Source organism: Hypanus sabinus, chromosome X1 (assembly GCF_030144855.1).
Source record: "Hypanus sabinus isolate sHypSab1 chromosome X1, sHypSab1.hap1, whole genome shotgun sequence".
Lineage (NCBI taxonomy): Eukaryota > Metazoa > Chordata > Chondrichthyes > Myliobatiformes > Dasyatidae > Hypanus > Hypanus sabinus.
Genome location: NC_082738.1, coordinates 7,857,548 through 8,001,726, shown reverse-complemented (window position 1 = coordinate 8,001,726; position 144,179 = coordinate 7,857,548).

The following is a 144,179-nucleotide window of genomic DNA, read 5'->3' as shown; positions in this document are numbered from 1 at the left end:
TATCACAGTGGTGGGGATTGACACTGATGAGGTGGAGCTGAATTAGTGGAAGTGAAATGTCTGTATGCTTTTCTGCAGAAGAGAAGATGATTGAAGATTTGAATGGGGCCTCAGTAGGGGATGAAGAAGAGGCATTGGAGGGGATGGGAAAGGGTGTGGAGATTAGGGCCAGTATTTATGACAAGGGAATCATTAAATAATCACCTAGCAATGGATGAGGAAGGAAAACCAAGTAGAGAGACTAATGGTAATAAGGTGAAAAGAGAAGGTGAAATAAATGAAAAGGACTTGAATGAAAAGTTTTTCTACTCTTGTTCAGAAGATGCCTTCTCAGGCAGCATAGTTGATATTCTAATGTTAATGGTGCCAAGCCTCCAGCATTGGCCCTGAAGAGCTCATTTTCATTCCCAATCAAGATACACAGCAAAGTTACCTATTTTTTGCCAATTAGTGTCATGTTATACTTCATGCCCATCTGCGAATTAACAAGTTATTAAGCAAAAGGTACTGGCTTATAGAAGGTCAATTGCTGCTGTTATATTGCGTGTCATGGGCGAATTGAATTTTAAATCATGCTTTATAAACCCTTACTTTTAAAGTAATTAATTGGGCATCTTCTGTGGTGCATTAAAGTGAGTTATCCTTGCTAAAATATAATGGTTTGTGTTAATCATTGCTGTTCTGATTTGCTGTCCATCATATTAATGATTCTATTGGGGTTCAAAAGATGCTATGCAACAAGTTTTTAACTTATTTTTAATTAGCATAGCTTGATAATGTTATAATAGTAAAAGTGAATTGTTCAAAAGGTTCAACATTACAAAATTGAGGATGGATGAGATTCAAACCAGTGAGAGCCAAATATCAAAACAAGTGTCATGGTTCAAGCAAAAGATTATCCCCTCATTATTATCTGTGATAAACGATACTGGGCAGAAAGTGCAGGCCCAGAAGTTACTCGGTTTTGCTAGAGGGAGTCAGGGTGTGACCCATTTTTTCATCAAGTACTAGCCAGTACTTCTCAATACTGATGATGTTGAGGATGTTACAGAGTCTCTGCATTATGGATTTGAATTATGGAGAATGGACATTTTCAGCCTTATGGTTTTTATATTCTGTGTTTTCACCAGTTCTTTCTCATCATCTTGTGCAGGGGAGGGGGATTTGGGGGTCAATATTCTTGTTGCATTTCGTGCAGGGGGAGAGGGTTTGGGGGGTGTTGATGATTGTGTTGCCATTAAGTTTTGTGTGGAGGGGGGTGGGATTGTTGTTTCTCTGAACTGTCTTCCATAGTTTTCCTTTGTTTCATGGCTGTCTGGAAAAGAAGAATCTCAGAACTGTCCACTGCATGTACGCATACTTAGAAAATAAATGAACATTCTTAAATCTTTGAACAAGTCATCTCTGTAAGTTCAGATTAAAAGGCATTGATCTGAAACAATAACTCTGTTATTCTCCCCGCAGATGCTGCCTGACTGGCTGAGTCTTACAAGCATGTTCTATTTCTGGTTCACATTTTAATCTTCTGTAGTACTTAATTTTTGTTGATTCTGTGGAAAGTACTGGAAATATAGGGAGATAATGGCAGGGTTAACATACCTGGAACTATGGTGTATTTAAGGTTTGAGAAGTAAAGAGTGGGTTGACTCTTGAAGGACAAAATTGACACCAAGATTCATGATTGTCTATTGTCATTCTTTAGTACAAAGTGTAAGTGATTGTTACTCTGGATTCAAGAACACAATAAGCATAAAGAACAGAATAAAAAAGAAACAAGAAATACAATAAATATAAATATAAAATCAATCCTATAAAACATAATGTATAAGTAACTGTTATATACAGAGACTGTTTGTAGGTACATAAAGTGATGCTAGGTTTTGTGAATGTTGTGGTGGTAGGTGGAGGTGTTGATCAGCCTGATGGCTTGGGGAAACTGTTTTTGAATCTGATGGTGCTCGTGTGGGTGCTACGTAACCTCTTCCCTGACAAACAGTCCATGGGCAGTATTGGTGAGATCCTTCATGGTATTGCTGACTTTTTCTGGCACGTTTCTGTATACATCTCAGGTAGATGTAGCAGCTACTGTAAATAGGGAAAAACTGCAGAGAAAGGGAAATACATCTTGGATTAAGAGTTAGAAGACAAAAAGTGAAATATAAGCAACAAAAATTAAACTCAACAGTTTAAATTAAAAATATTCAAAACCTTAATAGCAATTTACATGAAAATCAATAGATTAAATTGTTTCCTTTCTGAAATGGACAGTATGCAGGACTATTGACCACATTAAAGAGATATTATTGAGTAAAGTGCTATGCTTAACTTTGTACAGCACCTTTAATGGGTAAACAATGCACAAATCCAGTCATATTATAAAAGTGATCAAGAGGTGAAGCCAGAATGTTTCTTTGTCAAGACCAATATCTGCAGGTCACCGATCATTCAGCAAGTGATGGCAACTGGAACTACACAATTAATTTCTCTCTTTCTTGCCATATTTTTGGATCAATTGAGCACTCATATTGATGCATAAATCTGAACCATGGATTGTCCAATCCTCTATGTGTACATCAGACAAAGAAGTGGAGGTGGAGGGGAATGGACCATATTGTCCGAAGCATCTATGAGGAGCTTGGAGAGATGCTGTAAAATTCTAATTACTGGCAGAGGGACTGGAGAACTGACTCAGACTGAAAAGCAAATGCCTTTGTACAAACACAAATGTTAACAGGTCTCCCAAGTTTTCTTAAACAGCTCAGAAACTAAACCTCCAAGACAATGGTGCAACCATCAAGGGAGAGTTTCAGTAAAAATTGCAGACTATCAGGGGTACAATTACCAATGGACCCCACCGTACATCTTCTAAATGATGACTCTCACCTTTCCCTTACGGAAAAAAACACAGAAAATCTGGCTGGCAGGCCTGACTGCAGCTAAGAAGATTGTAGTCCGCGTTGGAAACCTCCTCATGATATTTCAAGTACTCACTGGCTTCGGAGCTTTTCGGACATTTCTTACCTGGAATTATCATCAGCAAGAGTAAATGATGCACGACCAAACACAATCTTAATGTGGACAAATTTGATATCTAACTTAAAAGATCTACCATTAAAATAGGAATGATCTGTCTGTGTATGCACCACTATACAGTTGGTTGGTGGAGGGGTAGAGAGAGGGGTGGAGAGGGGGTGGGGTTGAGGGTTAGGTTAAACAGGGTTAAACAGTTAAAATGTAATCAGCAACCAGTTGTATTGAATGTAATTTATTGATGTTGCAATAAAAATTAGTGATTAAAAAAATTGCAGACTATTTCCATTTTTGTTTAAACGTTCTTATTTCTTATTTATGTATTTATTAGGATACAGTGTGAAATTGACCCTTCCAATCCTTTGAGTCTCACTGCCCAGCAACCCCCAATTTAACACTAGCCTAATCACAAACAATTTACGATGATTAATTAATTGGTATATCTTAGGATTGTGGGAGGAAACTGGAGCGCCCAGAGGAAACACGTGCATTCCACGGGGCTATGTATAGTCTTCTTACAGATGACATTGGAAATGAACTCTGAGCTCCAGTACATGAGCTGTAATAGCGTTGCACTAATCACTACACTACCATGGCGCCCACGGTTAATGTTAGTTATGAACATGGATGTAAATGTACAAATTATAACAGAAACAAGCTCTGTGAACCCTGAATCTGCTTGACTCTTCAATGTACATTTCACAGATCTGACTGTAACCTCAACTTCACATTCTCATTTGCCTACAGTAAACTTTTACTCCACTGCATCTCTGTCCTTTCTTAAACAAGAAAATCACAAAGTTTCAGCAAGCAACACGCACAAAATGCTGGAGGAACTCAGCAGACCAGGTAGCATCTATGGAAAAGAGTAAACAGTCGATGTTCCGGGCCGAGGCTCTTCATCAGGACTGGATGAAAGGAAGGAGAGTTGGAGACTTTTGACAAATTCCTTTTTCTTTGTCTATTAATGCCTAGCTAGAGTAGTGAGAATGGACCGCAGGTCAGTGGTGTGCTCCTCATGCAATATGTGAGAGATCTGGAAGATCTTCAGTCTCCCTGATTGTTACATCTGTGTGAAATGCCTTCAGCTGCAGCTCCTTACTAGAGCTGCAGATGGATGACCTTTGGTTCATTCGCAGGATTGTGGAGGTGATAGATAAGGGCTACAGACAGGTAGTCACACCTGAGATCCAGGAGGCAAGTAGCTGAAGGAAATGGAATAGGCAGCCAGTGCAGAGGACCCCTGGGGTTGTTCCCCTCAATAACAAATTAACTGCTTTGGATAACAGAGGAAAGCCACAACAGTCAGGTCTCTGGCACTGAGTTGAGTTCTGTGACTCAGAAGGGAAGAGGAAAGAAGAGTTGAGCAGCAGTGATAGGAGATTCATTGGTTAGGAGTTCTGTAGATGAAAAGGAGATTCCTGGATGGTATTTTGCTTCCCAGGTGCCAGGGTCTGGGACATCTTGAACTGAGCCTATAGCATTCTTATAGGAAGGAAGAACAGCCAGAGGCTGTAGTCCACATTGATACCAATGACATGGGGTGGGTGACAAGGTTCTGCAAAGTGACTTCAGGGAGTTAGGTGCTATGTTAAAGGACAGGACTTCCAGGGTTCTGATCTCTGGTCTGCTACCCATGCCATGTCCTAGTGAAGCCAGGAATAGAAAGATCATGCAGTTTAACATGTGACTAAGGAGATGGTGCAGAAGGGAAAGCTTTAGATTTGTGGATCATTGGGCTCTCTTCCAGTGTAGGTGTGATCTACACAAATGGGACAGTTTGCACCTGAACTGGAGGGGTTCCAGTTTCCTAGCGGGAAGGTTTGCTGGTGCTGCTCTAGTGCATTTAAATTAGAGTTGCAGAGGGGTGGGTCCCAGAGTGTCAGAACAGCTAGTGGAGTAGATGTAGGGAAAGTTATTGTTAAGGCTACATACAAAGACAGAAACTGAAAGGATGAGGATGGTGGTCTAATGTTCTGAGTTGAATATGCAAAGAGAATTGTAGGAAAGGCGGATGAGCTTACAGCATGGATCAGCGTGTGGGATTATGACATTGTAGCCATCATTGAAACATGGCTGCAGGACTCAGCTGGCAGCTCAGTGTTCCAGGATTCCATTACTTTAGAAATGATAGTGTATCTTTTTTTTTACTATATATTCATTGATTTGTAAGAATAAAATCAGGGCTATGAGGCATTATATAGTTAAACCATTTTCCCAGTATAAATCAAATTGTTCCGGCTTATGATTAACAGATGCTGTTATCTTCTCCATTTTGTAAATGTCCATTGTAATTGCCATCCATGCATTTAAAGTTGGGCTCTCCTACCATTCCCTAGTAAGAGTCTTTTTACCAGCAGTATATTCATTAAATATTTATCTCTTTTCAACCATTCTTGAGGTATATATCCAAAATATATGGTCTTACTCTCTAAGGATATTTCACATTTAAAGATGTCTTGTAGGGCATTGTGTATCCCCTCCAATAGTCTTTGATAACAGGGCAGTCCCAAAAAATATGATAATGATTTGCATTTTGATTTCCACAATTATCACTCCCTACTTGTACATAGTTTTTTCCTTTTGCTTGTTTTTTCTCTCCACTCTTTTCTATTAGTGTATACCTCAGATAAATACTTTGTGGAGATTTGTGACATATATGATTATATGATATATATGTACAATGTCTGAATACATCTTATGGAAATGTTTGTTTGATGATGATCTTCAATAAAAACAATAAATCACAAAAAAAAAGAACTGATAGTGTACGAGGGATTAAAGGGGAGGGGGATTGGGAAAATGTTATGGCAGTGCTCAGAAAGGACAAACTGGAGGGCACATCTACCAAGGCTATATGGGTGGAACTGAGTGTTAAGAAAGGGATGATCAACCTGCCAATAGTCAGCAGGATTGAGAGGAGCAAATTTGTAGAGAGGTAGCAGACAATTGCAAGAAAAATGAGGCTGTGCTAGTCAATGATTTTAACTTATCACATATTGACTGGGACTTCAACACAGTAAACAGACTAGATGGGAAAGAGTTTGTCCAATGTATTCAGGAAGATTTCCTCAATCAATATATAGAGGTCCCAACTAGAGAGAGTATGATACTGGATCTCCTATAAGGAACGAGGCAGGACAGGTGACAGAAGTGTTTGTAGAAGAAGACTTTGCATCTAGTGATCATGTTTAGGACCAAAGGGCACAGCCTCAGAATAGAGGGATGTCCATTTAGAACAAGGAGGAATTTCTTTAGCCTGAGGGTGAATCTGTGGAAATTATTGCCACAAATGACTGTGGAGGCCAAGTCATTGGGTATATTTAAAGCAGAGTTTGATAAATTCTTGATTGGTCAGTGCATCAAATGTTATGGGGAGAAAGATGGAAAAAGGGGAAGAAATTAGGGTTGAGAGGGAAATAGATCAGCAATGAAGGGATGGTTGAGCAGTCTCAGTGGCCTGATTCTATGGTTTTCTGGTCTCATAATTCCATTAGTTTCAAGATAACTCTGGAGAAGGATAGGACAGGTCCTCGGGGTAAGGTTCTAAATTGGAGAAAGGCCAACTTTGATGGCATCAGAAAGAATCTGGCAGGTGTGTACTACGATTAGCAAAGGGATGCTTGGTAAGTGGGAGGCCTTCAGAAGTGAAATATTGAGAGTACAGAGTTTGTATGTTCCTGTTAAAATAAAAGGCAAGGTTAACAGGTAAGGGAACCTTGGTCTTTGAGGGATATTGAGGTGCATTGCAGGTATAGGCAGCAAGGAACTAATAAGATACTTAAAGAGTCTAAGAAATGCAAGAGAGTAATAAAGAGGGAAGCAAGGGTGGCTGAAAGCAAGCATGAGGTTGCTTTAGCGGACAAGGTGAAGTAGAATCCCAAGGGCTTCTACTGATAGATTAAGAGCAAAAGGAAAGCAAGGGGCAAAATTGGACCACTTGAAAATCATTTATGTGTGGAGCCAAAAGAGATGGGAGAGATTTTTGCATCTGTGCTTACTCAGGAGACAGACCCAGATTCTATAGAACTGAGGCAAAACAGTAGAGAGTTCATCGACCATATGTGAATTACAGAAGAGGAGTTGTTGGCTATTTTGAGGCAAATTAGGGTTGAAAAATCCCCAGGACTTGACAAGATGTCCTCTTGAACCTTGTAGGAAGTGAATGTAGAAGTTGCAAGGGCCCTGCAGAGATAATTAAAACATCCTTAGCCACGGGTGAGGTGCCGGAGGATTGGAGGATAGCTGATGTTGTTCTGTTGTTTAAGAGAGGCTCTAAGAATAAGCCAGGAAAGTATAGGCCAGTGAGCCTAACATCAGCAGTGGGAAAGTTACTGGAAGGTATTCTAAGGGACCGGATACACAAATATTTGGATAGACAGAGACTGATTAAGGTTGGTCTACATGGCTTTGTATGTGAAAAGTCATGTTTAAGTAAACTTATAGAATCTTTCGAGGAGGTCACCAGGAAATTTGATGAAGGGAAGGCAGTGGATATTGTCTAAATTGACTTTAGAAAGGCATTTGAAAAGTCCTGCATGGGAGGTTAGTCCGGAATGTTCAGTTGCTTGGCATTCAAAATGAAGCAGTAAATTGATTCAATGTTGGTTCAGTGATAGAAGCCAGAGAGTAGGAGTAGATGGTTTGCCTCTCTGCTTGGAGGGCTGAATGAGATAGATAGATAGATAGATAGATACTTTATTGATCCCAAAGGAAGTTACAGTGTCACAGTAGCATTACAAATGTACAGATATACATATATACAAATATTAGAAGAGAAGTAAGAAAGAATAAAAAATAAGTTACCTCGAACAGTCTACCAGGAGGAGGTCATCACTTCCCTATCTATAGGTTGACTCATTATAGAGCCTAATGGCCAAGGGTAATAATGACCTCATATCGTGCTCTTTAGAGCAGTGCAGTTGTGTTAGTCTATTACTAAAAGTGCTCCTCTGTTCAGCCAAGGTAGCATGTAGAGTGTGAGAAACATTGTCCAGAATTGCCAGGAGTTTCTGTAGGGTCCTTTGTTCTGCAGATGACATGAGTCAATGTTGTACCTAAAGTCCGAGGTATACAGGGCAAACAGGAAGGGAGCCAATACAGTCTTCTGAAGGGCCCCAGTGCTGCTTAGAGCCATGCCTGCAGTGATCAGTGCTGTGTCCATTGTTGTTTGCCATCTATATCAATGATTTTAATGATAATGCGGGAAAATTGCTTACTTACTTACTGCCCATTACATCGCTGGCATTTAGGGCAGCAATGAAGGTCCTCCATCTCTGTCTGACCATGGCCACTGAGATGTAGAAGGGTCCTTCATCATTGTTTCTGTAACAGTTTGCTTTACCAGTCGGGGTTGTTAGCCCTGAGCTGAACCCCCGAGCCTAGAAGACCAGTGGGCCACTCTTGGTCTGGCCTCTACCCTTTGACCTGTTTGGCATGGTCAGTGACCCTAACAAGAGCCAAAGCATAAAGCCCTGACTCCAGCCAACATAGCTCTCCTGGTCATTGAGGCACACAAGACTCCAAACCACGACAAGATTGAGGTCCTCTTGGAGGAATGTGGGAAACTGGATCAGCAAATTTGCTGATCATACCAAGACTGGGTGGTAGTGAACTATAAAAGCTTGCAACAAGGTGTGGATCAGCTAGAAAAATGGACTGAAAATGGCAAAAGGAATTTAATTCGGATAAATGTAAGGTGATGCACTTTGGGAGAACAAACCAAGGCAGGACTTGCACTGTGGATAGTGGGGCACTGAGGGGTGTGGTAGAACAGAAGGATGTGGGAATGCAAATCCATAATTGCTTGAAGGTGGCATCACAGGTAGATAAGTTGCAAAGAGAGCTTTTGGCACATTGGCCTTCATAAATTAGTGTATCAAGTACAAGTGTTGGGATGTTATGTTGAAGTTGTATAAGATGTTTGTGAGGCCAAATTTGTGTGCAGTTCTGGTCACCTACCTACAAGAAAGATATCAATAAGATTGAAAGAATACTGAGAACATTTACAAGGATGTTGCTGGGATTTGAAGACCTGAGTTGGAGAGAAAGGTTGAATATTTAAGACTGTGTTCCTCAGAGCATAGAAAATTGAGAGAAGATTTGATAGAGGTATATAAAATAATGAGGGGTATAGATAGGGTAAATGCAAACAGGCTTTTCCACTGTGGTTGGGTGAGACGAGCTAGAGGTCATAGATTAAGGGTGAAAGGTGAAATGTTTAAGGGGACCCTGAGGGGGAACATCTTCACCCAGAGGGTGGTGCAAGTGTGGAACAAGCTGCCAGTGGAAGTGAAGAATATAGCTTTGATTGCAACATTTAAGAGAAGTTTGGATAAGTTCATGGATCGGAGGGGCATGAAGGCCTATGATCTAGGTGCAGGTCAATGGGACCAGGTTAAATAACAATTCAGCATGGACTAGATGGGCCAAAGGGCCTGATTCTGTGCTGTAGTGTGCTATGGCTGTATGACTCTAATGCTGTATGCATTGCTCCAGTTGCGACCTCACTCTCACCCCCATATAAGTGAAGTAAACCCTCCCTACTTTTGCATTCAGTTCTCCAAGTGATAAAGAAATACTTGCTGTTCTTACAAGCCTCACTTTTATGGATCACGTAGAACACCGTGTATCTGAGCTCTATAACCTCACACCATTTAGATAATATGATTATTCTTTCAATTTTCCTGTCAGTAAGGACAATTTAATGCTTTCCCACATTACACTCCACTTGCCAATATTTTCCCAATCATTTAACCTTTCTATACCTCTTTGCCGTCTCCATATGTCCTTTGGCTAGAACAAGGTCAAGTCTCAAAAATCAGAGATTGGCCATTCAGGATATCGCTTTCTTTTCCCAGAAGGCACTAGTTCTTCAGAATTCACTGCCCTAGAGGTTTACTGAGGTTCAAGTACTGAGTATCTTATCTATTACACCACTGGAGATGCTGCCGTGAAAGTTGTTTTAAGTTTGAGTTGAATTGATGTGGTCAGGAAATTAGGAAGCTGGCTGAAAGAATGGATTAACCATCTATCTCTTTAACCATCAGGATTTAAGAGTTGGCATTTTTGTTTAGATTCATCCACAGGATGTAGACTTTGGAAATTACAGTTTAAGAGTGGACACAGAACTAGGTCAATCAACCTTTCTTATTTACACTGCCATTCAATAGATCACATCTGACTTTCATCTGAGAATCCTTTTCCTTCACTACCTCCATTTGCCTTCATTCCGTTAATATCCAGAGATCTACACTGCCCATCAATCTCTATTTTAAATGCACTCTGTGACTGAGTTTTCATAGTCTTATGGTAGCCTGGGCAAAGTGTAGTGCCTGCTTAGCCCTTGGATCAGGGTCACCTGAAGCCATGGGAGCAGGTGGTGGATGGTCGTATGAGCAGCTGGTGCACATCACGTCCTGTTTACGTGACCACTGATGCCAGGAAGACAATCTCTGAAGAGTATTGATAATGGCTGGAGTCACCTGCCTTGCAACAACATTGCACAGAAGAAGGCAATGGCAAAGCACTTCTCTAGAACGATCATAATTGCCCATGTCATACAACATGGCTCATGATGGTACAGCAAATTTTGAAGATTTATCACTTTCAAGCTGAAAAAAAAATCCTATGCAGTCCTGAATGGTTGGCTCCCTATTTTGAAATTGGGATTCCTTGCTCCAGACAACCCAACAAGAGGTAACATCATGATTGCATCCCTGTCAAGCCCTTCAAGTATTTTGAAAATCAAAGAAAAGAACACAAATTCTAGTTCAAAATAAGAACAGGAAATGCTGGAAACACTCAGCAGGTCAGGCAGCATCTGTGGAGAGAGAACAACTTAACATTTCAGGTCAATGACCCTCTGTCAGAGGTTGGGAATGTTGCTCATATGTCAAATCTACCTTCCCAAGAATCAATCTGGTGAATCTTTGCTGCACTCCCTCTGTCTGACAACAATTGCCCTTGGCTAGGGAGACCAGACCCTGGACACAATATTCTAGCCGTGACCTCGTTGTGGTTGAAACAAGGCATCTCCACCAGTTTCCTGACATCAATAAAAGCCAAGCTGAACATATAGGTTAACCTCCAGTGATTAATTTACAAGGTGAGACCTAATTTGGAGTATTGTATGCAGTTTTGATCGCCTACCTACTGGAAAGATGTCAATAAGGTTGAGAGAGTACAGAGAAAATTTACAAAGATTTTGCCGAGTCTGGATGACCTGAGTTATAATGAAAATTTGAATAGGTTACGGCTTTATTCCTTGGAACACCGAAGATTGAGGGGAGATTTGATAGAGGTATACATAATTATGAGGAATATAGATAGGGTAAATACAAGCAGGCATTTCCACTGACATTGGGTGGGACAACTAGAGATCATGGGTAAAGGGTGAAAGGTAAAATGTTTAAGGGGAACATGAGGGAAACCTTCTTCACTCAGAGGGTGGTGAGAGGGTTGAACAAGCTGCCAGCGTAAGTGGTTGATGTGAGTTCAATTTCAATGTTTAAGAGCAGTCTGGATGGGTACATGGATGGTAGGGGTATGGAGGGCTATGGATCCAGTGCAGGTGGATGGCTGTAGGCAGTTTAAATGGTTTGGCAGAAGGTCTGGTTCTGTGCAGTAGTTTTCTATGACTCTTTGACTCTAAAGTCACCCAGGTCTGTCTCATCAACAAATTGTTGGTATTGAAGTGGTGTTAGAAAGGAAAAATGGACATGATAACATTACAGAAGCTAAGGTATACCAAGACATACACATCAATGGGAACCAAGGGGAAAACTCCTTTGACTGGAGGGAAGCTACACAGGGAAAAATAATGGTGGTTGTTGTAAGTAAAAATGCTCCAGCCAAGTGCATCAGGAGTTCTTTTAGACACAGCCATCTTCAGTGGATTCACCAATGGCCTTCCTCCCATCATAATGATAAAAGTGGGAATATTCACTGATGTTTGTACAATGTTTAATTCCTTTTACAACTCAGTAGGAAGTGTGGCAGTACAAACCTCCATGCAGATGGATGAGACAAAATTCAGGTGGGTCCTGAGGATCTTTTGCAGTAATATTCCAGGGCTAGAGTGACTGAAGTCTGACAGCCATTTTCCCTTATATGAGGTCTGACACCAACCAGTGGAGCATTTGCCTCTTTTACATTTATGTTCTGAAAATAATATTAAACAATCTTTAATCTTGATAACAAGCCTCTCAACTGACCTCTGAAGTACAGCTACTTTGTACATGCTTGGATTAAACCTGTCAAAGTTCAAAGTTCAAAGTAAATTTATTATCAAAGAACATACATGTCACAATATAAAACACAGCAGTTCATTTTCTTGTGGGCATACTCAATAAAACCATAGAATTGCCATTTCAGAATCAATGGAAGACTGCACCAACTTCAGCTTTCAACCAGTGTGCAAAAGACCACAAACTGTGCAAATAGAAAAAGGAAGAAGCAAAAATAATAAATAAGTTAGCAAAAAATATGAAGAACATAAGACGAAGAGGCCTTGAAAGTGAGTTTATTGGTTGTAGGAACATTTTACCAATGGGACTAATGATGGGACGAGTGAAGTTATGCCCTCTGGTTCAAGAGCCTGATGGTTGAGGGGTAATAACTGTTCCTGAACCTGGTGGTGTGGGTCCTGAGGCTCCTGTACCTTCTTCCTGATGGCAGCAATGAAATGAGAGGTGGGGATTCTCAGATGTGTGGTCTTGCTGAACCCTAAATTGCACATGAGGAAGAAGGTTTCTGGTGATTCAGAGACTGAAGTGGGTGACACAGTTGTGCAGCTCGTTGAGCTGCTCCTTAGCACCAGCAGTGACCGAGGTTCAATCTTGACCACAGGTGCTGTCTGTGTGGTATTTGCATGCTCTGTTACCACACGGGCTTTCTCCAGGTTATCTGGTTTCCTCCCACATCCCATAGATACGTGTGTGTGTTGGTCGGTTACTTGGCCACTGTAAGTTGCACTTAATGTGCATGTGAGTGGTGGAATCTGGGGAAACTGGTGAGAATGTGACATCAGAGAAGTAGGTTGCTTGCCAGAGCAGACCTAGTGTGTGAAGGGCCTCTTGGCTGTTTCTGCGGTGTTTCTCTCTTTCTTTTTCCCAGTGCCTCTTGGTGGTACTGTTGGTTACAGCTTCCATCATAGTGCTAATAATTGAGAGTGGACTAATTGAGTAGTAAGTGGTTAGATGAGGTTTATCATATTTTTGATAAATAGACTTGGTGGCTGTGCCTGCTGCCGTCAGCTCCTGTATTGGCTTTACTTGCCTCAGCAGCTTGCTGCTGTGGTCTCACTTCTGGGGACTCTATGGTTTGATGTTTAATATTTAGTGTGTTATTTGTTCACTTTTTGCTGTTAGTGTGATTTGTTCTTTTCTTGCACATCTGATGGTCTTGTTGGGTGGGGGCTTTCTTTAAATGGGTTCTATGGTGTTTCTTTGCTCAGTGGTTGTCTGCAGGAAGACAAATGTCAAGGTTGTATACTGTATACATACTTCGATAATACAGTAAGGGTACTTTGAACTTTGAACCTTGAGGACAGATACCAGGGTTGTAACTAAGCTGGAACAGATTGGTTCGAGGCACAGCTGGTTCTCATGTTACATAGGGAATGTAATCTGGTTCAAAGGCCTTCGGTGGACCGAGTGCTTTCAACTACTGATTGACATCATGCGAACTAAAATGAATTATCAGACGACTGGCTGGTGATGTGATGGTGGAGGCTGCAGGAAGAAGCAAGGATGGATCATCTATTTGACACTTAGAGTTGATTATTGGAGGAGCTCGCTTAGGAAAATTTTTGAGGGGCCAAATACAGGCAAGTGAGATTGGCTTAGATAGCCATCTTAGTTGACATGAATGAGTAGTGCTAAAAGGCTTGATTCTGTACCGTTTAACTCTATGGCTCTATTGTACTGAATAAATCTTGTTTGTCTTTACCACTGACACATTGAGTCCCATCATCACTAAGGATGTGGATGTTTTAGGAGTTGCCTCCATCTGTTAGCTATTTAATGATCTACCACCATTCAGAATTACATGTGGGAGGACTGCAGAAGGTTGACCACATTTCTGATTGTGATATCCCTTGATGCTGTCCATCACATGTGTTGTATGGGGCTGAGGTTACACCTGCTACAGCAGCAAGTCTTTGGATGAGTGGAGAGCATTCCATCACGTTACCGAATTCTGCCTCAGACATGGTGAAAAGACATAGAGGCTCAGAAAAAGAGCCATTTTCCTCAGAGCAACAAACAATCTGCTGGAGAAACTCAGTGGGTTGAGCAGCATCTGTGTGTGTGGTGGTGGTGGGGTGGGGGAAGGCTTTGGGATGATCACCTACGCACCATCCGCCACAAGTGGGACTTCCCAGTGGCCAAACACTTTAATTCTGATTCCCATTCCCATTCTGATGTGTCGATCCATGGCCTTCTCTTGTGCTAACCTCAGGGTGGAGGAGCAACGCCTTGTATTCTGTCTGGGTAGCCTCCAACCTGACGGTATAAATATTGATTTCTCCTTGGTGAACAAAATTTATCCCTGCCTCTTTCCTCTATTCCCCACTCTGACCGTTTACCTCTTCTCACTTGCCTATTACTTCCCTTTGTGTTCCTCTCCCTATCGTCCACTCTCCCATCCTATCAGATTTCTTCTTCTCCAACCCTTGATCTTTCCTACCCACCTGAGTTCATCTATCACCTTCCTGCTAGCCTCTTTCCCCTCCCTCCACCATTTAATTCAGGCGTCTCCTCCCCCCTTCTTAGTCGTGATTAAAAATCTTGGTTTGAAACATCGAATGTTTACTCATTTCCATAGATGCTGCCTGATCTGCTGAGCTCCTCCACCATTTTGTATGTGTTGCTTTGGATGAAAGCCTGCATCAACACTGGAGAACCAGAAAAGTTGTAGAGTTTCGATCTGAAATATTGACATAGGAAATAGGTGCAGGAGTAGACCATTCGGCCCTTCGAGCCTGCACCACCATTCAGTATGATCATGGCTGATCATCCAACTCAGAACCCTGTACCTGCTTTCTCTCCATACCCCCTGATCCCTTTAGCCACAAGGGCCATATCTAACTTCCTCTTAAATATAGCCAATGAACCGGTTTCAACTGTTTCCTGTGGCAGAGAATTCCACAGATTCACCACTCTCTGTGTGAAGAAGTTTTTCCTCATCTCGGTCCTAAAAGGCTTCCCCTTTATCCTTAAACTGTGACCCCTTGTTCTCGACTTCCCCAACATCGGAAACAATCTTCCTGCATCTAGCCTGTCCAATCCCTTTAGAATTTTATACATTTCAATAAGATCCCGCCTCAATCTTCTAAATTCCAATGAGTATAAGCCTAGTCGATTCAGTCTCTCTTTGTATGAAAGCCCTGCCATCCCAGGAATCAATCTGGTGAACCTTTTTTGTACTCCCTCTATGGCAAGAATGTCTTTCCTCAGATTAGGGGACCAAAACTGCACACAATACTCTAGGTGCGGTCTCACCAAGGCCTTGTACAACCGCAGTAGAACCTCCCTGCTCCTGTACTCCAATCTTTTGCTATGAATGCCAACATACCATTTGCCTTTTTCACTGCCTGCTGTACCTGCATGCCCACCTTCAACGATTGGTGTACAATGACACCCAGGTCTCGTTGCACCTCCCCTTTTCCTAATCGGCCACCATTCAGATAATAATCTGTTTTCCTGTTCTTGCAACCAAAGTGGATAACCTCACATTTATCCACATTAAATTGCATCTGCCATGAATTTGCCCACTCACCTAACCTATCCAAGTCACCCTGCATCCTCTTAGCATCCTCCTCACAGCTAACACCGCTGCCCAGCTTTGTGTGATCCGCAAACGTGGAGATGCTGTATTTAATTCCCTCATCTAAATCATTAATATATATTGTAAACAACTGGGGTCCCAGCACTGAGCCTTGCGGTATCCCACTAGTCACTGCCTGCTATTCTGAAAAGGTCCCGTTTACTCCCACTCTTTGCTTCCTGTCTGCCAACCAATTCTCTATCCACATCAATACCATACCCCCAAGACCGTGTGTTTTAAGTTTGCACACTAATCTCCTGTGTGGGACCTTGTCAAAAGACTTTTGAAAATCTAAATATACCACATCCACTGGCTCTTCCCTATCCACTCTACTAGTTACATCTTCGATTCATCAGACATGATTTTCCTTTCACAAATCCATGTTGACTTTGTCCGATGATTTCACCTCTTTCCAAATGTGCTGTTATCACATCTTTGATAACCGACTCTAACATTTTCCCCACCACTGATGTCAGACTAACCGGTCTATAATTCCCCGGTTTTTCTCTCCCTCCTTTTTTAAAAAGTGGGGTTACATTAGCCATCCTCCAATCCTCAGGAACTAATCCAGAATCTAAGGAGTTTTGAAAAATTATCACTAATGCATCCACTATTTCTTGGGCTACTTCCTTAAGCACTCTGGGATGCAGACCATCTGGCCCTGGGGACTTATCTGCCTTTAATCCCTTCAATTTACCTAACACCACTTCCCTACTAACATGTATTTCCCTCAGTTCCTCCATCTCACTAGACCCTCAGTCCCTTACTATTTCTGGAAGATTATTTATGTCCTCCTTAGTGAAGACAGAACCAAAGTAGTTATTCAATTGGTCTGCCATGTCCTTGACAATTCCTTTCTCTTCATAGATACTGCTTGACCTACTGTGCTCCTCCAGCAGATTCCAGCATCTGCAGCCTCCTGTGTCTCCACTCTTTTCTAAAGCCTTGGTTAAGCTTGTACTGTATAGAAGCACTGGTGCAATGGCTGTTTCTGGTTAGTGACGAGGGCAGAATAACAGTGATGTCACTGAGGGTTGAGGAAAGTTAACTAAGTTCTTTCCTGTTGTATTTAAGCAGGATCCTTGAATAAGGTCATATATGAAAAACTGTGAAACTATCACCCAAAAATTTCATCTATGTAAGGTTACAGTCATCCATGATAAAGAACACCTCAAACATATTGCACAGAGTATGTACACAAAATAAGAAATCCAAACACGAAAAAATCTGAATTTGCTGGAAATCCAAAGCAACACATACAAAATGCTGGAGGCACTCAGCAGGTCAGGCAGCGTCTATGGAAAAGAATAAACAGTCGATGTTTCAAGCCAAGACTATTCTTCAGGACTGGTCCTGATGAAAGGCCTTGGTCTGAAATGTCAATTATTTATTCATTTCCATAGATGCTGCCTGGTCTTCTGAGTTTCTCCAGCATGTTGTGTGCGTTGCATAAGAAATCCACCCTTCTAGGAATCTTTGCTATGCATATCAGATACATAACATACTCCAGAGATGTCTTTTCTGGAAGCAAACTTGTCTTTAAACCCATGTGTACTGTGATAGGCAATCAGAAACCGGATTGTACAATGAGTGATCAGTACCTTGAAGGCAGATCGATTGCTCTCTGATCCAAACATTGGACAGTGACAACTCATCCCGACGTGCTTCACATGATCGAAATATCCCTTGGACATGCATTCAAGTGCAATTAAAGAGGACTGAAAATGTGAACAATATCAGGCCACTCCTCTCCTTGACCCTGTTCTGCCAGTGGTTGCGGTGGGTCTATGTGTTCATTTGATTTACGCTCAGGGGTTCAATAACTGGCATCATCATTCAGACATAAATTAATAATAGCATTGAAACTGCTGATTCATCCTGACCCTCTGAGGAGTGTTCCTGATTTCCCTGCTTCCTGGCATCACCCCATAACTCTAAATCTAATTACGCTGCTCTCAATTTCTCCACCAGTAAAATGGATTCTCTCTGCTGACAACTATCAAATTCTTTAATCATCCTGAACAATTCAATTAGACCACCAATCAATCTTCTGTGTTAAAGCTTCATCATTTGACTCTGCTAACCCCAGAATCTCCACTTCCTCCGAGGACGATTCATATAGAGCTTGAAGCAACCACCTGGAATGAAGTTGTAAAGGGAGAGGGATGGTGGGTGAGTGGTGCTGGTGACTGTGATAGGATAGGCACCTGGACTGGCCAGAGACAGGTACAATAGCTGAGAGTTTGAGAGCAGGGTGCATTGAGGATGTCCTCTAACTGTGATAGGGGAGGAGGTTTCCTGAGCAAGTGATGGTGCAGCACTCAAGAAGTTGTCCACTCTACCTTGTTGGTTGTGGCTGCTCAACTCATTTTTAAGTACAGCAGAAATTAAAGGAAGTGGCCATCACATGGGAAACTGGACAAGGCACAACATCAACCACAGGACAACTGAATAACAGAACATACTGGAAGGGCTGAATAGCCTCATCCTACTTCTATCTCTTGTGTTCTAATGGTTGCATGTTTCCTAGTATTTCTGCCGTGTCTCTCCCAATCAGTTCTCCCCCCACCCCACACTTACATTCTCACTCCCTCACATATATCTGCACCTTCTCTTTACCCCAGCCTCCCTCTCATTCTCAAATGGAAGCAGAAAATGCTGGAAAGATTTATCAGGTCAGGCCGCACCTGTGGTGGGAGAAACAGAGCTTATGTTTCAGGTCAAAGAATCTTGATCCAAAAGTTTAAGGCACATGGGATGCAAGGAGAACTGGTAGATTGGATTTAGTGTTGTCTTGGCCATGGAAGACAATTTGATTGGAGTACGGCGTAGAGACAGAACTGTTCCCACACAAGTCTGGCAAAGAACTTTGAGAAGGACACCCACATGGTTTGTTGCCTCCCGGGTGCCAGGGTCCGGGATGTCTCTGACGAGGTGCATGACATCCTGGTACGAGAGGGAAAGCAGCCAGAAGTCATGATACATGTTAGTACCAACGACATAGGCAGGAAAAGGGATGAGGTCCTGAAGTGTGAGTTTCGGGAACTAGGCAGAAGGCTGAAGAACAGGACCTCAAGGGTGGTGTTCTCAGGATTGCTGCCAGTGCTACGTGATAGTAATAGTAAGAATTGGAGGAGATGGCAGTTGAACATGTTGCTGAGGAGTTGGTGCAAGGGGCAGGGTTTTAGATTTTTGGATCATTGGGATCTCTTCTGGGGAAGGTGGGACCTGTACAGATTGGATGGGTTGCACCTGAACTCGAGGGGGAGCAATATCCTTGCAGGTAGCTTTGCTAGCATGGTTCGGGAGGGTTTAAACTAATTTGCAAGGGAGATGGGACCTGGAGCGATAGAGCAGTGAAGGAAGTGCATGGAGTAAAGCCAGATCTAACATAAAAAGAGGCTTTGAAGAAAGAGAAGCAGAATAAAGGGTGTAAGGGTAGTAAGGTAGAAGGGCTAAAGTGTGTGTACTTCAATGCAAGAAGCATCAGGAACAAAAGTGATGAACTGAGAGCTTGGATACATACATGGAATCATGATGTAGTGGCCATTATGGAGACTTGGCTGGCACCAGGGCAGGAATGGATTCTCAATATTCCTGGATTTCAGTGCTTTAAAAGGGATGGGGGGGGGGGGGGAGTGGAGGAGGGGTGGCATTACCGGTCAGGGATACTATTACAGCTACAGAAAGGGTGGGTAATGTAGCAGGATCCTCTTTTGAGTCAGTATGGGTGGAAGTCAGGAACAGGAAGGGAGCAGTTACTCTACTGGGGGTATTCTATAGGCCCCCTGGTAGCAGCAGAGATACCGAATAGCAGATTTCGAGGCAGATTTTGGAAAGGTGCAAAAATAACAGGATTGTTATCTTGGGTGACTTTAACTTCCCTAATATTGATTGGCACCTGATTAGTTCCAAGGGTTTAGATGGGGCAGAGTTTGTTAAGTGTGTCCAGGACGGATTCCTGTCACAGTATGTTGACAGGCTGACTAGGGGGAATGCCATACTAGATCTAGTATTAGGTGACTGATTGGGTCAGGTCACAGATCTCTCAGTGGGTGAGCATCTGGGGGACAGTGATCACTGCTCCCTGACCTTTAACATTATCATGGAAAAGGATAGAATCAGAGAGTACAGGAAAATTTTTAATTGGGGAAGGGCAATTTATGAGGCTATAAGGCTAGAACTTGCGGGTGTGAATTGGGATGATGTTTTTGCAGGGAAATGTACTATGGACATGTGGTTGATATTTAGAGATCTCTTGCAGGATATTAGGGATAAATTTGTCCTGGTGAGGAAGATAAAGAATGGCAGGGTGAAGGGACCATGGGTGACAAGTCAGGTGGAAGAAGTCAGCATACATGAGGTTTAGGAAGCAAGGATCAGATGGGTCTATTGAGGAATATAGAGTAGCAAGAAAAGAGCTTAAGAAGGGGCTGAGAAGAGCAAGAAGGGGCATGAGAAGGCCTTGGCGAGTAGGGCAAAGGAAAACCCCAAGGCATTTTTCAATTATGTGAAGAACAAAAGGATGACAGGAATGTCAGATCGGGACATCTCAGATCGGGTGCAGGCTATTCTTGAGAGTGAGGGCATGAACCCAGATGTAGTGGTCCATGTAGGGACCAATGATGTAGGTAAGGTGAGTGAGGGGGTCCTGCTTAGAGAGTTCAGGGAGTTAGGAGTGAAGCTGAAAGGCAGGACCTCCAGGGTGACAATCTCGGGATTGCTACCTGTGCCACGTGCGAGTGAGGCGAAGAATAGAATGATTATGCACATTAATACGAGGCTGAGAGCATGGTGCAGGAAGGAAGGGTTCAGGTTTTTGGATAATTGGTCTTTGTTCCAGGGACACTGGGATCTGTTTCGAAGGGATGGTCTACATCTGAACCGGAGGGGTACTAACATTCTTGCAGGAGTATTTGCCAGTGCTGCTCGGGGGGGTTTAAACTAGATGTGCAGGGGGCAGGGATCCAGATCCAGAGGGTTGGTCAGAAGGTGCATGGGGTTAAATGTGTACAAGGTTTGGGTGATCTTGAGAAGGTCATCAAAATTCAGGGTGCAATTTGCCCGATGGAAGTTCAAGGAGCTGGGTTAGGTACAGTAGACAGTGTTTTAAGCAAAGAGAGGAGGAATGGGCTAAGAATTCTATACTTGAATGCGCGTAGTGTCAGAAATAAGACAGATGAGCTTGAAGCTCAGATGAAAATGGGGAACTACGATATTGTTGGGATAACGGAGACATGGCTGCAAGGGGATCAGGCCTGGGAATTGAGTGTACCAGGGTATACGTGCTATTGTAGAGACAGAAATATGGGAAGAGGGGGTGGGGTGGCCCTGTTGGTGAGGAATGAGATTCAGTCCTTAGCAAGAGGTGACTTGGGAACAGGGGAAGTAGAGTCTGTGTGGATTGAGCTGAGGAACAGTAAGGGTAAAAAGACCCTAATGGGTGTTGTGTATAGGCCCCCAAACAGTAGCGTGGATATTGGGTACAAGTTGATTAGGGAGTTAACATTGGCATGTGCTAAAGGTAATGCAGTCGTTATGGGAGATTTCAACATGCAGGTGGACTGGGAGAATCAGGTAGGTGCTGGACCCCAGGATAGGGAGTTTGTGGAGTGTCTAAGGGATGTATTTTTGGAACAGCTTGTGCTTGAGCCAACCAGGAACGAGGCTATTTTGGACTTGGTGATGTGTAATGAACAGGAATTGATAAGTGATCTTGAAGTAAAGGAGCCATTAGGAAGTAGTGATCATAACATGATAAGTTTTTATCTACAATTTGAGAGGGATAGGGGCAGATCAGAGGTGTCAGTGTTGCAATTAAATAAAGGAGACTACGGAGCCATGAGGGATGAGCTGGCCAAAGTTAAATGGGCGGATGCCCTGGCAGGAAAGACAGTGGATCAGCAGTGGCAGATATTCTTGGGCATAATACAAAAGATGCAAATGCAGTTCATTCCAATGAGAAGGAAGGATTCAAAGAGGGGGAAGGGGCCACAGTGGTTGACAAAGGAAGTCAGAGATTGTATAGCATTAAAGAAAAAGAAGTATGACAGGGCTAAGATGAGTGGGAATACAGATGATTGGGAAAGTTTTAAGGAACAGCAGATCTTAACTAAAAAAGCAATACGGAGAGAAAAAATCAGGTATGAGCTCAGTCTAGCCAGGAATATAAAAGGGGATAGCAAAAGCTTTTTTAGCTATGTGAAGAGAAAGAAGATAGTTAAGAACAATGTTGGCCCCTTGAAGAATGAATTGGGAGAAATTGTTATGGGAAACAGGGAAATGGCAACAGAATTTAATGCATACTTTAGATCTGTCTTCACCAGGGAGGACACAAGCAATCTCCCAGATGTATGGATGGGCCAGGGTCATAAGATATCAGAGGAATTGAGACAGATTGACATTAGGAAAGAAACTGTGATGAGTAGACTGGTAGGACTGAAGGCTAATAAATCCCCGGGTCCAGATGGTCTGCATCCGAGGGTTCTAAAAGAGGTGGCTCTGGAAATTGCGGATGCATTGGTAATCATTTTCCAATGTTCCTTAGATTCAGGATCAGTTCCTGAAGATTGGAGAGTGGCTAATGTTATCCCACTTTTCAAGAAGGGAGGGAAGGAGAAAACGGAGAACTATCACCCTGTTAGCCTAACGTCAGTCGTGGGGAAGATGCTTGAGTCCATTATTAAGGACGAAATAGTGGCACATCTAGATGGCAGAAATAGGATTAGGCCGAGCCAGCATGGATTTACCAAGGGCAAATCATGCTTGACTAATCTGTTGGAGTTTTTTGAGGGTGTAACAAGGATGTTAGACGAGGGTAAGCCAGTAGATGTTGTGTACCTAGATTTTCAGAAGGCATTCGATAAGGTGCCACATAGGAGATTGGTGAGTAAAATCAGAGCTCATGGCATTGGGGGCAGGGTTTCAACATGGATAGAAAACTGGTTGGCAGATAGAAAGCAAAGGGTAGCAGTGAATGGGTGTTTCTCAGACAGGCTGGAGGTGACTGGTGGGGTACCACAGGGCTCTGTATTGGGACCACAGCTCTTTACGATTTATGTCAATGATTTAGATGAGGGCATTGAAAACTATATCAGCAAGTTTGCTGATGATACTAAACTGGGTGGCAGTGTGACATGCGAAGAGGACGTTAGGAGAATACAGGGAGACTTGGATAGGCTGAGTGAGTGGGCAGATACTTGGCAGATGTCATTCAATGTGAATAAATGTGAAGTTATCCACTTTGGAAGCTGGAACAAGAGGGCAGAGTATTGTCTGAACGGTGTCGAGTTAGGTAAGGGAGAAATGCAAAGAGACCTAGGAGTCCTAATTCACCAGTCAATGAAGGTGAATGAGCAAGTGCAACAGGCAGTGAAGAGGGCAAATGGAATGTTGGCCTTTGTTACAAGGGGAATTGAATACAAGAGCAAGGATGTTCTTTTGCATTTGTATAGGGCCCTGGTGAGACCACACCTGGAATATTGTTTACAGTTTTGGTCTCCAGGTTTAAGGAAGGACATTCTGGCAATTGAGGAAGTGCACCGTAGATTCACTAGGTTGATTCCTGGGATGGCAGGGCTGTCTTACGCAGAGAGATTGGAGAGATTGTACATGCTGGAATTGAGGAGATTGAGAGGGGATCTGATTGAAATATTTAAGATAATTAAAGGATTTGATAGGATTGAGGCAGGAAATATGTTCCAGATGTTGGGAGAGTCCAGTACCAGAGGGCATGGATTGAGAATAAGAGGTCAGTTATTTAAAACAGAGTTGAGGAAGAGCTTCTTCTCCCAGAGAGTTGTGGAGGTGTGGAATGCACTGCCTCGGAAGACGGTGGAGGCCAATTCTCTGGATGCTTTCAAGAAGGAGCTGGATAGATATCTGATGGATAGGGGAATCAAGGGATATGGGGACAAGGCAGGGTCTGGGTATTGATAGTGAATGATCAGCCATGATCTCAGAATGGCGGTGCAGACTCGAGGGGCCGAATGGTCTACTTCTGCACCTATTGTCTATTGTCTATTGAATGGAAGTAGGACTGATTAGAGATAAAGGTGGGAAGATGTCCCTGGAGGCTGTGGAAGTGAGCGAGGTCCTCAATAAATACTTCTCTTTGGTATTCACCAATGAGAGTGAACTTGATGACGGTGAGGACAATATGAGTGAGGTTGATGTTCTGGAGCATGTTGATATTAAGGGAGAGGAGGTGTTGGAGTTGTTAACATACATTAGGACGGATAAGTCCCTGGGGCCTGACAGAATATTCCCCAGGCTGCTCCACGAGGCAAGGGAAGAGATTGTTGAGCCTCTGGCTAGGATCTTTATGTCCTTGTTGTCCACAGGAATGGTACCGGAAGATTGGAGGGAGGTGAATGTTGTTCCCTTGTTCAAAAAAAGTAGTAGGGATAGTCTGGATAATTATAGACCAGTGAGCCTTATGTCTGTGGTGGGAAAACTTTTGGAAAAGATTCTTAGAGATAGGATCTATGGGCATTTAGAGAATCATGGTCTGATCAGGGACAGTCAGCATGGCTTTGTGAAGGGCAGATCGTGTCTAACAAGCCTGATAGAGTTCTTTGAGGAGGTGATCAGGCATATAGATGAGGGTAGTGCAGTGGATGTGATCTACCTGCATTTTAGTAAGGCATTTGACAAGGTCCCACACGGTAGGCTTATTCAGAAGGTCAGAAGGCATGGGATCCAGGGAAGTTTGGACAGGTGGATTCAGAAATGGCTTGCCTGCAAAAGGCAGAGGGTTGTAGTGGAGGGAGTACATTCAGATTGGAGGGTTGTGACTAGTGGTGTCCCACAAGGATCTGTTCTGGGACCTCTACTTTTTGTGATTTTTATTAACGACCTGGATGTGGGGGTAGAAGGGTGAGTTGGCAAGTTTGCAGACGACACAAAGGTTGGTGGTGTTTTAGATAGTGTAGAGGATTGTCGACGATTGCAGAGAGACATTGATAGGATGCAGAAGTGGGCTGAGCAGTGGCAGATGGAGTTCAACCCGGTGAAGTGTGAGGTGGTACACTGTGGAAGGACAAACTCCAAGGCAGAGTATAAAGTAAATGACAGGATACTTGGTAGTGTGGAGGAGCAGAGGGATCTGGGGGTACATGTCCACAGATCCCTGAAAGTTGCCTCACAGGTAGATAAGGTAGTTAAGAAAGCTTATGGGGTGTTAGCTTTCATAAATCAAAGGATAGAGTTTAAGAGTCGTGATGTAATGATGCAGCTCTATAAAACTCTGGTTAGGCCACACTTGGAGTACTGTGTCCAGTTCTGGTTGCCTCACTATAGGAAGGATGTGGAAGCATTGGAAAGGGTACAGAGGAGATTTACCAGGATGCTGCCTGGTTTAGAGAGTATGGATTATGATCAGAGATTAAGGGAGCTAGGGCTTTACTCTTTGGAGAGAAGGAGGATGAGAGGAGACATGATAGAGGTGTACAAGATATTAAGAGGAATAGATAGAGTAGACAGCCAGCGCCTCTTCCCCAGGGCACCACTGCTCAGTACAAGAGGACATGGCTTTAAGGTAAGGGGAGGGAAGTTCAAGGGGGATATTAGAGGAAGGTTTTTTACTCAGAGAGTAGTTGGTGTGTGGAAAGAACTGCCTAAGTCAGTGGTGGAGGCAGATACACTAGTGAAGTTTAAGTGACTATTAGACAGGTATATGGAGGAATTTAAGGTAGGGGGTTATATGGGAGGCAGGGTTTGAGGGTCGGCACAACATTATGGGCCAAAGGGGCTGTAATGTGCTGTACTATTCTATGTTCTATGTTAACTTTAAAAAGCAGGAAGATTTTCAACAGGAGTCTTTGATTGGAGTACAGCACAGTCACAGTAGAAGCATTCCCACGCAAGTCTGGCTAAGAGTTTTAAAACACAGGAAGTTTTTCAATGGAAGTCTTTGATTGGAATACAGGACAGACGCAACAGAAGCATTATCACGCAAGTCCGATGAAAAGCTTTAAAAGCTCAGTCTCCATAATAGAGGGATACCGACCAGCAGTGTGGTCATCGTGGGAGTAGTCTGGGTCAGAGTGGTAAGGCTTTGGCTCAACAGGGCTTCAGCGAGAACTGATGGAGGCAAGGTAAGTTCATTCCTTATTTCTTATTTCTTTTTTCTTACTCGTCTCTAGCACGAATAGAGGTGTCTACAGGGCCAGTATTCCGTTCTGGGTGTCAGATGTGGAATTTCTGGGAGACTACCAGCCTCCCTGATGGCCACATCTGCATCAGGTGTATCAAGATGCAGCTCCTTAGAGATCGAATTAGGAATCTAGAGCTGCAGCTCAATGATGTTCAGCTTTTTAGGGAAAGTGAGCAGTGAATCGAATTGCATTGAATTGACTTTATTACTTACATCCTTCATGTACACAAGGAGTAAAAATCTTTACATCTCTGCCTAAATGTCCAATTTATAGTCATTTGTAATAAATAGTATGTACAACAGTCAATATAGCATACAAAAATATTGTATCAGCGTGAATTAATCAGTATGATGGCCTGGTGGAAGAAGCTGTCCCGGAGCCTGTTGGTCCTGGCTTTTATGCTGCAGTACCGTTTCCCGGATGGTGGCAGCTGGAATAGATTATGGTTGGGGTGACTCCGGTCCCCAATGATCCTTCAGGCCCTTTTTACACACCTGTCTTTGTAAGTGTCCTGAATAGTGGGAAGTTCACATCTACAGATGTGCTGGGCTGTCCGCGCCACTCTCTGCAGAGTCCTGTGATTAAGTGAGGTACAGTTCTCATACCAGGCAGTGATGCAGCCAGTCAGGATGCTCTGAACTGTGCCCCTGCAGAAAGTTCTCAGGATTTGGGGGCTCATACCAAACTTCCTCAACTGTCTGAGGTGAAAGAGACGCTGTTGTGCCTTTTTCACCACACAGCTGGTGTGTACAGACCACGTGAGATCCTCAGTGATATGTACACAGAGGAACTTAAAGCTGTTCACCCACTCGAGTGAGAAGTTGCTTTCTTGACACCACTGTGTCAGGGTAATTAATGACTTCTTCTCTTTGGGCTGCCTCATTATTATTTGAGATTAGGTCAATCAGTGTAGTGTTATTAGAAATTTAATTAGCAGATTGGAGCTGTGGGTGGCGACACAGTCATGGGTATACAGGGAGTAAAGGAGGGGGCTTAGAACACAGCTTTGAGGGGCACCTGTGTTGAGGGTCAGAGGGGCAGAGGTGATGGAGTCCACTCTTACCACCTGCCGGAGATCTGACAGAAAGTACAGGATCCAGCTACACAAGGCAGGGTGAAGGCCGAGGTCTCTGAGCTTCTTGTCAAGCTTGGACAGAATGATGGCGTTGAATGCTGAACTGTAGTCCAAGAACAGCATTCTCACATAAGCATCCTTCTGCTCCAGATGTGTAAGGACAGTGTGTAGAGCTGTGGCTATTGTGTCATCTGTTGATTGGTTGTGTTGGTAGGCAAATTGTAGGGGGTCCAGTGTGGGTGGTAGCAAGCTGCAGATGTAGTCCTTGACCAGCCTCTCAAAACATTTGTTTATGACTGAGGTGGGTGTGACAGGATGCCAGTTGTTCAGACATGTTACCTTGGTCTTTTTAGGTACAGGGATAATGGTGGATGTTTTGAAGCAGGAGGGCATTCTACACTGGGAGAGGGAGAGATTAAAAATGTCTGTAAACACCCTGCCAGTTGTGCCGCGCCCTGGGATGCTGCCTGGTCTCGCAGCCTTGTGACTGTCCACCTGTTGGAAACACTTGCGTACTTCAGCCTCAGAGATGATCAAGGTGCAGGTCACTTCAGTTGCTCTCCTCAGGGCTCAGTGTTGACTCAGTGATTTAGCTCATCTGGGAGAGAAACAGCAATGCTGGGAACTCCACTGTGTTTCGCTTTGAAGTCTGCAATAGTGTGAAGACCTTGTGATGTGTTGTTGATGGAGAGTTGTGCCTCGATCTTGTTCCTGTATTGTCATTTTGCTTCCGTGATGACTTTGCGTAGATCACAGCTGCATTAGACAGGAGCTGCAGTAGTCACCCCAAGCTACAGGAGACAGATAAATGGGTGACTGTCAGGGGAGGGGAGGGAGAACATCAGATAGTGGAGAGCACCCGTAGCTATACCACTCAACAATAAGTACTCCATTTTGTGTGCTGTTGGGGGGGTGGGATAACCTAACTGGGGGAAGGAAAAGTGGCCGTGCCTCTGGCACTGAGTCTGTCCCTGTGGCTCTGAAAGGTGGGGAACAGAAGAGGATGGCAGCAGTAATGGGAGGCACAATAGTTAGGGGGACAAATAGGCGATTCTGTGGCTATGAAAAAGAAATATGGATGGTAGTTTGCCTTTCAGGTGCCAGGGTCCATGATGTTTTTAATTGTGTTCACAATATCCTGAAAAGGGAGAGTGAGCAGTCAGAAGTCCTGGTACATTTTGGTACCATCGTCATAGGAAGAAAAAGGGAGGATGTTCTGAAAACAGAATTCAGGGAGTTAGGAAGGAAACTAAGAAGCAAGACCTCAAGGGAGGTAATCTCAGGATTGCTGGCTGAGCCACGTGACAGTGAGGATAGGAATAGAGTGAGGTGGAGGATAAATGTATGGCTGAAGAATTTGAGCAGGGAGCTTACTGATGCTTCATATGTGCTGAGACCTGGGTGGTGGGACGGAGTTCAGTCATCTCACTGCCGGGGGCTGGTGGGAAGAAGGTTTATCCCATCCTAACCATCCTTGTCCTAATGTTGGTACCTCCTGCCTGATGGTAGAGGGTCAAAGAGATTGTGGGACAATGGGAGGAGGGATTCATGTCAATACTAGGGGCCCTAATAAACACCTCAGATGGGTGGAAGAGAGAACTCGATGATCCTGTCAGCAGTCTTCACAATCCTTTGTAGGATTTTGCAGTCAGATGCATTGCAATTCCTGTACCAGGCAAATTTGGAGCTGCTCATGACACTCTCGACGGTCCTGTAAAAATTGGATCGAATGCGGGGCGGGGGTGAGTGTGGGGAGGCTCAGTCCCCTCAATCACTTCAGGAAGTGAAGACTGTTGATTAAAGAGATGGTGTTGAGAGAGCAGGTGAGATCATCCATTGCATGCACTCCCAGATACTTGGTGCTCCTAACTCTCTCCACAGTGGAACCATTTGGTTGAGGTGAGGAGTGCGTCTGCATCTTCCTAAAGTTCACAATAATTGCTTTCGTCTTGCCCATGTTAGATCCTCTGTTAACTGGGCTGCACAATCCCTCATCCAGATATGTTATCAGGCCTCACAGCTTTACATGAGCTGACCCTGGTTTCTCTGCGGTCAGACCGAGTGCCTTCTCCTCGGGGGGGGGGGGGGTGGGAGGGTGGCCTTGCTCATTAACACATCATTACATGCATCAAACTGTGCACAAAATACATTCAGTCTATCAGAAAGAGAAGCATCACTGTCATTGATGTGCAGGGAGTACTTATAGTCCGTTATGGTCAGAATACCATGCCACAGACGCCTTCAGCCTCTGGTGTTGCAGAAATGGCTGCAAATTCTGTGAATAATTCCATTTCACCTTCTTGATGGCGTAGGAAATCGCAGCTCTTGCTGAGCTGAGAGTTGTCTTATTCTGATCTGATGGCAGCTTCCTGATCTCTCAGCTAGCTGTACCCAGACCTCTGTCAGCCATGGCTTCTGATGTGCCCTCACATAGGTGTGTTTTATAATGGTAATGCCCTCAAAGCACTCCTCTACAGAGCCAGTCACAGGTCTCACATATTCATCAATGTTAATGTGATGTTCATAGATAGCCACCTCCCTGAACACATTCCAGTCAGTGTTTTCAAAACAGTCCTGTTAACGCTGAGGTTGCTTCTTATGGACAGGTCTTTACCTCCCTTTGAGCTGGTTTGACTCTAATCAGTGGCCAGTATGCAGGAATTAGCCTAATTGATAAGTGGGCAAGGTAGGGGTGGGGAGCAGCTTTGTTTGCTCCAGGAAAGTTGGTATAAATCAAATCTAGTGTGTTCTCAACTCTTGTAGCAAAGTCAACATGCTGATAGAATTTAGGCAGGACTATTTTTAAGTAAGCTTGGTTGAATTCGCCAGTAACAATAAAGAAACCATTGGGGTGTGTGGTATGAAGGCACTGATGGTGCCATTGAGCTCATGCATTGCCTCCTCAACATTAACGCAGGGGGCACAGCCACAATCACGGTGGCAATGAACTCCTTCGATAAATAGAAAGGCTTCACACTTAAAAATTCTACTAGAGGTCAACTGTGGGTCATCACTACTAAAGTGTTCACACACCAGTTGTTATTAATGTAGCTAAACATCCCTCCTCCATGGGTCTTACCGGAGATTGTGGGTTTTCTGTCAGCCTGAAAAGAGATAAAACCCTCTAATTGGATAGTCTCTTGAGGGTTGTATCCTGGAGCCATGTTTTCATCAGGATGAGCGTGCAACAGTCTTTTATCATAGATGAAGGTAGACACAGCAAGGATGTGGAGGCTTTGGAGAGGGTGCAGAAGAGGTTCACCAGGATGTTGCCTGGATTATAGAGTGTTCACAAAAGGAGGAGGTTGGACAGACTTGGATTGTTTTTCCAGAGCAGCTGAGGCTGAGGGGTGAGCTGATATACAACAATGAGGAGCATAGACAGCACAGAATGTCAAACACTAGGGAACATAGGTTTCAGATGAGTGTGGAAAAATTTAAAGGAGATTTATATGCCACTTTTTTTTACAAAGAGAATGTGTGGAATGCACTAGAGGAAGTGGTGGAAGCAGGTATGATAGTAATGTTGAAGAGGTAAATAGACGGAATATTGACCATAAGCAGGCACACCTGAAGTTTAGACTGTTAGCACAGAGATCGTGGCCTCTTCTTTCTTCTCCTTTCCCCAGCCCCTCTTCTGCCCTTTTCCCCAATCCACCCAGCTGCCCGTCTCTGTCCCTTTCATGCTCCCCCCCTCCCACCTATCTTTCTTCCACCCTCCCTCCCTAACCCTTTCAATGCTATCATTCTTCCTTGCTTTGATTTCACTTTCACTACCTGCTGATGGATTTTAAGATCTAAATGAGTGTACTTTATTCTTGATAATCTCTGGCATACTTTGGACCTTCCATTGATTTTCTTTAAAATCCTTGTAAATGGATGGAGCTTCCTGTCCTTAATGGTTTTCTGCTCAAATCCTATAGCAACAGACCTTTTAGATCTCCCCATTACATTTCCTATTTAGTCATCCTGGCTCCGTCTGATGGGTTTGCAGAGACATTAAAAAGACTTTCCTTTAACACTAATGAAAAAGAAAATCTCTTTTGAGAATGCAACGTCTTCTGGAAGATCCCAAAAGGAACATGTTCGTTTCAGAGCAATAAAAGCAGTATTTTCATCTTGATGGTGTGATGAGGCTGACTAGTGAAGTGGTTTGATTGTACCTGGGGAAACAACAAAGCATTCTGCCTAGGCTGTGCTAATAAATCTTTGCAGCAGGAGAATTGGATTGGGGAAGATTCATCGTCTTAGGTGAGTCACCTAAGCAGATGGCTGTGAATAGGATTGTATGGAGAAGGTGGGGGAGCGGAGAACCTGGCTGGTAAGGGGATTGGCAGATGAGTTTGGCTAGATGGAGGAGCACTTGGGTGGATCAGAAGGACAGAGAAAAGGACTGAGGGGAATAGATTACTTGAAACTAGAACATTCTGGACTTGCTGGCAGAATATGCAATACTGTTTTTCTAGTGTGCATTTGGTCTCATCCTGGCAATGGAGGATGCTGAGGGCAGATATGTCGGTCTGAAACTGGGAGGAAATTAGAATGGCCGGCATCTGGGAGCTCTGGAGGCTATGGTGGATGGGGACCTTTGCTTGATAAAGTCTACGTTTGGCCTCACCAATGAAGAGGAGATCATATTGAAAGCACCAAACAGGTTAGGGGAACCTCACCCTGAAGGACTGTTTAGGTCCCTGGATAGAAGTGAGAGAAAAGGTGTAGAGACAAGTATTAGACTTCCCATGGTTGCAGAAGAATATGCCTGAGACAGGGAACATTGGTGGGGAGGGTTGAGTGGACTACAGAATCAGAGAGAGAATGATCACCATGGAAAGGGGAGGGAAAGATATGTCTTGTAGTGGGATCTCATTGTAGCTGGAAGAACTTTTGAAGAATGATGCAAAGACAGGTAGGGTGATAGATGAAGAATAGGGACATTCTATCCCTGTTGTCTTTGGGAGGGGTAGTGGTAAGAGCAAAACTGGGGGAAGAGGGGTGTCAGAAATGATTGAAGTGATGTTCAAAGTAGAGTGGAGATTATTAGGGAAGCTGATGGTATTGACATGCTCTGCACATGAAATAGTTGGGGATATCCCAAGACCAACAAAGTTGTTGTTCGTAAGAGCAACAAGAACCTTGCACTCAATGTCAGCAAGACCAAGGAATTGATTGTGGACTTCAGGAAGGGAGAACTCACATCAGTCTTCATTGAGGGGTGGAAAGGGTGAACAGCTTCAAGTTCCTGTGCTCAGAGGATCTATCCTAGGCCCAACTTATCGATGCCATCACAATGAAGACATGCCAGTGGCTATACTTCATTAGGTATGCCACCAAAGACTAACAATTTTCTGCAGATGTACCATGGACAGTATTATGAAAGTTCCAATGCACAGGATTGGAAAAAGCTGCAGAAAGTTGTAAACTCAGCCATATTCTTCACGAGCACTAGCCTCCCCACCATCCTAGACGTCTTCAAAAGGCAATGCCTCAAAGAGGATGCATTCATCATTAAGAAGCCTCACCACCCAGGGGATGCTGGCTTCTCCTTACTTTGATCAGGGAGAAGGTACAGGAGCCTGGAGGCACACACTCAACATTTTAGAAACAATTTGTGCTCCTCCACCTTAGATTTCTGAATGGTCGATGAACCCATGAACACTGTCTCATCATTCTGCTCCCTTTGTGTACTGCTTTTTTGCAAACATTTCTTATTGTAACTTATAGTAATTTTTGATGTATTGCTCTGTACTGCTGCTGCAAATCAGCACATTCCATGGCATGTGTCAGTGGTAATAAACCTGATTCTGATTATTTTGTCAATGACCTTCAAGTAATTGGTAACCCCTTTAAATAGTGTTGCTGGGGAGGGGATGGTTAATACATTGAGTAGTGTGTGATTTAGAGGACGCATTGGAGACTACAGAGAATATAGGTGCCGGGATCAGCTGGAGGACCTGAGAAGAACTGAGGAATTGTTGACATTTTGGGTTGAAACTCAGCATTAGGACTAAGATGGAAGATAGCTGGTATTATGAGGAGGAGGGAGGGGGAGGCAGGGGCCAGAAACATCAGCTCTCACTCCACCCCAAATACATCAACAACAGAGTTTTCTTAGCTCTTGTTCTCACCCTACCAGTCTCTGCAATCAGCACATTGTTATTGTCATTTTCCTCCAGCCACAATGTGATTCCTCCACCAGCCATATGGTCCCCTTCCCACCTCTTTGATTCTCTGGGCTGCTTATCCCTCCCCACTCGCCCTTTGCTGAGCCCTAGCAACTTCCCCTGCAAGCGTAGGAGATGCAAAACGTGTTGCGACAGGGCCTGGGGGGTTTCCACAGGAGACTTTAATCAAATGAAGATGTCATCAAATGAAGTAATGGAATTTCACATTAAACCAATTAAAGTTTCTTTGAAAACCCTCCCCCAGACAGCAGTCTGCAATCAACAGGAATCAGTTTAAATCCACCTTCCATTAGCTGCAGTATAAAGGGACAAGGAGCAATTTTATTATACCTGCGCTGTGGGCATTGCGAGTTGCCCATAGATTGTGCCTTGGGCTGAGAGAATTAGAGATCATCAAAGGTTATGAGTATCACATCTGGTGGGATAGGTAAAAATTTAATTCTTTGGATATTTCCCATAACCTGAGAAACAAAATGTCGAGAGTGTTGGTTAAAATATTTGAAGGAAATAAGATCTCTGCTCTGGCCAAGGCCTTCAACATATGTACTTTGATAATAAAATTTACTTTGAACCTTGAACATTTTTGCTGTAACTATTCCAAGGGTGTCCTGATTACCAGGAGAGCTATGTTGGATGAAGTCTGGACTTCATGCTTTGGCTCTTGGTAGGGTCACCCATGGCAAACAGGTCAAAGGGCAGAGTCCAAACTAAGAGTGGTCCAGCAGTCCTCCAGGTTCAGGGGTTCAGCTCAGGGCGAACAACCCTGATGAGGCAAAAACAAATTGTTATGAAAACAGCAATGAAGAATCCTTGCTGGATTCAGTGCTGGATGACCTTCATTGCTGCCCTAAATGATGGTGGCATAATGGGCAGTAAGTATGTTATGACAACCAAAACTAAATGTGATACTCCTAGTGTGGATTCACTGACATCCTGTACAATCAGAGAATATCCTACCAGCTTCTATAGGCAATGATTGCAAATGTAATGACTGATGAAGACCAGCATTCTGAATTCCTTCTTTACTGTCCTGTTAGCCCGTGACTCCACTTTAAAGGAACTATGTGCCTGTACTCTAGTTCCCTCTGTTCTACAATAATGATCAACAATCAATGACATTTGTCAATGATCTTCCTCCCATTATAAGGATAGAAATGGGGAGGTTCACTGGTGACTGGACAATGTTCAACTTCATTTGCATCTCCTTATCAAATGAAGCAGCCCACGAGACGTGTATCAGGGCCCAGAAAATATTGAAGCACAGGCTGATGTGGCAAGTAATATTCACAGCACAGGGGTGCAGGACAATGACCATCTCCAACAAGAAAAGATCTAACCACCATCAGTGTCTATTACTGTCTAATTGCCATTACTTGGCATCACTGTTGGTATATCTCCGACTGTCGATGACTGGGGGTCACTATTGACCTGACAGTCAACTGCACTAGGCAGCCATAGCAGGTCAGAGGCTAGGTAACCTGTGGGCAGTGACTCAATCCCGACATTTTCAAGCCCTTTGCACTTGATGTAAAACAGAATGCTCTCCAATTGCCTGGATAAGCAGCTTCAACAACTCTTAGAAGTTTAGCACCATCCAGTAGCTGCTGTGGTGCCATCTGCAAAAATGCACAACATTTACTTGCCAAAACTATTGTAATAGCACCTGTCAAACCAGTGAACTTCATTAAAAATGAGGATAGCAGACACATCTGAATACCACTACCTGCAGTTTTCCCTGCATGTCACATACCATTCTGAGTTGGAAATATGTCAATGTTTCTTCTCCGTTGCTAGATCTCACTCCTGGGTCTCCTTCCCCAATAGCACCATGGGAGGTCTTTCCCAGGAAGACTGCAACACTTCAGGAAGATGTCTCTCCACTGTCTTCTCAAGGACAAGTAGAGATGGATAATGGATGTTCCACTTGCTCGCAGTACCCAGGTTGCAAACTGAATGTTATTGCTCTTGTGAGTGGTATTGACTGGAGCGCTGCCAGCTCAGTGCTCTCCTTAGGATCCTCACTGTCCCCGAGTGGTCATGTTGCAATCCCTCGTGCAGATGACAACTCTAAAGGAACAGCAGAGCCTAATACAACTTGGCAGGAGTTGCCAGTCAGCATTGAATTTAATGTAGGTCTGTGTTAGAGACTCCAGCTCTGGAGTTTCCCTCGGGGTTTACTCCCAAAGCCTTCCCCATGGGAGGGTATAGCCACAAGGTTTGAGTTTTCCTTCTCCAAGAGGAGCTGCCAACCACAGCTGACAAGCCTCATCTGTCTGAAACAACTAGTTTTAATGCGCCAGTAACCCGCCTTTGCCCCTTCTCCTGTCAGTGGAAATGGTTCCACTGTGCTTAGTAGCTAAGCCCCACATGAAGTCCAGGGGCTGGACTTGGTTGTCGAAGGCTAGATGAGACCCACACCACTGGGAGCATTTAATAGGCCGTGGGAGCTTGTCTTTACTACCACCTTTAAGAACCTTAAGGAACAATATAATGATTTTCCTTAGCTCTGCTCAGCCCCTTATTCTGCAGGAGAAGCCTCATGTCCCACACATTGCTTTGTTGTTCTCTCACATGCTCTATAACTACTGAATGTAAGACTGCAAGCTCTCCTCTGTCAGAGTTATAGAATCATAGAAACCAGCGCAACTCATGCACGCTGACCCTGGAGCCCACCACGTGAGTACCAGTTGTCTGCATTTGGCCCATACCTCCCGAACCCCCTCCTGTCCGTGGATGTATCCAGATTTCTTTTGAATGTTGTTATTGAACAGCCTTAATCAACTCCTAATAGCATTATGAAATGAACAAGCGCATTCCGTAAGTTATGCTAGAGCAGCTCCAGATGTCCTTGTTCTGCCAATGCCCAACATGATGCTCTCCTTCACTAACACTGCTGAAGTTACCAGGTTCCAAAACATTTGATGCTGGAATATGGAGATGAGATCATTTAGCTGTCTTTAATCTCAAAATTCTTACCTCAGGCATCTTTCTTGGTGTCCTTTCCATTACTAAATGGTAGCTGACTTATGACTACATTTTCTTGTAAAAAGTGGGTATAATTTATGTTTAGTTCATGTCTTTTACTGTGAGTACTGCTTATATGATGCTCTATGCCTGTGATGGTGCTGCAAGTGAAGTCACTCACACATACACAATGCTCCAGCCTTCAGATTCCCCAACAGAAAACAGGCGGCTGGAGGAACTCAGTAGGAACACTCTGCCTTATTTCCGTCATGCCTTGTGCTCCAGGTGCGTCAGGCATGACTTTTGGTTACTTTGCTGGAGATCTGGAGCCTGTTCTGTAGGCTGGCGTTTTTGCATTGCAGCAAAGGCTTGCATTCTCAGTCGATGGAAGGAAGAGGTGATACCCTGGGAATCTGCACCAACAACCCTTTCTGAGGAAACATCCCAATACTATGTAACTCCATAGGTGCAATACTATATACTCCATATCATTTATGAAGATGTAGCTTAGCCGTCTGGTATGGGGGGAGCTACTGCTCAGGATTGAAATAAGTTGCAGAAAGTTGTAAAATTAGTTAGTTGCATCATGGGTACCAGCTCCGTAGGATCCAAGACATCTTCAAGGAGTAGTGCCTCAGGAAGGCGGTGTCCCACCCCTCCCCATGCAAGACATGCCCTCTTCTGATTGCGATCATCAGGGAGGAGGAACAGAAGCCTGAAGGCACCCTCAGTGATTCAGGAACAGCTTCTTCCCCTCTGCCATCTGATTTCTAAATGGACATTGAACCCTTGACCACTACATCACCACTTATTTTAGCTTAACTATTTAATTTACATATTAATACATAATGTAATTCAGGTTTTAAAAATATTTATCATGTATTGTATTGTACTACTGTTGTAAAATCAACAAATTTTACGAATTATGCCGGTGATATTTAATCTGATTCTGATTCTAATTCTGTTAAAATCTGACAATACACAGTCTTGGCTGCAACACCCAGTCACAGTATTGAGAGTCCCACACTGCAGGAGGTGCAGACTTTCACACAAGATCTTTACATAGAAGTTATATTGTGCACAATTTATGTTTTTGGGTTACTAAATTTAAATGTTGACAGTTCCTCTGTGAATGTTCTGAGACCTCCTATAAAGCCATGCAGTGTTCAGTCACACAAGGGCAACAGCCATTCATCCAGATGTACAACATTTTAATTCCTACTAGAGTAGCCTACGTTTCTGCAATATACGCTCAGTGGCCACTTTATTAAGTTTACACCTACTGCCAGTTAGTGCAAATATCTAATCAGCCAATCATGTGTCAGCAACTCCATGCATAAAAGCATGCAGACATGGTCAAGAGGTTCAGTTGTTGTTCAGACAAAACATCAAAATGAGAAAGAAATGCGATTTTATCTAAGTGATTTTGACCATGGAATAATTGTTGGTGCCGGACGGGGTGGTTTGAGTATCTCAGAAACTGCTGATCTCCTGGTATTTTCACACACAGCAGTTTCTAGAGTTTACAGAGAATGGGGCAGAAACAAAAAAAGACATCCAGTGAGCAGCAGTTCTGTGGGCAAAGATACTTTGTTAGTAACAGAGTCCAGAGGAGAATGGCCAGACTGGTTCAAGCTGACAGGTAGGCAACAGTAACTCAAATAACTAAGCATTACAACAGTGGTGTGCAGTAGAGTATCTCTCAACGCACAACACATCAAGCCTTGTAGAGGACTGGCAACAACAGCAGACCGTGAACGTACACTGACTGTATTCCTGTGTAAAAGACTGAAGATTAGGTTTGTTTGTTGCATGTATAATGAAACATCAAAACATGCAATAAAATCTGTTGTTTGTATCAAATCAAATCAGTGAGGATTTGTGCTGATAAGTATCATGCTTCGACTCTCACTGTCCTTGTGTTGAGGGGCTACCCGGAGTAACACAAGTCCCCAACACAGTGCTGGAAACTTTCAATTTGTAGGTGGTTTATTAATGTCACACGTACCGAGATACAGCCAAAATCATGTTTTGTATACTGCTCCTGCAGATCAGATCATTGCACAGTGCATTAACACACAATAAGGTAAAACAATAACAATGTAGAATGAAGTGTAATGGGTTCACAGAAGGTGCAGTAAAGGTGCAAGATCCTAACGAGGTAGACTGTTTTATCGTGAGTCCATATTACTAGAAAACCATATAATAGCAGGGTGGATGCTGTTCTTCAGCATGGCGTCACGTGCTTTTGAGATTTTGTATCTTCTGCCTGATGGGAGAGGGGAGAAGAGAGAATGTCTGGGGTCGGTGGGATCTTTGATTATTAGCTGCTTTACCAATGAAGTAAAGACAGAGTCTATAGAGAGGAGGCTGGTTTCTGTGATGTGCTGAGCTGTCTATCAAGCCATTGTGCCTTCAGCTAGGATGCTTTCTATAGTGCGTTGATAAAAATTGGGAAGAGTTGATGGGGACATGCTGAATTTCTTTAGCCTCCTGAGGAAGTGGAAGTGTTGGTGAGCTCTCTTGGCTGTGATGGTTGGATCATGACAGGTGATGTTCACACCTTGGGAATTTGAAGCTCTCAACCCTCTGAACCTTAGAACCGCTAATGTAGGCAGGCACTGTCCCCTTCCTGAGTTCAATGTCCAGCTCAATTTTTTTGTTTTGCTGACATGTTACCTTCTATGCAATGTATTGGTTTACCCTTCACAAGGCACTCTCTCCCCAGTGCTATAGACAACCACTCCTTACCCTGACAACTCTTCCAATCCATGACACATTCTCTCAGACCCAACCTCCCTGCCTGTGATTTCTTTAGCATTCTCTGCAATAGTGAGCATTCCTCCAGAATCTAATGAAGCTTTTGATTGCTCCGGTGTCCTCATTGGGTTGGCAGAGTAATAGCTGTTGAAAATGATAGTAGGTGAGTGATATTACCTGAGAGAGTTGATGGGAAAGAAGAGATAATGAGTTAATGGAAAATTAATGGGGGTATGGGATTGCTTTGGTGAGTCAGCATGGAAACGACAGGCAAACTGGCCTTTTTCTATGCAACGGGATATATGGGAATATGAATTCTTCACGTGAGCTTGCCATTTCCAACGTTGCAGCTGAACGATTAACATTGGGATTTCATGGCATTGCTGGCACCCCAAGGTGAACCATCCCAGCCCCAAACCAACATGGAAAGTGCCTGGAGTATGAGAGATAGTGGAGGAGGGAAGGTTTCCTTTCCGACAGTCCTGACGAAGGGTCTCAGCCCGAAACGTTGACAGTGCTTCTCCTTATAGATGCTGCCTGGTCTGCTGTGTTCCACCAGCATTTTGTGTGTTGTTGTTGTTTGAATTTCCAGCATCTGCAGATTTCCTTTACTGTGCCCACTTTAACTCAGCACCAGTGAGAGCAGAAAATGTCAGGTTAGCGGTTGCAAAGCTCCAGTTTCCTGGCCGGAGTATCTTGGCGACACCTGTAGGAGTTGTGGGGAGTGGGGAGGGTGTGCAGCTATGGGAAATAAAAATGCAGTGGTTGAATGTGTGTGCGTCAGAAAGTGAAGTGACATAGTGGGGAAGATCTGAGTGATATATCCTTTGTAATATAGTTTGAGTTTACAGCTCCTCATCCTTGGCACAACCATTCCCCCATTGCTCTCTAATCCACTAGCCCCAACATTCTGCCCAGCAGCCACTCTCTGCAGTGGTGGGCAATCACAGATGAATGTGCTACCAGGTCCTCTTTATTCTGTGGCCTGGAGTCAGAGATCCTATAGCCTTGTCACATGTACATAGGAGTCTGACTGTCTGGGTCCAAAGCATAGGGACACACCTGAAAGAAAGTCCAGCTGGCTGTTTTCAATGGAGACCAAAGTGAGCAACATTAATGCAAACAAAACAATTCTGATTGCCCAGCAATGGGAGTGGGGAGTGGGGTCAGATATCTTTCACAAGGACAATGCTATCTCTTCTTTGTCCTAACTCTTGAAGAATGTCCTTTGTCCAGCAGAAAGGCATTGCCCATTTCTGATGCCCACCTTCATTTGGCTGAAAGCAAGAGTTGGCGTTGGAATGGCAAGTCATGAACTTGTCCAGATCCTGCATTCAGTTCCAGGATCTGCCCTGGGTTATGAACACACCAAGGACTTTCAGGTACTTTCCTTTAAGATAGATAATTCAAGATTGAAATTGATCGGGTTTTGCTGGGTATCAAAAACAAGGGTGAAGGCTGGGTTCAGATACAGAGCAGGCATCTGTTGTTTGAAGAGCAAAGGTACTGAATGACTTTGAATTTCCTGTCTCTTGTTCTTTTTATGGTTTTAATGGAGATAACTCAGAGGAGATCATATATCGGTAGTAATGATAAGCGGTGTAGGAAATATAAATCTGAAAAATTAGAGTATAGAAACATAGAAAACCAACAGCACAATACAGGCCCTTCGACCCACAATGCTGTGCCGAAGCATTGTGAGAAATTACCTAGGGTTACCCATAGCCCTCTATTTTTCTGAGCTCCATGTACCTGTCCAGGAGTCTCTGGAAAGACCCTATCGTATCCACCTCCACCACTGTTGCCGGCAGCCCATTCCATGCACTCACCACTCTCTGCATAAAAAAACTTACCCCGATATCTCCTCTGTACCTACTTCCAAGCACCTTAAAACCGTGCCTCCTCGTGCTAGCCATTTCAGCCATAGGAAAAAGCCTTTGACTATCCACATGATCAATTCCTCTCATCACCTTACACACTTTGATCAGGTCACCTCTCATCCTCCGTTGTTCCAAGAAGAAAAGGCCGAGTTCACTCAACCTATTCTCATAAGACATGCTCCCCAATCCAGGCAACATCCTTGTAAATTTCCTCTGCACCCTTTTTTTGATTTCCACATCCTTCCTGTAGTGAGGCGACCAGAACTGAGCACAGTACTCCAAGTGGGGTCTGACCAGGGTCCTATATAGCTGCAACATTAGCTCTCAGCTCCTAAACTCAATCCCACGGTTGATCAAGGCCAATGCACCATGTGCTTTCTTAACCACAGAGTCAAACTATGCTGCAGCCTTGAGTGTCCTATGGACCTGGACCCTAAGATCCCTTTGATCGTCCACACTGCCAAGAGTCTTACTATTAATATTATATTCTGCTATCATATTTGACCTACTGAAATGAATCTCCTCACACTTATCTGGGTTGAACGCCATCTGCCACTTCTCAGTCTATTTTTACATCCTATCAATGTCCTGCTGTAACCTCTGACAGCCCTCCACACTACCCACAACACCCCCAACCTTTGTGTCATCAGCAAATTTATCATCCTATCCCTCCACTTCTTCATCCAGGTCATTTATAAAAATCACGAAGAGTAAGGGTCCCAGAACAGATCCCTGAGGCACCCCACTGGTCACCGATCTTCATGCAGAATATGACCTGTCTACAACCACTCTTTGCCTTTTGTGGACAAGCCAGTTCTGGAGACACAAAGCAATGTCCCCTTGCCTCTTTACTTTCTCAATAAGCCTTGCATGGGGTACCTTGTCAAATGCCTTGCTGAAATCCATATACACTACATCTACCGCTCTACCTTCACCAATGTGTTCAGTCACATCCTCAAAAAATTCAATCAGGCTCGTAAGGCATGACCTGTCTTTGACAAAGCCATGCTGACTATTCCTAATCATATTATGCTTCTCTGAATGTTCATAAATCCTGCCTCTCAGGATCTTCTGTATCAGCTTACCAACCACTGAAGTAAGACTCACTGGTCTATAATTTCCTGGGCTATCCCTATTCCCTCTCTTGAATAATGGAACAACATTCGCAACCCTCCAATCCTCTGGAACCTCTCCCGTCCCCATTGATGATGCAAAGATCATCACCAGAGTCTCAACAATCTCCTCCCTCACCTCCCACAGTAGCCTGGGGTCAACCTCATCCGGTCCCAGTAACTTATTCAATTTGATGCTTTCCAAAAGCTCCTGCACATCCTCTTTCTTGATATCTACATGCTCAAGCTTTTCAGTCCACTGTAAGTCATCGGTTTCCATTGTGAATACTGAAGCAAAGTACTCATTAAATACCTCTGCTGTCTCCTCCAGTTCCATACACACTTTTCCTGTCACACTTGATTGGTCCTATTTTCTCACATCTTATCCTCTAGCTCTTCACATACTTGTAGAATACCTTGGGGTTTTCCTTAATCCTGTCGTCAAGGCCTTCTCATTGCCCCTTCTGGCTCTCCTAAATTCCTTCTTAAACTCCTTCCTGTTAGCCTTATAATCTTCTAGATCTCTATCATTACCTAGTTTTTTTAACCTTTTGTAAGCTTTTCTTCTTGACTAGATTTTCAACAGCCTTTGTACACCACGGTTCCTGTACCCTACCATCCTTTCCCCGTCTCATTAGAATGTACATATGCAGAACTCCATGCAAATATCCCCTGAACATTTGCCACTTTTCTTCTGTACATTTCCCTGAGAACACCTGTTCCCAATTTTTGCTTCCAAGTTCCTGCTTGATAGCTTCATATTTCCCCTTACTCCAATTAAACACTTTCTTAACTTGTCTGTTCCTATCCCTCTCTAATGCTGTGGTAAAGGAGATAGAATTGTGATCACTATCTCCAAAATACTCTCCCACTGAGAGACCTGATACCTGACCAGGTTCATTTCCCAATACCAGATCAAGTACAGTCTCTCCTCTTGTAGGCTTATCTACATATTGTGTCAAGAAACCTTACTGAATACACCTAACAAACTCCACCCCATCTAAACCCCTCCTTCTAGGGACATGCCAATCAATACTTGGGAAATTAAAATCTCCCACTACACCAACCCTGTTATTATTACACCTTTCCAGAATCTGTCTCCCTGTCTGCTCCTCGATGTCCCTGTTACTATTAGGTGGGCTATAAAAAAAACACCCAGTAGAGTTATTGACCCCTTCCTGTTCCTAGCTTCCACCCACAGAGATTCAGTAGACGTTCCCTCCATGACTTCCTCCTTTTCTGCAGCCGTGACACTATCTCTGATCAGCAGTGCCACAACCCCACCTCTTTTGCCTCCCTCCCTGTCCTTTCTGAAACATCTAAAGCCTGGCACTCTAAGTAGCCATTCCTGCCCCTGAGCCATCCAAGTCTCTGTAATGGCCACAACATCATAGCTCCAAGTACTGACCCACACCCTAAGCTCATCTGCTTTGTTCATAATACCATTGAAATATTAAATAGACACATCTCAAACCATCGGTCTGAGCGCGTCCCTTCTTGATCACCTGCCTATCCTCCCTCTCGCACTGTCTCCAAGCTTTCTCTTAGTTATTTCAAATTAAGTCATGACAAGCAGGTGAGGAGATTGGTCCAAACCAAAGGAAAATTTGAAAAATCCTGGCTGCACATCACAATCCTCAGAGCAAGTTGATTCATAGTGTACAAGATTTGATCTAAGTCTGTGACACTTCACTTCATACAAGGCTTGACTGAATTGTGAAGCAAACTTCTGGGCAAAACAATAGCAGCAAGTCTTCGAGTTACTGGCGAATAATTAGATACTGATGGATTAAGATGTGTTTCTTCATTCATTCTGTGATGTTGTGACTTACTCTGGGCACTTGGTTGTTTCTCTACAAATACAGAATTCATAATTTCTTTTCCTCTGTAGAATAAAATGACAAGTAATTCCCACAGGTGCCAGAGGCTTGTTGAAAGTTTCTTTAATCATGCATCAGAACTTCAACGATACAGTTGTTTGATGCTATAGAACTAGGAAACTTATGGAAGCAATGATGCCTTTATCTGAACATATATGTATCTTTCAAAAATAATTCTGTGGAAGTCATTTGTAGCATGCTAAATTCTTTGTTATTACTGACTCAGTGACTTCATTCTTTAAATAGGTTACAATAGGTTTGACTAGGTACATTTAATGTCAGAGAAATGTATACAATATATGTCCTGAAATTCTTATTCTTTGCAAACATCCATGAAAACAGGAGTGCCCAAAAGAATGAATGACAGTTAAATGTTAGAACCCCAAAGCCCCCTTTAATGTGAAGTTTGCAGATACTGTAACTCCTGTGTACTGGTTTAGCTTAATTAGGGCAACATGGTAATGCTGTTGTCTCATATTTCCATACACCTGGGTTTGATCCTCATCTGGGTTTCTTCCTTTGTGGATTTAATTCACTGATGTTGAATTGGATTAGAAATTCTGAATTTCATCCACAAATGTCTTGTACTCTTCCATCTGCTGATGTAGTTCCTCTTGATAGCCTAATGCAAAATTTCTTTGGACGGGAAGGTAGCAACATAATGTATTCATTTCTCAAGGACATCTGAATTTCTCCCTGTGACCATATAGGTTTCTGCCCTCCCCCAGTATCCCATTTTCATGCTGATTTATAATTTAAATCATGAGTGTAAATTAACCTCAGGGTATGCAAGTAACAGGAGAATCAGGAGGCATTGAGGACAAATTTTAGTGAAATAAGCATGAAAATGGGACTGGTTTCTGAGCCGACATAGATGTGAGGACTAAGGTTGTAAGAAAATATGAAAGTATGGTTATTTATTTATGGAGATACAAGGTCCTTCAAGCCGTGCCACCCAGCAATCCCCTGATTTAATCCCAGACTAATCACGAGACAATTTACAATGACTAAATAACCTACCAACTGGTACATATTTGGAGTGTGGGAGGAAACCAGCGCACCCGGGGGAAACCCACGCAGTCACAGGGAGAATGTACAAGCTCTTTAATGTACAGCAGTGGGAATTGAACCTGGGTCACCTGTACTGTAAAGCTTTATGCTAACCACTATGCCTCTGTGCCGCCCAAATTATTATGGATTAAATAGCTGAGCTGCTTTAATACATCCGGACTCCACTTCTTGCCAATTAAAGTACTAAGGAAAATTGAAATCATTGAGGTGATTGTGGAAGGTGAGCAGGTGTTCAATGCCAATGAGCAGGGTCTCGCTCACTGCTGCTGAAGGAAGGCCCCTGCATTCGAATGGTTTCTCGCCCTTGATGCTGAAGGAAGGCCCCTGCATTCGAATGGTTTCTCGCCCTTGATGCTGTCAGAGGATGGAGCTGGATCTCTGGGTTTTTGGGCAATGTTTAATCGAAGCAGCGTGTGGATTGGACTCTATGCTGCGTTTCTGGTTTCTGGTCACTCCTTATATTGTTGCTATTTTGGGCGTTTTTGATCAGAGTAGCCTGCAGATAACGAACGGAGCTGAACTGTATATGCCTGGACTCTTTGATTTTGTGTTTTATTTTCTGTTTCTTGCTCATTTTTTTTTGTGTTGTCTGGGCAATTTGTTGTTTTTCACTAGGGTATGGTCTTCAATATTTTTCTTTGAACAGGTTCCATGGTGTTTCTTTGTTGTGTGGCTGTCTGTGGGAAGACAAATCTCAGGGTTGTATACTGCATGCATACCTTAATAATAAATTAATTTTGATACTTTGGTATTTTGCATAAATCCAGGTTCTTTCCTCTGACCCCGAGATTCCACCTACATCACTAAAACTTCATTGTTTTAACATCCTAACTGCTGTAACCTCCTCTCACCAGTGCATTAGCCTGCCTGGCTTTATCGGCAATATCGGCACCTTGGGCAGCAGATATGAGGGAATACAGGCAGTTCCAAGTTCCCATCCAAGTCATAAGCTTTGCTCATTTAGCCAACCACTTGCAGATGGTGCCACCCCATCTCCTCCAAACTTTCCTATTCCACTGCCACTCTGACCATTGTTCTCCATAAACCTGAGCTTATCCAAAATTGTGCCCTCCATGTTTGAACTCACGTTCTCCTGTTCACCCTTCACCCTGTGTGTGTTTTTGGCAATGGGACTCCCACTTAAAGATGCAAAGATTCAGAGTACATTTATGATCAAAGTATGAATGCAGTATACAACCCTGAAATTCATCTTCCCCACAGACAGACACAAAATAAAGGAACACCATAGAACCCATTTTTAAAAAAATCAAACATCCAATGCACAAAAATAGAGAATAACTCAAGCGAACAGTAGCAAAACAAGTGAAAAACCCACAGAATATAAAACATCAAACCACAGATTCCTTGATATATTCTAGGAATGTACAATTTTGTTCAGTTCAGTTTAATTTAGCCCTGTGTTGTTCACTGACTGTAGGCCACACAGCCAGTCCACACCAATCAAAATTGCACAAAATAGCAAAAAAAGGAAAAACCAGAAACACATAGACGGAGTTAAGATGGCACTAAACGGTGACTCCTTTGCTTGCATCTTCGGAAACAGTTTTATCTCCATCTTTAATATCTTTATTTTTCCCTTTCAGTGTTTTTTTGAAGACCCTGATGTGGAGTTACAGGCTGACTTTGGTTCTTTGCGAGAATGGGACCCACTCTCGGGGTTTAAGGACCGGCCGTTGTTTGGCATGCCAAAGGTTCGGCCTGAGAGGCAGCCTAGTGTTTTGAAACCTAAGATCTCAGGGCTCTGGAGACGGGTGGATCAAGGGATGGTGTCAGGGCAGGGGACTTGTGCGTCATCGGGGAGGCTGGAAATTCTTTCACTGTGGGCCCAACGACCCGAGATGTTTGCGATCTTCCGGCACAGAGCTCGTAAAAAGTGACGAAACGGACTTTTTAACATCGTAAACCAGTGGGTTGTTGTTATGCTCCCCACTTGCTGTAAAAATGGGGGACATCTCCTTCTGCCTTATGAGGGAGAGAGAGAACCTGTGGGTTACCGAATGCCGGATGAATTGTGATAGTCCTTGGGTCAACTGCAAGGTCTGTGTCTTTGCTATCGCTTAAATCACGCTTGTGCTCGTAAGCGGGTGCGCTTTTTGTTTTGCCGGGGGGAGAGGGCTATCGTTGCTTGCCGCCGCTTACATGCGAGGGGGGGGAGCTGGGGGGTACTTTGGGGTTCATTCTTTGGGGCACTTCTCTGTTTTTGTGGATGTTTTGGGAAGAAAAAGCATTTCAGGATGTATATTGTATGTTTCTCTGACATCAAATTGAACCTTTGAACATATAGTGTGAACTTCAGACCCTAATCTACAAACAAAACTTGCCCAAGACTCAAGACTCCAGCAACAGCGAGCAAAAGAGAGAGAGCCCAGTCAAACACAGACAGACGGTACTGAACACTTGCTCATCCTCTACTCTTCTTTCTTGTTGATTTCAATCTTGTGCAATGCTTTAATCGGCGAGATCGGTGAGAAATTGAGTCAAGCGTGGGGACACACACCCCGTCTCCAGGCTCCTTGGCCTCCACTCCGCTCCAAACCTCACTAAACTCCCTCAGAGACAGCAAAGCACCAGATCACTCAATCGGCCCAAAAGCACACCATCAAAATGTAAATCACTGGTTCCAATCGAATGAAGCTTAGCAGTAGAATCATATTTGAAAGAATAAGAAGTATAAGAAGTGGTTTTGTCTGCTGGATGTCCCATTGGTAACATTGTTGGCTGGGGCACATCTTCTTCAGATTACTTAAGTAATGGTTTCATTTTAAAATTGCTATCTTTGTTTCCACATTCTTCTACAGTCTCAGTAACCCTCTCCAATGAGAACAGCCCTTGATGGGTAAACCACAGAATGACAGCACAACATCAGGTATACCAAAAGCCCTTTGGACTAGGAACGAGTCAGCTTTCTAAGTTTTTAATTGAGAAACTACCTGACCTGATTATTTGAACTTTAGCATGGGGCAGTGATGTGGAAGGAGGTATCATTTAGATTAACGGTTGAAGGCTGAGGAGATAACAATTATCCATGGAACCACACGTTCCAGAAGAAACCTGGGAAGAATGTTGTAATTGGAAATTATGGTTGCATCACCTAACTGACCACAGGGATGCATTTGACACGAGCAGGGTTTGTAAGTATGAGATAGTCATGTAGGCAAGGTAACATGTACTATCATCTTGGGTTGGCTGAAAAATGATAGCTGAATATCAGAATCCGAATCAGCTTTATGAAATTTGTTTTACAGTAGCTGTACAGAGCAAAGACATAAAATCACGATCAATTACAAAATAAATAGTGTGAAAAAAGGAAAAACTAGATAATGCTCATGTTTATGAACCATTCAGAAATCTGATGACGGAGTAGAACAAGCTATTCCTGAATCATGGAGACTGGGCCTTCAGCCTCCTATATCTTTTCCCTGATGGTAGTAATGAGAACAGGGCATTTCACGCATGGTGAGGATCCTTAGCGAAAGATGCCAACTTCTTGAGGCACCACCACTTTAAAAGCGGGGAGGTGGTGGGGAGGGTTGTGCCCATGATGGAGCAAGCTGAGTCTGCAATCCCCTGCACCCTTTCTGCAATCCTGTGTATTGGAACCTCTATACTAGCCTGTGATGCAACCAACCAGAATGCTCTCCAACTCACAGGTATGTCTGTAAAATATATAAGTCATTTGTCACATACCAAGTCTCCTCAAACTCCGAATGAAGTAAAGCTGATGGCATGCTTTCTTCATGACTGCATCAAAGCATTAGGCCCAGGACAATCTATGAGATGTTGACACCCAGGAACTTCAAGCTGCTCGCTCTTTCCACTGCTGACCCCTCCGTGAGGACTAGTGTGTGTTCTCCTGAATTCCTGAAGTCCACAATCAATTCCTTGGTGTTTCTGATATTGAGTGGGTGGTTGTTGTTGCAACACCACTCAACCAGCTTATTCATCTCACTCCTGCACACCTCCTGTTTGCCATCTGTGATTTTAGTAACAGCAGTGGTGTTATTTGAGAATTTATAGGTGGCATTTGAGCAGTGCCTAGCCATAAGTCATGAGTGTAGAGAGAGTAGAGCAGTGGGCTAAGCGCACATCCCTGAGGTGCGCCCGCGTTGGTTGTCAGCGAGGAGGAGATTTTATCACTGATCCGTACTGACAGAAAACCGCACTCTGGTCTACCAATGAGGAACTGGAGGATCCAGTTGCAGAGGGTGGAACAGAGGCCCAGGTTTAGAAGCTTGTCGATTAATACTGAGGGGTGAAGGGTGTTGAATGGTGAGCTGTAAACGATGATGAACAGCGGCCTGATGTATGTTTTGCTGTTATCTAAGTGCTCCATTGTAGAGTGGAGAGCCGGTAAGATTGCATCTGCTGTAGATCTGTTGTGGCGGTAGGCAAATAGCAGCTGGTGCAGGTCCTTGCTCAGTTAGGAGTTAATATTAGCCATGACCAACCTCTTGAGCACTTCATTATGGTAGATGCTAGATCTGGTTAAGATGGTGCCAGCCTACAGCCCTCCCTTCCAGATAGCCCATGAAAATGTCTATTTTACATCTCTTACGTCTGTTTTGCACCTAAAATGTGTCCCTGGGACTATTAGAGCCTGAGATTTACAGTTTGGAGAACAATTGAGTGATCCAGCACTTCGTTGTCTCTGAGAAGATTCCAGGAAACAAGAGCGTACTTGGATGGGCTCGATGTGAAGAAACTTCAAGATGGGACGTGAGCTGATGTTTGACTCCGTTTCACTGATTAAAGAGTCTATTAATTGCTGACTAAAGTGTTGAGAAAGAATGAGATATTGAGACGAATGTGGAAGGCAAGTGAGAGTTCAGCGCAGACTACCTTCCTTTTGATCAATGCAGGAGAAGGAGCCTGTGAGTGGCCTATTGCTGTGTGGTTCACTGAGGCAGGTAGGCCTCTCTGTGTTCGTGTGATATCCCTGTCTTTTGATGATGAAGGAGGATGTTATCATGGTTCTAGATATTTGCTTTAATGATTATGTCTGAGAAACTCGTCTCGCCAAAGAGCTCCATAAGCACCTATTAATTTTTTATCAGTCAATGGCAAAATTGTGGAGCTTTTTCTCCAGCCAGATCAATTGATCTAATATGTAGAGGATTCATTATTGATCATTCAGAGTGGAGAGGAACCTGAAAGATTGGTTGAGGAATTATTGGATTTGTTGCAGAAATCACTGTTAAAAAATAACCCAAGAAGGCACACAAAAGCTAAAAGCTGTAGACGTCCAAAAAAATCCAAAATAAAAATGGAAATCTTCAGCTGGTCAGGCAATATCTATGAAGAGAGAACCTTGTTCTGATCTGGTCTGCTTACTTTAGGAGGGGTGGACATGTGATAGAAGGAGAGCAGGAAAGATTCACCAGGTTGAATCCTGTAATGGCAGGTTTGCTGTATGAAGAAAGGTTAAGCAGACTGTTTATGAATTCTCTTGTATATGGAGGAATGTGAGGTGGTCTTAACACACAAAGGTGGAATTCTCCTTTCAATCGGGCTCTGCTCATTTGCTCAGTCAGCTCCATCATGGGCACCAGCCTCCCCAACACCCAGGACATCTTCAAGGAGCGATGTCTCAAAAAGGTGGTATCCATTAATAAGGACTCCCATTACCCAGGACATGCCCTCTTCTCATTGCTACCATCAGGAAGGAGGCACAGGAGTCTGAAGGCACACTCTCAACAATTCAGGAACAGCTTCTTCCCCTCTGCCATCTGATTTCTGAATGGACAATGAACCCATGAACACAGCCGGTATACAACATACACTTATTACTCTAACTTACAGTTTTTTATTAGCATGTATTGCATTGAATTGCTGCCACAAAACAATAGGTTTCATGCCATGCCGGTTGTATTAAACCTGATTCGGGTTCCATTTCTCACTTCCTATCTGAACATTAAGACCTAAAGCAAACATGGGGTTATGGAGAGCAGCATTGGGTATTGCTGGCAACACAAGTGACTGTGAATGCTAGAACTTGGAGCAACAAACAAGGTTTGAGAGGAATTCAGGACTGATGCAAGGCATCAACCTGAAAATTGACAACTCCTTCCCCCCGCCCCCACAGATGCTGCTCGATCCACTGAGTTACTCCAACATTTTATTTTACACATGTGCATAGCTGGGGGTTTCTGTGTTGTTAATTGGGGAAATGCAGTGACTTTGGAGATGATAACAAGCATTGGAAGATGTGATATAGCCCCTGTCTCAAAATACTTCCCTGCCCCTTCTGCACCTGGCTCCATCTGCCTAATGCCCCTGCCTCACCCTCCTTCTCACTTCAATTTACTGGCTACCTTCACTCCACATTCTCTGCCCTGATGCAGGTCTTGATCCAAATTGTCAGTGATTGCTTTTCCTCCAGGGATGTTGTTTGACCTGCTGAGTTCCCTCAGCATTTTATCTTTTGCTTCAGATTCCAGCATCTGCAGTCTCCAATTGAATCTTATGCAGAATATGCTTTATCAGATAATCCCTGTAATATTAAAGCTTTTTGTTCTAGCTCTGTTGAGTAGGTGTAAGGAAAGGTCAAGCAATAATATAATGGCATGTTTAAACAAATAGTCCAGTGCTGGAGAGGACACAGAGGAGATTCACCAGGATGTTGACTGAGATGGAAAGCCCAGTCTGTTTTCTCTGGACTGGATGACGTTAGGAGAGACCTGACTGACATATATAAAATTACGAGTAGGTTAGATAATGCAGAACTCAGAAAACTTAACCCCTTCTCAGGGTGAATAAAACGAGAAAACATAGATTTAGGGTACATTGTAAGAGATTTAGTTGGAATCTGAGGGTAACCATTTTCTCTCAGAGTGATTTGAACTTGGAAGTCACTGCTTGAGGAAGTGTTGGAAGCAGAGCTGTCGATAGAAGTTAAGAAATGTCCAGATGAGAGCTTGAATCATCCAGTAATAGGAGGCTATAGGCCAAGTGCTGGAATTGGAGCTAAGCTTGTTTGCTTTGTCACATGTGCTGAGATACAGTGAAAAGCTTCTCTTGCATACTGTTCATACACACCAAATTATTACACAGTATGTTGAGGTAAAACAGTAACAATGCAGAATAAAGTCTAGCAGCTACAGAGAAAGTGCAGTGCAGGCAGACAGTAATGTGCAAGATTCATAATGAGGTACACTGTGAGGCCAAGAATCCAACTTATTGTACTGTGAAACTAATTAATAGTCTTCAACAGTAGATTAGAAGCTGTTCTTGAGCCTGGTGGTACATGCTTTCAGGTTTCTGCATCTTCTGCTTGATGGGTGATGGGATTAATACAGATGGGTGATCACTGGACTCAAGGGTATGTAGGAAATTAAAGAAGTACACCAGCCACCTCACTGATAGGACCAAATACACCCCCCCCCCCTCTGGTCTTTCAGTGAATTACTTTTGGTAAAGTCAAATCAGGGGAATCAGTTAAAGCAAGTACTCTAATATATTCTCACTAATGCAAATTGCAAATAACAAAGACTACATTGTTTCCTAAACTTATGATGCTTTCTTCATCTGGCAATCAGCAGTGTTCGCTGGACATCAGACTCCATGTGATACCCATGCAAGATCCAACCACACTCCTTGAACAATCTAGCTTTATATCTCTTAAACTGCCAGGATTTCCTCAACCAATTCCATGTCTGTCCATATCAAAGCATTGCACTTTCTTTCAGTCGTTCCATGAATGACTGTGGACTTACTTTCCCAGGCATTCCATCCATCACACAAAGGTATCAACAGCTGTTGAGCTGCCAGCTGTCCCATTGATCTTGGAGTCTGAGGTAGGGGATCTCAGTTGCTTGCAATGTGCAAATAGAGGTGCAAAATTGCTCTGGGGCTTGATCAGATGAGAACACTTAAAGCCAACCAGCTGTGCCTTATGTGTACAGATGGTTCACAGCAATGGCAGAGGTAACAGCAGCTAGCAATACTCATCCTTCAACAAAGACTCAAGGGGCTTGAAATGAGAAGCTAAAGAGAAAATGTTGCAAACATTCAGCAGGACAGACAGTGACTATAGAGAGAGGAAAAAAGTTGCTGTTTCAGGTCAATGAAGAATTAGCTTGCTTCAGATAGCATTCTCCAAGCTACATCCCTGCATCACAGTGGTTTTAGAGCTCCAGGCTATTGCTTAATTAAGTGTGGAATTATGCCTCAGTGGTTTTTTTTGAGACTTTTAGTCCAAGCAGTCTTTGATGAAAGCACAATCTGTTCCTTGCTGTTGATCTGGCTGCAGCTTAACTGGATATTGAGGAAAAGATAACTGCTCCAACACTGAGGTAGCAACCACTATGACAACCAAATCCAACAGGAGGAAGAAGAGAGGTTTGATTAACGTTATAGTGACAAGGATAATTACAGGCACTCTGCTTATAAATAGGTTTCACTTAGTAACATTAGATTCAGAATTAAATTTCTGCTAGGCAATAGATTAAGAATGCTTTAACAAGGGCAAGTGATTCAGATTGGTAGTACTTACACGATAATTTAATGATGACAATACATCTACATGTTTTAACTTCTCTGATCACTTAATTAGCAAAGGAGGGATATGAATCGATAGGGGAGGTAAAATGTTTTCGCAAAATCTGCCCAGAACGGTATTTGAGTTATGTACAGCAATTGATTAGTACCACAGGCTAGATGGATCTGACATAAAAACGTAGACTGGCTTAAAAATAATAGTGCGAACAGACAACAAGGTTTATCCGCAATTTATCATCTGTAGTTTGAGGAGAAAAGTGCAGTATACACTGTACTTATAAAGATTCACCTAATAACACCAACAATACCACATTGGCACTGAACTGCAGTTCCCTGTTTTAAGATCAGATAACTCATTCTTCGTTCGAGATGACCAGTTCTATGCTCAATGAAATTATCATGGGACTAACTCTTCCAGACGTGAGTACCCATAGGGTTTCAAGTTGAGTGATAAGTGGTCTAAGAAAACATGATCTTTCCTTATCTCCTACAGAATTTGGAATTTACAGCAACAGACCATGAAGAAAGATATTGTAATTGAAGAGGGTGCATGTAGTGCAAGTAATGAGGGTTAAATAGGGAAAGTTTAGCTTACCACTATGGAGTGTGGTAGAACAAAGGGATCTGGGAATACAGGTCCACAATTCATTGAAAGTGGTGTCACAGCTAGATAGGGTCATAAAGAAAGCTTTTGGCACATAAATCAAAGTATTGAGTACAGGAGATGGGATGTTATGTTGAAGTTGTATAAGATGTTAGTGAGGCCTAGTTTATGGTATTGTGTACAGTTCTGGCCACCCACCTACAGGAGAGATATCAATAAGATTGAAAGAGTGCAGAGAAAATTTACAAGGATGTTGCCAGGATTTGAGGACCTGAGTTATAGGGAAAAGTTGAATAGGTTAGGACTGTATTCTCTAGAGTGTAGAAGCTTGAGAGGAGATTAGACAGAGGTATACAAAATTATGAGGGGTATAGAAAGGGTAAATACAAGCAGGCTTTTCTACTGAGGTTGGGTTGGAATATAACTAGGAGTCGTGTTAAGGGTGAAAGGTGAAATGTTTAAGGGGAATATGAGGGGAACTTCTTCACTCTGAGAGTCATGAGAGTGTGGAACAAGCTGCCAGCTTGATTTCAACATCTAAGAGAAGTTTGGATAGATACATGAATGGTACGGATATGGAGGGCTATGGTCCAGGTGCAGATTGATGAGAGTAGGCAGCTCAAATGGTTTGGCATGGACCAGATGGGCCAAAGGGCCTGTTTCTGTGCTGTACTTTTCAATGACTCTATGACTAAAATAAATATCTCTGATGGTATTGGATAGAAAGAGCTAGAAGAACATGTTGTTAAGTTTAGATTTAATATTAAATTAAATCAAAGCACGATTGAGTATTGATATAATTATGCAAAGCCACTGGGAACTAAGAGCAAGGTGAATTCGGTACAGATATTGGTCAGACTGCCATGTGCTATAGTATGGGTAATTAAAGGGAAAGGATTGAACCTCTGATGCATTGTTGGATGCCAGTACTGCCTGACATCCTTGTGGTTACAGAGTTGCTGATAACTGCACTTTTACTATGCTCAATGAGCCAAAAGCAGAGACAAAAGCTAAGGAAAAAAAAGTAATGCAAGAGACTTTTGTCTCGTGTGGAGGAGAAAAACTGATTAAAAAGTGATAGAGTCTCTGAGGAAATGGTTTATCTTTCACTTGACAGAAGATTCTGCAACCAATCTGGTAGCAAGCTTTTTTTTTGCAAATTACTGTGCCTAGAAATTGGAGCTATGACTCAGTTTGGAGTTCAATTAGACTCAGTTTTGAGATTAACCCATAAAGACAGCCAACCTTGCTTTCAATAAGTTGGCCACTCATAAGGAAGTTTGTCAAATATTCAATTCTCAAATACTTTATGAAGCCAATGAGATGCTTTCTGTAAAGTACCCTGACTGCTACTGTTCTGTGAGCTGGTCCTCCACGAAAAGAACAAATTTTTGCCTTTGTGATTTGCTTTTATTAATGGGCTTGAATTTTGGACTAAAAAATGAGCCGGTTAACATTGCAAGTGGACAAACAACAAGCCTGACTGAGGCCAAGGTATAGCTGGTGCTTCTAAGGACAATTATATGTATTGGAACATTAGTAGACTTTTTGAGAATAGTTTGGAATAAGCACTTGCTGTTCATGAAATTGAAATGGGGCCAATTTTGGAGTAGCCTGTGGCAACAACTTCCAAGGAAGCTGCAGTTTGTGGTGACTTGTTGAATGCATTAAAGTCTAGCATATAGTACACAACTGATCTCTAGGATAAATTGATCTTAAGTATAGATTTTGTAGGATTTTCCATTCAAAGGCCTTGTATGGAAACTCCTTTGAATGAAAAATCTGACAAAAATAGTGGATTTGGCCCAGTACATCATGAGTAAAGCGCTTCCGACCATGGAGCATATCGACGTGAAAAGCTGTCATAGGAAAGCAGCATCCATCATCAAAGATCCTCACCACCCAGGCCAGGCTCTTTTCTCACTGCTGCCATCAGGTAGAAGGTACAGGAACCTCAGGATTCACACCACCAGTTGAAGAATAGTTACTACCCTGCCACCATCAGGCTCTTGAACAACAGGGGATAACTTTTGCCCATCCATTGAGATGTTCCCACAACCAATGATCTCACTTTTAATCTCAATCTTGTTATTTTGTGTTCTGGTTATTTATTGCTATTTATTTATATTTGCATTTGCACAGTTTGTTGTCTTCTGCCCTCTTATTGATCTTTCATTGATCCTGTTATAGTTACTATTCTATAGATTTACTGAGTATGCCCACAGGAAAATGAATCTCAGGGTTGTATATAGTGACATATACTGCATGTATTCTGATAATAACATTTACTTTGAATTTGACTTAGATTATCTGTTGGACCAAACATCACAACCTTTATTATTTATATCTTTATCATTCAAACAAGAACACATCACTTGTTTTAATGCAGTTCTTGTGCATGTTTCATAACTGGACTCTATCATGATCTCAGGACACTGATAGACTAAGAGTAGGGTCCGTGAGGTTTTGCATACAAAGGACAATATGTAAAGCTACCCATCAATGCCAGGACTATGCAAACTGGATTTCTAACATTTACATTTTAAAGTTGACACATTCTTGAAAATGTAGTGATGTATCAATGCAGCTACAAAGAAGGCACATCAGTGGCTATAGTTCATTAGGAATTTGAGGAGATTTGGTATGTCACCAAAGACTTTCACAAATTTCTGCAGATGTTCTGTGGAGCTCATTCTAACTGGCTGCAGCACCGTCTGGTGTGGGGTGGGGGGGGGGGGGGGCACTGCACAGGATTGAAATAAATTGCAGAGAGGTGTAAACTTAATCAGTTCCATCATGGGAACTAGCCTCCACAGCATCTGGGACATCTTCAAGAAGCGATGCCTCAAAAAGGGAGCATCCATCATTAAGGAGTTCCATCACCCAGTACGTGCTCTCTACCATCAGGGAGGAGGTACAGAGGCCTGAAGGCACACACTCAACAGTTCAGGAACAGCTTCTTCCCCTCTGCCATTGGATTTTGAATGGAGATTGAACCAAATTATGAACACTACCTCACTACTTTTTTTATTTTTGCACTACTTATTGAATTTATCTGCTTAAAGTATACAGTATATTCTAACTGTAATTCACATTTTTTTTCTATTATTACATATTGTTTGTACTGCTGCTGCAAAGACAACACATTTCCCGACAGTATGCTGGTGATATTAAACCCGATTCTGATTTTGATTCTGCGAGAGAACAGGAACTGGGATTGGAATTGGTTTATTATTGTCACATGTACAAGGTATGGTGAAAAGTTTGTCTTGCACACTGTTCATACAGAACAGATGGCTGAGATAGAAAAGGTAAAATGATAACAATACAGGATAAAGTGTAAAAGCTACAGAGGAAGTGCAGACAGTTTCCTTTGCAAGACTAGGTACAAAGCGTGCACTAGTATTGGAGAGGATGCAAAGCCAGTGTATTACAAACCCAGAAGTGCATGCTTGAAAGATTCAAGTTGAAGAAGAAATTAAATAAGAAGTTGAAGAAGAACAGGGTAAATGAAAAGCTGACCAAAGTGACTGGACCAAAGGCAGACAATACAGTGTTGCTGTGTGGATACCACAAGGTCACAGTCAGTTAAGCATTTGACAAAGAGTGATATTGCCACCCACTTTGTAATTGGAGTAAGCAAAATCAAAAGCATTCATAAAATTGGATCTTTCCCATGCCTAATTGAACGCCAGTGCAACTCCTCATGTATGTGAAGGACGTAATAAATAATGTCAATTCAATATGACATCAGCACGCATAATGCTATACAATGTCACTTACTGGAGTCCAGTTCTTGCATGAGAATTGCCAAGCCACCATGGATAAAACACTAATCATGAAACCAAGATGAACTTTCATTGCCAAAAACACAGATATAAAAATCCTTCTGATTTTGCAGCAGGTTTTCAGGGGATTATATCAGATGTGAAGTTGAAATAGGCAAATGCATGTTTCTGCAATGAGAAATGTTGAGCCTTGGTTTGAAGTTTGGGCCCATTAGTTTCAACTAGTGAAGGAAAGAGTTCATCACCAATGGAACAAGCTTGCCAAAATAGAAAGCTAAGGTTGCTTCCAGGGAGGGTACAGTATTATGTAAGATGTATCAAGTTGTGGAATCTAGACTAAATTCATACTTACATCAATTGTTGTATTATATGGCAGGAACTGTTCTAATAGATGGTGGTTTTATGCAGCTATAAGTAGAGCCAGTTACTACTCATAACTATCATTTCATGTATATCATTAGTTCTTCTATCGCTGACCATTTCTCTCCACTTAATAAATGTAACCGATGAAATCTTGCAGGTTTGGGCTTACAGAAGCAAACAGAGGTAATCAAATCCCCACCATAACATTCTGTACATGATGATATGTAACTGCATTTCACTGTTGCTTTTAAAATTGAGATAATTATTCTTTACACACTGGGCCTACTATTTTCTGTTGATCGGTGTGTGCATGTTTTTGCATTGTGATCCCATTAGCCAGTTGAGTCATCTACCTGTTTTCTTAAACAACATAGCAGTTTCACAAACATTTAGTTTACAACAAGAGCTGAGAGACGTGAGGTAATAATTGCATCGAAGTGAGAAATGACAGGGATACAGACGCTATTGGACTCAATAAGCTGAGTGATTAGGAAACAGGGAACAGACTATTTCTATTGAATTTATTGATTGTTACAAGTAATGATTGGCTCAAGGTACAGTTATATAAATTAGCTATTCTTAAAAGAACACGAAATTCAAAGTTCAAAGTAAATTTATTAGCAAAGGACATATATATCACCATAACTACCCTGAGATTCATTTTCTTGTGGGCATACTCAATAAATCTACAGAATAATAACCATTACAGTATCTTTGAATTACCGCTCAACTAGGGTGTTCAGCCAGAGTGCAGATGACACCAAACTGTGCAAATAGACAAATAAGAAATAATAACAAATAAATAAATATATACATAAGTAATAAACATTGAGAACATAAGATGAAGAGTCCTTGAAAGTGAGTCCATTAGTTGTGGGAGCATTTCAATGATGGGGCAAGTGAAGTTGAGTGAAGTTATCCCCTCTGGTTCAAGAGCCTGTTGGTTGAAAGGTAATAACTGTTCCTGAACCTGGTGGTGTATGTACTGAGGCTCCTGTATCTGCTTCCTGATGGCAGCAGTGAGAAATGAGCGTGGCCTGGGTGGTGGGGGGGGCCTTGTGATGCACCATCAATAACTCTTGGAGACATGAGGTGAGATATAGGCTTTTATTGGCTGGAAGAAAGAACAAGCAGCAATTGACCACCACACCGCATCCTGGAGACTGAGGCTGGGGTGGTGTCCCCAATCGCCTTTATACCGGGGTCCGTGGGAGGAGCCACAGGAGCAGTCAGCAGGTATGTGTAGTTCACCACACCCTGACAATGGATGCTGCTTTCCTGCGACAGCACTTCATGTAGGTGTGCTCAATGATAGGGAGTGCTTTACCTGTGCTGTAGTGGGCCATATCCATTATTTTTGTAGGACTTTCTGATCAAGAGCATTGGTGTTTTTATACCAGGCTGTGATGCAGGCAGTCAATATACTCTCCACTACACATCTAAAGAAGTTTGTCAAGGGTTAAGATGTCTTGCCAAATCTTTGACAACTCCTAAGGAGGTCAAGGCACTGCCGTGCTTTCTTCATAATTGCACATGTGCTGGGCCCAGGACAGGTCCTCCGCTAACCCTCTCCACCTCTGATCTTCTGATGAGGATTCGATCATAGAACTCTGGTTTCGTCCTCCTGAAGTCAATAATCAGCTCCTTGGTCTTGCCGATATTGAGTGAGAGTTTGTTGTTATGGCACCACTCGGCTAGATTTTCAGTCTCCCTCCTATTTGTCACCAGCTTTGATTTGGCCTATGATAGTGGAGTTATCAACAAACTTGAATATGGAATTGGAGCTGCACTTAGCCACACAGTCATATGTGTAAAGCCAAAAGAGCAGGGGACAAAGCACACAGCCGTCTGATGCACCTGTGCTGATGGTGATTGTTGAGGAGATGTTCTTGCCAATCTGAACTGACTGGGGTTGCAAGTGAGAAGATCCAGGATCTAATTGTACAAAGAGGCACTGAGGCCAAGGTCTTGGAGCTTATTGATTTGTTCTGAAGCGTTGATGGTATAGAATGCCGAGCTGTAGTTGATAAAGAGCATCCTGATGTGTGCACCTTTGCTGACCAGATGTTCCAGGGTTGAATGATGAGCCAATGAGCTATGGACCTGTTGCTCTGGTAGGCGAATTGGAGTGGATGCAAGTTGCCATTCAGACAGGAGCTGATATGCTTCATCACCAGCCTCTCAAACACTTCATTGCTGTGGATGTAAGTGCAACTGGGTGGTTGTCTTTGAGGCAGGTCACCGTGCTCTTCTTGGGCACCAGTATAACTGAAGTCTGCTTGAAGCAGGTGGGTGCCACACACGCCCAAAGTGAGAAGTTAAAGATCTCAGTGAATACACCAGCCAGTTGATCAGCACAGGTTTTTAGTACATGGCCAGGTACCCTGTCATGGCTGCATGCCTTATGTGGGTTCACCCTCCTGAAGGCAGTTTGCACATCAGTTTCAGAGACTGAAATCATAGAACTATTGGGAGATGTGGGAGTTTGTGATGGTTTCTCCATCAAAGCAAGCGTAGAAAGCACTGGGCTCATCTGGAAGCAAAATTCTGCTGTCGCCTATGTCACTTGATTGAACTTGATAAGAGGTAGTAGTATTCAAGCCCTGCCACAATTGTCAAGCATCTTTCATTGATTCAAGTTTGGTCTTGAATTGCCACTATTTTAATGTTTATAAATATTTGTTTATCTTTAGTTAACTTTAAACAAATTGATTACATTTTTAATTTTTAAAAGAATAGAATTCAATTTGACAATCAAAAAATCAATTAAAAATCAAATACAGATTTGAAACCCAGCAATGATGGAGCCCCTGAGCTATGTGTGACTGTCAGGATGCTAGGGACAGTGCCTCTTCAGTGCCCTGTTAATGTCCTGTAGTTGCTGAGACCATGCTCCAAGGTGAAGAGGACCAGTTCTGTAGGTCCTCCACCTCTGTATGGTGGGGATTGGATTTTGTAGTACAGTACCAGGGCATTAGCCCAGCTAGATTTCAACTCTTGTGTTTATTTGGGAGCAGAGAGTTACAGCCTAGGATACATAGTACATTTTAGAAATAATATTATTAGCCAGAAACATGCTTCTGACTACTTCTATTGAACTTATTGATAGCTTCAAGCAGTGATTGGCTCAAGGTACAGTTGTAGAAACAAAGACCAGACTCGATGAGAACAGCCCCTGCCATGTTATATGGAAATTGACAGAAGTGGTCCTGGAAACCAAACACAGTCCAGGCAAACTCAGATAATCCACTCATGGCTTTGGTGGTGCTTATTCCTATTAATATTCCAACACCCTATAACTATTGCATACTATAATAATAAACTTCCCAGTGAATCTTGTACATTTAAAGGGAGTATGGAAAATGGCTCTGGTCAGAGCCTTGGTTTGATTAAGGGCAGCATGGGAGCAGGAGCCCCTGTGAGATGGATGGAAAAGAAGGAACTGGGATGATCCTGTGTTGGAATGGAGCAGAGGAATGAAGGCCCTGGAGATAAGGAAAAGTAAACATGAAATGGAACCTCTGAGAAATGGAGCGGGGAAATGGAAGGCTATGGCATTAACAGGGAGGGTCAAGGCTCATGAAGTTACCATTGACAGAGTGGTTGGAGATGCTTATGTCATTGCTGCGTTGCTGGGTATCTCTCATTCTGTCTTGGGGCCGAGATTTTCCACTTCTTGTAGACAGGATTACTGTTTTCTTTACCTACCAATTATCTTCCCTTCACCTTTCTCCAGAGCAAGAGGCTAGGAGTTGTGCAGAAAACATGCACAGTGAATCTTGAGTCTTGTTCTTTCAAAAATTATCCAATACTGCAGTTAAATGAAGTACCAGGCAGGAGGAAGGAGTGAATCCAGTGATATTCCCCATGGAATCAATGTGAAGCATGGAGGAGGAATTGAAAGCCATAAATCTTTCAGGTTTATGTAAAATTAAACCATCTGGTGAGGGGAAGTAACTTAATACTTGCTGAGTGAGCCAGTGGATCGGAAGGATTATCTTTGTATGTGTCAGCAACTGCCTGCTGATGTTTCTTTATGTAGAATGAGTTCAGAGTTATAAAGGCAGGCCATTGTTTCAGACTGATCAGCTAACATAGGGAGCCATATGTTAGTCCTGGAGTTATATAGCATAGAAGCTGACTCCTCTCAGCCTGGCTCAAGCATGTTGATAAGGGGTCAACCAGAGTCCCTCCATTCCTATATATATGCCTATCCAAACATCTTTAAGTGTTGCAATTATACCCACCAATACCACTTTCTTAGGCAGCTTATTCCACGTACTCACCAGTATCTGTGCGAAGACAGACAGACATACTTTATTGAGCCCGAGGGAAATTGAATTTCGTTACAGTCACACCAACCAAGAATAGTGTAGAAATATAGCACGTAGAAATATAGGCATGCAGAAACATGCCTCTCAGATTCCCTTTAAATCTGCCCCTTCTCACTGTGAGTCTATTCCCTATATGCCCCATAGTTTTAGACATCCCCATCCTGGGAAAAGACTGTGACCATTGCCATATTCATCATGATTTTATAAATCTCTCTAAGGACACCGCTCAGCCTCTCTGTAGAGGTTTGGCATGTCATCGAAAACCATAGCAAACTTTTATAGATGTGTAGTGGAGAGTGTGCTGACTGGCTGTATCATGGCCTGGTATGGGAACACCAATGCCTTTCAGCAGAAAAACCTACAAGAGGTAGTGGATTTGGCTCAGTGCATCATGGGTAAAACCCTACCAAACATTGAACATATCTACACGAAACTTTGCCATAGAAAAGCAACATCCATTATTAGAGATCCTCACCACCCAGGCCATGGTCTTTTCTCACTGCTGCCATCAGGTAGAAGGTACAGGAGCCTCAGGACTCACACCACCAGGTTCAAGAACAGTTACTACCCCTCAACCATCAGGATCTTGAACAAAAGGGGATAACTACATTCATTTAAGGACTCTGTTCGTGCTTGTTATTTACTGCTGTTTATTTATATCCACTTTTGCACAGCATGTTTACAATTTACAATTCCTGATGTATACAGTTTACAAATCCTGTTTACTGTTACTGTTTTATAGATTTGTTTAGTATGCCCGCAGAAAAAGAATCTCAGGGTTGGATATGGTGACATGTATGTACTCTGATAATAAATTTTATATTGGACGTTGAGCTTCCTTTGCTTCCAGTCTCCCCCATAACCATAAGACCATAAGACAGAGGAGCAGAATTAGGCCATCTGGCCAACAAGTCTGCTCCACCATTAAATCATGGCTGATCCTTTTCTCCCCTCCTCAAACCTATTTCCTGACCTTCTCCCAAAACCTTTGATGCTGTGTCGGATCGTGAACCTATCAAGCTCAGCCTTAAATACACCCAACAACCTGGCCTCCACAGCTGCCTTTGGTAATAAATTCCACAAATTCACCACCCTCTGGCTAAGTAAATTTCTCTGCATCTCTGTTTTAAATGGATGCCCCCTCTACCCTGAGGCTGTACCCTCTTGTCCTAGACTCCCCCACCATGGGAAATGCTCTTTCCACATCTACTCTGTCTGGGCTTTTCAACATTCAAAAGATTTTTAATGAGATTCCTCCCCTCATCCTTCGAAATTCCAGTGAGAGATGTCAAATTCTAATGTCAGAGATGTACATCCTGAAAGTCTTTTTCTTCGCAAATGTCTACAAAAACGGAGGAGTTTCCCAAAAAATGAATGACAGTTAAACATTAGAACCCCCACATTTCCCCCCTCCCACGCATAAGCAGCAGCAAGGCAACAAACTGCCTACCCCCCACCGGCAAAAGTATTGGCACCCCCCACCAGCACTCAAGTGTGCAGCAAAGCATCAATAAAGACACAGACTTGCAGTACCCCAAAGACTACTCATTCACCCAGTAATTCAACAGGCTCTTTCTCTCTCCCTAATAAGGGGAAAAAGAGTTGTCCCTATTTCACAGCGAGAGGGGAGACACAACAAACAACTCACTGATTTATGATGTTAAATGTCCGTTGCGTTGCTTTTTCATGGGCCATTCGGCCCACCGAGTCTGCTCCACCATTTAATCATGGCTGATCCATTTTTCCTCTCATCCCCAATCTCCTGCCTTCTCCCCGTATCCCTCTATGCCCTGACCAATCTATCAACCTCTGCCTTAAATATGCGTAAAGACTTGGCCTCCACAGCCGCCTGTGGCAAAGAATTCCACAGATTCACCACCCTCTGGCTAAAGAAATCCCTACTCATCTCTGTTCTAAATGGATGGCCCTCTATTTGGAGGCCGTGTCCTCTGATCTTAGGCTCTCCCACCACAGGAAACATCCTCTCTACATCCACTCTATCAAGGGCTTTTACCATTTGAGTGGTTTCAAGGAGGTCACCGCTCATTCTTCTGAATTCCACTAAGTAGAGGCCCAGAGTCATCAAATGTTCCTTACATGACAAGACAGTCATTCCCAGCAAAAACAAGAGAAAATCTGCAGATGCTGGAAATAATTTTTGTGAGCTTCCTTTGAACTTCCTCTAGTGTCAGCACATCCTTTCTTAGGTAAGGGGCCCAAAAACTGCTCACAATTTAGGCTACATTTGGTGCATTGTCTGCAGTTTTTATTGCCCCATTAGAGGAAGGAAGTGGAGGTTTTGGAAAGGGAGAAGAGGTTTACCAGGATGCTATCTGGATTAGAGGATATGAGTAGAAGGCGAGATTTAACAATCTTGAGTTGTTTTCTCTGGAGTGTCGGAGGCGGAGGGGATACCTGATACAGGTTTATAAAATCACGAGAGGCATAAATAAGGTACAGTCAGAACCTTTCCCCAGAGTAGAAATGTAAAATACTAAAGGAAATACATTGGAAGTGAGAAGTGGCATGCTTAAAGGAGATATGTGGAGTAAGTTTTTTACACAGCGAGTGGTGGGTTCCTGGAAGGGCTTTGATAGAAGAAGATATGATAATGGTGTTTAAAGCACAATGAATATGTAGGAAATGGAGGGCTATAGTCCATGTGTAGAAGAGACTGAGTTTAATTTGACATAGTGTTTAGCACAAACATGGTGAGCTGAAAAGCACAATCCTGCTCTCTGTTCTACCTGGGTTCAATTACAACCTCAGGTACCGTGTGCGTGGAGCTTCCACTTCTTTCTATGACTGCGTGGGGTTGCTTTGGTTGCAAAACTTAGTTATAGCACAGTGCAGTTAATGTAGTCTCCCTGGACTTCAGTAAGTCCTTTGATGAGGTCCCACAAAAGAGTCTGGCCAAACAGGTTAGGGCCCATGGTTCCAAGGCAAGCTGTCAAATTAGATTCAAAATTGATTTAGTGATTGGAGGCAGTGGGTGATGCGTAGGGTTTATTTTGTGGTTGGAAGTCCATGACCAGTAGTGCACCTGAGCAATTGGTGCTAAAACTCTTAGTGTTTGTTATCTATTTACAATTTGGATGTGATTGTAGAAGACATGAGAAGTATGTTTGCAGATCACATGAAAATTAAGGTATTGCTTAAACTGGGGATTGTATTTGGTGAGAGGAAGTATCTAGACAAGCAATTGAATTGCCAAAGAATAGAAGCTACAAACCAAGTAAATGGAATCAGTAATGACATGGTGAACCGAAGGGCCTGTTTCTGTGCTGTGATTCATGGGATGACGTGAATGCGATGATGTGATTTCACTTATTAAAGTGAATCACCATGCCAACACATGCTGGCACACTGCCTTAGACTTGAAAGTTAATAGGCCTATTCTTGCCAGTCGATTGTTGGAATGATTTCATATGCAATGTAACTAGAGAATCAACTTCTGCTTCAGTTTCAACCTCTGAGCAATGCCTCACCTTGGCTTTTCAGCTTAGAAATCAACAAGTCACAAGAGATTAAAAGAGCAACGCGCCAGAGACTGGCAAAGAGTACAGTATTAAAACTGAGGAGAGCTACAACAAAGCAGAAATGGAATAACGTTAAGAACTAGCATGGAAGTGGTGAATGAATAACGTTATAGGTAAGCATAAATGTTGCCTCATGATGGGAGGAGTGCAAGGCCAACTTCTCTGTACAAAACAGATGAAGGAGGGAGAGATTCAAGGAGATCCCATTCACAGGTTAGTCAGCTTCACAAGGGAAAAGCAATGCAAAACAAATGAAGTTTATTCCCAAGTATTGAACTGAGAAGCAGAGGAATTCTGCTGAACCTGTACAGACTCTTGGTTGGACCGCTTTCTAAGCTGTGTGCAGGTTCCGGGAGACATGTGTAAGTGGAGAATGCGGAGGCAATACAGTAGGTGCACAACATTTTGCAGAAATATTGCCTGTCAGAAAGATTACACCTTTCAAGAAAGCCCAACTGTGCAAGAATCCTTTTCTCTGAGAAAGAGGGCACTGGTGAATAATTATATACCTTAGATTGATAAATGCTTGTTTACCAAATGTGTTGAGATGTATAAATGTAAAAGCCTCAAAGAGCTAAATGAGTTTTTGTTCCTATCATCTGAAATATCTTTAAAATTATTGATAGAGCAGAAATAAAGAAGCTGGCCTAGAAATTCTACCTCATAATGCAACTTTCTTGCTCTTCCTTGTCATAGAACCTCTTCAGCATTCCAGTTGGCATCACATATGTACTGTATCTTCTCAGTCTTGTCCCTCTGTGAACAAGATATACATATCCTGGAGGCTGCTGAGCATTGAAAATGATCGCAAACAGAGTACAGCTTTTTTGTTCTTTAAGTTTACATTGTTCATTATTTACCCCTGCTTTCCACCCCCACCATTGTTTTCAGGCCCCTTTGTCCAAGGTATTCTTAGATAGACTCCGGAATAGCTCCTCTCCTCACTCCCTCATCCCCAGGACTTCTCCAATCCCCCAATTACACATTGTCTGCTCTTTAACTAATTTCTTATGAGATCCCAATGGTTGGAGATTTCAGAGGAATGGTGTCTGTGCACACTCCTCACCTACTACATACCTCTCCTTGAGGCTGGTGCTGTAGAATATTGGATTGTGGACACCTGGATTCAAAATGGCCTAGAACATCTGCATAGTGCTGCTTTAACCAATCTGTGTTTGATCCTGACCCTGGGTGATGTCTAGGGAGTTTGCATGTTCTTTCTTTGACTACCAGGATTTCCCCCAGCTGCTCCAGTTTCTTCCCACATCCCAAAAATATGCAAGTTGTTAAATTAAACACCCACTGCAACTTATCTGAGTGTGTAGAAATTGGGGTAGATAGGTGTTGATGGAAATGTTGGAAGATGGCTTGGAGTAGGAAGAATGAAAAAAATGGGTGCTCGATGACAGTGTATTCTTGATGGGCTGAATTTCATTTCCAAATCTCACTATGACTTTGAGGATCCTCCAGAAGAATATTTCAATCATTTACTCTCGATGTGATTCAGATAAGTGAGATCTCTTGTACTTTGGCAAGGTAGAATTTTCACCATGAACATGCAGTAGAGCAGACAGAAGTACACCGTTCATTGAGAGTGGAGTCACAGGTAGACAGGGTGGTGAAAAATGCTGCCCTTCATTGGTCAGGGCATTAAGTAGATTATGGTGTGGCTGTACAAGATGCTGGTGAAGCCAAACACATGGGGTCTTGTGCTCAGCTTTGGGCATTCTGCAGTAGAGAAGTCACAAGAATGTTGCCAGGACTTGTGGGTCTGAGTTACAAGGAAAGGTTGGACAGGCTAGGACAGGCGTCGGCAACCCACGGCTCTGGAGCCACATGCAACTCTTTCATCTCTGTGCTGCGGCTCCCTGTGGCTTTGGAAAATAAATGATGAGTATTTAATTAAAATGTATTTTATGTTAGTTTGTTAGTTTTTGAAATGTAATTCTAAATTTGAAGACTATGGTGATCTTGTGCAATCTAAATAAAACGTTGTGGCGACCCATTTCCTGGCACATCCGAACCGGCTCACAATTAGCCACCGTTCCGGCTAAGGGAGATAACCTACGGGGGTTTGTGAGTATGTGTCTTTTGGAGCATCCGTGCCCACGGGGGGGGGGGGGGCGGGTTGAGGGAGGCTAAAAGCAAGGCTGTTTAGTTTGAATAAAGTTATCTTTGACTGCAGTTTACTGACTCCGTGTCATTATCTTAGTGCTGTGTGTAGCACACCGCTACAACGGGTTTTTTTTATCGCTATTAATATACGTCACCACTGCCAATGCCTTACACCCGCCAGTGCGCGATTTCTTTTAATTTTTCGATCCAATTTGACTCATAGGCAAACTATGGAGTAACCTTCAACCCAACATCTTTTTTTCGGAGTTCAAAATGTTTTTGTTGCATGCAGAAATGTAATTTTATTTTCTCTGCAGGAGTTCATCGATTTCATAAATGCAACACATTATAGTTTGTTTATACATAGCATAAAGGCAAAAAAACGTTGTATGCAGTGTTATTTCATTTTAAATGTCAAACGGGTTTCGTGGCTCCCAGTGTTTTCTTTTCTGTGGGAAACGGGTCCATATGGCTCTTTCAGTGGTAAAGGTTGCCGACCCCTGGGCTAGGACTAGTACAAGACTGAGAGGTGCATAAAATCACAAGAACCATAGATAGGATGAAAGCACTCAGAGTTTTTCCTGGGTTGGGCAATCAAGAATGAGAGGGCATAGGTTTAAAATGAAAGGGGAAAGTTTAAAAGGAATTCGAGAGGTAAAGTTTTTGCACAAGGGGTGGTATACATGTGGGATGAGCTACCAGAGGAAGTGGTGGAGACAGGTACAACATCTTCATTTAAAGGACAATGGGTAGGTACATGGATTGGAAAGGATTAGAAGGTTATGGGTCAAAGTCTGGCATGTGGGATTAGCTTGGATGAACATTTTGGCTGGCATGAACCAGTGGGACAAAAGGGCCTGTTTCTGTGCTGTCTCCCTGTTTGTCCTTTGAATATTTTCCTGCATGCATTGATTGGTTGTTCCTTTTACTGACCTAATTAGGAGAGAGAACTTCAGGCCTCAATGATAAAAGAAAGTTTGGACCGTCCTCTGGTCTATTCTTGGAAACCATACCTTTCAGGAGGACGTATTTCGAATAAAAGGATCACTGACAATTTTGTGGAGAAGTTCAGGGGTAAAATAAAAATGATCATATACTGTCATGTAGCTCATTTGAAGTTTCCAAAGGATTTTGACAATTTTCAGCTCAGAGACTTCTAATTAACTTAAAAACCACAGGGATCCAAGATGGAGCATGTGACTCACTGATGTTAAAAATAAGTAAAAGAGAAGAATGCCGTCAAACTGACGAAACTGAGAAGAGATCCAGTCATGAGTATTCAGATTTATGTTCTTTCTAAGCTGTACGACTGATACCAAAAGCAAGAATACTTTTGCCTACTGTTCAGAGAGCTAAAACTGTGGGGAAGCAAGTGCACAAGTTACAGAGAAGTAGAGCGTTGGAGTGAATTATGAAGAGAATTGCAGAGAATCAAAACATGTGTCACAATAAAGCTAGACCCTCAGCAGGTCAGGCAGCTTTGCAGAAAAGGAAAAGAGTTAATATTTTGGCTCTGGGACCCTTTGTCAGGAGCTGGGTAAGTAAGAAAAAGACGACTTTTAAATTGTAGTGATGGTGGGGGAGAGATGGATGGGATAAAGGGAATATCTCTGGTAGCGTGAGACCAGAGCTCCCATGGGGATAAAACTGATGAATTGGTTTACTATTGTTACATGTACTGAGGTAGAGTGGAAAACTTTAAATGCCACCCATACAGATCATTTCATCATATTAGCATCATATTAGCATATCAAGGCAGTACCAAGAAAACAATTACATAATTACAGAGAAAGTGCCATGCAGACAGACAATAAAGTACAAGGTCATAACAAGTTAGACTGTGAAGTCAAGGATCCGTCTTATCGTACAAGCGGTCTGTTCAATAGCTTTATAACAGCGGATGAGCTGCAGGTGAAGTCATCTGGTTGCTGGATTAACAGAGGTAGTTAGCTAGGGAATCTGAACAAAGAAATGTAAAATTTGCAAAATTTTAGAAAATGCCCAGTTCGTTGAGATGTGCAGGCGGAGAGGGTGGTGAGAGGCAAGTTAAGTCATCACAGATGGACGGCCGACAGCAGAGATGGCCAGTTCTGATACAGGCAGAGAAAGCAAGTGACTTGAAGCTGTAGAATTGAATATTATTCCCATCTGCTGCTCCTCCCCCTTCTGTCTCCTCTTCCTCCCCACCACACTCAGTCTCTCTCCCAAGCACATGTATTCACATCACACACTCTCTCTTAAATCCTTGCAACTTTTCCTTTAGTTCCTTCTTTTGAATTTTAAATATTTTTTTTCTGTAGGTGGTCTTTCAAATCCCTATTCGATCTTGGCTATTAGCTACCCCTCTCAATCCACTCACTACCGGGTATGAGGAGTGAATGTGCTTCATCATATTCTATCTGCAGAGCTTGGGAAAAATTATTCTTTCACTCCTGAAGATCAGGTTACTTTGAGTGACCAGTGCAGAACAGATTCAACATCGTTTTATCTCTCTCATCCTGCTCTAGTCACACTTTGCAGGCATAGGTTCATCCACCTTCCAATACTGCTTGAAATATGTCTCATCACGTTGACTGCGCCAGTCTTCAGTGTCTGTTGTGCCCTGGAGGTTGGCTTGGCCAAGTATGCCACCTACACATGTGTCTTTGCCTGGGCAATATATTTCATGCCCGTGTTCTGACAGTATTCCCTGCATCCACTTTGATGTTGCAAGCAATGGCTTCACAACAATGATTGGTATTGGCTTGTGATCTTTGTGCTTATGGGGTGTTCATTATTCATTCACCGTTGAAACTCTGAACTTGGAAACTTCTCCAGGTCGAAGATAAATGTGAGTTTTTTGTTGATTGGTGTGTATCATATCTCCATCATTGTTAGTGCTGTATAGTCGGTTGTTGGCTGACCTGCTTGTAAGACCACTGTTCTGAGAACCTTCTAGTAGGATGTTTTCCCATGGTGTCGAAGTATCGCAATACTGGCTCCATTGTAACTGCTTCCAACATCTGACTGGCTGCTCATGAACACCTTTCCAGTCCTGCTCTGTCAGTTGCCAAAGTGGTTCACACTCAGATAGGAAAACAACTTGCTCAGATGGTTGAAGAACTCAGGACAACCTCCTTCATTTGCTATTCATATTCATCTGCTTTTCTGTGCATCTACACCTCAGTGTGCAACTTTTCTTCCACTTTTCTTCATTCTCCTTACATGCCATCTGCCTTCGACTTTACCCCATTGTGCACCTGCGTAAAGCAAGAGCAGTATCCATGCACCAATGAAGATCCTCGTACAATGTTGATTCCAAGTGACCATCTTGTCCTTCAGTATTTACTGGTTGAATACAAGCGCGCTTCATACAGCTGCACGTTGAATTTTTTTAATCTACCCATGCCCAGCAAATCATCTTGTTTTCTTCATGGGCTAGAAGCTTGTCTATTATATCCAGTCAAAGTGAAGAAGGAGAATTGCATTGAGAACTTTGCAACCATATGGACAATGTGTAAGCTCTTGGGTCCATGCCAATTCTCAGCTTAACAGGTTGTAAGAGGTAACTTAAATGAATAGTTCTTAAATATCCCAGAAGAAATCAAATATCCACATTGGCCCACAGTATATGTATCAAAAAGAAAGAGGGCAATGTTTTAATTTGAGAATAGGAGATTCAGAGTGGGTCTGAGGGGTAAGTTATTTTACATAGGGAATGATTTATATCTGGAATGTGTTGCCAGATACAACTACTAAGATTTTGGGGCATTTTGACTTAAACAGGTATGGCATAGAAGGATACTGTCTTAATGTGGGCAAATGGGATTAGTGTAGATAAGCAAAAAGGTCAGCATTAATGTGGAAGGCAGAAAAGTCTGTTTCTGTGTTTGATGACTCCACATCTCTGTGATTGAGGGAAATCTCCGTCAGATGGCCACTCACAGTAGAGAAGGAGCATTTGGCATAGCATTGAGAACTTGTGTGGCCACACTTCAGAAGCACATGGCCAGCTGATGTAAGCAGCAGAGGGAGTGCGCCGCCTCATGGAATACAACTTTTCCTTCCATGCTGTCTGTGGAAGAGTCTGCAGTTCTCGTATTAGCCTCATTTGCTACCTTAGACCTGCAAAACTAAAGAAAGGAGCAGAATTAGGCCATTCAGTCCATTGAGTCTGCTTTGTCATTCCATCAAGGCTGATCCACTTCCCTCTCAGCCCCAATCTCCTGCCGTCTAACTGTAACCCGTCCTACCCTGACCAATCAAGAAATTATCAACCTCCGCCTTAAATGCACCCAGTGACTTGGCCTCCACAGCCACCTGTGGTAATGAATTCCACAGATTCACCATCCTCTGGCCAAAGAAATTCCTCCTCATATCTGTTCTAAAAGGACACCCCTCTATTATGAGGTTGTGGCTTCTGGTTCTAGACTCCTTCCACTGTAGGAAACATCTTCTCTACATCCCCTTATTTTTCTAAATTCCAGCAAATACAGGCCCAGAGGCTTCAATTACTCCTCATACAATAGCCTTTTCATTCCTGGGATAATGCTCATGTACCTCCTCCAGACTCTCTCCAATGTCAGCCCATCCTTTCTTAGATAAGGAACCCAAAACTGCTCACAATACTCCAAGTGAAGCCACACCTGTGCCTTAAAAAGGAAGTAATTTTTGATCCTAAGCACCTGCCTAGCAACAACAAGAAAAAACAGCAAAGGTTTGAGACATACAAGTTTGTTTTAAAGTGATCCTGATGTTCTTTAGAGTATTAATGTTGTTGCTAAATGGACGAGTGTTGTAAAAATTGTTAACATTAAGACAGGGGTTGTAAATAAATCAGCACCTACTGACTGTATTAAAGTAGCTCAAAATTGGGAGGAAAACCATGATGGATCAGTATCAACAATAATGCTAACGCACAGAAGCAGAATTATGTTTAAGGTGTGGAGAATGAGCAAAGACAGAGCATTGGGGGCATAATGATGGAAGCAGGCAGAGAAAGCTTGGGACAAAACAAGTACTTTGGATCACCAAGAAGTATGCTAATGCAGTATGGGACTTGAGGAAAGTATACAGAGAAGAAAGGAGTGCTTGAAATAAGAAAGGGACTCTATTATTGTACCAAATGCTATTTGAGACAGTTACAGATAATTACAATAAAAATACAATTCAAGGAGTAGTGCATTCTGCAGAAGAAGAGGGAGTTTGTCATAAATGAAACTAAAATGGATTTTTGAAGGACTAGGGAAGGAAGAGAGAGAGAGATAGAGAGAGCTCATGAGAGAGATAGAAATAGAGAGATTGAGATAGATAGAGATAGAGATAGAGATAGAGAGAGAGTGAGAGAGAGATAGGGAGATGGAGAGAGAGAGAGAGTGAAATAGATCTTTATTCCCACTCTTTGCCTCCTGCCAATCAGCCAATGCTCTATCCATGCTAGCGTTTTTCCTGTAATACCGTGGGCTGTTAACCAGCCTTGTGCAGCACCTTGTCAAAGGCCTTCTGAAAATCCAAGTAAACAACATCCACTGACTCAACTTTATTTATTCCGCTTGTTATTTCCTCAAGGAGTTCCAATAGATTTGTCAGACCAGATTTCTCCTCTAGGAAACCATGCTGATTTTGGCCTATTTTTTCATGTGCCTCCAAATACCCTAAAACCTCATCCTTAATAATGGACTCACAGAGCTTCCCAACCACTGAAGTTAGGCTAACTGGCCTATTGTTTCATTTTTTTCTGCTTCTCTCCCTTTTTGAAGAGTGGGGTGACATTTATAATTTGCCAATCCTCCAGAACCATTCCAGAATCTAGTAATTCTTTAAGATTATTACTAATCTTAAGAGCTTCTTCTCCCAGAGAGTTGTGGAGGTGTGGAATGCACTGCCTCAGAAGACAGTGGAGGCCAATTTTCTGGATGCTTTCAAGAAGGAGCTAGATAGATATCTGATGGATAGGGGAATCAAGGGATATGGGGACAAGGCAGGGACTGGGTATTGATAGTGAATGATCAGCCATGATCTCAGAATGGTGGTGCAGACTCGAGGGGCCGAATGGTCTACTTCTGCACCTATTGTCTATTGTCTATTGTCTAATGTCTCCACAATCTCTTCAGCCACCTCTTTCAGAACCCTGGGGTGTACACTATTTGGTCCAGGTGACTTACCTACTGTCAGACCTTTTAGTTTCCCAGGTAACTTCTCCCTAGTAATAGCAACTACACTCACTTCGGCCACTCGACACTCTCGAATTTCTAGCATTCTGCTAGCATCTTCCACAATGGCAACTGACACAAAATACTTATTAAGTTCATTGGCTATTTCTTTGACCCCATTACTACCTCTCCAGTGTCATTTTCCAGTATTCCAATATCCACTCTTGCCTCTCTGTTAAACACATTGTCATAGAGTCTTAAAGTCAGAGAAATTACAGCAAAGGAACAGGCCCTTCAACCCATCTGGTCTGTGCAAAACTATTATCTGCCTTGTCCCATCCACCTGTACCTAGACCATAGCCTTCCATACCTCTCCCACCTATGCACTTATCCAAATTTCTCCAAAATGTTGAAATAAAAACTGCATCCACCACTTCCACTAGCAGCTCATTCCATATTCTCACCACTCTCTGAGTAAAGAAGTTCTCCCTCATGTGTCCCTTAAATATTTCACCTTTCATCCTTAACCCATAACCTCTAGCTCGTCTCACCCAACCTCAGTGGAAAAGCCTGCTTGCATTTATTCTATCTATACCCCTCATAATTTTGTATACCTCCATCAAATCTCCCCTCAATCTTCTATGCTTTGGGGAATACAGTCAGAACCTATTCAACCTTTCCCTATAACTCAGGTCTTCAAGTATTGGCAACGTCCCTAAATTTTGTCTGCTCTTTCAATCTTATTGATATCTTTCCTGTAAGCAGGTGACCAAAACTGCACACAATACTCCAAATTAGGCCTCGGCAATATCTTATACAACTTCACCATAATATCCTGACTTCTGTACTCAATGCATTGATTTATGAAGTCCAATGTGCCGAAGCTTTCTTTACAACTCTATCTACCTGTGAGGCACTTTCAATGAATTATGGACCTGTATTCCCAGATCCCTTGGTACCCTACTGGTTTCCAAGTAAATCCTATCTTGGTTTGTCCTCCAAAAGTGCAACTCCTCACTCTTGTCTGTGTTAGATTGTTCTCTGCTTTATGCTGGTACAAATAAGGAGAAATTTCCATAGCGAAGACTTCACATGGCAAGAGAGTCCCAATTGGTCATCCAAGTACAGAAAATCCATTGGTGCATTGGCCAAGACTCAAGGTGTTGCTAATTTACTGGCTGCAGGAACAGGATAGGAAGGCCCAAGCCACTGAGAAATGCAGCAGCAGAAACAGCTTCCCTGGAGCGTGTGATTGCAGACTTGCGTTCTTCTGAGTTAAGACCCGTGTGCAATCATTAGAATCAATTAACCCATAGTATTGGGAGAGTGTCTGTAGCCATTTTGGTCGCATCATGTCAGTTTGCAGGTTAGAGGTACATAGAACATAAAGTAGTTGTCACACCTCGCTATCAGGTGTGGGTAAGTGTGCCCGACGAGGGTCACTAGTTGAAAAAATACAGATAGTAAGCTGCAACAGCACGTTAGTGCAAGGGGATTTATTTAGTGCCAGGTGGAAAAAAAAGCAAAAGGTGCCCAAACGTTGTGAAGAGGAAAAAAAGTAGTTACAAATAGGCAATTGAAAACAAACATGCACATAGAAAAATTTACAAATATACAGAGGCTTTATCCACGATAAACTTTGTCTTTATCTTTCCATATAACTATTCACCAACCATCAAGTGCAACATCCACACCTCCCTAGCAAAGCCGGTCTGAGGGTTTAAATCGGCCTCTGCCTGGCCTAGATGGAACAGGAAATTCTACTTTGGTCCATGGGTGGGGGGTGGGGAATCATGTGACAAGACCATAATTATTATTTCAGAAGTAGAATTGGAACATTATGAACAGGGATTCCACAAAAAATGCCTCTGTTAAACCCATAGATCAGTGTCCACATGCTCAGATGAATATCTGAGTGTTGCTTATGTAAGATGTAGAGTGTCTGCTCCTGCTAACTCAGGCATTATTTTAGGACGGCCCAAACTGTCCCTCAGGTCTTTTGGGGCCATTCTGCGTTCTACAAACTGATGCAACAGTGCGAGTGAAAATAAATGAAACTGTTTGGAATGCCTATGTCTAGAATCCTTATTTTTAATGATTTATAAATCAGTAAAGCACGTGAACTCAAGGGATTGTTTTGATTAGCCATGCTGGCCATTGTTTTACTGTAGGGTTGTGTAAATGGTGAACTCCCAAGAACTGCAGAATGGGAGGGCAAAGTGTATGTGTGCCATGGTCCCTTCTGGCACCTGACTATCTTCCTCAGGAATTGGGCCTTAACCACTTCGTTTAGTTCCCAATCATTCCCCAATCATCAACTACAAACACCTGCATCCCATCAACCAAGGCAATATAAGAATCTTGTGACCACAACTAGAAGGTGCCAGTTTGTTGGTCATGTGAGTAACCTCATTCCATGGGACTGAGGACCATCAGTCTAAGTCTAACCTTGTTCTTGAATTATCCACTAGAACCAAGACTGCTTTGGAACCCTTCCCATGCTTGCTACGACCGCAACGCCTCCTGACTTGGCCTCTGTGCCTGTGTTCAGCACTTTGGTTTGTTCCACTGCCATGTCCTTGCAACAGTGTGATGTACTTGGGAAAATAGACCAGGGACAGAACAAGGAGAAGTGACTAACCAGGCAAAGGGGCAAGGTTAGTGGGGGAACTAGCATTGCCAATCTGTTCTGTTACAGTAAGATAGAACAGGAACAAGCCATTTGACCCACAATGTTGTGTTGACCAACTTAAGAGCAAATCAAAAATACCCAAATGCTAATCCATCCTACCTTACGCCATGTCCATATCCCTCCATCTTCCTGACATCCATGTGCCTATCTAAACGTGTCTCAAAAGCCTCCAATGTATTTGCCTCTATCACCATTCCAGGCAGTGCATTCCAGGCATCCATTGCTCTCTGAGTAAAAAAACTTACCCCTCACATCCCCCTTGAACCTACCCCTCTCACCTTCAATGCATGCCCTCTGGTATTGGACACTTCAGCTCTGGGAAACAGATACTCTCTGTCCACTCTATCTATGCTGCCTCTATCAGATCTCCCCTTGGTCTCAGGTCCTCCAGAGAAAACAGCCCGAGTTTATCCAGCCTCTCGTGGTAGCATATGCCCTCTAAACCAGGCAGCATCCTGGTCAACCTCTTCTGCACCCTCTCCAAAGCCTCAACATCCTTCCATTAACGGGATGATTGCACTTTTCCTAGAATTATAAAGCTTTGCAGGACAGTACGCTCAAGTGATAAGCTCTTATTCTCTCACAATCTACCTAGTTGTGGGCCTGGCACTTTATTTATCTAACTGCACTGCACTTTCTAGATAGTCACTAGACTATATATTTTTTTTCTTTTTGCTACCTGGATGTAATTATGTATGAAATAATCTGTATAGTTGGCACGTAAAGCAAAAGCTTTTCACTGTATCTTGGAACATGTGACAATAATAAACTGATTTCCCTTTTGTCACCTTTCTTCAGGGTCTAAAACTTGAACAATGTAATTGTTGTTGTATAACTGCTTCAGGAATGCAGACTTGGCAGAAAAATTCTATCAAACTAAACACAGCCCACATGAAATTTGAGCAGAATTTGCTGTACAAAACATTTGGAGTAGTCCAGGACCACCACAGTAAGACACCTTTACTGAGGAAATATAACAATTTTTGTACTTCGGTATTTCTTAAGAATAGATGTGTAGTGGATTGCCCTGGACTATATCATTAGTCATAATACACCATGGATAATCTCCTATGAAATACCACCAGATTGTGGATGCTTGCCACAAGTCAAATTCAAAAATCTCAGGAAGGCAAACTACTTAATCTGCTCCCTGTGATCCATAAAGTGTTCAATAGTACACGTTAAGTGTGGTAAGACCAGACAAAAATGCTGCTGAGATTGTAGGACGAACAGGCCTTATGATTTGAATTCAGTCATACTGGGGCAATGTTTTCTGCCCATGCCCCTCAAGAATTTATTATTCCTCCACAAGTTTCTCTCTCACCCTCCTTCATTCCAAATAAAACAAATCCAGCTTTCCAGACTCCATTATTTAATAGTTCCATCCTGGGCAGCACTCTGGTGAATCTTGACTGCACCCTCCCCAGTGCAATTACATCCTCTGCACAATGTGACAACCAGAAGGGCGCATAACATTCCAGTATTTGATAAAATTATACAGTAACCTCTCTACTGTTATATTCCATCCACTGAATAATGGAGGCTAGTATTTGATATGCCACCTGCATCACCCTGACTACATGTGCTGCCACCTTCAGGGGTCCCCAGGCTTGTACACCAGAGTCCAAAGTTCTCAATATCTCCTTATGTCCTACCAGCCATTGTACAGATCTTAGACTCTCATTTTTCAGGAAAAATTCCACATACCAGTTCTCTGCCCATCTTACCAACTCATTAACTGTTTTTATGTTTTGCAAGTTTTTGCAAGTGTTCCTTAGAAGGAAAGCAGAAGCATGGATTTTGTTTCTTTTTATCCCACCAGTTACATGAATTTTCTTCCAGAAATGACAAATAAACTCATTTCTTAAACAGATTCAGAATAGATTTTGTTCTTTTTTCACCAGGCAACAATGGTTTTTGCAACAGAGGTGTAGCAAGAGACACTCAGCAGACTTCAGCTGTTTTGAAAAGTCAAGGACTTGTTGTGACAATATTCTCTTAGTTATGTCATGCACCTAGAAGATCTATTCAGGGTTGTTTACAAACAAAGAGAAATTTACCTTAAGAGAATGGCCAGACCTTAATTGTAATTAAATTCACAGAAGCTAATTCTATGGTTTAGCTGAATTTCAAGGAATTTATTTGAGAAGACAAACTGAACTTTGACAAACCTGTCAGTCCAACAAGCTTTTAGTTTTTAGGAATGGAAACTAATCAAAGGCATGTTATTGGAGGATATTTCTGGGATTTAAGTAATTTCTGAAGTCTATTTCCCTAATAAGCGGCTCACAGAGAATATACAAGACCATAAGGTACAGGAGCAGAATTAAGCCATTTGGCCCACTCTGCCCATTTGGCTCTGCTTTTCAATCATAGCTGATTATTTTTTCAGCCCCATTCTCCTCCTTTCTACTTTTAACCCCTTTATTAATCAAAAACATATCAATCTAAGCTTTACACACAAATATGTGGCCTCCACAATCCACTGTGGCGATGAATTCCGCAATCAGGCTGATAATATTCCTTCTCATTTCAATTCTACAGGGATGTCTCCTTATTCTGAAGCTGTACCCTTGGATCCTAGGCTCTCCTAATGGAAATGGCCTCAGTATATCCAGGCCTTCCAGTATCTGGTTGGAGTCACAAGTCATAGAGAGATGCAATGCTGAAACAGGAGGTTCTGTGGGCAAGGATGAGATCATGGTCCATGCAGGTACCAATGACAGATTGAACAAGTGACGAGGTTCTGCATAGGGAGTTCAGGGAGTTAGGTACTAAGTTAAAGGGAAGGACCTCCAGGGTTGTGATCTCAGATTTGCTACCCTTGCCATATGCTAGTGAGGCCAGAACTAGGAAGATTATACAATTTAATACACAGCTAAGGAGTTGGTGTAGAAGGAAGGGTATAAGATTTTTGGATCATTGGGCTCTCTTCTGGGAAAGGTGGGACCTGTACAGAAGGGAATGTTTGCACCTGACCTGGAGCGGTCTAATATCCTAGCGAGAAGGTTTGTTAATTCTGCAAGGTGGGGTATAAACTAGAATTGCAGGAGAATGGGAACCAGAGTGCCAGAACAGTTAGTGGAGAGGTTGTGGAGGCAGAAGTTGGTAGGACCTCAGACAAAATTAGGAATCAAAAGGTTGAGCACGGTGCGACGAGTGTTCTGAGCTGTGTATATTTCAATGCAAGAAGTATCTTAGGAAAGGCGGATAATAGTGCTGAAAATAAGATAGCTGGGTTACAAAAAGAGGTAATCTGTAGTGAGGAGAGAAGGTTGATAGGGCAAAATTGAAGTTGCCAAGATTAGCTGCAACATATCATGTGGGCGAAACTGAAAAAGTTGAATACAGGATTGAAGATGTTGTAACTGAATGTGTGCAGTACATGGAGTAAGGTAGATTAACTTGTAGCACACTTCCAGGTTGGTTCATATGATATTGTAGGAATCATGGTTGAGTGATTATAGCAGGGAGCTTAATGTCCAAGGATACACATTGGAATGGACAGGCAGGAAGGCAGATGGGGCGGTGTTGCTCTGCTGGTAAAAAATTAAATCAAATCATTACAAAGAGGTGACATAGGGTTAGAAGGTATTGACTCATTGTGGATAGAGCTGAGGAACTACAAGGATAAAAAGACCCTGATGGGAGTTATATGGACACCCCCAAACAGTTGTAAGGATGTGCCCTACACATTACAACAGGAGATAGAAAATACATGCCAAAAGGGCAATGTTACAATAGTTATGCTGGACTTCAACATGGAGGTCGATTTGGAAAATCAAGTTGATGCCAGATTACAGGATGGGAAATTTCTTGAGCGCCTACAAGATGGCTTTTTAGAGCAGCTCATGGTCGAGCCCACTAGAGGATCAGCTATTCTGGATTGGGTGTTGTGAAATGAGCCAGAATTGATTAAAGGTAAAAGAAACCTCAAGGGAAAGTAATCATAATACGCTTGAATTCACCCTGAAGTTTGAGAAGGAGAAGCTAAAGTCAGATGTTTCAGCATTACAGTGGAGTAAAGGGAATTAAAAAGGCATGAGAGAGGAGTTTGCCAGAATTGATTGGAAAAGAAAACTGGGAGGGACAATGGCAAAGAACCAACGGCTGGAATTTCTGGAAGCAATTTGGAAGGCACAGGATATATACATCACAAAGAGGAAGAAGTATTCTAAAGGAAAGATGACACAACCATGGCTAACAAGAGAAGTCAAATCCAACATAAAGGTCAAAGAGAGGGCATATAATAGAGCAAAAATTAGTGGGAAGTTAGAAGATTTGGAAGCTTTTAAAAACTAACAGAAGGCAACTAAAAAATCATTAAGAAAGTAAAGATGAAATGCGGAAATGAGCTAGCTAATAATATTAAAGAGGATACCAAAAGTTTCTTCAGATGCCTGAAGTGCAAAAGAGAGGTGAAAGTGGATATTGGACCACTGGAAAACAATGCTGGAGAGCTAGTAATGGGGCACAATGAAATAGTGGATGAACTGAATAAGTATTTTGCATCAGTGTTCACTGTGGATGACTCTAGCAGTATGACAGAAATTCCAGGTGTCAGGGATCATGAAATGTGTGAAGTTACCATTACTAGAGAAGGTTCTTGGGAAACTGAAAGATCTGAAGGTAGATAAGTCACCTGGACCAGATGGTATACACACAAGAGTTCTGAAAGAGGTGGCTGAGGAGATTGTGGAGGCAATAGTAATGATCTTTCAAGAATCACTAGATTCTGGAATGGTTCCAGAAGACTGGACAATTGCAAACATCACTCCACTCTTCAAGAAGGGAGAGAGGCAGAAGTAATGAAGCTATAGGCCAGCTAGTCTGATTTCAGTGGTTGGGAAGATGTTGGAGTCGATTATTAAGGATGAGGTTTCAGGGTACTTAGAGGCACATGATAAAATAGGCTGTAGTCAGCACGGCTTCCTCTAGGGAAAATGTACCTGACAAATCAGTTAGAATTGTTTGAAGAAGTAACAAGCAGGATAGACAAAAGAGAAACAGTTGATGTTGTGTTCTTGGATTTTCAGAAAGCCTTTGACAAGGTGCCACACATGAGGCTGCTTAACAAGCTATGAGCTCATGGTATTACAGGAAAGATTCTAGCATGGATAAAGCAGTGACTGGTTGGCAGGAGGCAAAGAGTGGGAATGAAGGGAGCCTTTTCTGGTTGGCTACCAGTGGCTAATGGTGTTCCACAGGGTTCTGTGTTGGAACCAATTCTTTTTACGTAATATGTCAGTGAATCGGATGACGGAATTGATAGCTTTTTTTTTACAAAGTTTGTAGACTATATGAAGTGAAGGAAGAGGTAGTTTTGAGAAAGTAGAGAGACTACAAAAGAACTTTGACAGATTAGGAGAAATGGCAAAAAATAGCAGATGGAAGACAGTGGCGGGAAGTGTATGGTCATGCACTTTAGTAGAAGAAATGAAAGAGTTGTATATTTTCTGAATGGAGAGAAAATACAAAAAACTGAGGTGCAAAGGGAATTGGGAGTCCTTGTACAGGATTCCTTGAAGGTTAATTTGCAGGTTGAGTCTGTAATGAAGAAGGCAAATATGATGTTAGCATCCATTTCAAAAGAACAAGAATATAAAAGTAAGAATGTAATGTTGAAAACTTTATAAAGCACTGGTGAGGCCTCACTTGGAGTATTGTGAGCAGGTTTCAGGCACTTATGTTAGAAAGGATGTGCTGAGACTAGAGAGGGTTCAAAGGAAGTTCACGAAAAAAGATTCAAGGATTGAATGAGGGGTGACCTCAATGAAACTGCCTGAATGGTGAAAGGCCTCGATAGAGTGGATGTGGAGAGCACATTACCTGTGGTGGGAGAGTCTAAGATCAGAGGACACAGCCTCTGAATAGCTAGGCATCCATTTAGAACAGAGATGAGGAGGAATTTCTTTAGCCAGAAGGTGGTGAATTTGTGGAATTCTTTTCCACAGGCTGCTGTGGAGACCAAGTCTTTATGTATCTTTAAGGCAGAAATTGATAGATTTCTGATTGATCAGGGCATGAAGGGATACGGGGAGAAGGCAGGAGATTGGGACTGAGAGGGAAATTGGATCAGCCATGATGAAATGGCAGAGCAGATTCGATGGGCCAAATGGCCTAATTCTGTTCCTATGTCCTATGGTCTTATGGTAATGAGAAATAGTACAAAGAGTTTAGAAAAGCCTCCAGCCCAGCATGAGCAAAGTCCTGAGGGTGCAGAATTTTACTGTAGCTTTATTTTGAATATCAGGTCAAGGAACATCTAATTAAGAACATTCAATTTCAAATCCTCCTCACAGAAGGAGTTGAACATTACAGTGTAGGAACACATCCTTTGACCCACAATGTCTGTTGCCAAATTAAACTGAACCAATCTGCTTGCATGTCGTCTATGTCATTCCATTCCCTGTGTATTCAAAAGCCTATGTAAATGCCTTTTCAATGCCATTGTCATGTCCTCTTCCACCATCACCCCTATCAATATATTCCAGACTCCAGCTTCTGTGTAAAAACTTACTCTGCACATCTCCTTTAACCTTTTTCCCTCTCAACTTAAATTGATGTCTTCTAATATTAGACATTTAAGTTTGTGTCTTTGCTTATGAACATTTTAAAGGAACTGAATTTAATATGCTAATATCTGTTCAAGACCTGGAGAGATGAGCCGAGAACTCTGGGCTCCTTGTGTTTCTTTGAAAATCACCCAAAAGCTGAAGGCTGCATCTCACTGAATAAATCATGTGGAACGAAACCAGAATGTGTCCGCAACTGCAGTTGCTTGTGAGAAATGTCACATGGAATGTAAATGTAAATTTAGATTTTTTAAGACATATCAAAGTTGGAAGCCAAAAGGGATAGATAGTTTGGACAGTTGAAGAGAAAGAAAAGGTAATATTTTGCAGAACTCACCAATGGGTTGGAATATTTAGAAATGGACTTGTATATCACCATAACCTTGTACATTTGCTGATTGTGATTCTCTTTGCATGTGATTTGATTTAAAACATAAGACCATAAGATATTGGAGCAAAAATAGGCTGTTCGGCCCATCAAGTCTGCTCCACCATTCAATCATGGGCTGATCCAATTCTTCCAGTCATCCCCACTCCTTGTCTTCACCCCATACCCTTTGATGCCCTGGCTAATCAAGAACTTATCTAACTCTGCCTTAAATGCACACAATGACTTGGCCTCCACAGCCACTCGTGGCAACAAATTCCACAGATTTACCACCCTCTGACTAAAGTAATTTCTCCACATCTCCATTCTAAATGGATGTCCTTCAATCCTGAAGTTGTGTCCTCTTGTCCTGGTCTCCCCTACCATGGGAAATAACTTTGCCATATCTAATCTATTTGGGCTTTTTAACTTTCGGAATGTTTCTTTGAGATCCCCCCTCATTCTCCTAAACTCCAGGGAATACAGCTCAAAAGCTGCCAGACGTTCCTCATATGGTAACCCTTTCATTCCTGGAAACATTCTCGTGAGTCTTCTCTGAACCCTCTCCAATGTCAGTATATCCTTTCTAAAATAAGGAGCCCAAAACTGCACACAATACCCGTGTAGTCTCACGAGTGCCTTATAGAGCCTCAAGATCACATCCCTGCTCTTATATTCTACACCTCTAGAAATAACTGCAAACATTTCATTCGCCTTCTTCATCACCGACTCAACCTGGAGGTTAACCTTAGGGTTTCCTGCACAAGGACTCCCAAGCCCCTTTGTATCTCTGCATTTTGAATTCTCTCCCCATCTAAATAATAGTCTGCCTATTTATTTCTTCCACCAAAGTGCAAGACCATACACTTTCCAACATTGTATTTTATTTGCCACTTCTTTGCCCATTTCCTTAAACTAAGTCCCTCTGCAGGCTCTCTGTTTCCTCAACACTACCCGCTCCTCCACCTATCTTTGTACCATTGGCAAATTTCACCACAAATCCATTAATCCCATAGTCCAAATCAAAACATTAGGAAGTAAGCCTGTGATCCAGGAATGGCAAACAGTAAACATTCTTAAGGTCTACCTAATTATTTGACAATGTAGAGCTATGCAAACATTAAGAATTTGATTGAGGTCTGTTCAGTCAAGCAGAGTACTGGAAGCTCCAGGACTAATGCTGGAAATTTCTGTTTCAGATCAGATGAGACAAATTTTCTGAATACAATTCAGGAAAGATTGAGTAGGTTCGGACATTATTCCTTGGAATGTAGAAGGTTGAGGAGAGATTTGACAGAGGTATACAAAATTATGAGGGGCATCAGTAAGGTAAATCCAAGCAGGCTTTTGCCACTGAGGTTGGGTGGAACTACAACTAGAGGTCATGGGTTAAGGGCAAAAGGTGAAAAGTTTAACGTTAACATGACGGGAAATTTCTTCACTCATAGGGTTGTGAGAGTGTGGAATGAGCTGTCAGTGCAAATGGTGCATGCAAGCACAATTTCAGTGTTTAAGAGATGTTTGGATAGGTACATGGGTGGTAGGGGTCTGGGGGTGTGGAGCTATGGTCCTGGCACAGGTCAATGGGACTAGGCAGCATAAATAGTTTGGCGTGGACTAGATGGGCTGAAGGACTTGTTTCTGTGCTGTACTTCTCTATGACTCTATTTGGGAGATTTGAAGAAATGGTCAGGCAAAAAGAAGAATATGGAACTTACTCTCTGAATTGGAATAAATTCACTTTTATTGGATAGAACCCAGCCCACAGAGACCAAGATGTACTTATCAAGATCATAATTAAATATGGTTACAGCACATAATCTCTGCAAAAGGAATAAACGTGGGCTGTGGGCGTTTACAGGAACATAGCTTGAGGGTTTGGCATAAAGAATTCTCATTTGCATACAGGGATTGGTAATAGATAACAAAATGAACAATAAAATATATAAACCAATTTTATGGTGTCCCTGATGTATCTTAGAGCATTGATATTATTCTTGTAGCACAACACTGTTGTAAAGATTGTTAATGTGAAGATAAGAATTGTAAAATATTAACTGCACTAAAATGATGCAAGAATCAGAAGGAAAGCATGAATCAAGATAATGCCAACTTCAAAAAAATAAAATTGATGATTAAAATATGTAGAGTGTGCATGTTGGGGCACTAATTCAGACTTAGACTGTAATATAATATTTGAAGCAGGCAGGGAGCCTGAGAAATTACCTTAAATTTACAGGAGTGTGCTAATGCAGTATGGTAATTGAAACAAGCAATTTAGGGGCAGAATATTGATTAATAAATGAAGGGAGCAAAGGGATGATTTGCAAAATCCACAGGGCCATGTTACTGAAGCAAGCGATGTTGTGACATAATTCTAGACAATTATTTACTGACATCATTCTAGGATCTTCCCTATCTTTGAAAGAATTGATAAGGGCGGTAAGGATCTGCTCAGTTTGCAAAGGAAGAGGCAGGCATTCCAGTAAGTAAAACAGAAACTGTATTTTGAGAAGCATATGGTGTAAGATTGTTCACAGTTATGAAGTTATGGACAGAGGTAGAGTGGTTTATTGTAGTCAGGAACAAACCTCCTGAGTTAGGTTAAATGAAATATGAATTGGCAAATCAGTTTGATTTCTCAATATGAAACAAAGCAGTTTGCACCTCTGGGGTTACCACCCATCTGTCCAACTTGTCTTTAAGACATCGTTCAGATCCATTAGAACATAGCATCAGAATCAGAATCAGCTTTAATATTACCGGCATATGTTGTGAAATTTAACTTTGCAGCAGGAGTACAATGCAATACATGATAAATATAGAAAAAAACTTTATTATAGCAAATATGTATGTATATTAAATAGTTAAGTTAAGTAGTGTAAAAACAGAAATAAAAAATAAGTAGTAGGGTAGTGTTTAAGGGTTCAATGTCCATTTAGAAATTGGATGGCAGGGGGGAATTAGCTGTTCCTGAATCACTGAGTGTGTGTCTTCAGGCTTCTGTACCTCCTACCTGATGGTAACAGTGAGAAGAAGGCATGTCCTGGGTGGTGAAGGTCCTTAATAATGGACATCGCCTTTCTGAGGCACTGGTCCTTGAAGATGTCCTGGGAACTATGGGGGATAGTACCCATGATGGAGCTGGCTAATGTTACAACTCTCTGAAGTCTACTTGAATTCTGTACAGTAGTGCCCCACCCCCCCATACAGTGATCAATGATGCAGCCAGTTTGAATGCTCACCACGGTACATCTGTAGAAGTTTTTGAGTGTTTTATGTGATAAGCCAACCAAATCTCCTCAAACTCCTAATGAAATATAGCTGCTATCTGGCCTTCTTTATAGCCACATCGATATGTTGGGACCAAGTTAGGTCCTCAGAGATACTGACACCCAAGAACTTGAAACTGCTCGCTCTCTCCAGGTGATGTAATTATTACTACCTTCTCTCACCAGTTGTTAGATGGCATTTGCTTTTTAGTTTTCTTCTCCCTTGAGAGACATCTGCTTACTTAGCTGTAAGTTGTGTGAAGATTAAGTTGACTCTCTCCCTGTAGTCTTGCAGTGGTGTAGCTTTATCAGTCCTCTTCTCTGCATCCTATCTCAGACTTCTTACAATGTGATTCACATCATATCTCTCCTGTTTCTTTGCCTCAACACCTTCAAAGTTCATCCCTCAGTTAAGTCTGACATATCAAGATCACTCATTTGTTTCAGTTGCATCACCTTGAAATTGAAAGCCTATGTTGGGAGGGCATTACATGATGTTTCCGAGTTGAAATGTTACATTTTGATGTATAGATGCACCCACTGGTCATCCCTTTCCCCAAACTGACTTTGTATGGCGCCAGGTATAGTGCGTTCAACCCTGGACCCTGATCCTGTGTTGGTCACTGCACAGCTCATCCCATTCACTCCATAGACTTCTGATGCCCACAGGACTCATGACAGATAGTTGCTTGTAGAAATTATTTCCAATCCATTTCATACATGATCTTTAATAAGGAGAGGGTGATTGGGAATTTTGGTATACCTTCCCTGGATGGAGTTGTTTAAAGTAAATACTGTATCTAAAACAAAAATCTGATTACCAGGTGAATCCTGCCAATGATACAATGAAACAACAGACCAAGTCTTATGGAAATCTTTACATTTTTCTTGTGGAAAATCTGAGGGCAACACAGGAGAGAAGAACAGATAATGAAAAATAAATCTGCAGATACTGAAACTCTGAAATGAAAACAGTAAATGCTTGCAACACGTACCAGCTTAGGCAACATGTGTGGAAAGAGAAATGATTACCATTTCAGAGATTCTCAGTCAGAAGGGTCCTGGACCTGCAGTGTTAAATGTTTCTCTTCCATTGTTAATGAAACTGCCTTTGTCCTCGCTCTAGGTACTGCTGGACATGCTGGGGAATTATATGTCAGAGATCTTGGGAAACTAAGGTCAGTCAAGCTCTTCAGTTACTTAAAATTGCAGACTTTCCAATAAAAATCATGAATTTGAAGAGATATGTAGCTTTATTGCTTCTAGAGCTTGAATGTTGAGATGAAGTTGTGGTGAACTACATATACCTGTCTGGACACGCCCCCCCCCCCCTCCCCGCTGACTGTTCCTGTGGCTCCTCCCACAGACTCCTGTATAAAGGCGATTGGAGGCACTGCTCCTCCCTCAGTCTCCAGGATGTTGTGTGGTGGTCGCTTGCTGCTGACGGTGCTTTCTTCCAGCCAATAAAAACCTACCTTGACTCACATCTCCGAGAGTTAATGATGGTGCCTCAGAAGTATACTCATGAAACAAACTAATGGCATTAACCATAGACAGCCAAATAAAATAAGTTATGATAATAATGCATCACACAAAGATAACAGTTAATGAAGCACATTTTTCAAAGTGTATGGGAACTCCTGTTTGAAAGAAATAGCTTTGTAGTAAACAAATATATTCTTCATAAGGATAGATCATCTTCAAAGGTTTCAGAGAGAGATAAATCATTCAACCTTATCTGTGATGGAACCTACATTTGCAAAATATGATGTACAACACAAATGTGATTTTCACAAAGTTTTGGGCAAGATAAACATGTTGCCATTTGCTCCCTATGACTTAGCTGAGTGAATCACTCAAGCCAGGTGGCCACGTCAGTTCCGATTAAATGTTGTCAACCTGAATCATGAACTTTGTTTTTCTTTGTATGGATGTCACTTGACCTGCTGAATGCTTCTAAACACTTTCTGTTTTTTTGGTATCAGATTATCAGCATCTGAAGATCTGTGATTTTCAATGAAGTCTGTTCCGAGTTAAGTTCAATATTAAATTAAACCATTAAATATCATTGCTTTCACGAAGCATGCTGCGAGATGCAAAAGTAAGGATATTCAATTCTAGTGTATAGCTTTGGAATTTTATTGTCAATCTAACTATGTCTTCTAATTCCTTGCTTTCTACTTCAGATTTGGGCTTTGTCTGTGCCCGAGGTGAGTGCAGACTTATAACTGCACAGGGAGTGAAGGAATAATATGTACTGACTGAACTAATGCCTGAAAGCTTTGAGGATTTTTTTGGCCTTTTTTGACCCTTTTATTTTATCTTAATGGTTATGAAACAGACAGACAATTGGAATTAAGGCTATTTATTGATGCAGAAGCTGAACATCAATGTGGATTAATTGAGTCTAACAGTCCATTTTTGTATAGTAACTGCTACGGAGGATATATTTTAGAATGTTGATCAGAACAAACTAAAAATAGCAAGGTTACCTTGAACCTGCTGCCTTGTAAAATAGTTCCAAAGTTCATATTAGGGTCATGTATTGTTAAATAGTTTGTTATTTCTGCAATATTGTTCAGTTTTTAATTTGCAATTAGGGAAAAATTTATGTTAATCAGAAGAGATAATATACAGCATTTCCTATGACAACTTGATCATTTAGTTTCATGACTATTTAAAATCTGACTTTAAATCATAATGGTGAGATTACCTTCACTTTGTTTTTCCTGGTTAATTGCTAACTTTGTGGTATTGTGTTTAATATAAGAGTTATGAATATCTAATCAACAATTGGACACATAAGGTATATGATTATTAGAGTAAGTGGGTAGAAATACTCGCAAGCTAGAGGATGCTAAAATGACACAATGCTGGACAGAATCCATGTCTATAATCTCTGGGGTCTTTCTTACGCACCATTGAAAGTGACGTCACAGGGAAAGTCATAAAGAAAGCTTTTGCCACATTGGGCTTCATAAATCAATGTATTGAATACAGTTACGTTGAAGTTGTATAAAACATTGGTGAGGTCTGATTTGGAGTATTGTGTGCAGTTTTGGTCACCGGCCTACAGGAAAGATGTAAATAAGACTGAAAGAGTAAAAGGAAAAGTTACAAGGATGTTGTCGGGTTTGAAAGACCCGAGTTATATGGAAAGATTGAATAGGTCAAGAGTTTATTCTTTGGAACATTGAAGGTAGAGGGGAGATTTGATGGAGATGTACAAAATTATGAGGGGTATAGATAGGGTAAATGCAAGCAGGCTTTTTCCACTGAGGTTGGCTGAGACTATAACCAGAGGTCATGGGTTCAGGGCGAAAAGTGAAAAGTTGAAGGAGAACATGAGGGAAAACTTCACTCAGAGTGGAGGGGAGGTGAGAGTGTGGAATGAGCTGCTAACGCAAGTGGTGAGCTCAATTTCAACATTTAAGAGAAGTTTGGATAGGTACATAGATAGATATGGAGGACTCTAATCCCAGTGCAAGTTGATGGGAGCAGACAGTTTAACTGGCTTGGTACAGACTAGATGGGCCAAAGGGCTTGTTTCTGTGCTGTACTTTTCTATGACTCTAAGAGCTGATGTGCTTAATCTTCTGTGCAGTTTATATATACTGTAGGGCTTGCTAATTCACACAGGACCTAACTTTAAAGCACACTCTCCCTCATCAGCAGTTTGACATACTGTACATTTTAAATGTTTTTCTACAGGAAGTCAATAGAAACATAGAAAACCTACAATACAACACAGGCCCTTTGTCCCTACCTCATAAATTACTAGACTTACCCATAGCCCTCTATTTTTCTAAGCTCCATGATCTGGGTCTTTTAGTGTTTAAAAACTGATACCAATGTCAATATGTTTACTACACCACAAATCTATTTCTTTCACTTTGTTCAATATCTTATGCATCTAATTAGCTGATTATAACCTTCATTCTGGAAATCTCTGTCACTGGATTTGTGTTTCTATCTGATCTGTCAAAAATGTTCGTAATTATGAATACCTCAAATCACCTTGTATCCCAATGAAGCGATCTCATAGCTGCATGATTCATAGCTCAAGTGAACTGCTTATCACCCTCTAGCTGCTGTCTCCTCCTTCACCCTCCCCTCCTCCCACCCAACTTTCTCTGCTTTTTATTTTTCATCCATCTCCCACCTAACTCCTTCTCCCAACTGCACCCCTCCCCCTCTCCCACCTGGCTCCATCAGCCTGTCAGTCTTCACCCCTCCTCAGCCCACATATCAGTACACCCCTTTCTTGCCCCTTCCCCTCTCGTTTTTACAGCAGCCATCTTTCCTATGTTTACAGCACTCTCAGTCCAGATGCAGGCTCTTGACCTGAAGTGTTGACACTTCCCTTTCTTCCCCACAGATGCTGCTTGACTCTCTGTGTTCTTCCAGCAGATTTCTTTTTGCTTCAGATTCCAGCACTTTGTGTCTCTTTGTATCTGCATTATTTCATTCTCACCAGCATAGCCCCGAGTATTTACTTCTCCACATAACCTGGGCGGCCAACTCTGCTAGAACCTTCTAATTAGATTTGTAGGCGTTTTAAGAGATTATTCTTGAGATTTTTGTATGACACATGGATGTTACACCCTGCTTCCCTTTCCAAAGATATTGCAAGAGTTACTGAGTATTTCCAGAACTTTCTGTTTGTATCCTGCACAGAGGATGTCAGAGTATGGGCAGCAACATCAGACATTTTGACATCACATAAAAAGTTCCCTGCTCATTTGAGATCTACGGGTGGTGCAGGCAATTTACGCAGTTGCAGGACTTAGCGAGAAAACTGAGGAATATTATTGTATCTTTGAAGGGATATGAAACTTGACCAGTCCTTGGATAGAAATCAGACCATCAATCTTTTGCTAAGTTAGCCTTTCTTTAGGGATTATTTTTGATATTTGTTCACAGTCCTAATGCCACCAACACTTCTGTTAATGTCAGAAGTATTCTTCAACTGCCCTCCAACACTTGTCACCCAATCATTCTCTGATCTTCAATATGCAATCTCCCAATGTTGCCACAATCTTTGATGGAGCTAGCGGAAAAAAGTTCTTCATGCCTGTGTGTTGGATGTAAGACCTTACTGAGCTTAAACCCAAGAATTAGCAGAACAATGATTCAGTCAAACAGCCCAATACTTCAATCTTTATTTATCAATGAATGAAATATGGGTTACCTATAGTAACAGAAAAAAAAGTTAAAATATGCCCTATATGTTAGCAAAAAATATCAATGAAGATCCCTACTATTTTAACAAATGGCAATAGCCTGGGTCAATGTGGTGCTGAATGTATCTAATTCCTGGCAATAATTTTTCCAAATATGTCCAAAGGAGGTCAAAACATCCTTGTTCCTTTGGCTTGTTAACCCAGGTTAGTTGAGTCAAAAGATCCAGCTGACTGAATCAGTATTGCCCTTCGCAATTGCTAACTTCCAAAGCCAGGGTGAGATGTCAGTTCACCTTTATCAAGGTCACCATCAAGTTCACTGCCTTCTGACTGACTGCAGCAACATCTATCTGCATTTCAATTGATCCTGTTCAGTACTGGATAGTGCTACCATAATATAACACTGGATTTTACTTCTGTATTAATCTCAGTACAATCCTGGACCTTACCGTCAACAGGTCACACTATGTCCAGGAGCATATATTCAGTGGCCACTTTATTAGGTACAGCTGTACACCTACTTATTAATGCCAATATCTAATCAATCAATGCATAAAAGCATGCAGACATGGTCAAGAGGTTCAGTTGTTGTTCAGACCAAACATCAGAATGGGGAAGAAATGTGATCGAAGGGACTAACCGTGGAATGATTGCTGGTGCTGGATGAGGTGGTTTGAGTATCTCAGAAACTGCTGATCTCCTGGGATTTTCATGTGTAAAGGGGGTTTCTTCTTTTTTCTTTGTTACTGTTGGGAAAGGGTTTCTTTGTTTTGTTAAAAGCAGGAATGTTTCTTTGTTGCGAGAGAGTGCTGGGAGAATGGTATTCCTTTGTAAACCAAATGGGGATTAATGTTCTTTCTTCTGAGTCTGTAAGCTTTTGTTGACGGGCTTTTGGGCAGATCGGCGCGAGGGGGTCGAGAGAGAGGACGCAATGCTGTAAGTTGGGCGAGGAACGGATCCCAAGCGGGGGTCCGCGGCCAGGAGGTACTCCGAGGAGGGGGGATGAAGCTAGATGTGCTTGGTTGACCACTCGGAGGGTCCTGAGCTGCAAGTCGAGGAGTTCGGAGGGTCCTGAGCTGCGAGTCAAGGAGTTTGGAGGGGATCGAATGGTGGCCAGAAGACTTCAGTAATTGAGCTCCAACGGTTGTGCATGAAGTGGTTTGGACTTTGATAAGTTTGGCGCCTTTTCTTTATTTTTTTCTCTTCATATATACTGTATCGTTATTAATCACTTAGTTATAGTAACCTTTATAAATTGTACTCATTTAATCACATATGGTGTACTGTCTGTTTTTGGGCGAGGCGGGGACATCACACAGCATCCACACCAGCTGATTACCCAGTTTGGCGGGGCCGAAGGCTGCTCCCCCTAGACGAGAACGAGCTGAGCGAGCCTGAGGCGACCCTGGGGGTTACACATGCACAACAGTTTCCAGAGTTTACAGAGAATGGTGTGACAAACAGAAAATATCCAGAGTGCAGTAGTTCAGTGAGTGAAAATGACTTGTTAATTGGAGAGGTCAGAGGGGAATGGCCAGACTGGTTCAAGCTGACAAGGTGACAGTAACTCAAATAACCTTGCGTTATAACAGTGTGTGCAGAGGATCATCTCTGAAAACACAACATGCCAAACTGTGAAGTGGATGGACGACAGCAGTAGAAGTCCACAAACATACACCCAGTGGCCACTTTATTAGGTACAGGAGGTAGTTAATATTGTAATATTGTTATTAGGTACAGGAGGTAGCTAATGAGTGTATATTGAGGATAGAGCTCTCCTCATGCTCACTCAGCCGTGCAACATTAGAGAAATTGGCAGCAGAATCCATGAACAAACAGTAAAACCCTCAGTGGCCACTTTATTTTGTACCTCCTGTAGCTAATAAAGTGGCCACTGAGTGTATTTCAATGCTTGATATTCTCACCAACCCTTCTGCACTTTATCATTGTTACAGGATTTACCCCTTTATAGTAATGATGAGGTACAGAGAGAATCTGTGCTTATTGAAAAATACCTTTATAGGCTCAGCTCACAAGCATATGAATTTACAGAACTGAATACCTGTGTGCACACCTACTAGGTTTCCCTGACCATCGATGAACAGTCAAAGAATAGAAAATATAATGCTTGGGAAAGGAATCTATGTGTTCTTTGTGTTCCTGATCTAATCTCCACATGTCTGACACAGGATTATTTACTTCAGTAATCTGCATTGATTCATCTCCAGAGAGATGTCACTCCTTTACATTTGAAGTCTCTAATATTTTATACTCTTTCCTCAATTGTTCAAATGTTGTGCTTCAAGCTTGTTGGCTCGAGGTCACATTCTTATTGGCTCTGGTCCCGGGCTACAACCAGTACTGTTCAATGGCCTTTGCCGTCAGTCTTGTGCCTTTTGTTCTCTTCAAGTCTTGACAGTTTCAAACTAGTCAAATCAGGTGACCCAGACGCTGAGCCTAATCAGATTTGTTACGTACTCGTGACACATGACAGTGGAGCCCTTGTCATGTGACTGGGGTTGAAGCTGTACTGGACTTGAGGTGATGGTCTTGTGATGGTGGAATGATGTCATTTTCCCGCCAGTAGAGATCATGTGACGGGTTTTTTTTTACAGGTTATAAAAGGTAGACCCCACCCTGTGAGGAGGGGCAGTTCGTGGCTGGATTTGCCAAGTTGACTTCATGCCACTGCGTGTTTGAAGTGATGACGCAGTTTAGTTGAAGGATGAAGTTTTTATTTAATGCCTAAAGTTTAAAAGGTTAATGCCAACAGGTTCTTTATGATTCTGTTAGTTCGAGGGAATTAGAGGAGAGTGAAGATTCAAGGTTGGAAGTTAAAGATCGAGGAGAATCGCTTTCTACGGTGAAACGGGGGCGACCTTTGTTTGATCCTTATTTGGAAGGATTTCGTTGACTATCTTCGTGTTAATCCCTGGGCTTACCAGAAAGGATTGAGGATAGCGAGGAAGGAAAGGTCAGTGCCTTTAAGCCGTTCTGTTTCGTAAATTCTTCGTGGGAAGTTCGACGTCGGGGATCGAAGCAAGCGACGTGAAAGAGAACCTAAATCGTCCTGTAAAGTCTCTCCTTTTAAATGGACTGTGAGCATATCGAACTTTTGGCAATATCACTTTAAGAACTGTTTTGGAATACCACTTTAAAGAACTGTTTTGGAATATCACTTTACGAACTGTTTGAACAGCCGCTCAGCAGCTGTTTCCGGTTACGGTAGTGTTTGTTTACTTTTGGGGGGTTTGTTTTCTGTGTTTAATAAACGTGTTGTTTGTTATAAGAAACCCTTGCCGAACTCATATATTTATTGTTGCCTGAATACGTAACAGATTACAGATTGCTTCTCCTGCAAACCTGCCACTTTACATAATAAATAGCTACTTGACTGAGAATGGTCTCAGGTTTAGCAAGTCACTAGCAAAATACTCCTTACGTCCACATTCTATTGGTCTGATCAAGTTATTCCAGAGCAAGAACTCAGTTCAAACAGTTCAGAAAATGGCGACTGCAAGGGCAGTCTCACAAAATGGCCGCTTCCATTCCTGTTCACTAATTGTTGTTCTTTCTGGCCAACATCACAGTACTGACCTTAACACAGTGCTGGATGTTATTAACGGGCATCCATTACTGCAATACTAAATTTTAATAGAATATTGGACATTTCTACAATACTGAATCTCACTTTATTAATGGACCTGATCATTGTATGGAACCTGACCAGAATCATGTACATTTTTGCAGTAATGAATGTTACCATAGTACAGAACCTTAGAACCTGCCTTACAGGTTTACTGAATGTTACTATAGTACTGATTTGTAATGCAATACCAGACTATACTGTAGTATTGGACATTGCTATAGTGCTAGCCAGACTGTAGTACTGGATGTTACTATGGCAATAGACATTGCTACAGTACCATCTCTCTCTGGGATAATGATTATACCTTTTTTACCCTGCAGGTCCTATGGGCATTTTTTGAAAAATCAATCTATCTTTCTACTATTCTGTCCAATTACAGAGGAAGCTGTTTAGCAGAATAGGATTATCCTTCTTGGTCATATTAATCTCATTGACAAGCCCATTGTTACCTGCAGGACAAATAAATGGTCCACCCAGGACATGCCCTCTTTTCATTACCAGCATGAGGTAAACAAGTCTGAAGACACACACTCAGTGTTTTAGGAACAGCTATCTGCTATCAGATTTCTCAATTGTCCATGAACCAATGAACACTACCTCACTATTTTGCTTTCTCTTTGCACCATTTTAAGTATATTTCTTATTGTAACTTATAGTAACCTTTTTATGTCTTGCACTGTACTGCTGCTGCAAAAGAGCATATTTCATGGCATATGTCATTGATTATAAACCTGATTCTGATTCTGACATGATATGATGCTGCTCAATGCTTTGTCTCATAAAAGCTGTATTGATGGCCTTATTCAGACTTATATACATTCAATTATCTGATAAGTGGGTACATTTCAATTAAATAACTTTGTATTAGCATCTTCAACAAGCCAGCAGCTGAGCAGGAACACACCCACTCCTTTTCCCATTCGGCAGAGATCTCACTATTAACTTAGCCGCAGGACACTACCTGCTCTGAAATCCATTCTCCTACATCTGATTGATACCTTTTGGCAAAAAACTGACAAATGCTAGGAAAACTGACATGTAAAAAAATAGAAATCACTGAAAATACTCAGTAGAGCATAATATTTTTATTAGGCCTACCTAATGAATGATCATCATCCTGACATATTGACTCCATTCCTCACTCCTCAGATTTTTCTTGGCCTGCTGATTCATTCCTGCAGTTTCCAAATTTATTTTTGATCTCTTTTATCTCAGTGAGGGCAGATCTTGATGAAAAATAAAATCTCACAAATATCTACCCAAGAGCAATGTCGTGCTAATGAGGCAAAACCAAATAGATCTTCAAAGATTACATGAAACACTACTTCAAAAGTCACTCTGTCTTTGAAATGCACAGACTTTCAGTTACAACTGCAGTTTAACTCACAATCCTGATTGCCAACAACAATTCCCTCAGTGCTCCATTTTAATGCGGTACTGTAGCTTTAGTGGTTAGCGTAATGCTTTACAGCACCACTGACTGGGGTTCAATTTCGCTGCTGCCTGTAAAGAGTTTGTACGTTCTCCTTGCTCTTCCAGTTTTCTCCCGCATTCTGAGGGTTAATAAGTTGTGGACATGCTCTGTTGGCACAGGAATCATGATGAAAGCTGTGGGCTGCTGTCAGCACATCCTCAGACTGTGTTGATCGTTGATGTGAATGATGCATTTCCCTGTATCTTTCAATATTTCACTGCTTGTGTGACAAATAAAGCTAATCTTCTTTAAATTCTTTAATTTAAGTCAAGTTTATTGTCATTTAACTATATACATGAATATGGTCAAACAAGACGTTTCTCCAGACCTGTGTATAAAGCACAGTAATACACATAAAACACGTATAACACACAGTAATTTAGGAAGTTAAGAATTAAATCTTCAAATAATAATGCATAAATAAACAAAGTTAAGTCCATAAATTAAATACAAATTATCTGGTGACGCTTCGAATGCAATGCGTCAGGGAGTTCAGAAGCCGAATGGCCTGAGGGAAGAAACTGTTTCCCATCCTGACCGTTCTTGTCTTTATGCATCGGAGTCTCCTGCCTGAAGGTAGAAAGTCAAAGAGGATGCTGGATGGATGGGTGGGGTCCTTGATAATACTAAGGGCCCTGCGTAAGCAGAACTCCTGATAAATGAATGACCCGATGGATGGTAGGGAGACCCTTATGATCCTCTCAGCTGTTCTCACAGTCCCTTGTAGGGATTTCTGGTCCGATTCTCGGCTGCTCCCATACCAGATGGAGATGCAGCTTGTCAGGACACTCTCAATGGTGCTCCTCTAAAATGCAGTTAAGGTGGGGGATGTGGAGTTTTGCTTTCCTCAATCTTCTTAGGAAGTGGAGACGATGCTGTGCCTTCTTATTCAGGGAGCTGATATTGAGGGACCAGATGAGATCATCCGTGTTGTAAACTCCCAAAAACTTGGTATGAACACACAGATTGGCTAACACTCTGAATGTGGTCTTCAGGAAGGGGAAGTCAGAACACACACACCAGTCTTCAGTGAGAAGTCGGCAGTGGAAAGGGTGAGCAGCTTCAAGTTCCTGGGTGTTAACAACTTGGGGGATCTATCCCGGGCGTAGCACATTGACGCAATCACAAAGAAGGCATGCCAGTGGCTCTACTTCCTGAGGAATTTGAGGAAATTTGGTCATAGAGAAATACAGCATGGATATGGGCGCATCAGCTCAAAGGGTTCCATGCCGACCATGGCACCCAGACAGCTAGTTCCAATTTCCTATGTTTGACCCATACCCTTCAAACCTTGCCCTTGTATGGACAGTACTGTGCAAAAGTCTTAGACAGTAGCAGGGTGCCCAAGGCTTTTGCACAGTGCTGTATTTGTCAACATGGAGCAGAGAGCAAGTTTGTAAATCTGGAGGGAGCAAAGGATGTTGGAATGGCGAGGGTGGAGTGCTGTGGGAGGGGTGTGGGACAGGTGGCAAAGAGGGAATGCTAGGGGTGGGGGAGGTGGTATGGGTGCAGACAACACCTTCTAAATGTGTATCGTCTGCAAACTTACTGATCAGGTCTTCTGCTTTTACATTCAGATTATTTATATAGATAACAAACTGATCCCTGTGGTACACCACTGGCTTCCATTCTGAGAAACATCTTTTCTCTGCTTCCTACCTCTGAGTCAACTTTTAATCCATCCAACTTCCCCAGGATTCCTTGGGATCCTAGTCCTTGCTGAAGTCCAAGTAGGCAACATCTACACTACTGATGTCAGGTTTTTTCTTGCTACCCTTCTTAACCAACAGAACAACACTAACCACCTTCACCAGCGATGGGAACTTCACCAGTGGCTAACAGTGAAACAAGTATCTCTGCAAGGGTCTCTGCAATTTCCTCTCTGTCCTCTCACAGTACCTAAGGATGTACCTGGTCAGGCCCTTGGCGTTTATCCACCTTAATGCTGTAAGGCTGTAATGCCTCCTCCCTGGTAATATGAATGTCCTCCAAAATATCTCGAGTTAACCCTTTTCTCTTGAGAAATCATGAATTTCCCCTTGATAAACACTGCAGAAAAATATTTGTTTCAATATTCCATCCATCTCCTGCAACTCAAGACATAGGAGGCCCTGCAGTTCTCTAAGGGGACCGACTCTCTCCCTAGATATCCTTTAGTTCTTGTTATAGCCACAGAATCAATTAGGATTTTTCCTAACCTTACTGCCAGATCCATGTCATACCCTGTCTTTGCCCTTCTGATTTCCCTTTTAATAGTATTCTTTATCCTTTTATAGTCATCACAGGATTTGCTTGATCCTGACCTCCTAAACCCCATGTATGTTTTCTTTTTTCACTTGACCAGAGTCTCAGGTCCTCTGGCCAGCCAAGGTTTCCTAACCATTTCAGGTTTACTCACCACTCTAACAGGAACATGCTGCTCCTGGGCACTTGAAAACTCTTAAAAACTTGCTATTTATTCCTTTCTCTTCAAATGGGCTCATCTAATCATCCTCTGCTAGATCCTGCTTAATTCTCCTCAAATTAGCCCTGCTCCAGTTTAGACAATAATAGACAATAGACAATAGGTGCAGAAGTAGACCATTCGGCCCCTCGAGTCTGCACCGCCATTCTGAGATCATGGCTGATCATTCACTATCAATACCCAGTCCCTGCCTTGTCCCCATATCCCTTGATTCCCCTATCCATCAGATATCTATCCAGCTCCTTCTTGAAAGCATCCAGAGAATTGGCCTCCACCGTCTTCTGAGGCAGTGCATTCCACACCTCCACAACTCTCTGGGAGAAGAAGCTCTTCTTCAACTCTGTTTTAAATAACTGACCTCTTATTCTCAATCCATGCCCTCTGGTACTGGACTCTCCCAACATCTGGAACATATTTCCTGCCTCAATCCTATCAAATCCTTTAATTATCTTAAACGTTTCAATCAGATTCCCTCTCAATCTCCTCAATTCCAGCGTGTACAAGCCCAATCTCTCCAATCTCTCTGCGTAAGACAGCCCTGCCATCCCAGGAATCAACCTAGTGAATCTACGCTGCACTTCCTCAATTGCCAGAATGTCCTTCCTTAAACCTGGAGACCAAAACTGTACACAATATTCCAGGTGTGGTCTCACCAGGGCCCTGTACAAATGCAAAAGGACATCCTTGCTCTTGTATTCAATTCCCCTTGTAACAAAGGCCAACATTCCATTTGCCCTCTTCACTGCCTGTTGCACTTGCTCATTCACCTTCATTGACTGGTGAACTAGGACTCCTAGGTCTCTTTGCATTTCTCCCTTACCTAACTCGACACCGTTCAGACAATACTCTGCCCTCTTGTTCCAGCTTCCAAAGTGGATAACTTCACAGGATCCTACCCTGTGGACCTGTTCTATCCTTTTCTATCACTACCTTAAAACTATATAATTATGGTCACTAGAGCCAAAGTGCTCCCCGATTACCACTTCAGTTACTTTCCCTGCCTTATTTGCCTTCATGAGTTTACACCTTCCTGAGTTGGAATCTCTTTCCTGGACAACTTTCACAAATTCCAACCCATACAGGCCTTTAAGCTGGACTATACAGGATTTTGTGTTGTATGATGTGGGCGATCATGGTCTTTCCATGACCATCATTGTTCTTGACAATTTTTTCTACAGAAGTGGTTTACCATTGCCTTCTTCTGGGCAGTGTCTTTACAAGAAGGTGACCCCAGCCATTATCAATACTCTTCAGAGATTGTCTGCCTGGTGTCAGTGGTCACATAACCAGGACTTGTGATGTGCACCAGCTGCTCATACGACCATCCACTGCCTGCTCCCATGGTCTCACATGACCGTGATTGAGGGGCTAAACAGGTGCTACAGCTTGCCCAAGGGTGATCTACAGGTTAGCAAAGGGAAGGAGCGCCTTATACCTGCTTTCAATAGAAATGTATCTCCACCCCGCTACACACTGCTATGAGTAGTCTAGTCAATGCCAGAGGAAATTAAAATCTCTTATTACAGTAATACAGCCCTGGAATTCTTACAACTATGTGCAATTCCTCTACACTTCTGCTCATCAACTTCCTGTTGACTGTTGGCGGGCGTGTGTCTATAATACAGCCCCACTAGAGTGACCTGCTCCTTCTTGTTTCTAACTTCTACTCATCTGACCTCATTGGATGATCCCCTAAGAATGTCACCTTTAAGTATTGCTGTAATGTCCCCCCTTTGTCAAAAGGCAATACTCCAACCTCATTAAACTGTACCATCTGTATCCTGGAATATTAAACTGTTAGTTCTGCTTTTGTCTCAACCATGTTTCAGATATGACTACGATACTCCAGTTCTCAGAGCCAATCCATGCTCGAAGTTCATCCTCCTTACCTGCTAAACCTCATATGTTAAAATAAATGCTGCTTAATTTGTGCCAAGATAGTGTAGTGGTCAGTACAACACAATTTCAGCTTGGGTGGGTCTGGAGTTTGGAGTTCAATTCCAGCACTGCCCTGTACGTCCTACTCGTCACCATGTGGGTTTTCTCCGGGACCTCCAGTTTCATCCCACAGTCCAAAACCGTACCGAGTAAGTTAATTGGTTAATGTAAATTATCTCGTGATTAGGCTAGGGTTTGTCAGGGGTTGTTGTAGCAGCACTGCTCAAAGGACCAGAAGGACAACTCTGCACTATGTCGCTAAACATATAAATAAATAAATAATTCTTTTTCTCCCATTACTGCTCCCTGGTTATAATGATTACTAAACATGACAATTCCTTTATTCCATGTTTTGCTTCTTCTCAGTCTTACCCTACTCCTGTCAATCTAGTTCAAACACTCCTGCGGAGCACAAGGGAATTTCCCTGTAAGGATATTGGTCCCTCTCTAATTCAAATGCATGTCATCCCTCCTGTGCAGGTTGCCTCTACTGCAGAAGAGATCCCAATAGTCCAAGAACATGAATCTCTGTCCCTGCACCAGCCCCTCAGCCACAAATTCATCTGTTGTGTCTTTCTATGACTGACCTTGCTAGAAATGAAGTCCTACTTCTTAACTTCATATCTAACTTCCCATAGTCATTCTGAAGAACCGCATCCCTTGTTCCACCTGTGTCAATTGCATAATACTGTCCAATGACCTCTGGCGGTTGCTCGACAACTTCCTGCCACAATTCCGTGATTTTCTCGACCATACTACCTGGAAGGCAATGCACCATCCTTGGTGTCTCTTCTGTGGCCACAGAATTGTTTACCTATTCCTTTCACTATCAAACCTTCCTCATACGTTAAGCTTATCATTCCTGGGATCATTTTTGTGAATCTCCTCTAGAAGCTCTCTAGGGCCAAAATTACTCCAAATGCTGTCTGACCAATGCTTTATGTATTCCCAGCAGTATACCCTTGCTCTGGTAATCAAATCCACTTGAACTACATGTTAACATGGCATTTGCCTATCCTCTGACCCTACCACCACCCTCTGGGCCCTTCATTTCTGCCTCTTTCACTCCTTGTTGACCCTTCTCTACCATCTTTGACCTTATCCCCATTCTTCTGACCCACCTCTGCCTCTAGGCCTTCAACCTTTGACCCTTCCCCTATCCCAATTCCACCCACCCAGCTGCCTCTAAATCCTACCTCTCTGCCTCTGACCCTCTCCTCATTTTCATTAGTTGACCTTATACCCTGGTTCTGACCCAACCACTGTCTCTGTTCTCAACCCTTGACCATGACCCTCTTTCCTGCTCATGACCCTACTCTTGAATCTGATTACCTTCGCCCCCATCTACTCTCTGATCCCAACCCACATATCCAATCACATCCATTTCTTCTGATGCCCCAGCTCCTGGCTTCCTGTTGGATGGCAACTGTGCTGACAGACTTCTCTGTTCAGGTACAGGACCTCTACTGGCACCCCAGTTGACGTAGCGATCCCACCTGAATTTCTCACCCTTACTGTCAGCTGTAGCTCCAGGCTTTTACCTGAGACCAGTATCAAAATGCACTGTATTTTGGCAGATCCCAGGAGAGCCATTAGTATTGACTATTTTATACGGCTTTGGCTCAGCAGTAGACTACACGGGCTGTGACAAGAGATTCTGTCTTTAATTGCTGTTACACCAAACTACTGACAGCAGCTAGAAGAAAAACACGGGAAGCTGTCAATTGATGTGAGGCTGGGCTCTGATTTAATGTACGATAGCTTTTGAAAATTGATCATTCTCTTGATTCCCCTCCTGTGGGCTCCTGTTTGAAGTTCAGGCCTGGTCAGTATTTAGATGGTGGACCAGCAGCAGTCAGGCTACCTGCCTGGGGCATACGTATTCCTAACAGCAGCCTGAGGTCAGGTTTTAACACTTAGGGAAATGTTGGGGTGATCTGTTACCATTGGGTCGCACTGTCCTCTATATAGGGGTGGATAAGCAGGGCAGGGTGGTTGGTTGTATTGGGTGGAGTTTCTTTCATGAGTGTCAGGTAAGCCACTTTCAGGGAAAACACACACTCTTTTGTGCCTTCAATTATCTGCAAGCAAATGGCATTTTTCGAGATGGGAGAAAAGGTTCAAAATGGACTCAATGGGCTGAAGGTTTTGTTTCTATGTGGTACAACTCCACAACCCTACTCTCAAGATGTCGAGTGTCAACTCTGTCTTCTCTTTCCAGCACCCACTCAATTAGCTGGTTACTGCTGGCAAGGTGCAGAGCATTTTGTCCATTCTGATGTATGTGAGATGTGGAAAATGCTGGGGAAAGTTTGTTGCTTGCAATGTGTCTTTGAACTCATCTCAAAGAGCAATGACAATGGTAAGCAATTAAGTAAAACAGTCAGTCAAAATCTAAGTTCAGGACACTTCCTTCTGAGTGTTCTATCTGTGATCGTATGAGATTCCCCTGTGTGCTCTGGTTTCCTCCCACATCCCAAGATCATTTGTGCACTATAAGTTGACCTTAGTGTGTTCATGAATGATAGAATCTTGGTGAGTTGATTCGAATGCGGTGGGCCGTATTTCAAACAGCAGTGAGTCAGGTTATAGGCAAAAAGAGAGAAAGAAGTTGTGATGTAGTGTTCATGGGTTCACCTTGTTGAGGCATTGCCCTTTGAAGGTGTCCTGAGTGGTAGGGAGGCTAGTGCCCGTGATGGAGCTGGCTGAATTCACAACTTTCTGCAGCTTATTTCGATCCTGTGCAGTGTTCCCCACCGCCCCATACCCGATGGCAATGTAGCCAGTTAGAGTGCTCTCCATGGTACATCTGTAGAAACTTGCAAGTGTCTTTGGTGACATATCAAATCTCTTCAAACTCTCCTAATGAAATATAGCCACTGTCAAGGCTTTTTTGTAGCTGTGTCAATACATTGGGTCCAGGGTAGATCCTCAGAGATACTGACACCCAGGAACTTGAAATTTCTCACTCTTTCCACTTCTGATCCCTCGATGAGGACTAGTGCATGCTCCCTCACCTGAAATCCACAATCAATTCTTTGGTCTTACTGACGTTGAGTGCAAGGTTGTAATGGCAACACCACTCAACCAAATTGGTACATCTCACTCCTGTACACCCTCTCGTCACCACCTGAGATTCTACCAACAATGGTTGTATCATCAGCAAATTTATAGATGATATTTGAGCTATGCCTAGCCACGCAGTCATGTGCATATAGAGAGTAGAGCAGTGGGCTGAGCACACACCCCTGAGGTGTGCGAGTGTTGATCGTCAGTAAGATGGAGATGTTACTTCTAATCTGCACAGATTGTGGTCTTCCAGTGAGTAAATTGAGGATCCATTTGCAGAGGGAGGTACAGACACCCAGGTTTTGGAGCTTTTTGATCAGAACTATTGGAATGATGGTGTTAAACGTTGAGCTACAATTATGAAACAGCAGCCTGACATAATTATTGTTATTGTTCAGGTGATGCAAGGACATGTGAAGAGCCAATGAGATTGCACCTGCTGTAGACCTATTGTGGCGATAAGCAAATTGCAGTGGGTCCAGGTCTTTGCTGAAGCAGGAGTTCAGTCTAGTCATGACCAACCTCTGATAAGCTGGAAAGGATACAGAAAAGATTCATCAGAAAGCCTCGATAATTTACAATGTATATTAATGAGTTGGATGAGAAGGGGCTGATGCATGGAGAGAGAGTCTTGTGTATTCTTTCTTTTTAAATCTTTTTATTAATTTTAAACAAACATAAATGAAACATAAATACAGAGAGTTTGAAAGTACATAATTAATAGGTTAAGTATACATTCAGATAAATGATAATCCATATATAATAACCTCCCAAACTCATAGTAATTACAAAAAAAGTAGTAAATAAGAAGAAAAAAAAGCCCAAAAAAGAAAAAAAACCTAACCAACATGGGCCATTGCATTATGTCAAATATACACAGCAGCATCAATAACTCCGCACCTCCATCCAAATAATTAAGGATAATAGAAGTAAGGTTTAGGAAAAGTCAGTTTAACTCGTATGAAAATGTTGGATAAATGGTCTCCAAGTTTCTTCAAATTTAACTGAAGAATCAAAGACAACACTTCTAATTTTTTCTAAGCTCAAACAAGAGATAGTTTGAGAAAACCACTGAAATATAGTTGGAGGATTAATTTCTTTCCAGTTCAATAGGATAGATCTTCTAGCCATTACTGTAACAAATGCAATCACCCGTCGAGCTGAGGGGGATAAACAACTATTATCCACCATTGGTAAACCGAAAATTGCAGTAATAGGATGCGGTTGCAATTTGATATTCAGAACTGTTGAAATAATACCAAAAATATCTTTCCAATAATTTTGCAAACAATGGCAAGACCAAAACATATGGATCAATGAAGCTACTTCAGAATGACATCTGTCACAGGTTGGATTAACATAAGAGTAAAATCGAGCAAGTTTATCGTTGGACATGTGAGCCCTATATACAACCTTAAACTCATTTTTTTAGATATTTGCAAGTTAGGAATTTCTTGAATAATATGTTAGTCTTTTCTGAAATTATGTCCAATGGACATTACGGAAATTTTTTTAGCTCTGAATCCTTGCCAAAAGGGTTTAGTAGCCACCATTTATAATATGATCATGAAAATACAGCCAGAATTATCAGAAAAAATTAAGAAGGAATGGGAAAAAGAACTTAATTGTCAAAAATGTTACCATTAGTCAATTCCTCTTCTATTTGTGCTAAACATGCCCTAATATAATTTAAGTTTGTACATAGAGTCTTGTGTATTCTGTACTGTTCTGATTATCTTGTTTTGGGGAATGACATGGCTGCATTAGGAATGATCCAAGAGAGGGGTATTGCTGTTTACAGGATTTGAGGAAAAACCTAAATATCAACTCCTTAATATCTTTGAGTAGTAAGATTGCATAATTGTTCACTCATTTGGTAGGCCATTGTCAATTACTGATAAAGATGCTGAAATCAGTTTGAGTTAGCAAATCCCAGCTCTCCAATCCGAAAGTGATTACTCGATTACTCTGCACCTCAACATTGCCTGAATCATCTGGATTCCTTCTTCAAACTAATAGTTATTGATTTCAGCTCCACTTTCAGTATCATGATTCCAAACAAACTCACCTCCAAATTCCAAGAACTGTGAATTGACACCTCTTTCTGAAACTGCTCCCTTGGCTTTCTGGTGATCAGACGGCAAACAATAAGGGCAGGCAGCAGCCCCTCTCCCATAATTATCCTCAGAGCTGGTGTCCCACAAGGCTGTGTCCTCGGCCCCTTACTCTACTCTCTAGATACTTACAGCTGCATGGCCAGATTCTGCACTAGTTCCACCTACATGTTTAAAGATAACAACCCTGTAGTGGGCCATATCTCAAATAACAGTGAGTCAGAGTACAGGCAGAAGGCATGGTGTCATGACAATAACCTTCACCTCAATGCCAGCAAAAGCACAGAGCTGGCTGATGACTTCAGGGGGGTGGAGTTGGAGTCAGTGTGTGTGCTCTTGTTTACATCAATGATGTTGAGGTCAAGAGGGCTGAGAATTTCAAGTGTCTGGGAATCAAAATCACCAATAGCCTTTCCTGGTCCAACCATGTAGACACCATAGCAAAGGAAGCACACCAGCTCCTCTAGTTCCTCAGGAGGCTAAAGAAATTAGGTACAATCCTGTTAATCCACACCCATTTTTATAGCTGCACCATAGAAAGCATCCTTTCTGGATGCATCACAGCTTGGTATGGCAACTGCAGAAGCAGAACATGGAAATCAGCCTACCCATCATGGTCTTTATCTACACTTCTTGTTGCCTCATAAATCAAAGACCCCACCCACCTCTCTCTTCTCCCTCTTCCCATTGGGCCCAAGATACAAAAGCCAGAAAGCACATGGCACCAGACTAAAGAACAGCTTCTATCCCATTGTGAGGAGACTATTGAACAGACCTCTTGTTCACCAAGATGGACCTCACGGGCTACTTTGTTATCGCCTTGTACCTTATTGCCTGCCTGCACTGTGCTTCCTTATTCTGCATCCTGCCGTAGCTTTTCCATACTAATCTTTATGGATGACATGAAAAACCAAGTTTTTCACTGTATCCTGGTACATGTGACAATAATAAGTCAATTTAACAATTTTCCAATTTATCATAGCAAAATCAAACTTCTCTATTCTCTCCCTGGAACCTTTTAAACTTCCTAAGGGATTATCTCAATGTTCATAGTCTTGGTTAGACAAGAGTAAGCTAAATGCTTCAGAGGGCTGTGAAGATGCGTGGCATTGCTAGATATGATGGGACAGATGTTCCTCAGGATTCTCTGCCTTGGTCAGCCAAGCTTTGAAACCTCAAAGAAGTTACAAGGGAAATCATACATGCATCTTGGAAAATGCTGGGAGTGCTCAGCAGGTTTAGCACCACCCGTGGAGAGAAAAACAGAATTAATGTTAGAGGCAGGTGACATGACATCAAGATGGACCTATGAAGGAGTTTGAAGACTCTGCCTTCACAGCAGATCAGCAGATTTCATAACTTACAGCCTTTTGCTTTTGTGTTGCTTCATAACCCGATAGTTTTTCCCCTAAGTAAAGAGCCAACCAAGAAAATCAAAATGAAAATCTGTACGTAGGTAGAAAGGAAATCAAATTAAGTTGGAATTCATATACTGCAGCCACTTGCTGAGATTGGGTTCCACAGTGATCGACATTTCCTAGGATTCACTTGAAGCCTCAATTGCAGGAGGATTTGATTACAAGAGAATTAGAATCAAGTTTAATATAACTGACACCTGTTGAAAAATTTGTTGTTTTACAGCAGCAGTAAGGTGGAATATATAAAGTTACCATAATTGTGCAAAAACAGAGTGAGGTAGTGTTCAAGGGTTCATTGACTGTTCAGAAATCTGATGAAAGAGAGGAAGAAGTTGTTTTTAAAATGCTGAAGGTGTGTCTTTAGGTTCCTGTACCTCTTGCTTATACAGTCCTGGATGAGGAGGGTCCTTTTCGATCGATACCACCTTCTTGAGGCATCACCTTCTGAAAGCTGTCCATTTAGAACAGAGATGCAGAGAAATTACTTTAGTCGGAGGGTGGTAAATCTGTGGAATTTGTTGCTACAAGTGGCTATGGAGGCCAAGTCATTGGGTGCAATTAAGGCAGAGATAGATAGGTTCTTGATTAGCCAGGGCATCAAAGGGTATGGGGAGACGGCAGGGGAGTGGGGATGACTGGAAGAATTGGATCAGCCCATGATTGAATGCAGAGCAGACTTGATGGGCTGAATGGCCTACTTCTGCTCCTATATCTCATGGTCTTATGGTCTTATATCCTCGATGGTGGAGAGGTTTGTGCCTAAGGTGGAGCTTACTGGTTTATAACCCTCTGCAGCTTATTCTGATCCTGTGCATTGGCACCACAATACCAGCCACACAATCATGAGTTTAGAGAGAGTCGAGCAGTGGCCTTGGATAATCTGGAGAAGAACAATACCTCATCAGGCACATATCCTTGAGATGCACCTTTCTGGATTGTCATCAAGGAGATATTATTTCCAATCCACTCTGACAGTGGTCTCCTGATGAGGAAATCAAGAATCCTGTGGCAGAGGAAGGTACTGAGGTCCAAGTTTTGAAGCTTGTTGATTAATACTGAACTCAAGACAGTATTAAACACTGAGCTGTAATCAATAAAGAACAGCCTAATGAGATATTGCTCTTCTCCAGATGACCTGAGGCCGAGTGGAGAATCAGTGAGATTGCATTTGCTGCAGAACTATTGTGGTTAGAGGCAAAATGCAGAGGGTCCAGATTTTTGTGTAGACAGGAGTTTGGTAATTCTAGCCCTGACCATCCTCTCAGAACACTTCAGAGTGCAGCTTTCTTGCTCCAATTAGACTTGATTCAGTTACACTGAATATTAATTGCTGGTCTGGTCTGCCTACCCAAGGAAGGTTATACTTTTGATAGGAGGAATGCTTCAAGGGTGCAGCAGATTGACTCCTCGAATGGAATGTTTGACATGTCGGAAGACTTTAAATAGACTGGGCCAGTACATTCTTGTGTTGAGAAGAATGAGAGATGATCACATTGAAACATATGAAATTCTAAAGAGACTTTTAAGGGAGATGCCAAAATGATATTTTCCCTGACTGCTATACATGCAAGCTAGGATTACAGTCTGAAAACAAGGCGTTAGTCAATAAGGACAGAAATGAGAACATTCGTGTTCAGTCTATAGTTTGCTACTCAAGGGAGGTAGTATTGCTGAGTCTTTTAAAGGCAGTAATCGATATAATTTTTAGATATTAAGTGAATGAAGAGATATGGATTTAATGCAGAAAAATGATGAAAAATCTTTGATTTGAGATGAAAATGATGGTAAGGTAAACAATCAGTCCATACCCCTCCATTCCTTGCCTGTTCATGTGCCTGTCTAAATGCCTCTTAAAACTGATTTTATTTTCTGCACACTTTATAAACTTATTGCATTCACTGGAAAATCTTATTATACTATTAAGAAATATCTTTAAATGAAAGGTGAATTATTAGTGTAACACGCTGGGAAAGATTTCACTCCTAATGTGATAGTTTCTCTGTAGCAGCAGTGTTTGGGTTATGACTGGAGATAACGGGGGCTTTGGAATGTTCCACCGTCCAATGGGGGGAGAGTTTTTCTTACTTGTGTGCCCGAGAGCGAGGGATTCACGGGCTTTTGTTCAGTGGAAAACGGAGAGAGAAGATGCCAGAATGGAGGGGTCATAGACTGCAGGACGGAATGGGCGTGGAATGGGGTCTAGAGTCAACGACATCCGGGGAATTCGATGGAGAACGAACGGACGGGAAAACTGTGAGCTCCAACGTGCACATTACTCTGTTTCATTAAAATGGGCCCTTTTCTTTTTTGTTTTCTTTACTAACCCTCTACTCAAATTAAGAATTATAAAGCTCAATCGTTTAATTGCATATGTTATTGCTTGTTATTTCATGGTACTGATTTGTAACGGGGAAAACATCATGCAGCATCCACACAAACCAGATTTCACAAGTTTGACAGGGCCAGAGACTGTCTTCCCCTAGACTGATGCCACTGGCCGAACCTAAGGGTTACATTAGGAACAACATTTAATAGCTTTTTAAAAATCTGTGAGTCTGTTACTGCTAAAGTCCTGAGAGTGCAGGATTAATCAAATTTTATTTGGTTCTGGGCACTCATGATAGTTGAAGCATCTTTTTAAGCATCTTTATTGTCTTTATTCCAGCTGCTACCATTCGAGAAACGGTACTGCAGCATAAAAGCCAGGACCAATAGTTTCTTCCACCAGGCCATCAGACTGATTAACTCATGCTGATTTGAGTGTATTTCTATGTTACATTGACTGTTCTATTTATTATAAGTTATTATAAATTGCTACAGTTGTACATTGCACATTTAGACAGAGAGGTAACAAAGATTTTTGCTCCTCATGTACGTGAAGGATGTAAGAAATAAAGTCAATTCAGTTCAATTCTCATCCAGTCAGTATTTTCTAAGTGTCTTTTTATTGCATCCTTTCCATTTGCATTTCCTGTAGTACGTGGCCAACCCATTAGCAATACCTTGTTTTTTTTTCCCTTTTATGAATTTGCCATACTGCAGGAATTGATCACTTTGATTGCCTTGCACTACAATGGAATTCTTAGATTTTTAGTTCTAATTGTGCTCTTGTAAAATGTGTATAATTTATGTTTAATTAATATTTTTTGTGTGAAGGCTCTGATGTATTGTGCCTATGACACTGCGGCAGGTTTTTTATTACACTTGCGCATACATGCACTTGTGAATATGACAATGAACTTGACTGACTTTGATTTTGTTCCTTAACCGATAGAATTTATTTTATTATTTGGAGATACAGAACAGTAACAGGCCTTTCGACCCAACGAACCCACGCCATCCTATTCCCCCCGTGTGACCAATTAACCTACTAACCCATATGTCTTTGGAATATGAGAGGAGACTGGAGCACCTGGAGGAAACAACCAGTGCACCCATGATTTCAATGATGATGCCTTTTATTGTACTAGGGTGCAGGTTATTAACCCTAGAAACTGTTTATTTCCCCCCATTGATGCTGCCTGAACTGCTGAGTTCTAGCATTTTGATTGTGTTGCTCAATATTTCCAGCATCTGCAGAATCTCTTGTGCCTTTCAACGTCATCCTTTTTGTCACTTTTCTCCCCCGCTATTACTTGTGGGTAGTTCATCTTTTGAGACCTCCAATGCCTTTTGTGGTAGAAATTTCACAGCTTCACCACTCTCCTGGATGAATTTCTCCTGGCCTCAGCTCTAAATGGTATTCCCTGAATCCTGAAGTTGTTGCCTCTGGTTCTGGACTTTCCAGCCACTGGGAACAGCTTTGCCTAATCCTGTCAGATTTTTCCTGTTCTCCATAAGATCTCCTCTCATTCCAGTTAATATATGCCTAAGAAGCCCAAGAGCCCCTCAGACATCAGTCCTGTGAGTCAGGGAAATCTTTGCTATGCTCCCTCAGAATAACAGTAAAAATTGTACACAAAACTGCAGATGGGGTCTCTTCAGGGCCCTGTACACTGATGCAAGACACCCCTGCTCCTGTACTCAAATCTTTCTGCATGGACGGCCAGTGTATCACTTGCCTGCTTATTATAACTAGACCCTTGCTTTCAATGGCAGGTGCACAAGATTACCCAGGTCACATTTCCCTTGCACCTACCCTTCTCCCAATATATCACCATTCAAGTAATGACCTAGCTTTCTCTTTTAAAAATTAAAATGGATGACCTCACATTAAATCAAATTAAACTGTATTTATTATGCACTTGCCCATTTACTTAATTTACACAAATCAAGTAAATCAAGTGCTTTTTTGCATCCGTGTTTCTATCTCATCCTATACTTCACTATACTTGCCACCTTTTGTTCCTTATTACTTGTGGGAATGTCCCCAGTCTATACCTGACATGCCTGCCCTTTAACGTTTACCCTTTCTTCTGTTGCATTTTTACCTACTGATTTTGATTCAATAGTTCAATATTTCCATTTAATATCAGAGAATGTATACAACAAGCAACTTGAAATTTTTACTCTCTACAGACATCCATGAAACAGAAGACAAACCCCAAAGAATGAACGACAGGAAAATGTTAGAACCCCAAAGCCCCCCTCCACAAACAGCAGCAAAGCCTCAAACCACTCCACCCCTCCACCTGCTCAGCAAAAACCACTCACCATGCAAGCAATAGCAAAGGCCCCAAGGAGACCATAATCTAGAGTCCATCCAAAAAACTACTGTCCGTCCCAACAGTCTTCACTTTATCTTGCCACAAACACAAATGCTCTCCCACTGATACATCGTCCACTTCCTCGAAGTGAAGATAGAAAACCTACAGCACAATACCGGTCCTTCAGCCCACAATGTTGTGCTGAACATGTACTTACTTTAGAAATTACCCAGGATTGCCTATAGGCCTCTATTTTTCTAAGGTCTATGTACCCATCCAGGAGTCTCTTAAAAGACCCTATCGTATCCGTCTCCACACCACCGCCGGCAGCCCATTCCGTGCACTCATCACTCTCTGTGTAAAAAAAACTTACCCCTGATGTCTCCGCTGTACCTGCTTCCAAGCACCTTAAAACTGTGCACTCTCGTGTTAGCCATTTCAGCCCTGGGAAAAAGCCTCTGACTATCAACATGATCAATGCCTCTCATCATCTTATACACCTCTATCAGGTCACCTCTCATCCTCCGTTGCTCTAAGGAAAACAGGCCGAGTTCACTCAACCTATCCTCATAAGGCATGCTCACCAATCCAGGCAACATCCTTGTAAATCTCCTCTGCACCCTTTCTATGGTTTCCACATCCTTCCTGTGGTGAGGTGACCAGAACTGAGCACAGTACTCCAAGTGGGGTCTGACCAGGGTCCCATAGATGAAGGCCAATGCACCATATGCCTTCTTAAACACAGAGTCAACTTGCAGAGTGTCCTGTGGACTCGGACCCCAAGATCTCTCTGATCCTCCACACTGCCAAGAGTCTTACCATTAATACTATACTCTGCCATCATACTTGACCAACCAAAATGAACCATCTCACACTTATCTGGGTTGAACTCTATCTGCCACTTCTCAGCCCAGTTTTGCATCCTATCAATGTCTCGCTGTAATCTCTGACAGCCCTCCACATCATCCACAACACCTCCAACCTTTGTGTCATTAGCAAATTTACTAACCCATCCCTTCACTTCCTCATCCAGGTCATTTATAAAAATCACCAAGAGTAAGGGTCCCAGAACAGATCCCTGAGGCACACCACCGGTCACGAACCTCCATGCAGAATATGGCCCGTCTACAACCACCCTTTGTCTTCTGTGTGCAGACCAATTCTAGATCCACAAAGCAATGTCCCCTTGGTTCCTAAGCCTCCTTACTTTCTCAATAAGCCTTGCATTGGGTACGTTATCAAATGCCTTGCTGAAATCCATATACGCTACATCTACAGCTCTTCCTTCATCAATGTGTTTAGTCACATCCTCAAAAAATTCAATCAGGCTTGTAAGGCACAACCTGCCTTTGACAAAGCCATGCTGACTATTCCTAATCACATTATGCCTCTCCAAATGTTCATAAATCCTGCCTCTCAGGATCTTCTCCATCAACTTACCAACCACTGAAGTAAGACTGACAGGTCTATAATTTCCTGGGCTATCTCTACTCCCTTTCTTGAATAAGGGAACAACATGCACAACCTTCCAACCTTCCAGAAAACTTCCTGTGCTATTGATGATTGCCAGAGGGTTAGCAATCTCCTCCCTCACCTCCCACAGTAGCCTGGGGTACATCTCGTCCAGTCCCAGAGCTTTATCCATCTTGATGCTTCCAAAAGCTCCAGCACATCCTCTTTCTTAATGTCTATGTGCTCAAGCTTTTCAATCTGCTGTAAGTCATCCCTATAATCACCAAGGTCCTTTTCTGTAGTGAATACTGAAGCAAAGTATTCTTAAGTACCTCTGCTATCTCCTCCAAGTGTGTTCCGTACACACTTTTCCACTGTCACACTTGATTGGTCCTATTCTCTCACGTCTTGGGGTTTTCCTTAATCCTGTCTGCCAAAGCCTTCTCATGGCCCCTTCTGGCTCTCCTAATTTCATTCTTAAATCCTTCCTGCTGGCCTTATAATTTTCTGGATCTCTGTCATCACCTAGGTTTTTTGAACCTTTTGTAAGCTTTTCTTCTTGACTAGATTTTCAACAGCTTTTGTACACTATGGTTCCAGTACCCTACCATCCTTTCCGTCTCATTGGAACGTACCTATGCAGAACTCCACGCAAACATTTGCCGCATTTCTTCTGAACATTTCCCTGAGAACACCTTTTCCCAATTTACACTTCCAAGTTCCTGCCTGATAACCTCATATTTCCTCTTACTCCAATTAAACGCTTTCCTAACTTGTCTGTTCCTATCCCTCTCCAATGCTATGGTAAAGGAGATAGAATTGTGATCACTATCTCCAAAATGCTCTCCCACTGAGAGATCGAACACCTGACCAGGTTCATTTCCCAATACCTGATCAAGTACAGCCTCTCCTCTTGTAGGCTTATTTACATATTGTGTCAAGAAACCTTCCTGAACACACCTAACAAACTCCACCCCATCTAAACCCCTCCATCTAAGGAGATGTCAATCAATATTGGGGAAATTAAAATCCCCCACCATGACTTATTATTGCATCTCTCCATAATGTGTCTTTCTATCTGCTACTTGATGTCCCTGTTACAATTGCGCGGCCTATTAAAAGCACCCAGTAAAGTTATTGACCCCTTCCTGTTCCTAAATTCCACCCACAGAGACTCTGTAGACAATCCCTCCATGACTTCCTCCTTTTCTGCAGCCGTGACACTATCTCTGATCAGCAGTGCCACACCCCCACCTCTTTTGCCTCCCTCCCTGTCCTTTCTGAAACATCTAAAGCCTGGCACTCGAAGTAGCCATTCCTGCCCCTGAGCCATCCAAGTCTCTGTAATGGCCACAACATCATCGCTCCAAGTACTGATCCACGCTCTAAGCTCATCCGCTTTGTTCATGATACTCCTTGCGTTAAAGTAGGCACAACTCAAACCATCAGTCTGATCACGTCCCTCCTCTATCCTGCCTGTCCTCCCTCTTGCTCTGTCTCCAAGCTTTCTCTATTTGTGAGCTAACCTCCCTTTCCTCCATCACTTCAGTTTGGTTCCCTCCCCCCAGCAATTCTAGTTTAAACTCTCCCCAACAGCCTTAGCAAACCTTCCCGCCAGAATATTGGTCCCCCTCCGATTCAAGTGCAACCCGTCCTTTTCGTACAGGTCACTCAGCGGGGTTAATTAAAATCCCCTCACATTACCCCTCGAAACGTCTGTAATTTCCTTCTATTTCAATTTGGATTATTTTTCATTTTATATTGCACTTTTCCCTAAAAGTATAGGGTTTTATGTTCGGACATTATAATTTGTACTTGACATTCTGTGCTAAATGTAGTACCTTTGTTTGAACGTTACATTCTAATGAAACAAGGAAATTGCGGAGAGCAATGTATGGTGATGTTCCAAAGAAATGTTTTAAAACATAGATAAAAAAATGTTGTAATAAAGTACACACATTTCCTTTCAATATAATAAACGGTTAGATTGTGTCCCAACTTTGATGATTCGTATGTTTGATGATCTGCATATTTGTTCCTGAAAGGCTGTCATAGAAGAAATATCTTTCAAGGCATTGGGAGCTGAACTGTGTGCACACGGAGACTGTACCCAAAGGCATCTCTCATGAGTCAAATTGTTTGGATACATTGCCATAACTGATTTACATATGTCAACATTTCCTTAAGGAAAGTACCTTGTGATGGAATGGTTGGTAATAAAATTATTGTGGCACATATTGATACCGAGGGCTTGATTTCTATGAAGCTTCCATCCGCCATTGCAGGGGCCAAGGGTGAGCCCTGTGTCTGCACAGGATTCCCATTGATGACAGGAGGTACCATAAACAAGTACAGGAAATTCCAATGTTTATACTCTGTATTTACCCTGAACATTGGCTCCTATGTATCTCTGAAGATTGGAAGCTCCATCTGATACACTACTGAACCAACAGACCTCAGACAGTCAGGATGTACAACCTCTCCTCACTCCCCATCGTCCTCAGTACGGGCACCCCCCAGAGCTGTGTGCTGAATACATTGGTGTACACTCTGCTCACACGTGACTGCACGGCCAAGCATCCGAGCAATCACATTGTCAAGTTTGCCGATGACACAACAGGGGTGGGGCTCATCACCAACGACAATGAGACGGCCTACAGAGAGGAGGTGGAAGAGCTCGAGGCCTGTTGCCAGGCAAATAGCTTCTTTCTGAATGTCAAAAATTCAAAGGAGGTGGTAATCGACTTCAGGAGAACTCGCACCATTCACACTCCTCTTTACATTGGCGGCACAGCGGTTTCAAACAAACTCCTGGCTGTGTACATCTCGCACAACTTCTCATGGTCCCAGAACACATTCCACACAGTCAGGGAAGCTCACCAATGCCTCTCCTTTCTGAGGAGGCTGAAGAGAGCTGGACTTTGCACATCTGTACTCACGACCATCTCCAGATGTGCAGTAGAGAGCGTCCTGACAAGCTCCATCACTACACGGTACGGAAACTGCACTGCAGTGGACAGGAAGCCTCTACAACAGGTCGTCAAAACTGCCCAACACATCACCGGCACTGGCCTGCCCACCATCAAGGACATACATATGGAAAGATGCCAGAAAAGGGCCAGTAACACCATGAAGGATTCCACCCATCCTGCTCCTGGTCTGCTTGTCCCATTCTCATCAGGGAGGAGGCTACGTAGCATTCATGCCAGGACCACCAGACTCAAAAACAGTGACTTCCCTCCACCCACTAACCCACCCCTCCACACCCCCAACCACCACTACTTTATCATTTCCTGTCAGAGTCATCTTACGTACAGACACTCCTGTGCCTAGTGTCACTTCATGGACATGCAATCAATCTATATATATAAGCTATTTTATATATTTATATTTATTGTGTTTTTTATCACTGTGTGCTTTATCTTATTGTGCTTTTTTGTGCTGCATCGGATCCAGAGTAACAATTAATTTGTCTCCTTTATGCTTGTGCACTGGAAATGACATTGAACAATCTTGAATCCTGAATGTGGTCTCCTATGGCTTGTACAAAAATAACTCATTGTTTGAACGTTAAGGCAGTTCTAAGAGTCATTAACACAGAAACAAGTGTTACACAAAGCTAGATCTTGGCATGACGTTCACGCAGAAACAATTCTAGATATATCACTTCATGTTCAGAGCTGCTCACTTTCAGAAAAGTAGATTGTAGAAATCAAACCATCAATATCTTTGGCCCATGAATCACCATACACTCCCAAAGCATTCCACCATCAAAGCCTTCTCCTTGGGGAACGGCTGGCTGCTCAGTTTAGTGATGGCAGTACACCCATGTTAATGAGAGATACATTTATACTCATTTCACAGTCTGCCTTTGAATGTTTGAAACATGCCACACTTATAGGTATATTTGTATCTTCTTCTGTTCTTGCCTTTAAACTGAAATAATTGCAATCAGCTTTTGAGAGTAATTAAAGGATCACATGATGCTCTACAGCAGGGTTCCCAACCTGAGGCTCATGGAGCCCTTGCTTAATGGTATTGGTCTATGGCATAAAGAAAGGTTGGGAACCCCCGCTGTGCATCCTCTTTGGGGGTAAATGTCATAGATTTAGATAAATCTGATTTTCAGGGAATAAACTCATCTGCATTTACAGGAAAATCTTTCGGCAGCTTGTGTTGTGAGAACAGTCAGATTCAATGCTGATTCTTCAGGAGATAAACGACGATACTTATTAGACTGTGTGGAGTGGGCTCTTGATATCGGGCTGGAAGCTGTTATATGGCACATTTCATGAGAATCTGTGGTCAGTTGAGCTGTTCCTGACAGCATGCCCACACAAGGCCTCCTTTCTGTGGTACATGGCTTTCACTTCAATCCTCGCACACGTTGTGGACTAGGCGAATGCTGGCTCAGCACATATCCATCCCCACACCTCCCCTACTCTATTTGTCCTTTCTGCTGCTCCTCCTCAAGGAGCAGACCCTCCAAGAGGACCACAACCTCATCGTGGTTTGGAGGCTTGCGTGCCTCAATGACCCGGAGAGCTATGCTGACTGGACTCAGGGCTTTATGCTTTGGCTCTTGTTAGGGTCACTCATGCCAAACAGGTCAAAGGGTAGAGAACAGACTAAGAGTGGTCCACTGTTCCTCCACGTTCAGAGGTTCAGGTCAGGGCTAACAACCCTGACTGATCAATCAAAACTGTTATGGAAACAGCAATGAAGAATCCTTGTAAATCTGAGTCCCAGGATATTCCTGACTCTCCGTCCGGGACTTGCGTGATGGACATAGTGAAAACTGAGAGGAAGCTACTGACATGATGAAGGAAGCCCTGAACAGCACCAGAGATGGAGGACCTTCGTTGCCGCCCTAAACACCAATGACGTAATGGAGAATAAATATATAAGGCCTTTGGCGGGTGGGCCTCTGGGAAGTGAAAGCATCAGGCAACGATGAAATGGGAGACTCCAGGGGGATTCTGAAGAAGAATTTCTAGTGATCCACAAGTACAAACTTGTATGGCCCAGAAAAGCTAGCAACATCAAGTCAGGTCAAATTTATTGTGTACAAGTACGGTGAAGCATAATCAGCATTACAGGCACATAGGTATAGAAGCCACACAAAACATAAATTATGGATAATTTATACAAGACAGTGAAGGAAAAGTACTGTGTAAGATAAGATATTAGTGTAAAAAGAAACATATTCAGAGACCAGTCTGTGATAGTGTAAGTGATAGTCGGTAGTGTTCCATTACTGAGGTAAGTTTAGGGTTGTGCGGGTTGTTTCATGCCCTAATGGCTGTAGGAATGACTCTATTCCTAAACCTGGTGGCGTGGGACTTCAGACTTCTGCAGTTTGTGCTCGATGATAGCAGTGAGGCATGGCCCGGATGGTGGGGATCCCGGGTGTAAATGTTGCCTTCATGTTGGTGCTGTCTGCGGTGTCTCTTCCATTTTAAAGCTGAAGTAAAAGACACCATGGAGACATATTTCCACATGCTGAAAATGAAAATGAGTCAACATCAGTTCCATTTGCCAGCAGTAGATAGTGTCATGGAGTCATACTCATTACCAGCTAGTGAGACAACCAGTATCGAGCAACACTGATACAGAGACAAAATATACTGGAAAGAATCAACAGATCAGGCAGCATTCACGTGGAAAGAAACCACTTTTCTTCCATGTTGAAGGCATTTCCATCACAACTTAAATATCAATAGATCTTCTATTGTGTATTTAAATGGAGTGAATTGTCAAAGGAACTGTTAGGCTGTACAATTGTTTTAGCTGTTCTCCTTCATGTATCCTGTCACCTTATCTTATATCAGCACAACGTGTGCTCACCTCGCAAACTGTGGTCTCTTGCACTGTACAAATGAGCTTGCTTAAACATCATAAAACATGATGTCATAAATAAAAATAGAAATAAATGTTCTCAACACAAAGACCCTCCATCAAAACAATTCTGCCAAAAGTTCTTTGACCTGAACTATTAACATCGCTTCCCTCTCCACAGATGCTGGCTGACTTGCTGAGTATTTCCAGCTCTTTCTGTTTTAATTCAGATGACCCTGTTTGTTCTGCGTCTCAGTGAAAAGTGTTGACGCAATGAGTTGCATCTCACCATGTGACAGAGCTGAAACACATGGGACCTAGATCACTGCTGGACAGCAGCTTCCTCTCAATAAAAACATTGGGTACAGACATATCTGGAGAGACCACTTACTTCTATCACTTTTCCAATTTTGCTTTAAAGAAAAAAAGTAAAAGAAAGTTATACATGTTACCAGTCAAATAGATGATGAAGTGTGAGGGACCATGAAAGTTTGGTCAACGAGAGGCAGGGCTCCCAACTGGGGAGTGATTCAAGAAGAATCAGCCAGCAAATGCTTTGTGCAAACCTTTGTTTTTCAAAACTTTTGCTTATTTCACATGAGGGAGAGGCAAGATTGGGGATGTTATAAAGAAAGAGAGAGTGAGAGAGAGAGAGAGAGAGAGAAGTTCAGTTAGAGGGGTGAACGAGCAGAGTACATCAGATCAGAGCAGAAATAGTCAAATTTTCAGGCATACTGAATGAGAGAGAGAAAGCAACAAATGGAGAGAAGCTCTAGCATATAAACACCACAAGGATTATAACCAGAGAGTGTAAGAATGAAGGTTCAGGTTTGTCTCTTGGAGACAAAACTACCAGATCCTTACAAAGAGTTCATGACAATGAGTTGCGGAGCCCTTCGTCCCACAGAGGCCATGCCGAGTCCTAAGCTAAATCCTCTTCATTCTTTCTACATTTCCACCAATCCCTCTAGATTCTACAACTTATCTGCACACTTGGGGACAACTAATAGCAGCCAATTAACCAACCAACCAGCACAGAGTGCCTGGAGGAATCCCAGTCACAGAGAGAGTGTGAAAACTTGACCCGGTAGTACCGGAGATCAGGTTTGAACTCTGTAAGGCAGTGTATCTATTTGCTGCACCATTGTGTTGACCCAAGATGTTACCTTTATAATGTCACTCTCAATAACTGCATTTATGTTCTCCTTTATTGCCCTTGAGATGGTGATGGTGAGTAACTTTCAAAAGACCCCATCCACCCTGGAGATTCTCTCTTCTCCCCTCTCCCTTTGGGCAGAAGATACAGAAGTTTGAAAGCACATAGTACCAAGCTCAAGGACAGCTTCTCCCCTGCTCTCTTACCAGTCTCTCGTATGATGAGATGTACTCTTGACCTCACAATCCATCTTGTTATGATTTTGCACTTTGTTGCTTACCTATTCTTTACTTTCTTGGTAGTTGTTACATTTTAATCCGTGTTATTATTGTCTTACATTGTTTTACCTCAATGATTAATGATTACACTACCACTGTGTAGTGATTTGATCTGTAGAAACAGTATGCAAGACAAGCTTTTCACTATACCTTGGTTACATTTGTCAACAATGAACTGATACTCATAGTTTGCGGAATTCCTGCAATTCTTCTCGGAAAGGTTGCACTGATAGGCTTGGAGTTCCAAGATTCAGACCCAACAATGACGAGGGGTAACTGTGGTTGGTGGTGGTTCCATGTGCCTGGAATTATGGGCATAAAGAAGGGTTAAAATTTGCTGCAGTGCATGACATGGATAACACACACAGCAGTCAGTGCGTCAGCGGTGGAGTGAGTGAATCTGTCGGAGTAACGGATGTTGGGAATGGCGAGGATGGAGCGCCATGGGAGGAGTGTGGAACAGATGGCAGAGGAAGAGCGCCAGGGGCAGGTGCAGACACACACCCAGCCCTGAGACACCGAGCAAGGTAATTTGATTCCAAACAATTGGTTTCTTGGTCATTACAGAATGTCTCTCTGGTGCTTCCCACTCCCTCCCCTCTTCCTTCCCCATTTCCCAGCCATGATTCCCCTCTCCCAGCCCCCTTCCCACTCTCAGTCTACGATAGAGACCCATATCAGAATCAGGTTTATCATCACTCACATATGTCAGGAAATTTGTTTTTTTTAATGGCAGCAGTACAGTGCCATACATAAAATTACTACAGTACTGTACAAAAGGCTTAGGCAACCTAAGTATATATACAGTATGTGCCTAAGACTTTTGTGCAGTACTGTAAGGTTTTGTGTCTTCTGCCTGATGGGATTGAGTGGGGGGAGGGTGAGTGGGGTGGGAGGGAACCCTGCTATCCCAAGGAAGTGCAAAGTATAGATGGGGTCAAATGGGGGAACTTGGTTTGTGTAAAGGACTGGCTGTGTTCGTAACTCTCTGCAATTTATTGTGGTCTTATACAAAGCTTGTAGCTAATTAAAAAAGATTCTTACAACACATGCCAGGATTACCGCTGAGCGAAAATGTAATTCAGCAGAGCCCTTCTGCTAAATGTTCTCTTTACCCAAGTAATCCGACTTTGAGGGGATTTTCATCTGTACTTTCTTTGTGTTCATATACTTAATCTCCATTCAACAGAACACGTAAAAGTCAGTCCCATCCATCACCATAGCAATGTCTGGTTTCTGAAAAGGAACAAATCAACAGGAGCAATGGGGTAGTTTGGTGGGGGAGGGGAGAATCAGGCAGTTAGAGAGGCTCGTAGCTGAAACTGTGGTTATTGTGATTGGATAGAGGGAGCCTAGAATGGGAAATACTTGGAAGCTGGATGAAAAGAAAAAAAAGTCTTTAAAATTTGGAAGCGGTTTAGTATGTTAATAGAGATTTCTTCTTGGATGCAGGTGTGAGGCTAGAGATATAGAATCCATAAGCAGAAGTCATTAAGAAATCCCAAAAGGAATTCAGAAAGTAGTCAGAATGCATAAGTCACTGTCTGTAGAATGCTTGAGCTATAAGTTGTTGGTGAGTTTAAGAGGTAGCGGACCTGTGAGAGAAAGGAGATGTCATTATATTAGAATGCAAGCAGTTTTATTAAGGCTGCAGAGATTTATATTATACATCCAGTACAAATTGCATTAACTCTTAGCTTGTGTTATTTTGTAATAGGAACCGTATTGTTCTTGAACCAACCTGCATAACTTTAACCCTACCTCAGCACTACAGACCATCTCTTGCACTAATTTTGACTCTAAATGTTTCTTTTTTTTTTGCACTGAAGTCTTGCTTTCGCAAGACCCCTTTTTCTCTCTCTTCATTGTTTTGTCTAATATATATATAATTTATATTCTGTGTGTTGTCTGTACCCACATGCTTCGGAAGACCCTGCGAGCAAGCTTTCCATTGCACTGTACTTGTGTATGTGACAGTAAATTCGTTTTGCCTTATTAAAAAAACATAAAGGTTAAAAAGAAAGCCCACAGTAAGTTATCCAGGCCCTCACATTTGCTCTGCATTCTGAATTCTGCTTTCTTTATCTGACTTTGTTTCAATTATGTGTGGAATGAGCTGTCTGGCTGGCACATGAAACAAAAGCTTTGAACGATATTTCGGTGTATGTGTCAACCATTGAACATTGATTGCCATTTGATAAACTCGTGACTGGTTTATTGTCTCAGCACCATTTTCTTGTCTCTCCTGTCCTGAGAGCTTGCTTTTACATGGGCCTCTGCAGCTTGTGGTAGAGTGTTGGGTTTCTCAATCACCTGCATTTACTAATTGTTGGAGCTGTAAGCCCTGGTGCTCTCTGTTTGACCATGTCAAGTTAATAGTGATTGGCACGTGTTTCCCACATTCTATGTTTATTTAAAGGGGACTCTCGATGTGCTCTGTAAGTGTTTGTGGAGACTGATCTGTCTCGTGGTGTCGCTTGGCCCTGCCGCAAATGCTCTGTTGGTATTGCTGTGTCTAACCTCTTGTTCCTGTCTCTTCATGGAAGTCTGCCGTTCCTCCACTGCTGGGATGAGTCATTGGCAGTGTGCACAGTGACTGAGCCTGACATCTGCCGCAGCTGGATTGAGTCCTGTGAGTGCGCACCGTGACACTTGCATTCCCTCTCTTTTCACTGTTTTGTAATTTATGTATAATTTGCATTTAAAATAGGTAGGTATTGTGTGAATTGCGTGTACCTACGTGCTTACGATGCTGCTGCAAACAGGGTCTTCACTCTAAGTGTATCTCACTGCACACTGCATCTGACCATAAACTCAATTTAACTTGAGATATTTCTGAGACAGAAGGAGCCAAGTGCTGTCTTCATGTCATACCGTGTAAAGTTCATCCATTACCCTAGAACATCTCAGTCCTTCACTTGATTCTGAGCTCAGTTTCCCAAACCAAGAAAACTCCACATGAGGCAGACCTCCTTATCAAAGTCAGAAATTCCAAAGGTTCCATTTTAGGATGGTATATTTTTGGTCATTTTGTAGTCCTGATTTACAGAGAATGGATGTGTTTTATCATTATAGCTAAATGATCGAAATCCATTTGGGTAACATGAACAAACTAGAGATGTTAGAATCTGATGATTGGTCCCAACCTACTATATTGGCTCTGTTTCTCTATCTACAGGGAGCAGATGCAGAATCAGAATCATAATCATAGACCACGGAGGATAAAGGCACCAATATTTGATAAAAATCTCGCTCAGCAAATTTCTGAGTTGGATTAAATATCAAACTACTCAAAGAATTTTTTCTCCCCCCACCATAGCCCCTCCCTCATCTATTTCCATCTGTCCATTATTCACCTTCTCACCTAGTTCCTTTAATCATCTACCAATTTTTGCCTCATTTCTCCACCCCCCCCCCCCCGGCACTCTCATCTCTTCATGCTGGGTATCTCCCCCCTACACTCTCAGTCCTGATGTAGGATGACTGAACTGCCAAAGCATTGTGTTCACTACTCACATGTCGACCTGCCGATTCTACCTTCCCTTTGACAGGAGCATCACTCACATACCACTGTGGTCTCTCCATGCTCTGTAGCTGATGCCAAGTGCTAGTAGGATAGGAATCAAAATAATATACATTTTTGTAGCTCCTTTTAGAAGATGACAAGATTTGGTCTTCTCAATTTGTGTTTTAGAGTTGGTGCATTATGCTTGAAATATATTCACTTCTGCAGTTTGAGAAAACCTGACAGCAGTTAGAACACTCTACACCTTGAAACGGAACTATAGGAAAATATAAGTCTGCTGGAGAAGATGCAGAGAAAATTCACAAGATATTCCCTGGGTTGGAACCTTCCAGCTACAATAAGAGACTAGGTTGTTTTTTTTTAAAGGAGCAGTGGGTTAGGGATAGAAGACAGATCTGACTGAAAGACACCAAATTTCCTATGGTGGGGAAGTTAAAGACCTCAGAATGGGGGGGGGGGGGGGCTTCCATTTAGAACGGAGATGAAGAGGAATTTCTTTAGCTAGAGAGTGGTGAATCTGTGGAATTCTTTGTCACAGGTGGCTGTGGAGGCCAAGTCTTTATGTATATTTAAGGCAGAGGTTGATGGATTCTTGATTAGTCAGGGCATGAAGAGATACAGGGAGAAGGCAGAAGATTGGGGCTGGAAAGGAAAAAGTGGATTAGTCATGATGAAATGGCAGAGTGGACTTGATGGGCCAAATGGCCATGTGCTGTTCCTATATCTTGTGGTCTTATGTTCTCTAAATTATGAAGGGCATAGATAAGAAGATTGCTATTCTCTCAATAGATGTAAGACTACTGGCTCATTGCAATAGTGGAAAAGCAGTAGAAAACACTAACTAATTTCATTCCCCTTAATGCACCTTCATTGTCAGTCATATTTTTATCATATGATGTTGTTCTCACTAACATTTTTCCTGTGTCCAGTTGGCAATAGATTGTTCACATTTTAGGGTGTACAAAATGGATATCATGTGTAGTGTTAGCACTAATTCTGTTGATTCCCCCCACCCTCCAAATTCATAAAATTGGGCAAAAACACTGTGGAAATAGTTGTTATGTTGTTTAGCCTGAAGGAAGAACTGATGACCAACACAAAGGAAGTCAGGTCTTAATAGAATGGCTCTGCAGAATTGCCCAGTGGGAAACTGATCCAATTTCTTAGTGTTGCTGATTCCTTGAGCAGATATCATCATTTCTGTGGGTGATGTAATCCAGCAATAAATCTAGGCCTTGTTCCCTAAATCTAGCAGTGTGTTCAATGCCTATGGAATTATTGAGACACCCATGGTGACATAAAGGGCATTCTTTAATGGCTGGAAGAGTGTCATTGGTAATAAGTACTTGTCAAGGTCAAAGTTGAGTTTATTATCAGGGCATTACAGGCACTTGACATCATATAAGTAGCATTCAAATCCTGCCCTTTGTGGGTAGGCTCATGGGCTCCCAGCTTCTAACTCTTAGAATCAGTGCGAAATCTGACCTTCGAACACCTAGTGTTTCTGAAACAGAATGGCATTATTTCCAAGACACTGAAAAATTTCATTTATCAATCAGTGCCAATGAATTATACCATTTTTTGAGCTTTTAAAAAGCATTAGGGAGATATGTAGTAGGATGCTGGCATCCAATAAAAATGTTCAGTCGAATTTCTGAGCTGTCTCGCTGCCGTTTGGAGCCTGACTGCATGTGTCATTCGAGGAATCTTCTGCTGAAAATAAAGGTGCAAGCAAAAATGAGAGCCTTGTCATAAAAATAAAGAGACAAATTTCCTGATGTTTGCAAAATTTGCAGAACTCCGTGATATTCTCAGCTACACTGTAACCTTTTTTTGATATTTTAGCCTTAAGTTTCACATCAATCACCAATACCTCATATCTGAAACTTCTTTGATTGAAAGGATTGTTTGCAATTACATCATTAGTTAACTTAGTTCATTTAATTACACAAAGTTAGTTAAACTGTTTGTTTCTTAATTCTGCTGCTCCCACTCAAGAAGGCTCCAACACTATACTGTATGGGGAAATAAAGAGCTAAGGATTCCTGCATTTAGTTAAGTGTGTACTCCAGAGATTACTGTCAGATGTCAGATGTTTTTGTGCTGAACACTGAAAGCTCCACAATTGTTTGGTTACCACATCAACGCTTTAAAGCTCAGTTAGAAACATAGAAACATAGAAAATAGGTGCAGGAGTAGGCCATTCGGCCCTTCGAGCCAACACCGCCATTCAGTATGATCATGGCTGATCATCCAACTCAGAACCCTGTACCTGCTTTCTCTCCATACCCCCTGATCCCTTTAGCCACAAGGGCCATATCTAACTTCCTCTTAAATATAGCCAATGAACCAGCCTCAACTGTTTCCTGTGGCAGAGAATTCCACAGATTCACCACTCTCTGTGTGAAGAAGTTTTTCCTCATCTCGGTCCTAAAAGGCTTCCCCTTTATCCTTAAACTGTGACCCCTCGTTCTGGACTTCACCAACATCGGAAGCAATCTTCCTGCATCTAGCTTGTCCAATCCCTTTAGAATTTTATACGTTTCAATAAGATCCCCCCTCAATCTTCTAAATTCCAGCGAGTCTAAGCCTAGTCGATCCAGTCTTTCTTCATATGAAAGGCCTGCCATCCCAGGAATCAATCTGGTGAACCTTCTCTGTACTCCCTCTATGGCAAGAATGTCTTTCCTCAGATTAGGGGACCAAAACTGCACACAATACTCTAGGTGCGGTCTCACCAAGGCCTTGTACAACTGCAGTGGAACCTCCCTGCTCCTGTACTCAAATCCTTTTGCTATGAACACCAACATATCATTTGCCTTTTTCACTGCCTACTGTACCTGCATACCCACCTTCAATGACTGGTGTACAATGACACCCAGGTCTCGTTACATCTCCCCTTTTCCTAATCGGCCACCATTCAGATAATAATCTGTTTTCCTGTTCTTGCAACCAAAGTGGATAACCTCACATTTATCCACATTAAATTGCATCTGCCATGAAGTTGCCCACTCAGCTAACCTATCCAAGTCACCCTGCATCCTCTTAGCATCCTCCTCACAGCTAACACTGCCACCCAGCTTCGTGTCATCCGCAAACTTGGAGATGCTGCATTTAATTCCCTCGTCTAAATCATTAATATATATTGTAAACAACTGGGGTCCCAGCACTGAGCCTTGCGGTACCCCACTAGTCACTGCCTGCCATTCTGAAAAGGTCCCGTTTACTCCCACTCTTTGCTTCCTGTCTGCCAACCAATTCTCTATCCACATCAATACCATACCCCCAAGACCGTGTGCTTTAAGTTTGCACACTAATCTCCTGTGTGGGACCTTGTCAAAAGCCTTTTGAAAATCTAAATATACCACATCCACTGGCTCTCCCCTATCCACTCTACTAGTAACATCTTCAAAAAAACTCTATAAGATTCATCAGACATGATTTTCCTTTCACAAATCCATGCTGATTTTGTCTGATGATTTCACCTCTTTCCAAATGTGCTGTTATCACCTGATAACCGACTCTAGCATTTTCCCCACCACCGATGTCAGACTAACCGGTCTATAATTCCCCGGTTTCTCTCTCCCTCCTTTTTTAAAAAGTGGGGTTAAATCCTCAGGAACTAATCCAGAATCTAAGGAGTTTTGAAAAATTATCACTAATACATCCACTATTTCTTGGGCTACTTCCTTAAGCACTCTGGGATGCAGACCGTCTGGCCCTAGGGATTTATCTGCCTTTAATCCCTTCAATTTACCTAACACCACTTCCCTAAAACATGTATTTCCCTCAGTTCCTCCATCTCACTAGACCCTCAGTCCCCTACTATTTCCAGAAGATTATTTATGTCTTCCTTAGTGAAGACAGAACCAAAGTAGTTATTCAATTGGTCTGCCATGTCCTTGTTCCCTATGATCAATTCACCTGTTTCTGACTGTGAGGGACCTACATTTGTCTTGACCAATCTTTTTCTTTTCACGTATCTAGAAAAGCTTTTACAGTCAGTTTTTATGTTCCCTGCCAGCTTTTTCTCATAATTTTTTCCCTTTCCTAATTAAGCCCTTTGTCCTCCTCTGCTGGTCTCTTCCACTTTTGCTTTCTCCCTTCCTTATCTACCTCTGCTCTTTTCCCTGCAGATTAAAGCTCTCTACATTCAACTTTTTCCAGTTTTGATGAAAACTTGATAACCTATAATATTTACTTTGTTCATCTCTCTGCAGGCAGCCTGATTTCAGAGAATTTCAAAAGTTTTCTGCTTTTATTTTCTGCTTTCCTGAAGACTGGGAGAAATTCAGAGACCAGCAGAGGAGGACAAAGGGAAGAAAAAAAGATTATGAGAGAAAGCTGGCAGGGAACATAAAAACTGACTGTAAAAGCTTTTCTAGATACGTGAAAAGAAAAAGATTGGTCAAGACAAATGTAGGTCCTTTACAGTCAGAAACAGGTGAATTGATCATAGGGAACAAAGACATGGCAGACCAATTGAATAACTACTTTGGTTCTGTCTTCACAAGGAGGACATAAATAATCTTCCAGAAATAGTAAGGAACCGAGGGTCTAGTGAGATGAAGGAACTGAGGGAAATATATGTAAGTGGGGAAGTGGTGTTAGGTAAATTGAAGGGATTAAAGGCAGATAAATCCCCAGGGCCAGATGGTCTGCATCCCAGAGTGCTTAAGGAAGTAGCCCAAGAAATAGTGCATGCATTAGTGATAATTTTTCAAAACTCCTTAGATTCTGGATTAGTTCCTGAGGATTGGAGGGTGGCTAATGTAACCTCACTTTTTAAAAAAGGAGGGAGAGAGAAACCGGGGAATTATAGACCGGTTAGTCTGACATCGGTGGTGGGGAAAATGCTAGAGTCGGTTATCAAAGATGTGATAACAGCACATTTGGAAAGAGGTGAAATCATCGGACAAAGTCAGCATGGATTTGTGAAAGGAAAATCATGTCTGACGAATCTTATAGAGTTTTTTGAAGATCTAACTAGTAGAGTGGATAGAGGAGAGCCAGTGGATGTGGTATATTTAGATTTTCAAAAGGCTTTTGACAAGGTCCCACACAGGAGATTAGTGTACAAACTTAAAGCACACGGTATTGAGGGTATGGTATTGATGTGGATAGAGAATTGGTTGGCAGACAGAAAGCAAAGAGTGGGAGTAAATGGGACCTTTTCAGAATGGCAGGCAGTGACTAGTGGGATACCGCAAGGCTCAGTGCTGGGACCCCAGTTGTTTACAATATATATTAGTGATTTAGACGAGGGAATTAAATGCAGCATCTCCAAGTTTGCGGATGACACGAAGCTGGGTGGCGGTGTTAGCTGTGAGGAGGATGCTAAGAGGATGCAGGGTGACTTGGATAGGTTAGGTGAGTGGGCAACTTCATGGCAGATGCAATTTAATGTGGATAAATGTGAGGTTATCCACTTTGGTTGCAAGAACAGGAAAACAGATTATTATCTGAATGGTGGCCGATTAGGAAAAGGGGAGATGCAGCGAGACCTGGGTGTCAATGTACACCAGTCGTTGAAGGTGGGCATGCAGGTACAGCAGGCGGTGAAAAAGGCAAATGGTATGTTGGCGTTTATTGCAAAAGGATTTGAGTACAGGAGCAGGGAAGTTCTACTGCAGTTGTACAAGGCCTTGGTGAGACCGCACCTAGAGTATTGTGTGCAGTTTTGGTCCCCTAATCTGAGGAAAGACATTCTTGCCATAGAGGGAGTACAGAGAAGGTTCACCAGATTGATTCCTGGGATGGCAGGACTTTCATATGAAGAAAGACTGGATCGACTAGGCTTATACTCCCTGGAATTTAGAAGATTGAGGGGGGATCTTATTGAAACGTATAAAATTCTAAAGGGATTGGACAAGCTAGATGCAGGAAGATTGCTTCCGATGTTGGTGAAGTCCAGAACGAGGGGTCACAGTTTAAGGATAAAGGGGAAGCCTTTTAGGACCGAGATGAGGAAAAACTTCTTCACACAGAGAGTGGTGAATCTGCGGAATTCTCTGCCACAGGAAACAGTTGAAGCCGATTCATTGGCTATATTTAAGAGGAAGTTAGATATGGCCCTTGTGGCTAATAGGATTAGGGGGTATGGAGAGAAAGCAGGTACAGGGTTTTGAGTTGGATGATCAGCCATGATCATACTGAATGGTGGTGCAGGCTCGAAGGGCCGAATGGCCTACTCCTGCACATATTTTCTATGTTTCGCTGTTTCTATTCACAGTTTTAATATTCACATTTTCTCTAATGCTCTGCATATTCCCAGTCCAATATTCAGGAGTATGCTGAATGAAAATCTTAAAATAGTGCTTAAGCATGAGCTGTGTTGAGCCCTGCTTCTCTCCATTTTGTTATGTAGATCTGACATTTGCAGCTCAGCGATTGTGACTTGTTCCATGATCTGTGACAGGTTTCTTCGTGGACAACCATGTCCTTTAACTCTCACAGCCAATTTGCTGAAGCTCGAACCTTTGACAAAATGACATCTACACATCAATATGAGTGCAGTCGCAAGTTTCGATCTGTTTGGCCTTCTCTAGCTAATTGCAGCCCTGTCACTTTGTGCTATTGAGTGTGCCCAGTTATACGAGTTGATGTATGCGAGTTGAAAGGAGAACCGCTTTGTTTTTTGCAGTCTCTGTGTGTTGACTCTGAGGTTGGTACAGGCACCAAGTACTTCTTTCAGACTCTTTCACTGCAGAATACAGACTAATTTCAGAGAAAGTGATGAACATAAGCCTTCCAGGATTGTCCAGTAATTTCCAGGAATTAAAGATGAATTTCCTGGATAAATGTTGTAATAAGCCCAGGATAAAAAATAACTGTGGCTTTAGCAAGGAATTGATTTTCTCTTTTGTAATTATCTTTTAAAAGTTTATGCTCAGCAGTCAAATCATAAACTATTGGTTACTGATAGTGATGATGTCAAACCAGCCAAGCTGTTGTAGCCATGATCTTTGAACTATGAACTGTAGTTGATTGCCAGTCCATATCTGCATCCGAGAGAATGGCCTAGTATGATATGTCATTGTTTTTTTTATGAATCCCGTTCTCTTTCATTAGATTGAAAATTGATAATTAGAAGGTGGTTGGAGACTTTTATAAAGAGCAGTGTTATAACACTTCTATACCATACTTGTTCAATTTGAAATATACATGGACTATTTCTCTCAAAAATCTTGCTGGACAAATCCCTCCTGCAACATTGGGGCTGTCAGGGCGACTTGCTAAATCGTGGCTAGGGAATGCAGTGAATGGAGCAAAGTATCTGAAGGTCCAAGGGTTTGTTGGAAGATTAAGGCTTAGATGCTGTCAACTCTTGTTGGTGCTGTGCAAAGTGGTTAATCTGTACTCACCTGAAGAGAGTAAATGCACTTACCTGGTGGTTCCAGGATTCTCACTTACCTTGAGTTGCAAATGACTCAAGAGCCAAAGTCTGACAAATTGCAATATTTAAGTATCCAAGCTAACTTCTGAAGGCAGGATACTCACCTGATCCCAGCCAATCTTCATAAAATCAAACTGGGTATGTGCAAGGAGAGACTGACATGGATGTCAAATTTTTAACATTCTAATATCTCACCTGAACACACTAATACTTATGGATATTGAGCTCCTCACATGTGATAAACTCTTCAACAAGTAGTACTCTTTTGACCTAACTTTGCCAACTGGCGTTTGTGTAGCTGGAGCTGAATAATGGAAAGGATTATAAAATTCATATTATTCTAGAATGGGAAGTAATTGAATGGATGCATCACAACCTGGTATGGAAACACCAATATCCTTGAACAGAGAATCCTATGAAAAATAGCATATATGGCCCAGTTCATCAGGGGTAAGGCCTCTTAACCACTGAGCACATCTCCATGAAACGCTGTTACATCCATCATCGAGGACCCCCATCACCCTGGTCATTCCCTCTTTTCGCTGCTGCCATCAGGAAGAGGGTGCAGGAGCCTCAGGACCCACATCACCAGGTTCAGGAACAGTTATTAACCCTTAACCATCAGGCTCTTGAACCAGAGAGAATAACTTCACTCACTCCATCACTGAAGTATTACCATAAACTATGGGCTCACCTTTAAGGACCCAGCTCATGTTTTCAATGTTTATTTATTAATATTATTATTTCTTTATTTTGTATTTATGGAGTTTGCTGTCTTTTGCACTCTGGTAGTAATGTCCATGTTGGTCTGGTCTTTCATTGATTCTACTACGCTTATTATTCTTTGGATATATTGAGTATGCTCGCAAAATAAATCTCAGGGTTATATATATTTGATAATCAGAATCAGGTTTTTTATCTCTGGCATGTGATGTGAAATTTGTTAACTTAGCAGCAGCAGTTCAATGCAATATATAACATAGAAGAAAAATAAATAAATAAATTACAGTATACATATAATGAATAGATTAAAATCATGCAAAAAAGCAGAAATAATATACACTTGTATATTTAAAAGTGTGGCAGTGTTCATGGGTTCAATGTCCATTTAGGAATCAGACGGCAGAGGGGAAGAAGCTGTTCCTGAATCGCTGAGTGTGTGCCTTCAGGCTCCTGTACCTCCTACCTGATGGTAACAGTGAGAAAAGGGCATGCCCTGGCTGCTGGAGGTCCTTAATCATGGACGCTGCCTTTCTGAGACACCACTCGTTGAAGATGTCCTGGGTACTTTGTAGGCTAGTGCCCAAGATGGAGCTGACTAGATTTATGCCCCTCTGCAGCTTCCTGCTTACCATGCCAGACAGTGATTCAGTCTGTCAGAATGTTCTCCACAGTACGTGTATAGAGGTTTTTGAGTGTTTCTGTTGAACTTTGAACTTTGAAATGAGTGTTCTGCAACAATAATACTTCTGTCCTGATGTGTAACACTAGACCATTATAAGAGAATGAAGCTGATTTGTTCTCCAGCTCAATAATCCTGTTCAACAGCAGACTGAAATAAAATTGGGTAGAAAACATTCAAAGATGTCATCAGGCACTTCATATGCATTTAATTGTTGAAACTGGATTAACAGGCAACGTTGAAAGATGCAATAGTAAAGCCATATGTGTCTCTTGAGATCCTGTTATTGTGCGATCAATAAATTTGAAAGTTTGAATTAGGAGCAGGATTACATCACTCAGCCACTGTTGTCAAAACCACCTTTGCTCACAGACATTATTTAACGTAATAGAATAGCGATTATCTGTTGCATTTAATTCTGCTGTCACTGAAGTTATTGTGGTATCATGCATTATTAGCATGTGATTGAGGACAAATTTCTCACCCATCACTTTTATTAAAGCAACCTAAAATAGTGAACAGGTACATGAAGGTGTTATTTATATGAACTTCCTGAAGAAATCTGGTCATTCAAGATTGCTCTGCCATTAAGTAAGATCACAGCTGAATCAATTGAAACCTTTGCTCCACGTTTCTGCCTATCTCCAAATAATCTTTAACCCCTTGCTTTTCAAAGATTGCTCTTCAATATATTCAAAGGCTGTCCTTGGTAGAAGAGAGTTCCAGGCTCATGAACCTCTGGAAGAAAAGATTCACTTCATGTCTGCCTACTTGGGTGATCTCTGAACTTATAGGCAGTGATTCTTTGTCAATGTTTTGGGTCAAAACCCTGCATCGGTACTGACATAGGCTGTTAATTCTCTTTAGTGCATCTAGCTTTTGAACACTTAGAAAATAATCTCTGATTTCTCTGATTCAGGCTTTTAGCTCTATTTCTATACACTGAAGCCCGTTTAGCCACATAGTATTCCATTTCTTACTCTATTACCACCTCTTTGTAATTTATCCTTCCACCCAAATTACTTCCAGTGCTACTTGGCCTTGTGCCAGCAGCAAGTTTGGAAATGTGACTTTCTAACTCATTGTTCAGATTATTTATAAATGCCGTAAATAGTTCAGGCCCACTATAGATTGCTCTTGGACAATGCTAGTCATATCCTGCTGTTTAGAGTATCTGACTATTACCTCCAATCTGTGTGTTCTCCAATAATATCGCCTGTTAATTTTCTCTTACAATTGCTCTCGACAGGTGTTGGCCATGACACGATGTGCGCTGACAATGTCGGAACCCAAGTGAGAAGGAAAAACAGACGCCAATGTAGAGATGGTGATGAGAGTTTTTTCATAAGAATTTCAACAGGACATCGGCAGCTTGGGCTAGCAACACCATGAGATGTAGCATTCTCAAAGTTAGGACCCTGCGATTAGCACTAATCAGGGGTCTGCTTAAATAATGTAAGTAACATAGAATCTCTGAACCACTCAAAATAAACTTAACACGCTTAAGCAGAAAGCAGCAGGAGACCACATTACTAAGAGTGAATCGCTTGAGAAAAAACACAAGGAACTTTAAATGATTAACAACTGTCTCTAAACACCAATTAACTGATTCAGGTGCTCCAAAAATCTTGGAGCCCAATGCTCTCCAGCTCACCACACAAATCTTAAGAGCTTATTATGGACTATGACAGGAATTGTAGAGGAAGCTTGACCCAAAAGCAGATCAGTGGAGATGATTTAACAGTAAATGAAACTTCACTAATGAACTGCAAACTAAGAACCCAAAAGAGGCCACAAAACAAGAGAGAACAAATACTTGAGCACGCTGAAGGAACAAGGTAACTGAAGGCTAGGCGCAAGTGTTTGAGGCTGGCTGCTTCAATGGTGAACAAAGACTGTGGCTGAGAGCTGGGTTTAAATAGGTTGCAGGTGATGAGTTGGAAACTAATGGTAGGTGACTCCTGTTTTCTGCGTAGAGACAGGGAGGGGCCTACATGTGCAGGCCTGACAGTCCAACCTGCTATTTCCAGTATTTTCTGTTTCTATTACTGAGAAAATCAATAACTTTCCATTAGTTCATAAAATTAATATTTTTGCTGTCTTTTATAAGGAATTTTATCAAATTTCTTCAGAAAGTTCATATAAATAACACCTTCATGTACTGTTCGCTATTTTAGGCTGCTTTAGTAAAAGTAATGGGCGAGAAATTTGTCCTCAAACACATGCTAAAAATGCATGATACCATGACATATGCGGATGTACACTACTTTTGACCTTCAGTGACATCAACAGAATTAAATACAACAGACAATCGGTTCTATATTGCATTAAATGGTGTACGTGAGCAAAGGCGGTTTTGACAGCAGTGAATTCAACTGTAGAGTGATGCTGCTAGAATATTTTCATCTTACACTTTAATAACTTCATTAAACGAGTAGCTATCTATCTATTCACACAGTATTCCTCCAAGAACAGCAGGTTAACAAGCCAACTACTTAGTGTCTTGTGAAGTGTTGAGTGTATCTCATAGATGACGGCTAATTATAAACATCTTGATGAAAATCCATTCTCAGGAGCTGTGTGATGAATCTAAGGCTGAGAAGGTAATTAGTAGGGTCATGGAAAAAGGAAGACATAACCATGAAAATTCATCCATGGGGGAACTGGAAGCAGGGTACTTATGAGAACAACCTATTTGTTGATGTGTTCTTGGAAAGGAAGTTTGTTTTGTCAATATTAAACCTTTCATTGAGAGAAAGCAGTTTATTTTCTATCTTAAATCTGTTTCGTTCCCAGGTATTTTAATTAAAAGACTGTTCTGCTGAATCTACCACCTTCCTTTGATGTCCTAATTCTGAACTCAGTGGTGGAGATTTCCTTAGATGTGAGCCTTGGTTTCTGTACTTCAATGGGTATCTGATGGGGTAACAAGCTGTACATTGAGTAATACAGACAAATCAATATCCACGAGGGTTGTGTAGGTCCCCAAATGCACTTCAAACTTACAGACTTAAAGAATTTGGAACCATCTCCTTCAGCTTTATCACTATGTTCATATAGCTAAGCACAAGGTCTTCAGAGGACATAGGCACTAATTGAGCCTCCACAAATGTTCTAGCCCACTGACATTGTTGAGAGTTGAGCTTGAGAGGGATGGTGTTAACACTGTGGGTATTACTGATGGCTTTTAGTCAGTAGGTTCTATTTGACCGGTTAACCGTTGGGATGCTTAACACCAGGCAGTCAGAGGACTCATAGATACTGTCTCATCATGGAATGCAGTCTGCAGTTCTGTTATGGCCTCATCAATCACTTAACAACACACAAGCTGGAGTGGAAGCAAGTCATCTTTGATCTTGAGGAAACTGATGTTCTTTCTTTCTTTTTTTTATTAAGAGATACAGCGCGTAATGAACCCTTCGGACCCTTTGAGTCTCACCGACCAGCAACTCACCAATTTAACCCTAGCCTAATCACAGGACAATATACAATGATTAACTAACCTACTAACTGGTACATCTTTTGACTGTGGGAAGAAGTGGAAGCACCCAGAGGAATCCCCATACATTCATGAGGAGGATGTACAGATTCTTTACAGATGACGTCAGAATTGAACTCCAAATTTATCAGTTAGTGTGACATTATTACAGCTCAGGGCATCAGAGTTTGGAGTTCAATTTCTCGATCGTTCAAATATTTTTTGCTCTCCACCTCAAGTTCATGAGCTCCCAAGGTTATGGATAACCTGATTTCAGAAATATAACTTCATGCAAATTCTCCCAGAAAATTTCAAAGTATTTTTCAAGATGATGATAATAATAATATTAATAATGTTTTATGGTATTCATTAATATTCAAAAGTTAGTATTTTTATGAACAGTGACATAATAATTATTCAATTAAATTACGTAACACTGAGGGCCTCCATTGGTGGGGATCAATCATGGTTGCTATGCCCCAGCTGTCTACGTGATAAGCAAGCCAGGACAGTACGATATGGAGAGCAAGTTGTTGCCCATGCAACAGGCTTCCCCTCTCCACACAGCTGATGATTTCAAAGGGACAGCAGAGACCAATACAGTTTGGCTCCAGTGCTGTTGCAGGAGTTGCCAGTCAGCGTTGAACAGAATGTAGGACTGTCTTAGGGACTCCAGCTCCAGATTTTTCCCTTGTGGTTTACTCCATTAGCCTTCCTCATGAGTGGGTATAGCCAGAAGGCAGTGGAGATTTGAGATCAGAGCTGCCGACCACAGTGGGTGAGCCCCATCTGCCCGAAGTGATTGGTTTTAAGGTACTGGTGACCCCCCTCAGTAGAAACAGTTCCACCAGCCTTAGTAGCTAAGCCACATATGAAGACCAGGAGTTGGACTTTGTTGTCAGAGGCTATTTGAGATGCACGCTATTGGGAACAATTAATAGGTAGTGGGAACTTATCCCCACTACCTCCCCTGACTATAACAACCTTAAGGAACCAAAATAACACCACATCAAGACTATATATCAAGTCTTTGTAGAGTGATATGATATAGGTAGTTATAGGAAACGATGTTTCTGGCTTGTGTAGCAATCAGCTCAGGAATGGACCCCTTGCTGTATATCTATTGATCTGGCCTTCACCCCCCTCGGGGACAGAGATTTTCAGAGATTCACTGGCCTCTGAGAGAAGTTCTGTATACCTCTGATTGAAAAGAGCAGCTCCTGATTTTGTTGCTGTGTCCCTTTGTTCACAAGTCTGCTCCTTGTGGAAACATCACAAGATCTTTAAGATCTTATGAATTTGAATAAGATCACCTTCATTCTTCTCAAATCCAAGGAGTACAAATCCAAATGTCTCACCTCTCCTTTCCTGAGAAGCAGTGCTGAATAGGCCCTCCCCACCCTTAGAGCCACAGTTCTAAAATCTTTTTTACGCTCGGTTTAATATCGCCAACACCGAGCCCCTGAGAAGAGCTGCCAAAGTGACCTGCACCATGGTCATTTCTGAGGCTGAAGTACGCAGGTGTTTCCAACAGGTAGACAGTCGCAAGGCTGCAGGACCGGATGGCGTCCCAGGATGGGTTCTCAGGATTTGCGCGGCACATTTGGCAGGTGTGTTTACTGACATTTTTAATCTCTCCCTCTCCCAGTGTAGAGTGCCCTCCTGCTTCAAAACATCCATCATTGTCCCTGTACCTAAAAAGACCAAGGTAACATGTCTGAATGACTGGTGTCCTGTCGCACTCACCTCAATAATAAGCAAATGCTTTGAGAGGCTGGTCAAGGACTACATCTGCAGCATGCTACCACCCACACTGGGCCCACTACAATTTGCCTACCAACACAACTGATTAGCAGATGACACAATAGCCCCAGCTCTACACACTGTCCTTACACATCTGGAGAAGAAGGATGCTTATGTGAGAATGCTGTTCCTTGACTACAGTTCAGCATTCAACACCATCATTCCCTCCAGGCTTGACAGGAAGCTCAGAGACCTCGGCCTTCACCCTGCCTTGTGCAGCTGGATCCTGGACTTCCTGTCAGATTGCTGGCAGATGGTAAGAGGGTGCTCCTTCACCTCTGCCCCTCTGACCCTTAATACAGGAGCCTCTCAGGGCTGTGTACTAAGCCCCCTCCTTTACTCCCTGTATACCCATGACTGTGTCGCTACCCACGGCTCCAACCTGCTAATTAAATTTGCTGACAATACCACACTGATTGGCCTAATTTCAAATAATAATGAGGCAGAGAAAAAGTCATCACCCTGACACAGTGGTGTCAAGAAAACAACCTCTCCCTCAATGTTGCAAAAACAAAGGAGCTGGTTGTGGACTACAGGAGGAATGGAGACAGGCTAACCCCTATTGACATCAATGGATCTGGGGTTGAGAGGGTGAACAGCTTTAAGTTCCACATCACATCACCGAGGACTTCACGTGGTCTGTACACACCAGCTGTGTGGTGAAAAAGGCACAACAGCACCTCTTTCACCTCAGACGGTTGAGGAAGTTTGGTATGAGCCCCCAAATCCTAAGAACTTTCTACAGGGACACAATTGAGAGCACCCTGACTGGCTGTATCACTGGCTGGTATGGGAACTGTACCTCCCTCAATCACAGGACTCTGCAGAGAGTGGTGTGGACAGCCCAGCACATCTGTAGTTGTGAACTTCCCATGATTCAGGACATTTACAAAAACAGGTGTATAAAAAGGGCCCGAAGGCTCATTGGGGACCCGAGTCACCCCTACCACAAACTGTTCCAGCTGCTGCCATCTGTGAACCAGTACCGCAGCATAAAAGCCAGAACCAACAGGTTCCAGGACAGCTTCTCCCACCAGGCTATCAGACCGATTAATTCATGCTGATACAATTGTATTTCTATGTTATATTGACTATCCTGTTGTACATAATATTTATTATAAATTGCTCATTGCACATTTAGACAGAGGCGTAACAAAGATTTTAACTCCTCATGTATATGAAAGAAGTAAGTAATAAAGCCTATTCAATTTAGTGTCCAACACCCCCCTGGCAACTCCGATTTAGTCTTAGCCTAATCTCAGGACAATTTACAATGACCAATTAACCTACCAACTGGAATGTCTTTGGACTGTGGGAGGAAACTGGAGCACCCGAAGCCAAGCCACAGAGAAGACATACAAACTCCTTACAGATGATGCTGGAATTGAACACTGAACTTCACCACCCTGAGCTGTAATAGCGTTGTACGCCCAGGGTAAACCTCCACTTCCAGGAATTAATCTGGTGAATATTCCTTGTACTTTCTCCGATGTTACTAGATAATTTCCTACATAAGGGACCAAATCTGTACAGGTGTCCCCCCCCTTTAAAAAGGTAGAGCATTCTTATGAAACCTTTCTTAATCCGAAATGGTGTAAAGCAAAGAACCATTAATTAATATGGGAAAATTTTCATAAAAGCGAAAATCCTCTTTGTAATGCGAAAACAGATGACTAATGTAGGTCTTTTGTAAAAGCGGAGGGGCGTAAAGCGAACATTTGTACAGCGGGGAACACCTGTATATAGTATTCCAGGTGTGGCCTCGCCAACGTGCTGCACAGCTCTCACAAAAACCCACCGTTCTTAAACTGCAACTCCTTCGCACGTACAAATCGATCCTGTCCAGCAGTTACTCAGAAGATGATCTTCCTGTTTCGGATATTAGTGTGGTCGGCCTCCTCTGAACTGCTTCTGGATCATTTACTTCCATTGAGAACCTAGATTGACTTCACTAACTTATTGCCTGTTAAGCCACTGGCATTCAGGGAAGCAACGAGGGTCCTCCATCTCTGGCAGTGTTCAGGGCTTCCTTCATCATGTCAGTAGCTTTTTCTTGGTTTTCACTACTGTCAGTCATGCAAGTCCCAGTTGGAGACTCTGGAATACCGTTGCACTCAGACGTAGGATTCTTCATTGCTATTTCTGTAACTGTTCTGTTTACCAGTCAAGCTTCTTAGCTCTGAGTTCAACCCCCAAACCTGGTGTGGTGAACTACGTGTGCCTGTCTGGACATGCCCCCTGCTGACTGCTCCTGTGGCTCCTCCCACAGGCCCCTGTATAAAGGCGATCTGAGGCCTGACGCTCGGCCTCAGTCTCCAGGACATAGTATGATGGACACTCACTCCTGGTTCCTTCTTCCAGTCAATAAAAGCCGATATCTTGCCTTACGTCTCAGAGTGAGTTATTGATGGTGCATCACCTGGAAGACCAGTGGACCACTCTTAGTCTGGCTTCTACCCTTTGACCTGGTTGGCAAGGGTGACCCTACCAAGAGTCAAAGCACAAGGCCCTGATTCAGCCAGCATAGCTCTCTGGGTCATTGTGGCACACAAGCCTCCATACAATGACAAGGTTGTGGTTCTCTTCGAGGAGAGTGACCGTTCAGTACGTTATCTACTTGTAACTCTCACTTTGGCTAACAGATAAGAGCCAGGTTGAGAAGATGTAATGAATGTAACATTGTCTCAAGTGGGAAGAGAATGAGGAAAGGAGGATGTGTTACCTGGTTACTCTCTGCCCCCCTGCCCCTCTGCTCTCAGCTCCAGGGTATGCCTTAGTCTGCCAGACCCTCATCCCCTAACGCATTCTTTGTCTTGTTACAGAAATTGTGTTGTGGTTTGGAAACTTGAAAAGCATTTAAACTGAAACTCAGTGCTACCCTCTCTCTCCTCTTTGTCAGGAAGAAAACAAAATACACATGAGGTAGACTCTGTCAGAATCTTACATTGCTACATCAATCATTCAATTTGTAGTTGCTTTGGAAGTTTACTTCTTAACCAATTATTACACACAAGGAGACCATACAGCCCATTGGGTCCATGCCAGCACTCAGCAAGGCAATCCCATCTGTCCCCTTTCTCCCCTTAACTCCTCTTTCTTACTTGGCCATTTGTCTACCCTCGGTGTGAGGTATAGCAGTTAATTAACTAGCACTAGCACGTCCTTAGGAAATTGGAGCACACAGAGAAAACCCGTATGGCCACACAAATCTTACAGTTGGCACCTGAGATCAGGGTCGATCCCTGGCCCAGGAACTGTGAGACAGCAGCTGGAGGTGTGTGCTGCTCCATCACAGGGATTTGCATGAAGTGGTGAGGCTGTTATTTTATGTGGCCTTAACCAAGGTTTAATAGGTTGATGGAGGCAGTAAATCTCTTGAGACCTTTCAGAACCCACAGAAATGGGATGGGTGCAATTATCCTCAATCCCAAGGCTCTTTCTAAAGAAAAGAGTAACTTGGAAGGAATTCTTTAGTATTGAGAATAATTTACTGAAAGGGTAGAATCACTGGAGGACCTTACTGTGGCAGATTTTCTAAAATTAGAGTCATAGAGATCTGAGATTGGAACAGGCCCCACAGTCACACCATCCTACAGTAACTGTCCACACGTTCCCATCAATTTCTCCCAAATTCTACCACCTACTATACTCAGGCCAACATGCAATAGACAATAAACTGCATGCGCTTGGCTTGTGGGAGGAAACTAGAGCACCCAGAGGAAACCTATGCCAGGGAAACGGTGCCAATTCCACACAGACAGCACTGGCGATCAGGATGAACCCTGGCTGTGAGCTTTGCAAGACAGAAGCTTTATCAGCTGCTCCACTGTGTTAATAATACAGGCAAGAGTAAGACTACAATGGCTCCACAAGTGCATTCACAACTTGCCAAAGAAGTGGTGGTTAATGGTGCAAGGCAGCACCCATAAACAATTTACCTGACAAGACTTTAAAGTGACAGACTATTGCACTAACTCTTCTGATCTATGGAGCACAGCATGAACACACACAGAAATACACAGACATACCTGTGATGAATGTTCTAGCTTAAAGATATAATGAAATGATGATATTCCTTCTCTGCAAACAAACTCTGAACTCTTTGAATTATTCGAATGAGGGGAGAAGTGTGGGTGGCGGGGGGGGGGGGGAGAGAAGGAGCAGAAAAAGAGAGAAAAAGAAAGACTGGGGAAAAACGGAGGAGGGTTGGAGGAGAGGTGTGTGAGGACAGGGAAAGAAACAGGAGAGGAGACAGGATGGAATGGAAAGAGTGATGAAAGGGAAGGGAAGCAAATATCAGGACTGTTTGTGGTGGAGAGGGGAGAGGGGCAGGTAATAGAAAAGGAGAGGAATTGGCAGGAGTGGATGGTCTTAAAGAGGGGAGACGTGAGAAGAGGAAACCTAATTCACTTCACGTTGTGTCACTGTAAATATTTCACAAGGCAAACAGACTAAAAATAACCACATCCCTAAATCAGATGTTCAACTATTTAAACCTAATCATGGGTGGTTCAGCATTGAGCAAAATTTATTTTAAATGAGTTGCTCAGAAATCACATCTGTGTTCTTGGAATTGAGAGGAAATCCGAAGATGTACCGTAACAAATGCAATGTGATTGAGCGACAGGGATGCAGTCAGGGAAATACAGAGAGCTGTGT